The sequence below is a fragment of the Convolutriloba macropyga genome, chromosome 13 (assembly GCF_964194025.1).
Source record: "Convolutriloba macropyga chromosome 13, txConMacr16.3, whole genome shotgun sequence".
Taxonomy (NCBI): domain Eukaryota; kingdom Metazoa; phylum Xenacoelomorpha; order Acoela; family Convolutidae; genus Convolutriloba; species Convolutriloba macropyga.
This window is the reverse complement of record NC_134480.1, coordinates 27,061,227-27,205,405: the sequence shown is the minus strand read 5'-3', so window position 1 is coordinate 27,205,405 and position 144,179 is coordinate 27,061,227. Positions and strand designations below refer to the sequence as shown.

Here is a 144,179-nt window from a genome sequence, read left to right as displayed (position 1 = left end):
AATTTTGGTCGTAAATAATCATTGTTGTTTTATATTTATTATTGTCCTCTCTAGTAGTCATATTATCAACAACGTTTATCGGCCCTCTAGGGTGGCATTATTGTATTCCTTTGGCTGTTTATGGAACGATTTGTATGTCTTTGGAACGAAAGTTTTCTATCTCTTCATCATTTGGTAGCCAATAAAGTCAAGAATGTGTATGAGCGGGGTCGGAACCTTATGTGCGCACGCACATAACCGAGCCTCCTTGTTGGTATTGCAATGAAAATTATGAGATAAACAAATTCAACATTTTTTCGACTCATTAGACTATTTAACCGTTTTCTTTTTAAGGCTTTGATTGAGACCCTCGAAGTTTTTATGAGGCACAATGGGTTAAATTCTGTGCAAATTACGGTAATTGAAATCGAGCAGCCTTTTTGGCCGATGGATGGATTCCTGTTTTAAGAGGACCCGTCGCTGCAATCAGTTGATGGATCCAATGGATGTCACTTGTTTTGATAAAGGAAACCAGGGCAAAGCAAGTTGCAAAGTGGGCAGGAACAAGGCTCCTACAGCTTGTCAATTTTGTGAAAACATTAAATAGGCACACTAGGCCAAAAAATTTTGATGGAATGAAAACCCAATTGTGTGAGCAAAACGTTCAACTTTTTTAAACACTTTACACGTCGGCCAATACAGTACAAAACATCAACATTGGAGAGTACGAACTCGGTTTAGCTTGACTTGTTAACGCAATTGGGTGATATTGTGTTATGGGCACAAACTCATGACACGATTGCAATGATGTTTCGGGAGATTAACTGACGTTGACTGATTCTATGAATTGATTAATGCTCTCTGGTGAAGTTTGGGGCAATTACTGTAAACATGTGTGTCTTTTATGTTCATGTCGCTCGACCGTTTTTGAGCTTTTGTTCTAGATCATTATATGAGTTATCAAGTGACTTTTTCACGCTTTACTTCTTCATTCTTGAGTGATCTTAATAGCTGATATAAAAACAATTGCGAGCGGCTCAGGATCAAATCTGTTGTTGGGCAGTAGTTAATACTTTAGACTCCTCTCCTGGAGTGAGTGTGTGGGTGCGAACCACTATGAGCTCGGAGTTTTCGCACCCATAAAAATTTCTAAGCTACACCTTCTCTAAATTCAACTGACGCTGTCTGTGGTTCGAGAGCAAATCATCCGACCTTAGTCAGCTATGTTTTTGTTTTAATTAAGAATTACAAAGACCATTTCATCACATTTACAAAGTTCATATATATGTGATGCAATGTGTTCGTAACGTTTTTCATAACCAGTAGACAAAAGCTAAATTGGTGTAGGTGATTGCTATAATGTTCAGATTGATTCAAGCGTTCGGGTCGACTCCAAGCTTTAAAATTTTTGAACTTATGAAAGTCTAAACATTTTTGAAACGGATGTCGCACGAAGTTGTTCGCCGCATAATAGGCTGATCAAAGAATGATTCCATATAGTTCCGTCTGATCAGGAGCCAAAACCTGCAAAATGCTCCCATCAGAGGTGTGATGAAGGAATCAGTTAATATAGATTGTCATCAAGTTGAAACGTAAGCGAACAATGCAAAACTAATGCAAAGGTCAAAGTTGAAAAATAGAAATGTAAGTTACTAAAAACAAAGCACCGAGGTATAAACATTGGAAAATTAGCATGCTGATGCCCCCTTTTATGCTGAACACTGTAAGAGAGTTAGCTTGTCTAAGCTTCAACTTTCAAGGTTTGACTTTTTAGACAGGAATTTGGTGAAGAGAGAAGAAACGGCAGAGTGTAATATGGCCGAGCAAGACATAAATCAGGCATCGACTAGTTCTGGAGTTCAACAGGTGAACTATGCACGCAGTTTCCACCCGGATGTCGAAGATGGAATCTCTATTGAAGTGACGTCTGTGGAAAGAAGAATCGAAAATTGTCACTAACAATAGACACAATGCCACAAATTTGAAACATTCTCTAATTGTTATATTATTTCCCTCCAGCAGTTTTAAACTTTTTCGCTCCCGCTGTGTATAACCGTCATATACTTTTTCGCTCCCGCTGTGTATAACCGTCATATCATTGTGTAATACAGGAATAAAGTGAACATCCCAGTGATCAAATTTTTGCTGTTCATAAGCACGCGTGAACAAAATATTTCATGTTTACATCCTGCTAATGGCTTTTACAGCCTTATCAGTGTCAAAGGACCATGGCATTGCAGCTTATAAAAGATAGCAGAGGTATGAAAACGTCTATTCCCTACACTCCTAAGGGGCGAGAGGGGTTAGTACTCGAAAAGTTCTATTCTAGAAAGGAGGCTCGGCAATGCTATTTCAGAAATGATTTTGCTAGCAGTCCTAGCAAAGACAAATAACAATAATATTACGTCTGAAGACAAGGCCACTCTGCTCGTAAAATATGTTTGTTTCTTTTAAGCCGACGCGTATTTTGTTAGGAGTAAGAAATTAGATTTAAACTCTTTACCTTTATGTTAGAAAGTATGAATATTTCTCTAACCTGCACCATTGATGTACTGATTTTAGAACAACTAATGTGAATTTCAGTTATTCAATTACTTAAAATTAGTTGCTTTCTAAATTAGTTGCTTTCTATTGTATGATTTGTCAGAAAAGTACCAATAATAGCAGTAAGTTGGGAGACACACTATTTTTCCACAATGAATCACAATGCAACAATAGACTCTAATATTGATTTCCCTCATTGTTGTCGAGCATTAAAAAACTGCTTTTTTCGAGTATCTTTGATTCCTCTTTTGTATCACCAATATTGATCTATTATATGGATTCCTCCTGTTAATCTCTATCCTCTAGTATCTGAATAACATATTCTTATTTTCTCTAGAGAAATTAACTTTTCTTATATTTAGAACAAAACATATTTTCTTTGCGAACGTCCATAACCCGTTTAAAAAACAGTGCCTTATCTGCTTTACAATTGTAGTAGTGCTACTACATACAAAACCAAACTCTAACATTTTGTGCTATGATGCAATCTTACTGTGCTATTGCTGTAGTCTATGTCGACATAGTGAGTCAACCAATCAGGCTATGTCAGCTGGCAAGCAGTATAAATAGGCACTATAAAAAGCAGTGAATTTGCAGTAACAGCACTTTTTCCAACTATGCAAGGATACAATCCACTGGTTGGCGATTCACGCCCAGTAGCAGAGGAATAGCCGTCAACAACAAGCTCAGTTGAGCGCTGCAGCTAAACGCATAGCGATATAGCTAGAGCAGTAAAAACTAATGCTTAGCTTGTTTCCTCACATTAGTAATAAAAATTTATGCGCTACATTAGATAATGATGACTGTAACTGAGTGCTTGTTTCCAATTCAACATCTGATTAACCACGCAAAATTTTTACTCCAAATCTGGTGCACCAAGCACCAAAAAATTTATACCTTAAGATTGTTAGAATTTCAAGATTGCTAGAATTTCATTCTTCGGTTAACTGTAACCACTATTTTCTTTTCTTTTTGTCCCCGGAGGGATGAATTTCTTGCATAGTTTTTGTGGTTACCAATAGTTATGATTCTGATTTCGGACTGCGATGTTCAATTTATCAGTCAGATATATTCTTTTATTATTGAAAACGCCGAAAAGAGTTGACTTTATTTGTTTGCCTAAAATGGCTCTTTGGTGAGGCAGATTTTGCCCACATTTTGGTGTCTGAAGATTATTGAATTATTGCCGTAGCAGATATGTCAACAAAACAAAATATCTGGATGCAGTAGAGCAATACAAAAACAGAAAGAGATCTGTATCAAACAGAGAAGAAGTCCTAATCACAAACTGAAAAAAAACTGTTTAGTTTCTCAAAACTGGGAGCAGATGTAATAGTGCTATAGTGCTACTAAAGACAATAACAAACTCAAACAATTTTAGTGCTATATGACGCAATGTTACTGTGCTATTGCTGTAGTCTATGTCGACATAGTGAATCAACCAGTCAGGTTATGCCAACTGGCAAGCAGTATAAATAGGCACTATATAAAGCAGTGAATTTGTAGTGGAACTGTTTCTAACTCTGCGAGGATAAAGTCCACTGACTGGCCATTCAAGCTCAGCAGCAGAAGAATAGCCGCTAATTTAGATAGTGATGACTGTGACTAAGTGCTTGTACCCAATTCAACATCTCATCAACCACGCATAAACTTTACTCTTAAACAACCTATGATTGATTTGATTGGACAACCTAAATAAAACAGCTGCCTTGAAACAATAACCAAATTTTCTGAAAATCTGTGCATATATACAGCTATTAGGCTTGCAATTGCTGGTTGGCTGATATAATATTGCAATCTTACTCAACGTAAAATTTCACGGAACCGTAACAGGACACTACCACGCAGTTGATTTTATAGCTCAGAGTATAAAATATAAATTGGTAAATCTGTTGTTTATTATGTAAGTCAGTTGATTAAATTCACTTTTTTGCCCACTGCTGATCACTTTGTATAATTACGTTTTAGTTCTGGTAAGCCTAAGACAAGCAGAGTTCCGAGCATAATACGTTTGCGACCAAGACGGCCGGACATTCCAAAGGATTTCCGGACTCATGTTCTATCTTATCTTATTTAAACTCCGTTTTGGTATTTCCTGAGGCATATAAAAATTCAGTGTTGACAGCTATGGTACTAACCAATTAAGAATAATTGAATCGCCGCTCTGTTTGAGAGAAATTGTAGCTCCATACCCGAATATTAACGCTATTCGTTTGTACTGTCAGTTGCGCTTAGTCTTCTACAACAGCAGTTCTGCAACGAATATTACCACACGGTTCTTATCGCCACCGAGAAGTTATCAAACTCCGGTGCGAAGCCGAGGTGTTATGATAACTTCGAGGGTGATAACAACCGTGCAGTAATTTTTTAATCAAGCCATGTTGCGATCGTTTCAAAATTGAACAGTCAAAATGAGTGATTTTTTGAGCGAAAATTCCCTGTGTAATGGGCGTGTAAACTCTGGAATAAATGGCTCCAAACTGCAACTGATGAAACACTTTTGAAAGTATCTTTGGATAGCTCTTTGATACTTTTCAAGGAGCCACAAATAACTATTTGAAAATGTTTATTAGTGAAGACAAAACCAGCAAAAGCGACCAATTTTCACCACAAACTTTATACCACATCACAGCAACAACTCAAATGTATTTGAAGGACCAATCAAGATGAATAATTAACAATTTCTTTCTAATTTTTGTTAAATTCTTCATAAACTCATGGATGTTTTTTAAGGGGGAATGGGTGGGTGGGGAAAGAGGGTGGAGTAAAGGGGGAGACAAAGTTTGTGAAATCTCAAATTTTGACTGATCCACATACAATGAACTTCAGGGGGTGCATTTCTTACTCTGAAAAACCTCAAATAAATTGGAACTTTTTCTAGAAATTGGTATGCTTCGTGACGCAAATTACAGAGTTTTGAACTCGGACTTGACTAGCGGATGAAAAACTTATTAGCTAGAGCTTTTATTGGACAACCACGACAAGCTTCTATTGTGATATTGTTTTTCGGGCAACATAAAACAATGAACTAGTTTTTTTTTGCATCTCTAATTGAGCGCGGTAAAAAAGGTGCATTTTCAGAAGCTGATACAGATTAGACAAATTAAACCCAAACAACTGTTGTTCTTTATAATTAATTTGTCCCATTGGTTTCTACTTTTTTTAACTGCTCGTTTTGCCAGAGTTATTTGGCCGGATTATGTACTATACATATAGTTAACCAATAGCCAAAAGCTTGATTGTACTCTTTGTTTGTTTTTAAGGCTACAAGTTTATCAAACTGTTTTCATCATTAGACTACGAGTTTATCACCACTCTTTTATCGCCACCGTTTAATTAGTAACGGTGGCGATAAAAGAGTGTGATGAACTCGTAGTCTAATGCTGAAATGTTTTTCCGGTGTCGATCGGGCATTAAAATTTATTACTCTGGCAGTTTATTTATCTGCTATTATCGCAACAGGTGCCGATTAAAATTGCGCAAAAGAGATAAACTAAGTTGTAACTGAGCTAACAAACATTTCCAAGAACTTCCATAAGGCGTATAAAGATTTTTCCGAGATTGCTCAATTTTTACGACACAGTAGCCCACTATTTTGGAAAAACAAAAAAACGAGTGAAAGAATTTGAAAAACCTCGAAAATTCTAGCTCAGCCAAATTGTAGCTTTTCATGAGCACCGAAAGATGAGGTCGTCTAACAGTCCTTGTTTTATCAACAACGCCTGTTAGTAGACGCTTTTAAGTCTCAGCAACTTTCTACGTCTGTTCAGGAAATTGGCAGTTTACACTCGGAATGTGATAAGAGTCTGCAACTCAGCTATGGTCACGGCATCAACTCGGGTAGAAACTTACAATATTTAACGCGAGAAAATTTTATCGGATCTTTTAGTAGACCCCTTTACAGAGCATGTAATTCCTAAAAATGCAATGATAACAAGTTTTTGGTTGATGTTTACATTATATGCAGTTCGTTATTATTATGCACGTATTGATTTCGAACCACCGCTCTGTTAATATTTTCTGAATACCCCCACTCACGCGTATTCACATGAAATAATTCAAATGCATACAAAATGTGAGAACATATACAAATGGGGGGCGCCTAACTTACTTGGGGGATCTATTTAGCGGTAAAGATCTATTTTATCAACAAACAGCGTACTATATCACTAAGTGCAGCTGCTTCGTACTTTTAACATCTGAGTTTTTTATTCTTCAAAATTCGCAGGTCAAATGAATCAAATTGTCGCTTTGAGTGTGCTTTCCTTCCTTCGATTCAGTTCAAGCCTTCTTTTTCGCTAAGCTATTAACCTTCACTTAGTTTGAATCAAAAATGGCAGATCTGATTTGACTATTATAGAACAAAATATCAAAGATGTTCAGCAATAAAATGATGTGCATGTAGAACAAGTGATGACAATCGCAAATTACACTAATGAGCAAGTTCACCGTTTCTTTTCTTAGCCCAATGATGACAAAGTATACTTGAAAAAAAAAACAGCTGAATTAATGCAATGACAGCGCCTGATCTATCTGCTAACATTTTGAAAGAAAATTCATTTATATATTTATAAAGAAGTGAAAAATTATGGTCATTTTTGATTGGGGCGAAAAAAATCCGAAGTTTTTTTTGTCATCTGATATTTAACCGTGGGCCAGAGAAGATCGAAAACAATAATTTAGATTCACTTTTTCAACGTTTCCAGAACTTCCAGAAGTCCACACAATGTTTTCCTCACGTTTATTTTGTACCTCTGTTTTCCGAACGACTCCAAAGCAGTTTTCAACCCTGTTCGCTGTGACGTCACCCAAACCTCCCGTTTGACAATCGTAACATTGGCCAGGTCTTGCTGGATTTGATCAAATTTTGGCGCTTGTTCTGGAGTTGTTTCCCTGTTGTCGCTTTTATCGTTACCTGAGTTGTGATCTTCTAAAGATTTTTTCCTCGAAAAAGAGGGGAACCGAAGCCTTGAACATGTTTCTGACTTTTCTAGTGGGTTTTTGACGATGACAGGTTTGATGACGTCATTATCTGTTGGTTTGGCTGCTGAGTACGTGCATCGCTCTGTGACACACATTGAGTTGCGCTGGTTGAGGTTTTCAGTGACTGTCACAAAAAGTTTGCGCTTGCAGTCAACCCAGGAATGCTAAAACAGGAACGGGCCATTTTGTTTTAATTGACCGACATTCCATACAAAGGGGTGGAGCCTCTCTAATATCTAAGGGGGGTAATAATTTTCAGGGGGCTATAATAGGCCAGACGTGTGCTTTTTATAATCCCATTCCATTGCATTTAGGTGGCAATGTGAAAAAACGATACGTTCAGTTCAACACTATCATTCGGGAGCGATATACAATTAATTGCGTGTACTACCAAAAGAAAGCTTACAAATTCGTCTTATTATTCGATAATTCAGAGCAGGATGGCGCAGCGGAAGCGTGCTGGGCCCATAACCCAGAGGTCGGTAGATCGAAACTACCTCCTGCTAAATATTTTTTGCAAAGTACATTCAAATGAGTTTAATAGCTAGAGAAACCAAAACAAATATTACAACAATAAATCTCAATATTCTCAAAACGAGCGTAACATGTTCTTTAAACTAGCGTATACACAATTGTGGTTACCTTTTATGGTTAGCAGTTTTCATATTTTTGCGACCGATTCGTCAAATATGCATAAAACTAATACCCACATAAAGCTGAAATTATTAAGCAAGCAACAATCAGTTTGAGAAAAAGGTTCAACGAATTCTCGTGGAATCTTTTAACATCACGCACAAATAGGCTCTTTTCAGGTGTTCCGGTAGAAGTGATTAAGTGTTTTTTTTTGCTCTCCATAGTCAAAATTAATTCGATAAATCAAATTTTGTTATAAACAGAAGGATCTTTTCCGTTTGTGCCCCCCAGTACGTTATGCTCCCCCAGTTACAGATCACGTGCCATTACATAGTAAATCATTATGTGAAAATATGGCACGTGCGTAACCGTTTCCTCCTCTCACGGTGAACAACAGTGAACAGTTACCAAAATATGTCCTCTTCATAATCAATTGCGAACAACCTAAAGTGTATTTTGGGACTAATGATGGTTGGCACAGCCTAACATTTACAATTTGATATAAACCACTATAACACTATTAGGGCGTTGTGAAATTTCAAGGATCTACACTATTTTTACATAGTGATGTGCTACATAACGGACCTTTTCCTTTTGTGCCCCCCCCCCCCCCACACACACACACACACACACAGCTTCGAGCATGGATGTGACCTAACTGACCTCAATGATATGGACAAATGATTGTCTGGTGAGCTTAGTCGCCCAATCAGGAATGGGACTCCTTTTAGTCAACAGCCTCACAGAATACAAGACATTCCCACCCCCACTCCCCCATGACCTAACTCCTCTAGAGAGGGTGTCTTCTGTTGTGACGTGGGGTGTGAATGAGTTGGGGTACCTCATCCAGAGTGCCTGGCACACATCTTCCCAGCAGAAGCCAAGGAGCTGGTGGCAACTCCACGTCTTCATACAACACAACTGAAAATAACTATCCACACACTCATGCTTTTAATTACCAGTACCAAAATTTGTTTTCACCGCACAGTTATGTAAGCATGACAGTAAAGGCGATTAATTTATATTGGAACAAGCACGGGAAACATTGAAATCTCAAAAAATGGCTGAGTGCCGTTTATTGAGTACCGCGAAGCGTTTCGAGATGTTAAGCCAGAATTTCGAAGTGACTTCTGCAGAGTCATGTACGCTTGCTTAAAACAAAATTTGCGCTTTTTAAAATGACGAAAGTCCATGGAAGTCAACATCTGGCTAGGTATATAGGAACTTCTGACTTTCGGCATTTTAAAAGTGCACGTGAGTGTTTGGAGCAAGGTTACGTGACTTTGCAGGAGTCTCTTTGAAATTCTGGCTCGCATGGAAAGGCTACACCATTCGCAATTAACACCAATAATCAGCAGCAAAAGCCAGGCTTAAATAGGCTTTTTGGGAGCATTTGTAAAAATGTTCGAGTCTGTCTTACAGACAGTTATCACAGATAGAACAAAAATGAATGGTGTTCCGCAAGGAAAAGTGCTAGGCCTCATTTGTCTTCTCTATATCGATGAGTTTATAGAAAATGTACGACGAAAATTTTAAACTTTTAGTTTGCTCACTACGATACAATATTTAAAAATAATAATAAATTGTTTCCATCAGTCAATAAGTAGCTTTTCACAATTACTTGTACAAATACAATCACATATTTGACTGTGGGAGAGCACTATTGGGCCGATGGCCCGTTCTCAAGTGTCTCGTTCAGTTTATCTGGATGAAAGTGATTCAAAATGAAGAAAGAAAAAAAAAGAGGAAGCACTATTTTTCAAGGTAGCATTAAACCTAGTGAAAACATTATTCTGGTTATGGAACGCCTTTGAGTAGTGATATTAAAACTCATACAACAGTCTGACTATGTCCTCATTACCCAAAATATAATTATCTAGAAATTGATGACAGAAATTTTTTGTTTCGGCAGTAGACATGTTTTCAATCTTTTCTATTATTTCATCATCGTAACCTAGAAGCATTCTTAAAACTCGCCTTATCCTAACTATTATTGAAAAACTGTGAAATAGATTTTTACCTTGAGTTATTTTGTTTTTAATCAACCGCTTGCTTTTTTTAAGGCAATTTTGCATTGAGAAACCCATTGAAATTGGTGAAATATTACATTTTCCTCTTATGTTTTTTAGTGTCTGCTTAAGTACCTCATAGGCATGTAACTCCGAGGCTAAATATATCCTATGTTTTACTCTTTCTTCGTAAGTGCTTTCAAACTTTTTTCGATGAAAAATTAGCCGCACGATACGTTTGATAACTTTGTCTATTTCCCTAATAGTTGTGATTGTTGTTGACCCGTATATCAGGACTCCGTATTGTACTATTGGCTGTATGTATGTTTTAAACGCTTTTATCATCTGTAATTCTCTCAAAACATTTCTTAGTTTATAAAAGATAGAACAATTCGACAAAAGTTTTGTGACCACATGCTTTGAGTGCTTTGTGAAACGTAGATCGTTATCTATCGTGATGCCCAGGTATTTGAAACTTTGTTTTTCTTCAATTTTAGTGTTTTTTATGAATGTTCTTGACACAACATTTTTGATTTTTCTTTACAAAAAGCATGCTCTTTGTTTTTTCCTTGTTCAGTGTTAGTTTATTTTTTATGAGCCAATCATTGACGTTATCTAGTGCTCTGTCGTGATCATCGTCAATTTTCGATGCAGAACTTCTGCTCTTCACAACAGTGTCATCGGCGTATAAAATAACATTTGATTTTTTCTGGGACAAACTTAAGTCATTCATGTAGATAATAAATAACAGTGGGCCAAGAATTGATCCCTGTGGCACGCCTAGTTCTATAAGATTCAGTTTGGACTTTTTATCTCCAATTAAAGTATATTGCGTTCGTTTGGACAAATATGATTTTAAAATGTTGTATATTGGACCACGCAGACAATATCTATAACACTTTTGCAGTAAAATCTTGTGATCGACAGTATCAAAAGCTTTCTTTAAGTCTAGAAAGGTGCATTTGGTTTTTTCACTGTTGTTGTGGAGATTTGATCTTATTTCATCTATTAAGGTTGCAATGGCATCAACTGTGCTCTTCCCGTGCCTGAAGCCAAATTGTGAATCTGAGAGAATTTCGATAACGTTTAGGTAGTTTTGAATTCGATCAAATATAATCCGCTCAAAGACTTTCCCTATAATTGGTAGCAACGATTTGGGCCTGAAATTTGATGGGTCATCTTTATTTCCATTTTTGAAGAACGGTATAACTTTTGCTATTTTCAAACTCTCTGGGTATTGTCCAAGTTCTATGCATCTGTTAAACAAGAGTTGTAAAGGAGCTGTTAAACAGTCAGAAACTTTTTTAATGAAAAAAATAGTTCAAGTTATAGCAATCAAGACTAAATTTGTTTTTACAGTTGTTGATAGCGTACATTACGTCATTTGCAGATATCCATTTTAGAAACATACTTTGACTCTGGTTTTCTATCGTAACGGCACTTCTTGTTAAAAATTCTGCATTCAATTTTTTCCCAATGTTTGCGAAGAACTCGTTAAACTCATCTACTTTATTTTGCGAGCAGACAACTTTAGAGGACTCTGAATTGCCGGCTAAAGATCTGTAAAGCTCAAAGAAAGATTTTTTGCTTTTTACCGAATCGGTTTTAAGTAGATTTTGATAAAAAGTTTGTTTTTTAGATCTGATGAGAGATTTAAGGTTTTTACAAGTTTTTTGAAAATTTTCGTGAATTTGTGGACTTCCAGTTGTATCTGCCAGTCTCTTAAGACTACGTTTTTTCGTCGCTAAGTTTTTAACCTCATTATCAATCCAATTTTTGTTCTTTTTTGTGTACGATATTTTTCAGGAAGGTAATAGTTTAATGCTTCTGTGAGCAATTCGTGAAGTTTTTTGAAGGCTTTGTCAATTGGTAAGAGTTCTAAACTACTTCTGTGGACCTCAAATTGATACCTGAGATCATTTTCGAGTCTTTCTTTTGTAATTGGATTATCTAGGTTATGCCAATTGCGGCTTTTTAGAGCTTTAAAATACTTTTCTGGACTGCCATCGAGGTCAAAGGAACCTTCTACCGTGTGATGATCTGTTATGCTGGTTGATTTAACTTTTGTTTCTATAAAAAAGTTAGAAAATATTGCGTCAATGAGCGTACTTCTGCCATTTGATACCCTCGTTGGGTCGCTATTGCTTGATATACTGAGACCGTTTCCGGCTAAAAGGCTTCTTAAGTTTTCGGCTTTTTTGCTGTTTACTAAAAAATTAACATTAAAATCCCCACAAAGTACGTGTTTTGTTTCTGGGTCAACCATTAGGCTGTCGAGATATCTTTCAACCGTCAAGAAATTGGCTTCATTAGTGCAATTTGGTGGCATGTAAATACATGAGAACCAGATTTTTTCTTTTATGGTTTTGATGGCGACTGTTAGTAGTTGAACGGAATTCGTTTCTAATTTTTTAACTATCTGACAATTTATGTTATTTTTCAAGAAGAATGCAACACCTCCACCTCTTTTTTTTACGATTGCTGGATATAATTGTTTGATAACCATTCAAAGAAAAACAGTTATTGTTATAGCTAGGATTTAACCAAGTCTCAGTAAGGCAAACTACTTCAGGTTTCTGAGACATGCTATTAATGTAAACTTCAAACTCGTCTAGGTTCTTAGATACGGATCGAATGTTTTGAAGAACAAATTGGAACTGTACGGGATTACAGATTCTTTTATTTGTCATTGTTGACGTAGAGACACTTTTCGTTATCAATTCCCTGCCATTTCAATCTGGTTTTTTTTCTTGTATAAAACTATCAACTATTTTGATATAACAGTGCTTAATTGTTTTTTTGATTTGTTGCTTGCGGAAATCACCAGCAACAAATCTTTTAACATTTCTTTTAGCAATTTCTTTTAACATAAAAAATATTTCCCCAAAATAAAAAAACTGTGCCCTCGATAATTAGGAGAAAACGGACGAGTACGCGAAACATAATGACCTAATAAAGAATACTGAAAAAACAATTGTTTAGTTTTCTTTTCCAGGAAAAAAGTTGATACTTTTTCAACAGGGAACACAAAAAGCACGATTGCTGAAGAATTTCGGGAGCAAAAAAAAACTACCACGACTGCGGATGCGAGATTCACGTTCTTTACATCCTTAGAACCGTCCTTTTTCATTTATAGTGCAATATTTATTAAGAACAAAGAATTCAGCAGCACAATTAAATTGACAAATAAACTCGAGAATAAAATTGAGGTTAGGTCCGAGTATTTTTTAAATAATATTATAAATCTTGATATTTTGAATTTTTATATGCCCATTATAAATCTCGATCTTGACAAATTCTAAAATCCAAATTTAAAACAAAAACAAAAAATTAGGATTTAATAAACATAACCGACTAAACGTCGGAAAAATTGCTCTTGAACGACCAGTGAGCGCTCTAATCAATTGTAGCCTGTTTCAGTCGGGGGGAGCCTAAATGGAACTAAGAAGTTCAATAGTGGGCTTCGAATAAACAAATTAGAGGTTAACATATACCACTATTAATATTTAAAGTGAAAAATAGCACCGGTTTCGGCGCACGTTTCATTTCACTTTTAGTATTAAATTGACCACAATTGAGTTCAGCTGCTTGAAATTGCGATTGAGAGAGAATTTTAGATCACGCGAAACGCAAAAAGTCAAGGGCGCAAAAGTCACTGCAAAAGTCAAAACGGTCCAGAAAAAGTTTTGCATAAAAAACACACACGTTTACAATAATTGCTTCTCTACGAGAGCAATTAAACATCTCTGTCCGTCCTCTATTATAGCAGGAATTGTCAAATTTTGAGTGAATTGATATTGCAAGGTCAAAAAAATTGCCGGATGAATCCAGAACAGTTCACTGATATTTTTCTCAGCTAAATCAGAAAACATCGTGCGCAAAATTTTGGACCTCCACACAATGATGGAAATAATCCAAAATTTATAAACAAGGGAACATTAAAAAAAACATATCGTAAGAAATAAGAAATCAGGCGACATAAACCACAAAAAATAGTTCGAAACAAGGATGAAGTTCGACTTCAAGGATAAAATACTTTGAAATTTAAAGTGAGTTAAAGTTGAGAATATTGATAGTTTCAGCACAACTGAAAAAGTAAAATTTTCCCAATTGAAATAATTTGAATCTTCTGATAAAAATGGAATAGCAAATTACGGACAACGGTTGTGAACTGATCATAACATTTAAGGATTGGTAAACGTACTTCATCACACTTCATCAAATGCCAAATATTCATTCTGATAATTTCATCAATAGGGTAAAATATTGTGAATGTAGACAAATTGCGTATGTTAACATATTGTTATGTTGACATTGGTTTAATTATCATGTAACCTTTGTCCTGACACCGTAAAAATCTCGACATTCTATCAAATAAATAATTAAAACGAACGCAGTTCGCAATTAATGCTTTATTTTTTCTCTCCATTAAAGCAAAATGACTGATAGTTACCTAATTATGATATTTCAGTGAAAGCTCGTAAATAACTCGTTTTCATTGCGGTAGAGAACAAAAATTACGCAGGCGAATATTTGGTTCAGTGACTTCCCAATAAATTATGAAACAAAATAAGATCAAAGCATTTCTTCATTTGAAGACAATTTCTTCATTTTCTATAAAGCAACGGTAGCAAAATGGGTCAAAGTTCACTTTACAAAGCTACATTTACGACAATTAAAATCAAAACTTGCATTACTAACAAACGTTGACATGAAGACCAGTAAAAACAACTTCAAACGACCATGAAGTAAATATTGAGTAACGGTTCAATCCTGAAAACAATTCTTGAAGTGATATTAGAAGAGAAACTAAAAAAAAAAACAAAAATTGATTTTAATCAAAATCTTTAAAATAACCGAAAAAAAAACGCACGAATGGCACGAGAGTTACAATAAACAAAAAGCAACATCTATTAATTCTATTATTCAATTGACTTGTTTCCCAATTTTCAGTTGCAACACAACCAATTAATTGCCTGAAACAATTTAAAATCATAGTACCAACCAGAAGAAAACAAATTAATTGAATGCCACAATGTAAAATCATAGTATTCAAAATCTTCAACTTTCTGTTTCAGAAGATAGTTGGTCATTTCAACTAATAATATCAATTGACTGACACAATGATTCAAGGCAGCTGATCTGCCTTCTTGCTCCATCGTCTGAATACTTGGATACTAACTATTGTTGTATTTAATGCACAAACATTCGCGCACAGGTGGTTTAATCTGTTGGCGTAAAATTCGTCTTATTCTTTTTTATTCCGAAAACAATACTTTGAAGATGTCCAAGCAGATTTTGGGACTTCAATTTTATAGCCTTTTCCAGCCAAACAATTTTAAAGGGGACCTTCGCAACTCTCCAATTTTCATCAAATGTAAGCTGTCAGATTTAATCAAAGATGTTAGATGTGTTTCAGATCTAAAAACAAAATTATCATGAGTAGGCCGTGGTGGAAGAGTAAAACACCAATTTATCACTAGGAGCCTTTTGTTTAGCACTTATTTTAAGATTTTTTCCAGCTTATGCCAAATCGGCCAAACAAAAACCAGAGTTAGTGGAATATGGCACAAATCTACTCGAAACGAGCTTGGCTGAGCTTCGGAGATTCGGTGGCCGACTTAATCAATTCAAATTAACCAATTTATAAAAATAATATCTAAATTCGACAAACGATTTAAAGGGCATTTCCAGTTAACTGGGATAAAAATTATCCTCCATTCGATCAATTTTCTTTACTGTGAAACAAATGGTCGAAAATTTTTTCTACACTTAAATCCCCCCTATTTTAATTAATCTATCTGATTGTCTTATTTAGAGCCTCGAAGGTGCAGAATAAATTGTTAGATATTTTGAAGCCACAGGTCAACTTCAAACTTATGGGTGAGATGTTGTTGAAGTTATTTCATCAGCGTAAGACGTGATGTTGAGACCTTTCGGTGGCAGAGGCAGCTTGCTCATGTAGATGTAGAGCATTGGCGACAATACACCGCCTTGGGGGACACCATGCTTGACTTTTCTCCATTTTGATTTTTCAATGTTTACGCAAGAAGTGTTTCTACGCAAGAAAAACTGCCCTGTAAGTATGCAGCAACCCATTTTTTTGCTATGTGAGTATTGGTGTCTCAAGTATGTCTTTTAGGCGTAAATTGTGTTCTACTTGACAAAAACGCGATAAAAACGAAAAGTTTTATAAGAGTTGCGTGATGGTTTTTGTGAACTCTTTCGCAATTCCCAATGGATACGCATTGAATACTCGTCAATAAATGCACATTCAAGCATCAAGCAAATTTTCTTATATAACCATTTACCTCGAATGTACCAGAGCCGTGATGTGAATTGTGTCAATTAACGATCACTATAGGCAAACGCTTTTCAAAAAATTAAATACATTTTGATCAAGATAGTTTTAAGAACCTTGGGTTAAAAAAACAAGGTTTTTAAATTACACCATTTTTATACTCTTTGTCGTTCCGTTCTGACTGCTAATTTAGTATAACTCTTAAAGCCGTCAAATTTGATTTGGGAAATTTCTATTTTTGTACTCTGCTTAAAGGAGGACAATTTCATTACGGTGAAATTTTATATATCTGAAACACAACTTCACGAACAGCGGGCGCCCAGAGGTCTTAACTTTTTTCTTTAGAACAATTGAAAGTAGATAACCACATAAAAGCACTATAGTTAATGCTCAAGTTTCGGGCACTGTGCTTTGTACATCTCAAGACTTCTTTAGTTGGACAAATAGAACAGAAGTTACCTATCAATTGAACAATGCCCCCCACAGTGTGGTGCAGGTGTTTATTTTGTCTTCTAATTTTACAATTGCTTCTCAAATTTGGAGCTATATTCAAAATTCAGCTGTAATTACGATCTCGAAGGCGTAATTACGCACTGAGGGGGTGACACAACTTTTAAGCAAGAGATGCACAATCAAAAGTCAACAACTACCTCCTGCAGTTAACACACCGAATGCCACAGCCGATTGTATAGATTAAACCATCTTTCAAATAGCTATGTATCTATCTATATCTACTTCTACACATACTCCAACAATTATCCACCCGTAAACTAAAATCACAAATTAAATAACCAACAAACCGACCAATAACAGCAATCCAATCAAAATTTGATCGCGATTTATATAAATTTATATCAATTTATGAAAATTTAAAAATCAGTCATTAACTAACTCTTCAGTTCTCACCAGAAATGTGTATCAGACAAAACGACGCCCTAAACGCCACAAGAACTTTCACCATCTTAATACAAACTTTAGAAGCACTGAAATCGAGAAAAAATTATGAATTATTATTTTAAAATTACCATGAAATTACAATATTCCAGTACGTTCTCAGCTTGGCAAAAACGTTCGCAAAAAAATCTTAATTGAAAATTAAGCTATAATGAGACAGAATTAAAACTCAATGTCAATTCACCAAAATTGCCAGATCGGAAAAATCCTGAGTTAAAAATGAGTCAGCTTTGCTTGGTTTACTTCTCAATGGCAACATATTTGTCTCTCAGCTGGAAACGCCTTTGGGGGCAATAGTCAAGTTGCACTTTAACAGCCTAACTGGCCGAAAAAGGCTATCTATCATTCGATTATACATACATCCATACTTACGTCAACCTGTCAAACTATTAACCACAATACCGCGATACTATTGATGGAGCAAATTGACACAATATTAAATTGTATTGCAATCGCGTTCTATTTCTCTAGAGACAATGAATCAAGCCAGCTAAGAGGCTGCGGTTTATTCCAGTTTCCAGTGTGATACGTACACAAGAAGCGAATTAGGGGGAATAGTTGGGGAAATCTAGCTGAAGTACTGGGCGGCACTTTTCAAAAGATCAAAGGGACAACCCGGGGCGATTTTTTGGGGATTGTATTGAAAAAGTGGGGGCGAAAAATCAATTAGTGCATTAGGGACTACCAGCTGGGCACGACAGGCGTGGGGCGATGTATTGAATGGCGGCACTTTGATGTTACCATCTACGCCATTATACGCACTGTCAGATCCCGTCAATATTTAGAAGACATACCCGACAGTTGCCTTGATTGACAGGTCCCAAAAGAGGCACTTCAAAGGCACCGACTAATCACTGACAGCGCCAAGTTCCGCCACTGCCCCCCAACTGTACCTTCAGCCGCCATTACCACCCCTCAGTAGCCAACATACACACAAGTACTAATCATTCTTTCTACTATCTCACTTGAAAACTCAACCTCTCTCTCTCTTCTCGCTAGCTCTTTTTCTCTCCCTCAATTCTATTCCGATTTGAAGTGTGCTTCTTAATTACCATACAATTGCTAAGCACTACTTTCAGTTAAAATCAAACATTAATCAGAGTGATCATCAAAAAATTAGGTCAAATTTAAGTTGAAGTTTTTTCAAGCCTTGGTAAGGGATTTCAACTTTACGAAAATCGCAATTGATTAGAAAGTTATTTTCAATTCAGATTATATCATTACGAGCTATATCATTATTTCCAGTTACAATTTTGTTCCATTACTTAAAACTTACGGACTGAAAATTATTGTTATTCGTCCTTGCCTACCGATTCCAACCCAAACAACAAAAAAAAAGAAACCAATGGTCTTCTTTCTCAATTGAAAATAAGTCAAAATAAGTTCAAAAAGCCAGCGAGTCATAGTTTAGCATTACAAGCTGTTAAGAGAGACAGAAGTTGGCTTGTAAAACCTTGATACGAATCTTAAGCGTCTTCTCAATTCTGTTATTTGGACAGTTACTTGTTTGTTATGCGGACAAGTTGTGGACAGATTATCTAATCTGGGAATCGGTTGTTTTAATTCTCCCATTACACCAAAACAGTTGAAGTAATTGTAACATTGCCTTGGGGTAACACCAGAAACAGTACCTACAACAAACTGACCAACTTGACTGGCATTTGTTTATTAACTAGCAACTCTTTGTCTCCCCTTACTAGAGTATCCTACTGAAATTAAGGTCTGTCGCTTTGGGTATTTGGACGTTTCCTCCTTACCAAATTAGTCGATCGGGATTAATTTTGAGACAGCTGTGGAATTAAGGGATTAACTTATCTGAAGTGTATCTCTCTTCACTAGCCTGTCCAGGCAAAACCTCACACGTTAATACCTTCGCTAATCGCCCAATCCGGAAAATTGTCATATACAGAAATTTACACCTACAACCAGTCATAAATCACAGTTCCAAATTCATTTTTTAATAATTACCAAATTGAACCAAATTGCTCTCTCTCCTTCTCACGCTCTGTTTCCTTGTTCGATTCATTCATTTTCACAAGTTCAAATTTCAAATTCACTCGAATTCGCAAATTACTATTTTCGACTAAATTTTGGTTTAAATACTTAACTCGTCCGCATTCTTCAAACTTAATCAAAGCAAAAATGTTGACGATTGCACTTCTAACAGTCCTTGTTTCTTCCGCTTTTGTCGGAACTTTGAGCTCAGCAATTTCAAAGAGGAGTTTTAACGAAACTCCGGTAGAAATTTGGGCACTGCAAGCATTCTCCATGCTAGATGCATTGACATGCCGACAATTGTACATCTTCGATGACACACTGTGCGACCGAATCAAAGTCTCCACTCACAGAACCCAGATGAACTTGTACGTGAGCAACGGAGGCAAACTTGGGAATTATACAGCCGTGTACCCAGACAAAGGATTCCAGCAGGACCCAAAACATTCCTTGGTTCTTGGCATCGACCCGTTCCCTCATCTAAGCATTCCCCACGTTGTGTTTGTTTTCTTCCTGGACAAAATCAGCCTGGCACAATGTGATAAGAAGTCTGGTCAGTACTATAACAACTACTGTTTGTATTTGGCGCAAAAGAAACAATGTGGACAAGATCTAAATTTGTACTGTCAGTTGAGATATTTGCCACTGGTGTACGACAATAACGACAAAAAAGACAAAACACAACTATTCAAATGCCACGAAGACATTCTCGTAACTGCAAGTTGTCCAAAAGCGACAGATCTCAACAAGAAGACTTCAGTTTGCGATAAGAAACCCGGAAATCCAGTTTGCATGAAGTCAAGGATCACGAATCTGTGCCAAAAAGACATAATATGCGACTACGGATTCATAATTTCTGGAGGCTGGAATGAAATCAATGCTCGAAAACAACTCGAAACCGGAGCTATGTCTATGTACAGACAGTTGACAAAACAAGGTTTTCACATGGACAGTTTGCGGATCCTCGTTAACAATGCAACCAGTTACCAAAGAGATAAACTTCAAGACCCCGAGGTAGTCTGGGGTGCCCAGCATCGATCAGAAATGAGAAGCAGTATTCGAAAGGTGTGCAATTGTGACTTTTGCGCTGATACAGTTGTCATATACCTTTCTGGAGTGACAGCCGATGATGGATCTGTTATGTTGTGGGATTTGGATAATGACGGTGTGGTCGACAACAACGAAAGGTACTCCCCATTCCATCTTCTCAAAGATACTTCCAACTGCAAAGCTAACAGAATTATTCTGATCGTCGATTCCACAAATACCGAATCCCTTATCACCAAAATGTCACAATCAGACGGCAAGCACGACAACATGATCGTCATTGGAGCTGGTAGGTTTGGCCAACTTCCAGACGACACTTTTGTCAAAGTATTCACAGAGTTTTCCGGAATGCAGTTTTGCCTGGCAGAAGCATTGCTTGACATTGAAAGTCACAGCGAAATAGACCCATTCTTAATGTTACCAGAAGGAAGCACCAATGTCAACGTCACACTAACCGGGGCTTCCTGCAGTCGACACAGTAACTTGCCAACGAAGACTTCCGGTTGCATGCAACTTCCTTCTATGATGTGGAAACTGTTCACATGAGATGGCTCTCAATTCTTCCCTGATAAATTGATTCATTCGCAAATTCTTCGATCCAAAAACTGCTGATTTTGTACTTTGAATAGAACTCTCTTTGAGCACCTCTGCTAGGCATCACTCAAATTGAGAAGTAGCAATTTATTCTGTCTTTAATTTTGTATTATAGAGCAAACTAATGGAGTAATATTAAATTTAATTACAACAATTTGTTTAGATACTGAAATATAACTTTGCTTAGAAAGTTTTTTTAACTACAAACAATGCCAACTTCTTTCAAATCAGATTATCTACAATTGTTTCAAATGCCCAAAAAAGGGCTCTGTCTGTCCTAACGGACATGTCCTAATGAACAAGTCACAGAAAACCCAACCCACAAAACCTTAGCACCTCAGTCGACGTTCACAACCAAAAGAAATTGATCATCCATCACTGTAAAAGTCTATTAGCACGCAATAAACAAGGGAAAAAACGTAAAAAATTGAACAATGAGTAAGTTTTCAAAACTATGACAATCGCTTAAATCTTCAGAATATACTACACAACGCTAAGCAAATAAAAGGTCACTATATCTTAACAAGCTTCATCCACAAATCGAAATCGACCAAAGACCTAAAGGCTACGGATCTCGTCTTCCTTTGCCCGGAGGGTCTCTTAGATTTGGTTCTTCTAAGATGCTAAGACCAAATCTTTGCAGCACAGCTATAAAAAGGTAGATAAGAAACAAGGATCGGTTAGGGTCCGTTTGAATTTTATGTTACAATCCGTCAAAAGGCAAACAATGCAATAAACTTTGAAAATAATACTTTTTACACTTTAAGCGTATCCTCGGTATTGAAGAAATATCGAAAAACAATCCTCCACATCTAAGTCCACTAAGTTTGCTTTTTTGAACCGGAAACCAATAAAAAGTGACAAAGATACTTAAATAAACTCGCTGTTTGAAAGCATCGTACTTTTAGCCCAAAATCAACGGCTTTGAAAACGATTGTCCTGATTCAAAATTGAAAACAAGAATTAAGCCCAAGCAAAATTATAATTGAGTTGATGTATTGAAGATTTTGACGGAAAGAGTATCCTGAATTCGGAAAATACGCTTGGCTTTTCCATTCTTCAAGAATTTATCCCGTTTAGGGCGACTTGAGATAAATTAACGAGATTACTGAGCTCGGTAAAGAGATTCAAGTTCAAGAACAGACATTTCATCTAAAAAAGTTAATATTTTTGAAAACCATAGGTACTAACAACTTAAACTACGAAAGTTTTTGCGAGAGTTCATTTCATGTTTTGTTTTTATCATGCAGAGTTTTTATCCCGAATAATAGTTTTAATCGAGATTTCAAGCTATAAACTCTTACTTAAATAATGGTGACAGTCGTGGCGTAAAGGTGGCATATAGTTGACACAACCTAGTTAAGTGCAAAAAGTGGCGAATAACTAAAATATCTCTTTCACCGCCACCTCAGAAATAGAAGACTTTCCAGAGAAGACTCGTCTTTTTTATCAATCGTAACTTTTCAATTGCTGCGGATTTTTGATGTACTTCACAGTTAACATAGTTTTTACGAGCTAGTGAAGTGCAAAAAGTATCGGTAGTGAAACAAAATATCTTATTTCACAAGCATCTCGAGAAATAGCAGACTTTCGAGAGAAGCCTTTTTTTAACTAATCGCAACTTTCATCAAAATTTTCAGAATCCAGTAGTAGAATTTCACTACAAATCACACTGCATATAGTTGTAACCTAATGAAAGGCGTAAAAAAGTTTTTCATGAATTCAAAAGAAACTCAAATCATGTCACATTGTGCTAAATATGCGATCCAAAAACATCATTTGAGACCTTGTTTTGTTTTTGTATGACCGTTGATATGGTATCTAAGATACCATACGCACCGTGCATGACTTTGATATGGTATCTAAGATGAGTTAAGTCAACCCGGGTCCTAAAAGTGTGAAAGAACATTTGAAAATCATAGACAATTTATTTTACAAACGTTGAATCTTAGCGCAACTAATTATTTGGAAGGATTTTCACTCAAAGGTAATTCCTCAAAACGAACATAATCAGTGTTTTCAAAATATCAACAATCTGCTGAATAATTTAATATTTCATTCTCTAAATTTACTCGTTTATAAAAATTTTACTTTTTCTCTAACTTCATTAATATGCCTTGAACAGCCACCAAATTTGATTAGTGCCTATTTAAGGAACTTTGTCATGCGATTAAATTAGTAATATATCTATTACAAATTTCAAGCACCTTATACATATGAAGATGTACGCAAGAGATGAAGATGTACGTCAAAAGATTTACGCATTATACACAATCAACTTTCTTATTCAGAACACACACCAATAGAATTATTTAGCAATTCAAACTTAAAAACAAAAATATTGTATTTTTGGAATATAGGCTTCCTCATTTTCTGTTTTTCGAGAGCCTTCAATGTAGAGCTTTTCTCAGTAAAAGCTATCGATAAAAAAACTGAGAGAACAAAAACACTGGCCTATATTTCCTAAGCCCTGATAAAATTGGAAAATTGGAATTAAAATTTGCCCTGTTGCCTAACTTTTTCCACAGTTTAAAAATTTGCCGCCGGATTATTTTTAACTTTAACTTTGGTAAAAAATTAATTTTTGCTTGTTTATTCCACAAATAGGGTCTTTTTCAGCGGCAATACATGATTTCATATAATTTCTATGCAACCAGGGTTCATTCGCGTAAGAAAGTGAAGAGAGTCAATTTCCAAGATTCAAAAAAAGATTTCGGAAACACAAATATAAAAAAACCTCGAAGAATCGCATTTTCTAAACTATTATATTAAAAAAACTCAAGTAAAATCAGCAACTCAATAATGCTTAAATAATAGAAAGATGACTTTCTACTCAACTTACACAACAAAAAATGTTTTCTTAGCTCCAGTCAAGCAATGCAAAACCTGAAATTTTAATGAGAGCAACGCAAAACCTAAAATTTTAATGAGATTTTTAAGCAGAGAACAAAAATTGCAATGTAATATGACAATTATCTAAAACATAACCGACTCAAATAAGGTCTTGCAAATTGCTCTCAAACGAGCCGCAAGTGGTTGGTTCCGGTAATAGCCAGCTGAGGCCTTGGGATGCTACTAGCAATAGCTGAGTGGGGGTCTCGGGGGTGGCGGATGGGGGGTGTGATGTTGCACAAGGGTGTTGGTTCAAACTGCTAGGTAGACAGGTGACTAAGCGTGGGGGGACTTTAAGTGGCAAACTGTTAGGAGTGAGAACTACCCATCACATTACAAAATAATTTTTCGTTGGCAGTTTTATTCGCGAATTTAAGAGTAAGGCTCTAAAACGTCTCTTCCATACAAATATATCTGCTACAAATTTTGTTTCCTGGAAAAATGAAACGTGATGAATCGATTGCCATAAAATCAAAAAAATCCTGGAAAATTAACAGGATTCCTACATTTAACCTACGGAAGCCACAAATTTTATATAGAATTTTGATATTCTAAAAACCATTCATTCGTGCTCTGTAATAGGAATGAAAAAGTCAAGAAATTTTAAATAATTTACGTATTTGTTCGCTACTTGTATAACAAGCGTTTTATGAGGCCAAACAGATCATTTAAACCTTTTTCTCTTCTCTCTCCATATTGGCAAAAAATATAAAAAATCAAGACTTACAAACCTTATAGCAACGAAAAGCTATATTATTTTTCAAATAGTTTTCTCGGGTAAAAACCGCTAACGTTTGACAACAAGAAATCAAACCAATCAGCTGAGTCTAGCAATGTTGCACCATAAAAACATTAAATCCTATTGATATCCGCAATAGAACTGAGATAAATGAACGCTCTGCCGGTCTTCCACATTCGATTAAAAAACTATTAAACCTAGGAAGTCTGAACTATTTGAGATTGGTTCCAGGTTTAGTCTATCAGATAACGCAATCAACTCTAAAGCCTAAATTACCGGGGAATTTTTACTAAAGGGCTCCATGACATTATGGGAGCTCATTATAGTTGTTACAATAATTTTAATTGAGAAATGCAACCAATTCTGGTACGCTTCAGACTCCATTCTTGGTTACAACTTCTGCTAACTGAGTTGAACTGCCAACAGATCTAAACGAGAGCAATTTAGGTAGGTAGCAACTCAAGGGGTAAAAAAGTCAAGGGGTAAAAACTGAATGTAAAATTGGTCAGCTGAAAATGTTATTAGGTCTTATTAGCCAAAGGTAGTTAATGTAATTAAAGACAGTTAATGGTTATGAAAACAAAAATTTTGCTCGCGAGGGACCACTACCGACCACTGGAGAGCCGCACTTGCATCCCAATTTAATCTATTGTCAGTAGACTCCAAAAACAAAAATTTGGACTTCAACTTCGTTTCCGATTTTACTAGCAAAATTCTGCATCAATCCCCAATTTAACAAAGGAGAGATCAAATGTAACAGAATTATCACCAAAAACAGATCAGATGGTCATTACATTACAAAAGTATATTTGTACACCTCATAAAATGGCTAGCTAGTCTAAACAATTCTTTTATACAATATGTGATACAAATTAATGAAATCTTGGTTCAAAACCGATCATTGTTTATATTATCAGTTCAGTTCAAACCGACAATGGAATAACTCTCACTACCTTCTTTGAAATTTTTTTCAGGTATCTCTGTTTTCGCACCTAAATTTTTCACGCCATTGATTTTCGACCCATACGATAAGACATAAAATTTATCGGGCCAGACATCAAAAACTCAACAGCAGATTGTCCCTTCTCATTGGGTGACACATTTTTGAAAGAAGAAGCCTGTCTTAACGGGTGCGATAAAGCTTCAAAGGTTTGTTCAAGTTTAATATGTGCCTATAATCTCGCGTCTACTGTAACCAGCATTATTGCTGACCCGTGATTGCTATTACAGAGACTGATTGAGATAGCCTACTGAAAGCTAGAGATAACCCAGCGGGCTGCAAACTTCTGTTATCAGCCAGAATCGCGATTCGTTTTAAAGTCTTACGAACTGTCTCTGGAAATCCCCCGAAGGACACGAAGGTCAAGTGTATGCCGAGTAAACAAAATAGTCAGGGTATAAGGAACACGTCTGAAGATCTAAGATGAGCTCTGATTAACAAATCGAAATTTTTCGGCTTTGCAGTAGCTCATATTGAAGAAGAAACACGTCCCTAATTAATGTTGTCTCCGAGGGCAGATATTGAATCCCGTAAATGAAACATTTAAAAAATGACATGCCGATTTTGCAAACCGAATTTTGCAAACAATTACACTAGAGGACCGCAGTAACATGACAAGTCTTACAGGCCAAGCATGCAGATATCAAAGAAACTTAAATACGAGTCATAATTTCGAACACACTAGCTTTTATCCACACGATGTCAAAGTCGTTCCGGCAGAACAGAAGTCTTTGCGAGTCTGTAGTGTAATTTCATGAAAAACCGCGAATTATTTTGCTCGTGATTCCCCCACGGAATTCTGTAATCAACTGTCTCTATAAAAGCAAATGATATTGGTACTTCTACAGGAATTGAAGATAGAAAAGATTAAACACGTCAATTCTTAGCTGTTACAAACACAAGCAAAATTACTTGGTTTCTTTTACGAGTTCCTCAAATAATGATATTAATAAACTTGATCACAACTGATTTAAATGCCACGATCATGCACATTATTTCTGGTTCAATTAAATGGCCATCAGAATCCCAGACGAAGCATCTTGCGAACTACAGCTGGGCCTTTCCAGGGCCCTTTGATCATGCCGTACCAGTAAAGATGAGGCATCATTCGTGCTTTCATGAAGTACCACAGCTTCTTCTCTTTGTGCTGGCCAAAGATGGAAGGCAGTGTCTGAAATCAGATCACATAACTGATGTTTTGGCTGCAATTATTTGAGCATGAATTGCTTTTTCCCTTTTCATGCGGGCAAAATTGTCTTTTTCATATGCCTTATGAGAACTAATAATAGGTTTTCACACTGGTAATGGTGAGTGTATCATCCAAAGAGCTAGACTTGACACTACAACACATAGCCGGCAGATTGCCGGAAAATGGCCGCGATAGACGCTTGACCACTAGACTTTTTGGGTTAGATTCCGACTGTCATCTTTATGAGACACATTTGCTCTACAAGGAAAAACCCTAATGGAGCTTTTTTAAAATTAATATTTGATATTAAAACTCCAGACTCTATTACTCAGGAAATAGGGCATATAAGTTTGGCAGTACTTAGATGCACACTATCGACCTTTAATTAGTAAATGTTCATAAACAAGTCGTGAAATACAATTCTTAAGTACATTTCTTAGAATTGAAAGAAAAACTTAGAAGTACTCTACCTGACCAGCAGATCAAATGAACAATGCCAGCCAAACAAAATCATCGCCAAACAAAATTGAGAAACTAAAACAATCAAACAAACTAAACAAAAATATACTCATTACTAAAACTCTTGAAGCTTTTACCCCTTAGGAAAAATTTCATCCCTTTCAAAATACCTATTTCAAAAAAATGTTCCAGACCAATTTTTATTTCTGAATCGGTCTAGTATTATATCTGCATGAACTGAAAAAATTGATTGACCCTTGAAGATCATCGATTAACTCAAAAAGGACCGAAAAATTTAAAAAATGAAAACAATTGCAAACTTTAATGAAATTTCACTGGAAATCCTTATATTAATGTCTTCAGAATCATTTCTTGGTCTCTAGAGGCTATCCATTAACCCAATTCCAAGCATTAAAAAATTCATTGGCTCAAATATCCATAGGCAATTTTTGGAAAAAATCTCAAATTTCAGAAATAGAAATTCGTTCTAATAAAATGTTCAAAACCTTTCAATTGCCCCATAGCTACTATCTAATAACAAACTATCAAAGCCTCGATGAGATTAGCTGGCTACTGAGGCAAGAAAAAATGGATAAAAGACAAATGTTTTGAAAGAACATGAAATTGCAAATTTTATCAAAAAAATTTCTAAAATTCGAAACCATAAAATGTTGAAAGCAGATTTATTGGAACTAACAACTATGTAGTATTTTTTTGATCAGACCGTGCAATAGTTTTTCTGGCACAAAAAAATTAAAAAACTTGCAGTTTTATCAAAAATTTTCAAAATTCGAAAAGTTAAATTGTTCAAAACCAATCCATTGAAACTAACAACTATGCAGTAACTTTTTTCAGACCGTGGAATAGGTTTCCTGGTACTTGAGAATGGACAAATATCAAAAATTGACAAAAAACTTTAGGAAACCTTGAAAAAATTGCGGATTTTATTTAAAAAAAGAATTTCGCGACATTAAAACGTTGAAAACCAATCCATTATTACTAGAAACTATCCAGTGCTCTATCATCAAACCACAAAGGACAATTCCTGGCCCCTGAAGCCGGAAAAATTCACAAAAAGGACAACATTTTCAAAAAAGTTAAAAATTGCGAAAATTATTATCATTTTGCGTGTTTGTATTTGTAGTACCAAAACATAGAGCTCAAAAAATGGTCATAACAAGTAATGAAAAATTGCAACACGTTGAGCCCAAAACCTCCTAAAAACGACCTTTTAACCTTGAGTTAAGACACTCCCAGCAGCTGCACGACAACTTACCCAATTAAATTTTCCCCAATGCCACTTTACCCAATGCCATTATACCCAACCTGCCATTTTACCCTACCTGCCATTTCACTCAATGCCATTTCACCCAATGCCATTCTACCCAATGCCATTTCACCAAAGAGGCCATTTCAGCCAATGCGCTTTACCCAATGCCAAGTTTAATTTACTCTATTGCTAAAATTAACAGAACCACTATTTGGTCAAATATAGAATTAAATTGCCCGTTGGAATTGATATGAAACAATTGCAACAGAACACGGGATTATAAATGGCTATATAATTAAATGGCCCGGGGAATTTGGCTATAACAGCCGAACATCGGATAATTGAACGAAAAGATCAAAGAGCATTGGTTAAAATAGCATTGTGTAAAAAGGCAGTTTGCGTAAAATGGCATTGCGTAAAAGCGAATTAGGTAAATTGTTATGTCACCAATAAAAATCTATATGAGCAATTAAATTGTGTTTAAAACATAATTATGGAAAAATTAAGCCCCTGATATAAAAATATCGTCAAAATTTATACTACTATCCTTAAAATCTTTAATTTCGTAGTTTCAGTCCACAACATTAATAAATTGCTAATCTTGTTCAAAAAACCTAGCCAGTATTACCGAATAATAGCAGCGAAATACACTGTTGCGAAAAGTAATAACAGACAAACGATAAAGCAATGAACAGAATGGAGAATGCGATAGTCTAAATTTCATGAAAGCAGCAAGATATTAAACTTAGCCGGCAGATTACCGGAAAATAGCCGCCGTTGAGGCGCTTCGATGCACATCGGATTTGAAACAGAAAAAGAAGAGATAAATTGACCGATTTTCTGTTTTTTTCAGTGTCAAAAATATTCTAATTTGGCGAGCAGTTTCAGTTGGATTCTAAAACTATGCTTAATTCAGCTTCTAAACAAAGCTAATAAGCCTAATACCAATGTCGGCTAGCAAACATTCTAAAGAACTTTGATATCCTAATTCTCAGTGACTTATTGGCCGGACTTTATAGGTTGATCTTGCCTCTTTTGATTTCAATCTTCTGATTTTTACAGTATTGAACACATTGCGTAATTGAATGCGTTAAAGAATTTGAAATCCATTCAGTTGAAACAGTGAGTGAAGTAAGTCAGAAGTCAAACGTGAAAATCGTGACTTGTAAAACGTGATCAAAAGGTAAAGCGAGTTTTAAAAAAACATAGCAGGACAAGTCTTGACGTACAATTCAAAGAATTTTCATTGACTAAACAAAAAAAACTAGACCTTGAACCCGTAAGTGAATTGGAAAAACCAATTCTAAAAAGTCAGACCAAAAAAACTTAAAAAAACAGAAAATCAATGTTAAAATGGCGCATGTGAACAAAAAAATTACTAGCGAGAAATGGAAATTTGGTCCAAACAAAAAAAGTAGGCCTAGAATGAACTATGAATGGGAAAACTATTTAGAAAAAAATCCGATCGAGAAAATAGAAAAAAAGTACAAAACAAAGTGAAATTGCCGCATATGAACAAAAAACCACCAACAAGCGAGCGAACTTTTGTTCAAACACCGTTTTCTCACTCTACTTTAAAATTAGAGCAAAGAAATTCACGCCGCAAAACCACTCGCTTTTTCGCTCGATTTCCTGTTTCGGCGTGACCAAAATCACTGATCCAATTTGACCTCAAAAATCATGAAAATGTGTGAACAGATCTTTAAAAAAAGACAGAGCCCCAAAACAATTCATTTTTTTGAAATGTAAAAACATAGCAGCACAAGTCCTGGCTTACAATTCAAAGAATTTTCATTGACTAATTTAAAAAACCAGAATGGACTATGAGTGAAATGGGAAAACCATTTCTTAAAAAAAATCAGATAAAAAAACAGGAAATCAATGTCAAAATGCCGCATGTCAACAAAAAACCACTAGCGAGAAAAGGAAACTTGGTTCAAACAAAAAACTAGGACTAGAATGAACTATGAATGCATTGGGAAAACCGTTTAGAGAATAAATATCCAAAAAATCGAAAAAACAGTAAAAATCAAAGTGAAATTGCGGCATGTGAAAAAACCACTAGCGAGAAAGCGAATTTTCGTTCAAACACCGTTCTTCAACTCCAGAGCGAGCAGTTCCAGTTGGATTCTAAAACTATGCTTAATTCAGCTTCTAAACTGAAAGCTAATAAGCCTTATACCAATGTCGGCTAGCAAACATTCTAAAGAACTTTGATATCCTAATTCTCAGTGACTTATTGGCCGGACTTTATAGGTTTATCTTGCCTCTTTTGACTTCAATCTTCCGATTTTTACAGTATTGAACACATTGCGTAATTGAATGCGTTAAAGAATTTAAAATCCATTCAGTTGAAGCTGTGAGTGAAGTAAGTCAGAAGTCAAACGTGAAAATCGTGACTCGTAAAACGTGATCAAAAGGTAAAGCGAATTTAAAACATAGCAGGACAAGTCTTGACGTACAATTCAAAGAATTTTCATTGACTAAACAAAAAAACTAGACCTTGAACCCGTAAGTGAATTGGAAAAACCAATTCTAAAAAGTCAGACCGAAAAAACTTAAAAAAACAGAAAATCAATGTTAAAATGGCGCATGTGAACAAAAAACCACTAGCGAGAAATGGAAATTTGGTCCAAACAAAAAAAAGTAGGCCTAGAACGAACTATGAATGGGAAAACTATTTAGAAAAAAATCCGATCGAGAAAATAGAAAAAAAAAGTACAAAACAAAGTGAAATTGCCGCATATGAACAAAAAACCACCAACAAGCGATCGAACTTTTGTTCAAACACCGTTTTCTCACTCTACTTTAAAATTAGAGCAAAGAAATTTACGCCGCAAGACCACTCGCTTTTTCGCTCAATTTCCTGTTTCGGCGTGACCAAAAGCAATGATCCAATTTGACCTCAAAAATCATGAAAATGTGTGAACAGATCTTTAAAAAAAGACAGAGCCCCAAAACAATTCATTTTTTTGAAATGTAAAAACATAGCAGCACAAGTCCTGGCTTACAATTCAAAGAATTTTCATTGACTAATTAAAAAAACCAGAATGGACTATGAGTGAAATGGGAAAACCATTTCTTAAAAAAAAATCAGATAAAAAAACAGGAAATCAATGTCAAAATGCCGCATGTCAACAAAAAACCACTAGCGAGAAACGGAAACTTGGTTCAAACAAAAAACTAGGACTAGAATGAACTATGAATGCATTGGGAAAACCGTTTAGAGAAAAAATCTATCCAAAAAATCGAAAAAAAACAGTAAAAATCAAAGTGAAATTGCGGCATGTGAAAAAACCACTAGCGAGAAAGCGAATTTTCGTTCAAACACCGTTCTCCAACTCCAGAGCGAGCAGTTCCAGTTGGATTCTAAAACTATGCTTAATTCAGCTTCTAAACTGAAAGCTAATAAGCCTTATACCAATGTCGGCTAGCAAACAATCTAAAGAACTTTGATATCCTAATTCTCAGTGACTTATTGGCCGGACTTTATAGGTTTATCTTGCCTCTTTTGATTTCAATCTTCCGATTTTTACAGTATTGAACACATTGCGTAATTGAATGCGTTAAAGAATTTAAAATCCATTCAGTTGAAACAGTGAGTGAAGTAAGTCAGAAGTCAAACGTGAAAATCGTGACTTGTAAAACGTGATCAAAAGGTAAAGCGAATTTAAAACATAGCAGGACAAGTCTTGACGTACAATTCAAAGAATTTTCATTGACTAAACAAAAAAACTAGACCTGGAACCCGTAAGTGAATTGGAAAAACCAATTCTAAAAAGTCAGACCAAAAAAACTTAAAAAAAAAACAGAAAATCAAAGTCAAAATGCCGCATGTGAACAAAAAAACAGCCAGCGACAAAGCGAGTTTTTGTTCAAACACCGATTTCTTACTCTACTTTAAATTAAGAGTATTTCCGCCATTTCCTGTTTCGGCGTGACCAAAATCACTGATCCAATTTGACCTCAAAAATCATGAAAATGTGTGAACAGATCTTTAAAAAAAGACAGAGCCCCAAAACAATTCATTTTTTTGAAATGTAAAAACATAGCAGCACAAGTCCTGGCTTACAATTCAAAGAATTTTCATTGACTAATTAAAAAAACCAGAATGGACTATGAGTGAAATGGGAAAACCATTTCTTGAAAAAAATCAGATAAAAAAACAGGAAATCAATGTCAAAATGCCGCATGTGAACAAAAAACCACTAGCGAGAAATGGAAATTTGGTCCAAACAAAAAAATTAGGCCTAGAATGAACTATGAATGGGAAAACTATTTAAAAAATCCGATCGAGAAAATAGAAAAAAAAGTACAAAACAAAAGTGAAATTGCCGCATATGAACAAAAAACCACCAACAAGCGAGCGAACTTTTGTTCAAACACCGTTTTCTCACTCTACTTTAAAATTAGAGCAAAGAAATTCACGCCGCAAAACCACTTGCTTTTTCGCTCGATTTCCTGTTTCGGCGTGACCAAAATCACTGATCCAATTTGACCTCAAAAATCATGAAAATGTGGGAACAGATCTTTAAAAAAAGACAGAGCCCCCAAACAATTCATTTTTTTGAAATGTAAAAACATAGCAGCACAAGTCCTGGCTTACAATTCAAAGAATTTTCATTGACTAATGAAAAAAACCAGAATGGACTATGAGTGAAATGGGAAAACCATTTCTTAAAAAACATCAGATAAAAAAACAGGAAATCAATGTCAAAATGCCGCATGTCAACAGAAAACCACTAGCGAGAAATGGAAACTTGGTTCAAGCGAAAAACTAGGACTAGAATGAACTATGAATGCATTGGGAAAACCGTTCAGAGAAAAAATATCCAAAAAATCGAAAAAACAGTAAAAATCAAAGTGAAATTGCGGCATGTGAAAAAACCACTAGCGAGAAAGCGAATTTTCGTTCAGACACCGTTCTCCAACTCTACTTTAAAATTAGAGCAAAAAATTTCACACCGCAAAACCACTCGCTTTTTCGCTCCGCTTCCTGTTAGGAGTCAAATCACCTACAAATTGACTCCTAATTTTCCTCAAATTGTCAAAAAAAAGTCATCAGCGGATATGACTTAACAAGATTTCAAAACAAAAAAGGTATCTAAAAAGAAAAACCCTTTACTTTAGATAAAACGTGGCACCGAAGTTTTCGCTGAACTGTTATGCAAAAACCTGATTATTAGGCTGACTATAAAAAGAAAATAAAATTCAATGTCTAACATGACCGCATATTAAACTAAGATAAAAACAGCCGAACAGATCAAAAGAACAGAAACTCGCTATTTTAGATAGCTAGTGGAACATATCATAAAATTTGGACTGAGCACTGAAAATGTGAATATGATAATTCATATTGCTAAACGTGAGCAAGACCATTTCGAAAACAATCATGTTTCAAAAATTTTCCCCCTTAAGACTACGCTTTTTTGCTCAGCTGCTGTGGTATGACTAAAATCACCACTGAAATGGTACTTTCAATTGACCTCAACAATTATCAATGATTACACAAAAATCTTACAAAAAAAAGCACCAATGCAAACGAAATTTTTGGATTGTAAAGAAGTTGAGCCCAAATAAAATTAGAAGACTTTGAATCCTAAAGCGATTATTCAAAACGTTGTTGAATCACAATAACGGCTATTAAAAATTGTGGAATCACAATTAATTCCGCCAACTTGAAGCAAAAGAGAAACCACTTATTTAGGCTAAAATTGCTTAGCCAACCTTCATTATGTCTATTGCTTTCCTCAAAAACAAACTATTAAAATCAATTTTTGAGCACTTTAGAAATCGCTTCACGTAGTAACCCAACGCCAATTCAAATTAGCTGCTCAAAACTTAACCTGAGTAATTGAGGTCAATTCGACAGAAAAAAGCAAAAAACAACCAGTAAAAATTGATGGAGGTCCAATTTTCAACTTAACTTCATAAAAAGGCCGATCAGATCAATAGAATTGCCTCAAAAAGTTGTTTGAGGCCTCAAATAGTCATGATAGAGTGAAAGTTTTCAGCTTTCAGCAAAAAGAAGCGAGGGGAATCAACAAATTTGAGGAAGGGAGTGCACATTTCCGTTAGTTTTTCGCTCTGACAGCAAATTTACAACTTCAGCTGGGAAGTGAAAAACTCAAACTCTTTGAGATCACTAGCTGCTATTTGATATACCAGTTTTATAGCTTAGATGCCTTCGATCTTTCTTAAAGAGTTCGATCTGTTAGAGTTTCAATTTATAAACATAGATTGTTCTCGAACGACAGGCGGAGCAATTTAACTCTGAGGGCGCTGCAGCCTAGAATTTTTTGGGTGCAAAAAACTCCCTCCAAGGCAGTGTTTAAACCCCCCGACCTACGACGTAATAGAATGAAGAAATAACCTCTCGTCTATCAGGACCTTGTACCAGATTATCGTATAATCAGTTTTCTTTCAGCAACACAATTTCTGAGTAAGAGCAATTTATTTAGGCCAAGCAAAAACATAGATGGCATATTGCCAAAAAATAGCCGCAATAGCTTCGTAGATCAGCAATCTCAAACAGATAGTAACAGACGAAAAAGAAATTTTTCATTAATTGCTGAGATGCTATATTTTGATTATGAATATGTATAACTTATTGCTGCTTCTATTAGCTGCTCTTAAATAACCTTCAATTAGAGTGACACACACGGACTTGACCTTATCTCTTTCAAATGAAGTACAAAAAAGTCAATTTCAAAGTCAGGAAGTCATTTTTGAGTGAGGTAAGTCACGTGTGACCAAAAATTTAATCACGCAAATGAACAAAAAAATCGCTCCATTAAGAGTGAAAAATAACGTCACGAACGCAATTCACTTGAAATTGTATTAACGAATCAATAAAAAGCAGATTTGAAGTGGTTGTGACGTCATATGGTCGTAACAAAAATCTTGACGAAATAAAAAAAACATAGCAGGACATGTCCTGGCGTACAATTCAAAGAATTCTCATTGACTAAACAAAAAATTAGACCTAGAATGGACAATGAGTGAATTGGAAAAACCATTTCTAAAAAATCGGATCAAAAAACAAAAAAAAAACAGAAAAACAATGTGAAAATGCCGCTAGCGAGAACAAAAAAACCACTAGCGAGAAATTAAATTTGCTTCTAACAAAAAACTAGGCGTAGAATGAACTATGAATGGATTGGGAAAACAATTTAGAAAAAAAATCCGATCCAAAAAATTGAAAAAACAGTAAAAACCAAAGTGAAATTGCCGTATATGAACAAAAAACCAATAGCGAGAAAGCGAACTTTTGTTCAAACACCGTATTCTCACTCAACTTGAAAATTAGAGCAAAAAAATTTCACGCCGCAAAACCACTCGATTTTTCGCTCCAATTCCTGTTTTGGCGTGAAAAAGGACAGCGCCCCCAATACAATTCAAATTCTTTGAATTGTAAAAAAACCGAGACAAGGCCAATAATAGCCCCAGCTATCGCTGTGCGGCTATTTATAAAGAAGTCAAGCTTAAAAAAGTCCCAGCTATCGCTGTGCGGCTATTTGTAAAGAAGTCAAGCTTAAAAAAAGTCAAGCTCAAGAAGTGAAAGAATGTTCTAGAACAAAACGGTCCAGTAAAAATTAAAAATTTTGTTCGAGACCAATTAAAAAGTGAACTCATACATACTTGCAGGGGTTGACCATTGATATCAAACTCGGCTAAAATCCCCTTGTTTCCACCAGTGACGAGCGGGCAACTGGTGTATCCATCGTAAAACACCACAGGTTCCCTCTTTGCCATGACCTCTTTCAGATTCTTTTCCACAATTCCCGACTGTGCGGCTGCACCAGCCGCAGTCTTAGTTGATGGAATGTTGATGTTGTCTCCGATGCCAAAGATGTTAGAGTATTTATTGTGCTGCAGGGTCTTAGTGTTGACGTCTAAATATCCCGTCCCAGCCGCCAGATTTGGGTTGGTGGCAATTGGCTCTGGTGTTTTGAAGGGAGGCGAGACATGGATCATTTCGTACGCTATTGACACTTTAACCGGGTTTTCCTATCAAAATAGCCGTTAAACTAGTTTAACAAAATCTGCACAAAACGTAAAATTCGTGATCCCATAGGAAATATAAGAACAAGGCATCAAAAAGACATTACATGGAACGAGAAGAAAACTATGGAAATTTCATGAAAACTTTCAGACTTGCTTTCGTACCGAAAGACAGATTATCTTTCTCCAAGTATTAATCATCTAAAATCAGAAATGAATTAATTGGACTAGACATGCTTCATGTTTGGATTACATTCAATACACTTGCCCTAATAAGCACACTTAAATGGATTTTAAACAACTCATCAATTAAAATCATCTAAATTAACTTCCACTTGTTAAAATTATTTCTACGATATCAATTCATGTGAAAATTTAAAAATTATTTATTCCCTACGTCAGAAGTAACTTACACTAAAGGCTTTAAGGATATTGCTCAATTAACTGACCCAATTAAAATACAATTACCATTAACTTACTGGATCCTTTAAATTGTGAAAGATTGCAGTGTTACTCGCATAATCCAGTTCTTTCAGTGCATGGTGAAAATACGTCTTGATTCCTCTTTTGTTCACAACTTTTTCTAACTGCTCTGCATATTTCTGCACCCCAAAAATAACCCCACCAGGATGGGTAAAAGCGACCTCAACTTCACTTCTAACTCCTCGTTTTCTAATCGCATCTTCGGCCAAATACAGAATCTTCTGAGGAGCACCTGCGCATTTGATTGGGGTATCCGGATGTGTAAAAAGTGCAGTCCCTTTTGAGGTGTTCTGGATAGCTGGAAAAGTTTTGGTCACATATTTGGCATCGTAGTTTGTGCACACATTAGGCGCATTTTCAAGTCCTTCCAGCAGTCCGGGCACTCGCTGATAGTCCGGAGTGATACCCAAAGCAATGATGAGGTATTCATAATTGAGCTGAAAAAACTGACCTTGAGTAATTGGACCTGTTCTGTTTCCAAAGTACATACGTTCCGAGTTGGGTCTTAATAAAAAAGTGTTTTCCCAATATTTAGCTATCTCTCTACACAAAAAAGCTCATCCTCGGTCACCATTATATTTTTGAACTGCGTTAAATGTCACCATTAATCTTTGTCCTATAGAGCATACTCGCACGTCAAACAATTTAATCTAAATAAAAAAGGCTCGTATATTTCAGTCCGAAGACAACGACAATGGCTCGTCAAAGTAGAAAAAATAGCAAAGTAGTGAAAAGACTACGAGCCCAAAAACTGAAAACAACAAAAAAGAAAGAGTAATTATAGACCAAGCAACGCTTACGGAAAAACATTAAGGGGAAAGTCAATTGTCATTAAATTTTATCCAGGCAATCATGCAAAAAATACTTCAAACTAGGTGCTATAGAGAACATTAGATGAACAGGACTACATCACTTCTATTTTTCACTTGCGATCAATTACGCAGAGAAATTTGCAATCACAGCTTTTAACTGAATAAACAGAACAGAAAAGAGTTCATGGTAAGAGACAACAAGAAAGTCTTACAGGTCACCAGTGGAGTAGCAAGAGGGTTAGTTTTAAGACCACTAACAAATAATAGCAAGAGCTGTTACGATATGAGTACAGAGCTGCCTGTTGCTTGGAGATCATTGCGCAAGCAAACAGATGAGGCGTCTCAATTACTCTGTCGCACAACGAGAGGTGATAAATATCCGCAATACTCTACCCGTCTAATGAGTGCGGAGTTAGGCGATGATGTTTTTATCTATGAACAACTCTTTCCACTCAACGAGAGGGGAGCTCCATCAAATTGCACTTCTTATTAGAGTAGTCGATTAACGGTTTAGAACATTTTTAATCAACCACGATTGCGTCGAACAGATTTGCTAAAATGAATTATTGATAATGAAAAAACCTAAGTTAAATTAATAATTGTCACCCAAAGAACGGGGCGGTTTAATCCATAAATCGATGAACAACTGGCTGCTTTGACTCGCCCAATAACGAGAGGTGCATTAAATACTTTAAAAATTGAGGAAAAAGATGTAGACTCAGCAAGTGAGTTTGTGCGGGGGTGTGTATTGGAGTCCAAAAACCCAAGAGTTGCCATTCGCGACGAACTAGGCTCCTCTACAGTGTGTAAAGCTATAGAGAACCAGAACTTAATAACAGATTAATTAACTCTGAAAAAACATATAGCATTTACTGCTGACATGGTTCTAATTTAAATCAACAGTCTGCTAATTGAGTTTGACGTCCCCCTCATGTTCTTTAAATTCACCAATTGCTTTCTTCTTTTTTCGTTTACAAAGGCAATTTGTTCAACTCCCCTCTCATTGGGTGAGTCGAGAAGAAACAATTAATATACAACGTCCCAATCCATTGGAAACATAACAGTTGTAAGCAATCATTCTGCGATATCACTCAATTTAATCGGCTTCTATATATCTCACTTTTTGGACAATTTATTATTATTGTTGTGCGCTACCCCCCCCCCCCCCTCGTTGGGCAGTAAAATATCAAGGTAGCTTCTGGTGAAATTAGTAGTCATTCTTCAAAAATTCGCCATCTTCGAACTGGAATGATTGCCTTAGGCATCTCATACCTCTTATACAAAAGTTTGATGCTCTCAGGATGGCAAAACAACGTGTTTTGACTCAGCTCAAATTTTTTGGCACACGGTTTTTCGCATTTTGACGATAATCTATCTGCAAGTCTTTTTAAGAAGATTGTGCTTTCTCGGACCATCATGCCGTCAACGCTCAACACAAGTGGAGTAAACGAGATCTGTTTCTCCTAACATGTATCAAAATATTTCTTTTTTCATCAGCGCAGATCTTTAATAGTCTCTCGGATTTCTGCAGCAAAATTTTGCCTCACTGTCATTGACAGGGATACGGAGCCCTCAAGAAACTCAAGGCATTTTCTTGAGGACTCCATACTCCACTGAATAATAGATTGGCTCTTAGATCTGGCTTATTCTCTGAGTGCTCTCTGATGACTTGTTCATTTTGAATGTAGGGCAATGCCACGCTAGCCATTTCCCCGAACTCATCTCTTGTTCCATTACGCCTTTGCGTAGTGCGGCCACCTTTTTACAAATGATCACATGCTGAACATTGAACTCTTCGCCAAATTTATCACATTTTGTTGAAAAATTTGTTTACATAGCGTTCTTGAAGCCCATAGCGTTTTTGCTGTCAGCCAGCAAGAATTACCACTTTTTAAGTTTAATTCTATCCGCCTTTCAGATTTGGTTGGTTTTTCTGTCAGTTAAAGGTATAGCTGACATTGATGTGCATCCATTTTTTGCATAAATTTCTGGCTTGTTCTATGGACGTGCGATTTGTGTTCTTCAGCGTTTAACTCAGTTGCATTCACAATTGATTCTGCTACAAAACTTAATGATTCTTTGAAAACATTGAAGCTTTAGAGAATTGTTGTTGACTTAAAGCTCTAGCGCTTTAACAATTGACGACGTTGCTCAAGACGTAAAGTCAAGAAAATTGATGATCAGACAAAAATTGGTCATATGGAAAATCGCATAAAAACAACACGCTTAAAATTACTATTACAAACTTTGTTTGGAGCAATTAATCAGCATATTTTTTTAGCAAGTGTCAGTCTAGAGCCAAAGGGGATAAAAGTTCAAGCTATGAGCGCCAACTTTTATGGCTCTTGTATTGTTCTTTTTGAGATAATACTTTGTGCCTCATAAAAAACTCAAGAATGATGGAAGCAGACTTGAGCCAACTATTTTATCACAATAATCTGGTGGTAAAAAGATTGAGATGTGCAATCTACAGAAAACTAGAGAAAAGAATCCCTGAAAAAGCATGCGGTGTTTTCTTGGAATACTTGTTTGCTTTCTATACTTTCTATTTACTTCTATAATCAGCGAAAGTAACTAAATCGAAATGATGGCGGTGAAACAATTGGACAAAATAATTCAATTCAAAGTTGGTAAAACTTGACATTCCAGGAGAATGCAGACGTTTAAATAATGAAAGAAAACCTATGGTCAGATTCCTTAACGTTCTAAAATAACTGAAGATTTTTCAGCCCTTTAGAAAAATTCCCTCTTGTCAATTCATTATTGTTATTTGAATGTAACTGCAGCTAACTGTCACTTAAGGATGAGCAATCGTGTACATGCATTTACCAAAGCAGTGCCAGAACAAAAACCATGAAACCTACACTAATTCCGTTTCGAAGTACAACTTTGTTATTATCCGGGTCAAACGCCTCAACAAATTCTTTCTCCCAGTGAACATTTTTAGAGACAAAATCTTTCATGGGTTTCTCAGATTGTTCCATTCTCTTCAACCCTCCGCCAACCAATGTCCATAATGGCTGATAATAATGCTCGTCTTTGGGTTCAATTAACGCCACGTTCGATGCACCCAATATTCGAGATAACCTGTTAGCCATGGTCAGGCCAGCAGAGCCGCCTCCAGCAACAACAACACGAAACATTTTCGAGCTCATCGTAATAAATTTTTACAGCTCAGATAAAAATTTGCACTTTTAAGCAATTAAATAATTGATTTCTTGGTTTCAGTTGATAAATAGTAGGTTTAGAAACTCGACAAAACAATGTGGAAAACGCAACTCTAATTCAAGAATGCAGAAATTAAACCCTAATTCAGAGAATGTTCATGTGAACAATTTTATGTTGATTCAAGATTCAAATTTGACAGCAAGTAATTAGACTGTGTTCTATTTAAATCTACTGAATGACTGTTAAATTATGTACGATATGTAAGATAAAGCTAATATGTACGATCAAGCTAAACCAAAGTTCAGCAAAGAGCAATTTTCTTAAATACACGTTTGATCATGCATTGTACAAAATTTATCAATTGGCACGATGTTCAAATAAGTCTCGCATCGAAAATTAGACTAGTATAATGGAAATCTTGAAAGGTTAAATTTTATAACAACAACATGAATTGTGCCACATTTGTGCACAAAAAAAAGATACACAAAGAGAAAAAATCAAAATAAAAACTGACACTGAATGCTCGCATTTACAAAAAAGAAATCTGCTAATTAAATTTGCCATTTATTGTTACAAAATAATGACCCTAGGGCAAATCTGAGAGGGATGACTTGCTTCGAACCACAGGCTGCAAAAGAATTGACAATTGATTAAAATTGCCCTTTGGAATCTGGCTCCTTTCTTTTTAGTGAGCACAAAATAGCGCATGTTTTTCCAGTAACCATAGTCTGCGCAGTCAAAGAAGCAATCCCGTTACAGGGCTGCAAACTGTCAACTATAATTGGTCATATTATAGAGTGGGAAGCAAACTTAGGTCAGCTGGACTATATACTGTATTTCAACTGTATCAGCTTTAATTCCCATGCCAGTACAAAACACTTCGCTGGGGCATCAAATAACTGAACAACAATACATTGCATATCTTTTCGGTTTCGTTAAAAAAATATGCTGAAAAATTGTGACAAAAATATCGCTGCGTATTGCATGGCAAGGCAACTTAGTAAGTCCAAAATAACTTAGCAAGTGTTGAGTGTAGATCTATCTGTTCCTCCATCATAGAAGTCTGTCTGGACATTTCTTGTATTCAGGAGAGAGTTGCAGCAAAGTCTCAACTACTCACAAAGTAGTACAACTTCGTATCAAGGAATCGACTTGCTGATGGATTAAAACAAGGGAAAGGGGAAACTAATTAATAAACAGTTGATATAATAACCAATACCGATGAAATTGACGTAAAATAATAGTATTAACGGAGAGTTGATGCTAGCTTCTGTTTCAACTACTGTAATTTAACGGACACACGTCAAGTACGTCATTAAATTAAGGATACATATATTCCTGCTGTTCCTACATCAAAAGCAGGAGCAAAAAATGCCATGACGTCATCGAAGACTTCAACAATTGGAAAAGAATTCTGACTTGCTTTAAAGAGAATCCATCCAATATTGCGATAGCCTTAATCAAAACTACCAACAGGATAGTCAGCGTTAAAATTTCTTTTGAACATTTGTGGGCATAAAACGCATATCGCCTCATGCCACTCAACGAAAACCCCGGCGTTGTAGCCAATGGCGTTGGAGAAGTCTTGCTCCGCATTAATAGGAAGTGTATCATTTGCTCCGCATTATTAGGAAGTGTATCATAGAGCGCACTAAAAAAGATTTGCCTTCTCTTGCAGTCAACATTAAGGATTCAAAAAGCTATCCAATCAATGCGATACATATGATGCTCCAGACAATGAAGCAGTACCCCTAATAGACTCTAAAATGCATTCAATTGCCTGAACAGACAATTAACTCTAGCAACTAAAAAATTTGTGCTGCATAAAGCTGTGTGGCTCAAAAACGAAAAACACCCGCATCCGACCGGTAAGTTATCCGCACTTGCTTACAGTCCCACAAAGACACCACCCAGAAAAATCCTTTTGCTATGACAAGGAAAAGTGTAGCCCTTATCCCATTGATTTACCACATGCGCAACTCGGACGCATGTCAAAAATGGTTAAGACTACGGCAGAGCGGAAGGAAAGCTGAAGAACTTAATGAAGTACTACTCAGATCTATCCGATAAAGAAACGCATTCCTAAAACATAGTTAAAGCGCCAACTGATTCCAAAGGACCATGCAAAAACCCGGGCTCGTGAAAATTTCAGTCGAACTGGTGCCAATGTTGTGTACGGCTGCTTGCTCTGGGATCAGATAACGACAGGCAAACTTTTAAAATCTGCATGTATAACTTGGAAAAGTTGCAAAAACAACACTACAAAAGGCTTACTCGTGGTCCACGAGAAGTTCTCAGCAAAAACAGGTTTATCAACCAAAAAACGTTTAACGCTCGGAAACTTTTCTAAGGCGCAGAAAAGTAATTCAAAGATTTTTCTACCATCGTTCAGTGACTCGCCATTTACCGACGTCGGTTGCATTTATTATCCACCCGTGAGGGTGCACTAAACATCAGTGAGTTAATGGGATACCACAACACTCCATCTTTCGCTGATATCGAGCCTCCTGGTAGTGACGATCTCACGAACGTCCAACTCATAGTGGATAATAATAATAGAACAGAATTTAGGAAAAAATCCAAGGGTTATACATTAACCCCAGTTTGTGTCGTTCAGTTTATTAGATAACTCAAAATGATAACTCTGTGAAATTCAGTTTTTTCACGTTCTTGCAGTTGTTGCACCCACACAGAATTCGCCAAGAGCACGTGTTGTTTTCATCGTAACGCAGCCTGAAGTGGACAAAATATTGACCGAGAAGTTTGGCTTTGTGGTTTTCATGAAATAGGATATCATATTTGAAGAACTCGTTGAAGGTGTTCGCAAGGTGGCAGGCCCTATACCAATAGTCGGATTCACATTTCCTGAGTTTTGGTTGTTGACAGATTAAGTTACGAGTCGTTTGGTATCGAGTTGTACCTGGCTCTGTTAGTGATATGATTAACGAAAACAAACGAAACGAGGACAAAAGGAGATACTCTGAACATTAACTCATGACAAACGTCAAGTTGTCGTATTGACATCAGAAAATGCGAGCCCTGAACTGGCTCACTGCAACGCCACTGAAACGCTTTGGCTTCACAATGACGAAATCGGATATCGGTGACAGTTTGTGCATTTGGTACAATCTTGAAGCATCAAATTATCTATCGACTGTGCTTGCGGGTAAAATTTCACAATAACCAACGCTTTCCACTATGCAAAGGCAAGTTATACTGGCTCATCAGAAAAAGCGAGCCCTGAACTGGCTCACTGCAACGCCACTGAAACGCTTTGGCTTCACAATGACGAAATCGGATATCGGTGAGTTTGTGCATTTGGTACAATCTTGAAGCATCAAATTATCTATCGACTGTGCTTGCGGGTAAAATTTCACAATAACCAACGCTTTCCACTATGCAAAGGCAAGTTATACTCACATGAGATAAAACTAAATTAGAGACACCTTTGGAAATAGAATGCAGGTCGCATGCTATTGGATTCACTAGGGTTGCTAGAAGGCGACATCTTTTACAACAAATCCATTAGCATTGATGACAACGCCCGGCGTGACATCACAGCAAGTGGCTTGCGGGAGGGGGTCGTCTAGATACATCAGAACTTTCGTCTAGGGGAGAATCTTAATCCGTCGATGGAGTCACACCAAGAAGTCAAGGAAGCTTGCAAATATCGCGAGGCAATTAAAATCCAGAATATCAACACATTGGAAAAGGAAAAAAGTAGTTTTGTTCCTCTAGTGCTTTTTACATGAGGAGCGCAAGGCCATCTGCTACACGCAATATGTAACCGAGGTTGATAATACCTGTAGTGTTGTTGTGCGGGAGGGGAAGCTGGGCACTTTAGTGTAGTATTAATTCAGTGCGGCTCTTAGACAATGTATTTTTGCGGTAAATTTATATACGCTGCAGTGATGGTTCATAGTCGGGGCTCACTGTTCTCTTGGTCGACTGGATCATACTCCCTTTTATAACCGTGGATCTAATTTAGAAGAAACACAAGAAAAAATGAACAATTGTCCTCTAGAAACAATTGTTTTCCTAAAAGCGGAATTGCTCACTGCGAAAATTTTGTCTGCCTAGTTTTAAATTATACTTTTACAGGAACAGATAGTCACTTTTGCGGTATCCCTGATTTGGTCAAAAACAATTAAATTACAAGAGCCATATATCTGACATGTGGGTACTTCACTTCCACCGAACATGGATCTTTGAAGATGAGCTAAATGCGATGAACAAGTGATTAATTTAATCCCTGAATAAAAAGCATTCGACGCGCATTCAGTTCAGCAATACAAAATTTTTTAATCTTGCGCTCAATGAGCAGCTTCTTCAAAGCAGGGCTTAAAATTCAGTTCAAAGGCTTCAAATCCACCAAGAATTACTAGATTATGCGAATTATGCAATCGCTAACATTTACAGGCTTTTCAATTATCAGTGCTGCACCCTATGAACAAGGAAAATGAACTTTTAACTGCGTACTATCATATTACAATTTATTCAGTTGTTTTGAAGCAAATGACACCAATTCCGCATATCGACCAAAGAGGAGGGAATGCTTTTATGATGTTTTGTTATCAATTATTCACAAGATCCTCAATCAAAACAATGTGCCGTGCACGTGAACAAACTATGCCTTATCTTAAACCAATCGTATTAGGCAAACTAAATCCATTTCAAACAATTGCTGCCAGTCATGGATAGATCGGGTGGGATTAGGAATAAAAAAGCATCAAACAAAAATGTGAAACAATGGCGCCCCAGGAAGCACGAGACTTCCAGATGCGACCAACAAAAAAGCAAAAAGTGAACCACATTGACTGATGGCATAGGTTTAAGTATACTTAGCTTGGCGACCTCAAAGATAAATAAGATTAATTATAAAATGTTTATATTTATTGTTTCCTTTTCAACCAAACATGGAAAAGGAAGTTCCTGGTGCTGTTTCTAAATACAAGGAAATCAGAGCTCGAAAGTGGGAATCGGTGTCAAAAGATCTCAGTGAGTGGGGAGTTCCAGTCAAAGATTGTCAGCGCTACATTTCTGACTTTGGTTAGTCTCGTTCTCAGTTGAGATTTAATAATTTCAAATTGCGAAAAGTATTCTGCATACATTATCACCGATGCCGTTTATGAGCTCGAGCTCCTCACTATTAAAAAAAATTCAGTTAAAACTGGGTTGTGGAATTTTTATATCCAGTATGCTGAGGGGTCAGTTATTCCAGACATATACAAGAACAATTTGACATTGGATCTTTTCCGTTTGTGCCCCCCCTCCCCAGTTACAGAGCACGTGTAATTACATAGTAAATCATTATGAAAAAATATTGCACGTGCGTCTGGGGGTGCAAATAATATGCGCCCACTAAGCTGGGTGGGGCACAAACGGAAAAGATCCAAATAATTAACTGTGAAGGCGCAACGAAATGACTGAACTTCATCAAACAAAATTCAACGTTTTTTCAAGACACCTATTTAAGTCGATGTTTTAGGAAAGGACAAATTAATTGAGATGTGCGAATGCTTCAAAATTTTTGACCACACAGATACGGGACATATAACAAAGCCTGAGATGGTCTTAGTGAGCAATTGTCTCGGCAAAGGGTGGAATCGCCATTTCATCAAGCGTCTACTTGAAGATGGAGACAAAAATGGTCGGTCAGCACTCTTTCAGATCAAATAAACTTTCCTTACCAGTGAATCACTAATATGATAGCTCAAATAAAAAAATTGTGGATCTTTACTGGTCGTCAGGGACGTAGAAAAATTAATTGGAATTGCAATGATTGGCAATAAATTGACTGCAATAATTGATTGTTGACTGTAATTTAATTGCAATAATTGATTGGAACGACCCAATTAATTGCCCAATAATTGGAGAAAATTGCAACAACATTCTCCGTCGGAAACCTCGAACTAGAGAAAAATTCCATACTGCAAATTTTTAGAAGTAGTAGCAGTAGTAGTAGTAAATCAGGCTTCTGGGTACACTTCAACGGGTTATTCACCCAACAAGTTCAAATTCAGCACGAGTTTTGATTACTAGAGTTTGAGTTTAGACATTTGGCTGCAATTTCCACAGAGGCATAAAATGCGCCATGAGCACGAATTATTTTCATTGTACTGTAGAAACATTCGCCAATATATGTCTGTGAGTTTTCTTTTTGATATTGTCTGCGTTGGATAGTAGAGTACGCCGCAAAATGTTCAACAAGTGTAGTGTGAGGTCAAAGAAGTTGGAATCTGCTTTCTTTAGTCTTTTTTAACTACGAATTCGTTTTTTGTGCCTTGTCTCGTCATTGTTATAGTCCCTCGCCTTTGTTCAGAAAAGTCGTAGTCGTATTTGTTCGTGAGTATATCGAGGAGGAAGAGAAGGTCATGTAACTTGAATTAGAACGACAGCGGTAGTAGCTTGAGGCGTTCAAGTCTCTCTTTGCTTGTCTTATTTTTTGTCGGGAATCGGAAGTAAAATTGACAGATTATAGGGTGAGCCCTTTGTAGCAACCAATCTTTTAGACCAATCTTTTGAGCCTTTTTAGACCAATGCATCAACCAATCTAAGTTAATGACACTAGAGGCGCTCTATCTAAGAACATTGAAACCAGCCATCAACACGCGTGACGAATACCGAACACGAGAATTGACACTGAAAGCTCAGCTTGGAGATGAAAATCCAACTTGAAAGACACGTTAAGAAACGAAAATTTGAACTTTATAATTGAACAAAACCATAGTAAGTTTAAAGCAATATATGTAGGTTTGTTGTAAAAAAACATGTCGATATGCATCTGCATTATCAAATCGAAAAGGTATTTTTACTCAGATGTAAATATTTTGTAGATATGATTGTAGATATGTAAAAAATTCGTGTATTTAAATTTCCTTGAATGATTGATTTTAGTGATTTGCATTTTATTTTCTGGCTTTTCATTTAGGCATTTTGTACTGTTTATAACCTGACGATGAACTCAGAGTTCGAAAACGTTCGTAGGAAAGTCTTAAATTCACAACCCTTTTTTAAATCTTGAGCCCTCTGTGTCATTCCGTTTACAATTGTTATTGTCAAGCTTTATTTCAGTTGTTTTATGATAAGCGGCAATGAAATAAATTAAAAGTTTCACAATCACAAACAACCTAGCTTCGGAAAAATTGGTGTTGGAGAAGTATTGCGCCGTTTTATTGGGTGGTGTATCATAAAGCGCATTGAATTTTGTATATAAAGCGCGGTTTTTTAGAGGCAATTGCCAGCTCTGCCTACGCCAAAAGTGTTGCATTGAAAATGCTAAAAATTCAGTGCCATTAGCGTATGATGCTCCCAAAAACGAAGTAAACCACCTATTAGAGCTAAAAAAAATGTTGAAAGTCGATATAAAATTGTTAAATTACTCAAACGTTTTTGCAATAAATTGCGTCGTCAGGAGTTTACAACTTTTTAAGTAAATATTTACAGATATGCATATATAAGGCAACGTGTCTTAATTATCGATTCAAATTCTCGCATTTTTCTAACTTTTTTCAGATTTCAACCTTAAAGTTTGTAAAAATGTCTAAAAAACTTAAAAAAATTTAATATGAGTCTTCTTTCTGTATGAGTTTTTAATAGGAGGTTTTTATTTTGTTTCAGCATATAACTTTGCTTGCATGGCAATTCGAAAATTGCCGGAGAAAACATGCATTCTGCATTTAATATTTCAGTGTTAGTTCCCTAACTTTTGCACTCGTCCCCCTTTTTTCAGTTGTGGCTTGCGTCTACTAATGTGTAGAACTTTTATGGTCATAAGTTTTTCGCTCTCCTGGCACTGATAAATTATTTTATAATTAAAGGTCGTTATGGCCCCACTGCATTCCACCACATGTTGTCCCACCGGCGAATTGGTTCCTTGAAGCTCAGTAATTCTCGTGGCCAATTGTCGAAACGTTTGTCCGACATAGGTGGAACTGCATCGACAACAAATGAGTTCTTAGACCACTTGAGACTTCAGATCGATATCAAAACTAGATTTCAGGGATGATTGGCAAGAACCTAGTTTTCGAGTTGTGAATATGGTTTTCAATTCGCACGTTTTTTTTAATTTTCGCTTCAGTTGCAGGCTAATGATACCTCAACACTGCAGTAAAAATGATGGTTTAACTTCTTTCGCTGGCAATTTTTATTCCCTCAGTTGTACCTTCTCGCATTTATGGAGGCAAATTAGACGCCAAAAAAGAATAAAAGGACTATTAGAGGCCAAAAAGAATTCAATTCCCTCAATTGACAATTATTTCGAAAACCACTGGATTTCACTTTTAAGTATAAAACAATGCATTATTCAAATAATAAAATAGAATAATAAATTACACTAAACTCGGTTGCACCAAGCTTAGCAACTCCCTAATTGGGCGTGAATTTGATTTCTCTCAAACCTTGTCCATCCATATGAGTATAATGATTTTCACTGAATTTTCTACATGAAATTCTTCTTAGCTAGATCAAATAGATATTCTCTGATTTCGGCAGAGAAGAATGAATTGTCAAATAAAGTTTAAATTGATTTAAAAAACGAAAGTTTTTGAACATTGCGTTCATCATCAGGTTTAACAATCGCATGAACTTCTTTACAAAGTATTTAGACATGTCTTTGACTCTATTTTTGAAACCTAAGAAATGAGTTAAAATAGCAGCTATGTTTTGAAATTATTGACAGTTAAAATCAAATTTACAACAGTTTATATACATTTATTACACCAGAACTATTTTAATCTTTACTCCAAAGTTTTTTTAATTTACCGGGTATATTGTTGTCTATTCCTGAAAATGAATTTTTAATTTCATTCCTGTCTGCTGTTATCTTTTACTTGTTTGGTTTAACAATACTTCGGATTAACATGTACCATAATAATTTTTGAATTCCAAAAGACAAATGTTTTGCATTTGAACTCCGGTACTCATCGCGCGTTTTTAGTTGCGGTTTCTGCTTTTTGATGTAGATCGGTTCTATTGTCATCAGTTTTTCAACCACGCGACATTCCTCTAAAATCTCCCAAATTCTCTGATTCTTCTTTTGAATTTAGGTGGACTTGAATATGGACTGTAATTGGGACAATAACGCGCCAGTGAAATAGAATTTTTGTAGGTTGTAATTTGGTGGAAAAAAGTTCATCATGTTGGAAATTACTTTCGTTTCAATGAACAAATATTTTTTCGTTTGACCTTGTTTTGGGACGTCCATTTGTCATTTGCAGAAAATGCTCGCACCGAAATGGAAGTTTACTTTTCAAAATTTATTTGTACTAACATTTTTGTGTAAATTGGAAATAATCTCTTTAGATGTGCAAGCTTCAGATTACCTTTTCGTAGAATAATTCTCAAGTGGTACCCCTACAATCAACTTTCTGAAAAATAAATGACCAGATCTTCGAAGTGTCGTTCTTGTGAGGTGGTTTTAGTGGCGTGAAAAAAATTAGTTGTTTTGATTTTGTCGTAAGAAAGATTGCACGCTTCTAAACTTATCTTAAAAAGTAATTTATCAAATTCTCCTTGCTCCAAACAAAACTATCTAATCAATATTTTTTCAAGCTGCATTTAATGGTGCACAATGTTGATCAATGTTTGTCATCTGCGTAAAAATAGCACTTAATGACAAATATTTTGGGTTGTTTATTAATATTAAAAAAAACGCTGCAAAAATTGACCCGTAAGGTCCACCGCCGGGTGATTGGTCAAAAGTCAGATCTTCTCTAAGATTTTACAACTCGCTGCAGTCTGTCAGTCAAATATGACGCAAAAAATCTCATGAAAGAGCTCTCAAATACAATTCTGCATAATTTTAAAAGAAAGACATTAAAATTAATGATATCAAAAGCGTGTCGAGATACACTCCTACTCGAGATGAAGTTAATGATGATATATTATGTAAAGCCAAATTCCTTTGAAGTTATATCATAAAATGTTGTGAACAAAAACAAATCATTTAAAAAAATTCAATGTGTTTTTAGACTGCTGAAAATTTCTTATTGCACCAAGTAGGGAGTTCGTCTTCAAGGAATTTTGGTAAAAAATGAGTTTCTTAGAAAGGCTGATGATCTGTGGTCTTGAATAATGGTATGATTAGTTCGTTTATTAATTTGATAATAGGCACTGGGGAGACTTTCCTCGGATACTTTTTTGTTACCTTTGATGTAGTTAAAAATATAGATTAAAAACTTTTGCTGAATACCTTGGTCAATGCTCAAACGTTTTTTTATAAGCGCAGTTCAAGCAATGACTTTATAAATTTTTAGAAAAATAAAGTTCTCAGTGGTCAACTCATCTGCCATTCCAGAGAATATAACAAACTTCTCCCTATACCAATGAGAAAAGTCTACATAGGTTGATATTCCATCTGGAAGTGGCCTCTGATGAGACGTAAATCGAACGCACTCTGTGTATTTCCGGATCACAATTACAGGGTCTGGAAATTGGTTCATGCGCAAAATTGTATGATCAAAGTGATCACATCCTGGTAATGGTCTGATAAGAGGTCATTTCAGAAGCTTAAGCGTCTTCACAATGATCTAGACATATTCCGTAAGTTGAGTAGAAATTGGTCTCATTAGTGGCTTGTTTGATTTGGGGATAGTCTGATCAGAGGTCATTTCAAGCGCACAATCTTTTGGAAATGGGTTTAAATTTGTTTGGGCCAAGGTTGCAGAAAACTTTGCCAATGGTCTAATTTTGAAATGGATATAGGTCACTTCAGTGTAGCAAGGTCTCGTCAGAGATGATTTCGAGCGCACTTCTCGCACATACTGCATTTCGAGCGATCGTTACTCCGATCAAAGCAGAAATTGTTCAGCAATGGACTGATCAGAGGTAACTTTTGCATGGCACCTCAACCTGTGTACTGTGGTCAAGATGAGAAAAAACAATGTCGTCTAATAAAAAAGCTTCAATTATTTTGTAGGGAGCTGACTTCTAATTGTTTTGGTTGTTTTGATACGAGTTAACATCAATTCTAAGACTACTTTTCGCCCGGCTATCAAATTTTAATTGAGAGTCAATTAAAGCTGCGAGATACTTGCATTATTTTTTTTGGTTGTCCAGTTGAATTTTTTCCAACAAAATCCGACGTCCATCATTAGGTTTGGCAAAACAAATGGAATTTTGTTGGCGCCACTGCAAATTAGGAACAAGAGCCATTAGACAGCAGGAAGTAACTTTTGAAACTGAAAAAATGTAGAATTGGTCAAAACTCAAAAATGGTTACAAGTTAAAAACTTTACAAGTTGGGACCGAAATTATGTATAACCCCAGTTTGAGAAGGGAAAACATGAGCAACTCGAGGTTATGGCACACGGTTAAGGAAACTTCTAAGCTGCTCATGAACCAAAAAAAAATCGCATCAATCCCACAAATGTTGCTGTTAGCACTTCTATGGTGCAAAGAGTGATTTTTTGATATTTTGTTCTTTGTTGTCAGAAATCGCAAAAAGTTAACTCCATGATCATTTAGTTTTATATTTTTGTTCTGAGTTCAAACATTTCAGGCAGTGAGAGCTCTGTACGTATCAAGTTTTAGTATGTAAGCAAAAGCGAGTATTGATGTATTTTGATATTTACTATGTATATACTGATCTAAATCAATTACTTGATTAACCAATCAGAAAAGAGTAGCAATGATGTTATAAATGATATTTACCTAATCTTTTCTTTGAATATAATTGTTTGAATAGTGAAACTATATTGTTTTTAGAACCACTAGGCACTGTTACCAAAAGCAGTTGGCTCTCAGAGTACACTAAATTTTAATTCTTCATCACTTTCAATCTTTTGTTCTAAGTTTTACTAGATCTTAAGAACTTTAGAAATTAATGTAATTGAGCTTTCTTGTAAGAAGTTAGCAAAAATACTAGCATTCGACTAAAACCTTACAAAAATCAGCACGAGAGTGAACATAGATTATCATTGAAGATTTTCTTAACTTCAATAAACAAAATCAAATATACATTCCTTTAAACGTGGAGCGATTAATTGATTCCACGACATCATTAAACAATAAAATTCAGTAAAGAACCAGGCCAGCGTAAAGCTAAAAAAACAGGCTGTGATATTTCGGTCCACTGAGATTCTTGAGTAACCGCAACATTTGGTCCGCCGACCCGGACAACCGCTATTTTAGTGACGCAAATGGTAACGATTCTTCAATTCAGTTAGGTGGACCAAAGCAAAACCAGTAACGATGGCCAGCAAAATTCTAACAGGCACTGGAAAACAATTGATTGGAAGTCGAGTGGTCAACTCAAGACGTTAGAGAAGGAGCAAGCTGACCTATTCAATTTATAGTAGTAACAGGGTGAGCAAGGCTACCCAAGGCGTGTAGACTCCAAGTATTAAATTAGGGTATAGGGGTATTTTTGAAAAAGGTTCTACCCTAACGTATTAAGATAGGGTATAAATCTAGGGCCGACTACATGTATTAAGATTATGAATACTTCCCTTGTATTAAGATTATGAATAGCCGCCGCCGCGTATTAAGATTAGCAGTAGCCGCCGCAACGTATTAGGACTAGAAATAGCCACCGCATCGTATTAAGATTGGGAATAGCCAAAGTAGTATAGTGTAAGTAGATCAGTCGCAATTTTGGGAGCTTGTCATTAACCTTTCCGCGCAGGGGAATTGTACAGGCGGGGAATTGTACAGGCAGCGTGGACGGGAATTGTACAGGCGGAAAATTGTACGGGCAGCGGATCATTCCCCTCGCAGTAAATTTCAAAAAAATTTGGGAAAACCAGCGCAATGTATGAAGCTTAGTTATAACCCCCGCAAGGTATTAAGTTTAGGTATAGCCGCCGCAATGTATTAGGATTAGATATAGACGCCACAATGTATTAAGGTTACGTATAGCCGCCCCTAAATAGCAAGATGGCGCAGTGGTAGCGTGCTGGGCTCATAACTCAGAGGTCGGTGTTCGAAATTAATTCTTACTAATCAGGCATTGTCACAGTACTAGTGGATTTTTACGCGCTCATATCTTTGAAAAATATTAAATAAAAGAAAATATTGAACTAAAGAAGTACAAAATAACAGACACAGTACAAATTAAGCACATGCAAACACAAAATTAATAAGGACTTTACATAATGATAGTACAAAAGAATATCAAAGTACATTTAGCCGAGTAGTGGAAAAGTGGACAACAAAAATATGAGTAATTAACGAAGAATTTAGGAAATTAGAAAAAACTTATTTTCGACTTTGTTAGACTTCGAGTTATTTACATTAAATTTACCTAATTCACACATAATTACTCATAAATCTTAAGACATGAACATCATGAACATTGTTCAGTTTTTGTTTAAAAATTTAAATAGTTGAAATGCTAAAAAAATTAAATAAAAATCCACACAAATTATCAGTTTTCTGAACTGGATATTTGATCATTTTCTGATACTTCTTATTCAAGAATTTTTATTTTGTGATTGGATGAACCAAAGAATCAGCATAGTAGTAAGTTCGATTGAGTCGAGCAATCATTATCCAATGCTCTCCGGCTTCACTGCTCGAAGAAGTGATGATGATAGCAAAGCTGAATGTGGGTAGGCTTGGAATACAATCTGATGGAAAGGATCCAAATACCGGTATTTGAGTTCTGGGATTCGTTCATTACTCTGTCTCAGAGAAGGGTTATCCATGACAAACGATTTTTCTCTGCCTTCATCCGCAAGTACAATTAACACACGGATTTTTAACTGTACAGTCAAGCTGAAAAGTCTCATTCTCTTCAAAAAAGCAACAATCTTTGGTTTTTTACCTCGCTCTAATAAAACTTTGATTGATATTTTGATTTTGTCAACAGAATCGTTATGGGAGTTGGGGTAGAAAAAAATATTCATAAAAAATGTACCAGAAAAATTAGGAAAGGAACGTAAACAAAAAAATTTGAATTAGTTCGTCCCTAGTTAACGTCCAATTTAAGAAATTATTTGGTTAAGAGAATGGCAGCTGGGTGACGATAATATAAAACCCACAAATGTTCCAATGCAGAAAGCAATAATGTAACCCATAAAAAACTGAAAAAAATATGAAAAAGTTTTCTCTAACGCAAAAATCTTCAGACATTTTTAGCAACCCTTCCTAACTGATCATATTTAACAGTGCACATCCTTTCTCCTAGGACAAATAATTCTGTCACGCTTCTTAGCGGGCGGTCAAAAACATTTCTAATCGGATACTTTTATCGCTGAGTTCAGGATAAAGAGAGTTTTCTCCAGCATATTGAAGTGAAGTGAGATCAAATACAAGTACGTAATGGTTCTGAAATAGATTTTTTAGCAGGAACTTCTTCGTTAAAATTCAGTGCTTCCATTGTTGTTACATATACCCTACAGTCATTGGTTGTATCAACTGACACTATAGTTCTACCTCCTCGAACCATTCTTAGTTCTCGTAAACCAAATTTTTGATAATGGAAAGGATTTTCTTGAAAATTTCCTGTGAATGCTGAATTTGTGTTCATCGCTATAGCTATTCTTCTGATTGGAGCATTGTTAAAATAATTCTTCTGGATAAACTTGTTCAGTCCTGAAAGAATAATAATTGTACGTGCAATTGTTTCCTTAAAGTTGTACCAATTAGGTTCATGAGTTAATTGATATTTGACGGTCTGGTGATACACTTCGTTAACAACAACACGTCTTGTAAACCGGGAACAGTCAAGAACTTTGAGGGAGACGTGGGGATTGTAAGAGATCATATAAAAATTGGGTCTTGCGCGAATCGACTTCAGTCTAACTTTTGTTTTTGGAAGAAGTAACTTCTCTTATTGGAACAAATCAATTGCTAATTACCGTAATAACTTCCATTTTTCAGCAAAAGTTCTTCCTCTCGATGCATAACAGGGTTTTTCTCAAAGTCGCTAGGCTATTTTTCAAACTCCTAAACCTGGAAAGCCAAAATACCTCCACTATTTCTTGTGAAAGTGAAAAATTCATTGAAAATTAAAGCCTTGTGTCCCTAGAGACCATTTGAGTTGTAAACCTGTTGATTGTTCAGATACAATCACAGTTGGAGAACAGATAGTATAATAAATTGTTGGCGTGAGTTAGATAATGTAAATCATCATCTGTGAAATACATTCCCATATCTGCTTTTCCATGCTCGTTCTTTTTCATATAGTCATCAAAAAATCTTCCCTTTTGTAAACCAGCTTTGATTTGAAGGTGGATATCTCTCATATCAAGATACATGCTTCTTTTTGTTTCAAACTCGAACTCAATACTGCTTTCATCCAATGGAGTACTCGGATAACCTTTTTGAACGCGAGAAGATTCAATTGGTTCAAAAACAGTATTTTTGTCAGAAATCTCCAAGCAAGAATTTGTAAAGTGACCATAACGAAAATTGCTATCGTTTGTTGATCTACTATTCATTTTAGCTTAGAAAAAATATCTCTTCTAGTTCGACTGTTTTTTGGGGGAATTCATCGAATAAAACGACGTTTCCAAATTTTTCCACCACCTAGCTGTTTACGTTATGTTTTCTTTCTAACATCTACAGCCGCATATTTCAGTTTTTCTGTCCAATTAGAACATCTACACTTTCTCATGTAGCTATATCAAGCAAATCAACACCAACTCTTTTTGGTGCTGCGACAACATATCTCCTCAAGAATGCAATAGCTTTCCTCTCAATTGTTTGTGCTAATGCTCCGAATCCTCTTCCCCTCTGTCCTGAATACCCACGAAAATACGGTAAATCACTATCAGCAACCAATTTTTACATTTTTAAATCTAAAAATGATTGTCAGAAGTATTTGTAAACATTAGAACTGCTCTTGTTACACAAACAGAGCTGAAAGAAACTTTTTCACCATGAGAGTCCCGAAGCTCGAGTTTTATGCTTTTATGCTGTGGGATGAATTTTTTAGAATTTTTTGAATTGTAAGTTTGGAAACTTTTGATAATTCCTGTATTGTCTCGTTGAGATGATGTCTTCTTTCTTCACTTTTGAGATAAAAAGAATGCATCGTAAAAGAGCAGCTTTTGTACAACCACAATACTGTATTAAACTATATCACTATATATCATTATGGTGTGTATTCGTATAATGCCATGAAAGAACTTGGGAAAATGTGGACCAACACCACTCACGAAAACACCCATACCATAAACAGCTTGTTCTAAAAATGATCTGCACTAAAAATGACAAGTAAAGAGTTTTCATTAGGAAGACTCAAAAAAATTCGCTGTGTAATTTTGTTAATGTGTTACCTGCTTGGCGTTTTTTCATACATTTGACGTTCCTGAATTTTTATGTTCATTTCATTGAAAATATCAGAGATCGAGGTGTATAGACCTGGATCAAGTGTGTAATAATACGATGATTTTGTATCTGGATGTTGCTCCATCTAGATAGAAGAATTTACCCTCTGTTATGTTTTGGTACAAGGAAGGATACGTCAATTCTGTTATCGCTACCTCCCATTCTCCATCAAGATTAATTTGTTCAGGTAGAAAATTCGTGAGAGAAACTAATGTATTCTTTGAGTAATAATCAAACGACGCGTTGGAAACCAATTCAACAATGAAAGAACTCATCTTTAGATGATACACTTTGAAAGCCTTTGTTCATAAAATTTCCATAGAATTTCATCATCTTGTTCTCAGCAAAGGTTTTAGTTTGGTGGTTTATAAGTAGCAAATTTAACAATTTTGAAGATTTCATTTTTGAACTGAGATTTATAACCTTTTCTGAACGGAATATCTTTTTTTGAATACGAACATATTGACCCACTTTAAACCGTGGTCACTTATTTTGGTTAAATGGATTTTTTTAATAAATCGACCAAAAATTTTTGTTTGCTACGTTTTTTGGAGCTTTACCTGTTGAGCGATTAACTCTTGTGTTCATAGTTTTGATAAAGGAATCCATATATCTCATGAATATGTCACCATTTTCTTCCATATAGCGATAAATAGTTTTTTTCAGAGATTTTTTAGCTCGTTCTGCTATAGCAGCTTTTTTTTCACTTCTAGTGGAGTAAATTTCGATTTTCTCGTCCGTACAAAAAATTGAAACTCACCATTAAACTCTGTTCCTGATCAACCCTTACTTTCGCTGGCATACTCTCTTGACGCAACATTTTTTTGAAAGCTACAACTGCATCGGTAGAGTACTTTGATTTCATTGGTTGCACACGAACAAAGCAGGAAAATACGTCAACACATACTAATAAATACTTCACTCCCTTATTAGAGTCAGATAATTTATCCAAAAAAGCACGATCGAGATACCAGATCTCATTGATTTGATTAGCAAATGCTGATAATCTTTTGAAATGTCGTGTTGCAGGATGATACTTTGTGTAGGAATCTTTGCTGTGCAGAAAATAGGCAACTTTCTTTTCGCATAAACCACTTTCCTTTGGTCGATTTTTAAACTACCTATTATTTAAACGGCCCTTCTATCTCTATACAGTCTTTGTAGCTTAGCTTTTTCAGATTTTGAAAGGAATTCAGCTCCCTCTATCTTAGCTTTTGGCATCTTTGATTAATAGTTTTTGCGGATTTCTTCAGCATCTAGCATCAAGTAATGTGTAAAAGATGTCGGGAAAATCAACTTCTAGTTCTTTCATTTAACGCAAAACTAAAATCTGTGAAAGCTGCTTCTGTATCTCTTCCATCTAACAAAATTGTGTCGGTGAGAGATAGCTTGACTCGCGGCAAATTCAAAATTTGATCTACAATTTTTTCGTTCTTTAATGATCTTGTTCTATTGCTGATTTAATTGTAATTAGGGTTCAAATGTGTTGGAACAGAAACTGGTTTGTGCTCAAAAGTGTCCAACTTCTTAAATTCTTATTTGAATTTTTATTCGTAAAGGTGTTGAGGAATCAAAACAAACTGTTCCATTTCAAGACAATTGATTAATTACAGATAGTGTCAAAATTGATATGAGCTCTAATCCTTTTCGCGAACTTAAAATTGCTCTTTTTCATTTTTTCCGGTTCTTTTTAGCGCGAGTTGATGAATTTCGTCTTTGTACTTTATTACGTCTTGTTTTTGTATTTCCTGTAGTTGTCCTCCGAGAAAGTTTACTATGCATTCGTTTAGAAACTGAATGAAATTTTTTGGACAATTTTTTAGAAAAGTTTTCTTGGAGTTGGGAATGCATTTGTAAAGTTATCAGTGTGGAGAGATGTTGTGTGTTCATCGTTAAAAAAGGTAATTTCTTGTTTTGTTTTAAAAAGAAAAAAACTAGTGGGAATAGAACCACTGTTGGTGCAAAATCTAAGAGAGTCAACTGTTTTCGGAGTCAGATCTTTGAGTAAATGACCATACGGATTTGAAATAGATTACGTAAACCAATCTTTTAATTGTGATCCTAATTTGAGCTGATGACTAAGAGTGTTAATCTGGTGAACATATTAGTGGATAAAACAGGGATACCAACCACCAGTAAAATTTGACCTTTTCTCCTAACGCTAATCGCGCATTTCGAATCGGGCCAAATTTTACTGCTTATTGCGATCCCTGTTTTATCCACTACTACATATTATCTTTATATTCACTCAAATTCTATCATTTCTTGTCTCACTTTGTGCAAACCACTAGTGCCGAGTTAAGCTGGTAAATAACTGTTATCAGACGGATAATTTGGGTTCTATCCCCACTGACTCCAGTGGACGTCCCCAGATACTAGTATAAAACTAGTGAGACCGTGTTTAAAGCACGTAAAACCAACTCGCAAAAATAACCTGAACAAAAAGTGAAAAAAAATATTAAAATAATAAAAATTTTCGTATATCCCCTAATCAATATTTAATCAATCTAAAACTAAAACTTTCTTTCGCACTTGGCGTAGTGGTTAAATCATCGAGTCTAGTTAAGTTGCTTTAGCAAACGGAAAGGCTTGGAGTTCCTTCCTCACTAACTCCAGTGAACGTCCCCCGACTCTGATGAATTACTATGAAACTAAGTGAGATAAAAAACCAAATTCACAGTTCTTTTAGAAGGATGATTCCTGCTGTGAGACTGTATATGGGACACACTGTGATGGGTATACAGTCAGAAACACTGAGATCGGTGGAAACACAGTAACTAGTGTTTTTCAGTATAACTATTGAGACCGTGTAAAAAGCACGTAAAACCAACTAGCGAAAATTTATGTAACCACTTCGTGGATAACTTGAACAAAAAGAGCACAGTCAAAAACACTGAGATTGGTGGAAACACAGTGATCAGTGTTTTTCAGTGTAACTTGAATAAAAAACCAGCTTAACTCTTTTATAAATTTTAAATTTTGCTATATTTATATAATATTAAGATCCTTGTTTTTATTTATGACTTGGTCAAGTCATAATTAAGCTAAAACCCAAAGTAATAGCAAAATTTAATAATTTATTTAAAAAAATAAAGCAAATTTCAAAATAAGAGCGAAATCCCTCTTTGAAGAGCGAATCAATCTTTAAGAGCGAAATCGCCCCAATCGGAGTGATGCCCCAGTACAAAATCACTATTTATCGCGCTAAAAGAGTGATTTCCCTCTTTCTTAAATAATTTTAAAAACTATCTAAATTTTTTAACAAATTTTTATTTTTTTACTTTTCTATATATATTTTTTTAAATTATCTATAATCTTCAATAAATTTATATTCTCTTTTACTTTTTCCATATTTATTCCATTATAAATGAGAAATGCTACAAAATTATAATATTTACAAGACCAAATTTCCCCAGTTTGGGTAATAGCTCTTCGAGGATTTAAATTTCTACTAAATCCTCTAGTTAATTCTACATCTGGAAGTTGTTTCCATACATGAGCTCTTATCCCATCATATCTCACAACAGAAGGACAAAGTAGACAATTAACTTTAGCTGAAGTACAATTTCTACATGTATACTTACTCTCATCAAAATCAGTTAGTGGTTTTACAGAATTACATTTTTTACAATTTCTAGTTAGGACTTTGGTGTTAAAGTTAGAGTTAGAGTTAGAGCTAATGCTAGAGTTAGAGTTAGAGGTAATGCTAGAGTTAGACTTAGAGCTAATGCTAGAGTTAGAATTAGAGGTATAGTTAGACTTAGCGATAATGCTAGAGTTAGAGTTAGTGTTATAGTTAGAGTTAGAGTTAGAGTTAATGCTGGAGATAGAGTTAGCGTTAGAGTTTATACTAGAGCTAGAGTTACACCCAGATTCATCTTAGTTCACCCAGAGTTCACTTTTATGTTTACACTCTAAACAATTTATAACCTTTTATAATTGGTCAAATTTCAATTCTACCCAACATATTTAGCCAAGATTTCAATTACATCTTTAGTATTATCTTTAGACGCGACACACTCTGTTAAATATTTCTTCCCCGTCGTATTGAGTGTATTAGATTTATATCTTCTATCTAAAATCACTTCAAGGTCAAATGCTTTTTTATCTCAATCAAATGCTTTTTAACAAAATTTATGATTTCTTCTCTAAATCCTTCATTATTTCCATGTAGTCTGTTTAAATACCTTCGTCCCTCTTTTTTTAAATTTCAGTCTATTTATTTATTTATTCTCCTTGTAGCTTTTCGATAAACTGATTTCTCTGCTTTTCTTCCCCATATCCGAAATTAACTAATGTAATTGCTCTATTTAATATATTACTTGCACTCGTTGCCACTTGTCCAGCAGTTTTTATTGTTGTATCAGGACTCATATATATATATATATATATATATATATATATATATATATACATATGTATATATATGTATATATATATATATATATATATATATATATATATATATCATAAAACATGTACCTATAACTCCTAAAATAGTTGATGCTAACCTAAAACCATCAGCTTTAACCATGTCTTGCGTTAGAACATCATTCTGTATTTTAATACCTTTTAATGTAAGAAGTTTATTAAAATAGAACTGCTAAATATCACGATTAATAGTTTTTCAATCTGTAGCAATTATCATGAGTGGTTTCATATATGCTATAAATTTATTTTTATCTTCACTTTCTAATTTATTTTTTAAACTAAGAGCTTTTAAATCAAGGAAACCAACTCTCGAGTCATATATCAAAGTTCTATTCTTATCAACAATAATAAAAGTATTCTCTTTCCTTTTATATTTAATTATACCACAACAAAGTTCATCTGACATTCCATCTGTACAATTATAATAGTTTTTATTTAACTCACTTACTATTTTATTGAAGTTATGTTCACATTTGTATATTTCATTAAAAATTTTAAAAAGATCAGCTCCATTATAAGTTGTTAAATAAACAGTATCACAACTCATTTTTGCTGTATTAATTATTTGAGCTGGTTTATGACACAATACAATCATTTGAATATAATAATGTCTTCCTTCTGTGAAATAATAGGCCAGTTCCTTATTTAAATTATCACCCATATCATCAAGAACAATTACACTATCTTTGAATCAAGACTTATTTTTTGATGTGATTGTGGGGCTTATTGTTTATATATGATCTATCTTATTGATAGATGATTCAGAATCAACAATGCTTTGAATATTCTAGTTAATCAATGTAAATATCCGGGAATATATAATGAGTGTTTTTGTTTAGCTTGTAATGTTAATGATAAATATAATGATAACGATAATGTTAATGATAATGATAATGATAATGATAATGATAATGATAATGATAATGATAATGATAATGATAATGATAATGATGATGATAATGATAATGATAATGATAATGATAATGATAACGATAATGATAATGATAATGATAATGATAATGATAACGATAATGATAATGATAATGGTAATGATAATGATAATGTTAATGTTAATGATAATGATAATGTTAATGATAATGTTACTGATAATGATAATGATAATGATAATGTTAATGATAATGATAATGCTAATGATAATGATAATGTTAATGATAATTATAATGTTAGTGATAATTTTATATATATATATATATATTTGATGAAAAACATCAAAGGGGTAAACCTAATAACAAAGAATGGCTTAGTAACTGTTATCCTGCTCTATAACTAGAGAGACTCTGGTTCCGTTTGGAGCTATTGACTCTGTAGGAGATCTAGTGGCTATTGTAGTTGCGGGTAATATCTCCACTTGGAGGTCTCTTTGGACGGTAATGGAAATATTTATTTTGAATAGGTTGTAATAATTCCACAAGGAAAATTGCTTTGGCTTATAGTTTGCTAATAAGGTTGAAAAGAGTTAGCGCTTTAACACTCTTGAATTGGCCATGAAAGAACAACTATCTTTTAGCGCAGTTATATATCGTTTGCAATTGAGTTCTAACAAGACTCATTAGCAGCTTTAACGAGACCTGTCAATCAGGCGCAAAAGTGAACAACAGAGTTAACTCCACTTGGATTTTAGATAATTATGTGCAGGAGAAACTAACTATATAGCATAAGAGTTTGAGATAAGAGTTTATAGGTAATACTTCTAGGTGCTTGTTTGCAAGGAGATACTGCGTTCTCTGTATCACACTTCCCCCTCTACGAATAATTTTCTTACTAGAAATTTTTGTTCAACTCCTGGATATCTTCATCGTTTAGATCGGAGATTGAGTCATTTCTCGGGGAGAACGGCGGGGTTCTGTACACCGAGGAGCTGTGAGGACTGTTGTATGCCTCCGAATGGGGTTCTGTATAGGTTGGCATTTGCTGTTCCGGTATACTTTTTGTTGTGTCTTGTGACGAGTTAGAGGATCGAGGTAAATGATTTCTGGAGACTTTTTGGTTTCAGGTGGTGGTTGTTCTATGGGCTGAGATGCTCAAAGTTGAGGCAGCGGGGTTGACGAAATGGGTTTGCCTGGCGTGGACCCAATTTTATCCACTGTCTTGTCAATTTTGGCCGTAATTTTGACGAAACTATCACGGTTAGTTCCGATTTCGTCTTTTTCGCCAGATAGAGCTCGTTGTATTTGTGCTTTGATTGCGGGAATGATTGAAATCAACGGTGGATCGGCTTGATCGTTTTCTCCATCTGGAGTGCTGATTTCCATTTCGTTTATTGGGGGCTGTTTGGGCTCGTTCTCATAAAGTCCGATGGGTTGTCGCTGGTGTGTATGACATGATGTGGGCTATCGGGATTATCGGATTCAATGAAGTGTGTTTGTACGTTGTTATGGTCTGTTTCATTCAAGTTAAAGATAAGGAACGATCTATTAGATACTTTGGATGGGAGCTGAGTTGCTTGGATTGTACTGGTTTTACTGGTTGTCGCGATATTGGCAGATTCTAGGAGTGCAGCTTGCTGTGCTTTGTAGTTGAATGATTGTTTCGGTGTGGATGCATTAAATTTTCTCTTCAGCATTCCGCTTTGGTCTCGTGGCGGGGCTTTTGTTTTTGCCTGCTGACGGGTTTGGTTACGAGTGGCTAACTTTACCAAATTTTCCTTCGTCCATTTGGTTTCATTTTTCGCTTTGGGTTTTGCAGGGCTTTGTTTGGGTTGGCTGTGATAAATTATTCTTGTGGAGTGTTCTTTGCCGGATGAACTTCCTTGGCTGGTTGATTGTGCCTTCTTGCTGCTTTTGCTTCTTCTAAACAGAACTTACGAATTTTCTCTTGATTACGCTTATAATCTCCTACGGTTCTGCATGCGACCATGTGAATTAAACGTGGCTTCGTTTCTGGAGGTTTGGGTTGAGGAGGTGGGAGTGGTATAGACTCCGTAACTATAGTTATGTCATTTTTTCTTACGACTGTGTTTTTCCGTTCAGGAGTATCTATGGTTACTTTATGTGGCGAGTACCCGGTTATTGTACCATCTGGTAGTATATTCCATTGAGGTGCTAGTGTGGGTCTCGGTTCTATAGCTTTTCTCATGATTGTTTTTCGACCTAAATTTTTCTTATTATATACAATCTTAGTTGTGTGGCCTCGGAGAAATGAAGTTCAGAAGGTCTGATCTTACGTGTAGGAGTATTGATTAATGGCACGTTTTCCGAATCGTTGGAGTCTATCTCCGGTGGAGTAGTAGTGTTCGTTGCTGAGGGCTTGTTTTGGATATCCAACTCGTCTTCGGAGTTCCCGTCTCGCCTCCACAATTCTTCATTAGTTAGGGCGTCATGTCGGAGGTGTCTTTTGTCTAACCAACGAAGTTTGAGTTTTTTGTACGACAGATTATCGAGTGATGGCTTAGTTACAACATTCGAGAGTTCTGTGTTAGGTTTACGTCCAGAGTGTGCTTCAAATGGTGTTGTTTTAGTTGTTTTGTTAGGTATTAGACGTATGTTTTTGATGATTCTAGCAAGCCTAGTGCTTAATGTTTCATTACTCCAATTGGGGTCGATATCTAGTACGGCTAGCCGTCGCTTTCTAGTTTGGATTAGTCGTTCAACCATACCCGTTCCTCTGTGGTCTCCAGCTGGAACAAGAATAAGTTTAATATTTTTGTTTTTGCAAAAAAAGTCAAATTTTTTTGCTTTAAATGCTTGGGCTTGGTCGCATCTTATTGATCTAGGTATACCATGTTGTTTACAGTAGCATCCGAGGTACTCTAGTGTTGTTTCGGTGTCGCAATTATGAAATGTTTCAGCATGTGGTTATCTAGATGAGCGGTCAACCGTGACTAGTATGTAGTTATTCTGTGTATTTTCCTTAAATGGTATGGGACCAATGAAGTCCATTTGGATTTCTTGGTTCGGTTCCGTGAGCGGCGGTAGTGACCCTAGTTGTGATTTATGTATTAGGAATTTTAAATTTTTACCTTTGTCTCTGCATGATCTGCATGCTTGGGCTTTCGCCACTATCTCCAAATAGACGTGGGGCCACCAAATCGGCTTTGCTGTTGCCAGCATTCCCACTTGGCCTGGATGCTTGTGGTGGATAGCGTTGAGTACTAGGTGTTTTATTTTGTTGAGGATAATCATGCGGTTGTCGTAAATCAAACAGTTGGTGGGGGTGACGGATAAATCGTGGCGGATTTTGTAGTCTTTGGGCGATAACTAAGTCCATAATTGGTTTCAGTTCTTTGCTCGAGGCCTCTGCAATGAACTCTTCGTTAAATACTTTGTTTAAATTTTCTCGGTAAAGTGGGGTTGGAGTATCACTGTAACTGGAGAATAAGTCTTCGTGTTTAGACCCGTCGATAGCATCTAGGCCTTTGCCTTTGTTTCATATGTAATCAGTTTGTGTTCTCGAAAAGATTAATATTTTGGTTGATGCAATAGAATGCTCCATTTGTAGTTTTTTGTTTGGGGGCGGAAGCGTTTTTTGATTGGTATTTGGAATGTTTCTTTTTATGGATTTTTTCGTGTTGTAATGGCGATTAGTTTACTGTTGAGTGAGTTTAAATTTGAATTGGTGAAAGCTGGGGAATTAGAAGTAAGACAAAGCGACTGATTTCTATGTTGTTCAAGGCAAAAAGCGTTCATTCGTTCGCTGTGTTTTTGGAGTGGATTAAAGACGTCATTACAATTGACTGGTTTCTTGTCTGCTTTAGATACACTTGCTCCATTTAGAGCGAGGCTGTTTTTGATTAGCGCGAACGTTATTTCGCTGATAGTATTGATGACAAAATTTTTGTCTTCTTCTGTTGGAAGGGCGCCCTTCCTGTTGGATTTCTACTGAGATAATCAGCAAAGCCCATATTTTTTCCTGGTACATGTTCGGCCGCAAAGTGGAATGGTAGGAGGCGGTCAAACCCACGTGTTAGGCGAATTTGATAAGTTCTATTGCCCCTGTTTTTTAGGGCAGACAGTAGCGCTTGATGATCCGTTTAGAGAATGGACTGTGAACCGTATAAGTATTATTTAAAGTGTTCTAGTGACCATACCACTGCCAGTAGTTCTAGTTCGTTTGTACTATACCGTTGTTCTAGTTTATTCAGGAATCTTATAGCGTATGCTACTGGTTCGCAGTTATTACCGTTTTTTTGTTCTAGGCATGCCCCCCGCCCTTTTTTGCTGGCGTCGCATCTGACTCTTGTTTGTTTTTCAGTATCGAAATGTTTGTTTTCGGTAATGTTTTGGTTTTGTAATTTTTTTTCATTGAATGCTTTTGTGTGTTTTTCATTCCAGTTAAGTTTGTTTTGTGCATTTGTGTTGGCTTTTGAAAACAACGGTCTAACTGGTTCTGACATTTTTGCCAGATTTGGAAGGAATTTTATTAAATTGTGGATGCATACCATGAATGAGCGTAATTGTTTAAGTGTTTTTGGTGGTTCTAAAGATATAATGGCATCACATTTTGATTTTTGTTTGTTAGGGTTACTCCGTTTGGAGTCACTTTGAAACCTAACCATGTGGTTTCTTCTTTTGCAAATTCGCATTTTTGTAGGTTTATTGCTAAATTTTCTTCATTTAGTTTTCTCATTATTTTGTCTAGTTCGTTTTTGTGCTCTTGTAAACTTCCTTTCGTTATCACTAGAGTGTCGTCTAGATATGCAAATTTTGTATTAATGTTTTCGAGTGTTTTGTCTATTGTTTTTTGAAATGTGGCTGGCATATCCGTTAAGCCGTAGAATCCGTTGATAAAGCGGTACGTGCCTCTTGCGCGTCCTCCTAATATATCGAAATTGCAGTGTTTTTGTATATTTTCATCCAGTGGAATTTGTTTGTATGCGTATTTGAGATCTACTTTTGAGAACCAATATTGACGTGGTAAGTTTTTTCTTTCGGAAATGTAGAGGGCTACCGAGTCTATTAAGTGATCAATACTTTGCATTTGGTACTTGTTCTTGTGTAATACGTCATTGAGTTTTTTCGAGTCGAGACCTATTTTGACACTTTTGTCTTTTTTGGCTTTTATTACTACTGGGCTTATGAAAAGGTCGTCCGGCCATTTCTCTATGTTGATTATTTGTCCTTCGTCTAATAATTTGTTAAGCTCGTTTTAAATTTTTTCTAATGGGTGTAATGGTACCCTTCGGCCTTTGTGTTGTGACGGGGTATAATTTTCTTTGAATATTGATTAGGCTATGTGATTTTTTAACGGCCTAATCTTGTATCAAAGGTGTGGATATTTTTGAAGAATCCACTTAATGACGTTTTTCTCCGTTTGTATGTTGAAAACTTGTAAAGTTTGCTTACCATTTGGTTTGTTTGCGTTGAGTGTGATCACTTTTTTTGCCAATAAGTCTCGACCCATGATGTTGTTTTTCTTGTTATCAACGATCAGTACTTTGCATTGTTTTGTCACCAATAATCCTGACGTTAGGTCCAAAAGGAGTAAGCCTCGAATTTGGATGTTGTTGTTGTTGAAGCATCTGTACTTTGTGTTTTCTTTGTATGGATGGATCGCCGCGCTGGGGATTGTCTTCGTCAGATCCAAGGCTTTGTCGATGTTTATGAAAGATCTTGGTGAACTGATGTCGGCGAGCCATTGGAGTTTTTCCTGGTCTGTTACCGTTTCTACCCAGAACTCTCCATAGGAGTTTTTGATTACGTTGTCGTTGGGTTGATTGTGGAATATTGTTGGGCGTATCAGGATGATTTTGGCCCAATCGTCGTGAAGCTCTTTTTTGTTTAGTGCTGCTTCAGCATCAGCAATTTCTTCTGTAGAGTCTTCTTGAGATATTTCTGGCTTTACGTGTCTTAGCCGTCTTGCTTGTGATGACGTATATTGGCCTGGTATTGTAAATTGTTGCCTTCGGGGGGTTTTTGGTTCTGGCATCTTTGCTGTGCATAACGATTTATAATGGCCTATTTTCTTGCAGATGCTGCATAGTTGGTTTTTAGCTGGGCAAATCTGGAGATGTGCTAGGCTGAATGGATTACCACATTTTCTGCATGGGGTTGCTTTTTGTGGTTTTTGTGATGATGAAGTGCTCTGTTGTTTGTTAGGCCGCACGTAATTAACTGTGTTCCAGTTGGAGTGTGCTCTGCGAAATTCTTGTTGATTCGCTTGCCCTCTCTCTCTCTCTCTCTCTCCTCTGTTGATGGCATAATTGAGCATCTGTTGTGGCATTCTGACTTCCGAAAGTAGTTCCATTTGTATGTTGGAACCATGCATGTTCGAAATGAACAGGTCTTTTACTAGATTTTCTTCTAGTTGCTCTAATTTAGCACGGGATCCGAATTCTTGGAGTCTGCTGTAAAACGTTTCCAGTGATTCGTTGCTTTGTTGCATTGCGCGGAAAAACTGGAAGCAATCAAATGTTAGGTTCCTTGGTTGGGTGAAGGTAAGTGAAAGCTCGTGCACCATTTCGTTTGTGGTGCAGCCTTCGTAATGGGGTTTATTGATGATAGGTGCGGCACCCTTCTGTTCCCAGCGAGAGGTAGATAAGGTTATTGACCTTTAGGTCTGCTTCATCTCACGGGATTCGATCTATCATTGGTCCTCTGAATTCGATTTGCTTACACTCTTTCTCCCAATCTACTTTTCTCTTTTCATTCCTTTGCTCCCTTTGTCGTTCTTCGTCTTGGTTTCAGCTTCAAAGGGATCTTCGTATGTTGTGAGGTTGGGTAGAAAAGCTCTGCTCGTGTTTGTTTTAGTCTTAATAATTTATCAACAACGAGATTGTCCCGGGCCATTATGGCCATTTTCAGTGTTCCAAATCACGTGCTCCATTCGGACGCTGAGTTTTCGCCCGATTTCCAGTATACTGGGACTCCTAAAGGGGATTTAGGAATCGCTGACTGCGCCATGTTATCCCGCTCTATATCTAGATAGACTCTGGTTTCGTTTGGAGCTATTGACTCTGTAGGAGCTCTAGTGGCTATTGTAGTTGCGGGTAATATCTCCACTTGGAGGTCTCTTTGGACGGTAATGGAAATATCTATTTTGAATAGGTTGTAATAATTCCACAAGGAAAATTGCTTTGGCTTATAATTTGCTAATAAGGTTGAAAAGAGTTAGCGCTTTAACACTCTTGAATTGCCACGAAAGAACAACTGTCTTTTAGCGCAGTTATATATCGTCTGCAATTGAGTTCTAACATGACTCATTAGCAGCTTTAACGAGACCTGTCAATCAGGCGTGAAAGTGAACAACAGAGTTAACTCCACTTGGAGTTTAGATAACTATGTACAAGTGAATTTAATTATATAGCATAAGACTTTAGTTATGAGTATATAGGTAATACTTCTAGGTGCTTGTTTGCAAGGAGATACTGCGTTCTCTGTACCACAGTAACAATATCTCTGTAAACATAAATGAAGATCTACAATCATGGCTAAATGATGATAATATAATTAGAGAAGCTACACACCCAGAGAACTTTAGATGTATAATATCTGGTTCTAGTGAAAGCGGCAAGACATTCTTATCTAAAAAACTAATTCTGGCTAGAATATACTTTGAGAAGCTATACATCATTGGTCCTACTCGTGATCAATATGAAGGTGTAGAGAGAACAAACGATGCAGATGTTGAGTTTGTTAAAGACATAAAAGATTCACCCTCTCCCAATCAACTACCCAAAGACTTAAAGAAACTAATGATATTCGATGATGTTAGAGCCAAAGAACCAATTATTAATGAATACTTTTGTAGAGGTAGACATAATAATTGCAATATGATATATATAAATCAAAATCTATTCACAATAGATAGACCGAGTGTTAGAAAGAATTGTAATCTATTTATTTTATTTGAACAAAGAGGTAAAGTCCTCACATCTATATATCAAGATTTCTTTAATAATGTTGAATTTAGTTATAACAATTTTGCTAATATATGTAATTGGGTATGGAAAAAGCCTTATGATTATATTGTCATTGATATAACTAATAATAAAAATATTAATGGCAAACTATGAATTAATTCGGATCGGAGAGTTTTGTAGTTTAGTTTAAGTTTAAATCAATATCTAGAATTAGATCTATATTTTAGACTAGATCAACGAAGTTGCTGATTACACCAGATGCAAAGTGAAACTCAATACATCACCATTAAACTCTATAGGTCTTCCATGCTCATCTTTAATATGAAACTCTATATATTCTATTCTATCTTTAGTTACATTTTGATACAAGATATTAGTTTAATATATATCATATAACCAGGTGGTTCTGTTAGAGTAAAACTATATAGTATGTCTGTGTTATTCCCATCATCTTTAACACCAGATATCACATTACAATGAATGTTAATAGTGCTGAAACCCATAATATCAACATTTTTCTGAGATGTATATTTACCTTTTTATAAACTATTTTTCTAAAGCCCAGTAATGGGGCAATTAAGTTTTCTACATCAAAGCTGAGTGATCCTTGTTTTATTTCCATTAAACATTTCATCGTATTCTTATTTTTATTCTTCTATTATAACATTACCATTAGTTTCTTCTTTTTATTAATTCTGCTATGTCAGTTAACTCATATGCTCCTGATGTAATAGTTGAATATAGCAACGGGATTCCTTTATAATTATAAGTAAGGATAGACGTAATGTTTGGGCTAGAATGGGGCTTCGCCCATGTTGGGGTTCCAGAACCTACGGCCCTTTCACCACTAGAGTTGGGGTTAGGGCTAGAGTTAAATTTAGGTTCAGAACCAAGAGCCTGTGGTAAAGCTTCTTCACCATCTAAAACAGTACTAGCATATAAGAATTGATTATTCCTTCTATTCACATTGAACACTGAGTTATAAACTGATAATCTAATTAAACCTAATTTTGTTGTATTAAGTAAAAGCCCATTAAAGTTGAACGTTTCTGTGGGCTTTTATCATTCTAAAGTTAAATGTATGCTCTTCTTTAGTCTAAGTTAAAGCATCATGTATCCTTTGTAGTTCCCATAAAATCAAGTTATCCGTCATTTTTTGACTTCTACAAAAGTTTTTTAATTTGGATACAACTTATGGGTATAATAATGACATACACAAAAGCAAGATTTTAAAATATAATCCTAATAATCTAGCAACAATGAATACGGTTAATACTAATATTAATATCATTCTCAATAGAGAAGAGAATCATTTAAATATGCGTGATTCGTATCCAGAGATAGAGTTCGTTGTATTAGATGATGCTGGTGACGTATTTATTAATTATCCTAATACAAGATTAGTTAATTATGGTAGGATGGCATTATTTAGTTCAGTTAACCTTGAAACTAGTGGTGTTAGGACCATTGAATATGTAGATCATTGTCATCCTAATCTGTTGATGTATAAGTTATTAACTAAAACGGATGATGAATATGAGAGTGGTTTTGTTAGAAATCAAGGTAATAGAGATAGTCAACTCAAAAGTGACCATATTGCTGCAGAACGAGGTCATATGTTTACGATGATAAGATGAGTGATCTATTTGATCTCGTAAATGATTGAGAAAAGATTATATATGGTTTAGGATTTTAACTAACATTAAGAAAAAATAATAGTGATAGAGCTCTATTTAGAGTTCATGCAGGTGCTGATGCGGTTAGTAATGATGGTAATATAGATGTGTTCCCAGTATTGATCCTAGTAATGACAATAGAATTATTGTACAAAAGGGTTTAAGTACAAAGAATAATGTAGACTTTAGCTATTATGAAAGAAAGACATTTTATAAGAATTTACCCAATGCTACTAACTTCTTGTTTGATATAGGTATGGAAAGTTGTATGGAAAGATCACAATGTATAATAGTTGGTTTTGAGAATAATAATGTTAATGAACAAACTCATGATGCAAGTACATATGATATAATGAATGTTACTGAGTGTTACTGTAAGATTGGTAGTGGGTTTTATCCTGAGGATAGAATGAATATTAATTATGGTACCAAAAATTATGCTGAGGCTTTTAAAGAGATTATTAGCTTTACAAAAGATTACAATGGGCTACCACATAATATAAAACCGTATATAAATCATAGAACATTCAAAAGTAATTATAGAATATATGTATTCGATACTAGATATCAAAGTGATCATATAGGTCCATAACGAATACAACTTAATTTTAAATTTAGTGCTGCAGTTGCAGACGTTGTATGTCATGCATTAGTACTAACTAGAAAAGTTATTAGTGTTAACAGTGATGGTAGTAGGGTTGTTGATATTATATCTTAGGCCTAGTTATAGTCATGGTCATTGTTATAGTCATTGTTATAATTATGGTGAAACGTGGGCTAAGCCCCATAAACATAGCTATGGTGAAACATGTGCAAAACCCCATAGCTCTAAACTATTTCTTGCTTGTCTTAACAAAAACCTTAGAAAAAAATAAAATCTATTTTCTTTTTATTCTCTTGAGATAGGCCCTTAGCTTCAAGCTTTGTCATAGGCTTAGTCTTCGTGCTTCGCTTGCGGGTGGAACCCATAGTCTTAGGGTTAGGTTTAATAACAAAGGGATTATACTTTTTAACTTCCATTATTTTTTATAAATAGAAATTAGTCTTTTACAGAACTTTAAAAAATAATTTAAAGTGTTGGTGGTAGACACTTTAATTCATATTGTGTTGGTGGTAGACATTATAGTGGTACTAATAACATAAGAAATTTATTATTTCAAAAGGTACTAAAGTATTAAAGGAATATTGTGTTAAGTGTAAGAGAAATAAGTCATTGACTGTTAGTGATTCAACAATAGAAGCTGAGGGATTGAAAGATTTCTTTAAAAGTGTTGGTAGAGCTATCGTTAACTTTGGAAAGATATTTGCTAATAATCCAGTAAGAGCATTAGAAATAGCAAGTAAAATAGGAAGTGCAGCTGCATCTAAAAACCCTAGAGCTGCTTTATCAGCCACACCTGATTTAATTAAATTTGCAACTACTGGTGAAGGTATAAAGGTAGTACAAAAGGGAAGAGTGTTATACTTAGGTACAAAGAAAAGACAATTTAGTTATGGCTAAGGCTACGGTAAAGACTAAGACTATAGTTTCAATTATAGCTTTAATCTTACCGATCTGCGAAGCAGGTTCCCTGATCGGTGTAACCGTTTCGCGGATAAATATTAATACTAATATTATTATTACTAAAAACATTGTTATTACTAAGCACTAATAGCTTTAATCTACAAAAACACTTAACTTATTCTTTTGTTCTTCTTATATTCTTCATATACCTTGACTAATTCATTATATTCATCATTATCTATTTTATTATCATTCTTGATTTAGTATATAAATTATTAAATTTGTCGCTAAACTGTTTATTAAAAATATACATTTGTGAATACTTTATAATTTTATTTCTTATTTTAGTATTAATTGTTTTTTTTTGATAATGAACCACAAACAGTTGCTGTAGCAAATGCTGTTGCTATAGATTAAGGTAATCCTATACCTGTTAATGCAACTGATGTTTGTTGTTGCCGTTGTTGTAATTGATGATAATAGTATTTCTGTTATCTCAGCTACGTTAATATAATTTTTCTATCTACTTAACTTCTTTTTATAGTTAATAGTTTCAGTTTCATAATAATTTCTAATATCTTTTATAATGTTAATATTGTCGTTAAGTTAATCTTTAGCTTAGATTTTCATAGCTTTGCTTATTTTCATTAGTAAAAATTCTTTCTATTTCTTTCATTATATCTTCTTGTTTAAAACCATAATGCATCTCAAGTCTTGATTTCTCTTTATTATCAACTAACGTACTTCGTAAAATTATAGCAATTTTTTATTGTACTATAACTTTTCTAAGAGATTTGTTGTATTCTTTGATTTCTCTTAGACCGTTAGTAAAAAAATCATCTAAATGTATGTTAGTAATATTTTGATCAAAATTATTATTATCAAATTCTGGTTTTAATGGATTATATTTAGAGATAGTGTTAGCAGCAACTTTATTTAAAACGTTAACAGTATTTGTGACTTCATTTGCTGATTCAATAAACTCATTTATTAGTTCATCATTAACTCGTGTTTCATTTAGTTGTAATGTTTTAGATGTGACTTTATCAAATTCACCTTTTCTTAGCTCAGTTATGTTTTTAATTAAAATATCTGTTTTATTATTAGAAGATAATAAGTTATTGTGACAATACTCTTTATTAACAACATCTTTTTCATCTATCGGAGGATGTACATTTGTAATTTTATAGGTATCCTTCATATCAATATTATCATTATCTTCTAGGAATAACCCACGAGCCTTACTTAGTGTTAAGTTGTTTGTTGATGTTGATCCAAGAAGCGGGTTCCCCGATTGATGTTTCGCTTGGTTAAACCTATTTCTTGTCATCTTTGTATTTGTTCAAAGTAAGAAATATGTCTAATGATTCTAAAACTTTTTTATTAGATTCAAAGTCAAACTCGGATTTTAATAATTCCTGTTCGTAATATTTATCTTCTATTATCTCTCCATTCATGTCTTCTATCTGATATGTTAGTGGTTGTGTGTTCAAAACTTCATTAACTTTAAGTAGTTTTCTATTCCAATTAGAAGTGTAACCTTTAGAAAAGATATTACGTTTATCTGCATTTCTAACATAATCAACAACTTTAAATTTTGGTTCAATCTTAGTAGAATTAGATATAATATATCTAGTTTTATCACAATTATTAGAAGCATCAACTGGTGTCATATTAATTGTTGAATGAATGTTATTGTTATATGTTATGACTGCATCATTTAATATAAATACCCAATTACCATCACCATTGATGAACATTGGCTTATTAATTATGTGTAATAATGTTCTATTAAATCTCTCTATAAACACAGCCTTTAAATCACTATAAGTAGAACATAGTTTTGTTTCATATTCTTTAAGTAAATTTTTAAATGTTTTATTGTAAAACTCACTACCTCTGTCTACTCATAAATTTTCTGGTTTTCGACTTTCAGAGCCACCCTGTGGACCTTCTGAGAGGATTGTTTTAAAACCATTAGTTATAGATAAACCAGAATTATTCTTTAATGGAATAGCCCATGCATATTTTGTGAATAAATCTATAACAGTTAATATAAACTTTTAATTATTATTGTATTTACTTAGAGATGACTTATCAATTAAATCAGCTGTCCATGTTATATCTTTATATAATGGTATTATTTTTTCTCTCCTAAACTGTTATTTGAGGACTGAACACTTTTTTAGCTAATACTTGTTGTTGTTGTTGTTTTTGCATCATTATTTATTTACCATAATTAAAAATAAAATTATCTAGTTGCTCTTGATTAATAATATTCATAGATAATAGTTGCTTAGCTATATCTAGCATTTCATCATATAAACCATCATGACCAGCTTTTGTTTCTAGTATTAATAATTCTAATCTTTCTACTAAACCATTTAAATGGCAACTTCGTTGATTGTTGGGGTCAGTCTTTGTAAGACCACTAGCTTCTATTTGTTTTTCAGTCTCATACTCAGTTTCTTCTTCTTCTTCTTCTTCTTCTTCTTCTTCTTCTTCTTCTACCCCTTGTTCATAGTCACTAGTATCACGATTATTTAAATATTCTTCACTGGAGGTTGATATTGATAAAACATCAGAAGTTGGTTCACCGATACTAGCAAACATTCTTCTTATAATATTGATCTATTACTTTTAGTATCTCCTCTTTGTCTATAATCAATATCCCCTAGAAAATGTTTTATTTTGTTTTCATCACCCTTTACATCTCTTTCGGTTACATCTTTTTTAGCAATAAATATAGCAAAGCCCTTAGATAAATCATAGACTTTACCATTCATTTTTATACCATCAGGGACTACAGATACATCTACGCCATTTATTTTTAATTTTATTGAATTTGGATCAACTGATATTAGTTGGAATTGTTTATTTGTTTGTTTACCCATTTCTAACAAAGTATCAATCATATCATTGCCTACAGCAAATGTTTCGTCTATCATCTTTTAATGTTACGGGTGGATCGGGCGTGGGCTTTAAGAGAGCAGCCCGTTCATCAGGAAAGCTGCTTTGTTGATGGTGTCCTAGACTCTTTAAAGCACTAGAATTACTGTCTAGCGCGGCTAACGTTTTGTTTTGAAGAGCTTGCATTTCTTCAGCGTTTGTATTTAAAGTTCTAGTTAGAGGATCAAATAAATCTTCTATGTCACCATAATATTCTTGTTGTCTTAGTTTATCTTCTAATCTATTTCTTCTGTTTTGTTTTTCTACACTGTTTAATTCTATAAGTTTATCTAGCTTAGCCATTTTCATATGTTGAAATAATTATTAAACTATGTATTAATTAGGTCTATAATATAAAAACAATATTGTACTATGTATGAATTAGATCTATAATTATACTAACTACTAATTATTTTTTTATTCATAGATCATTATAAAGTTTAATAGCAGCTTCAATTAACATTCTATCATCATTAATAGTTAGTTCTAAAATATTATTTATCAATGATTCTAAAGATTCTTTACTTACATCTAACCCTAATTTTATTAATAGCTCTAAAGTAGTATTATTAATTTTATTTACCAGATCTCTTTTGAATAGATATAGATTCTCATCATGAGGATAGCTTTTACTATTGTTTACATAAAATATTGTATCATCAAATGTGTTTAGACTAATCATACTTGTTTTTGTTGTTGTCATGTTATCACCAACTTTTTGTATTCTATATTCATCTACACTTCTCTCTGTGTTATACGTAAGTGCATTATAATAATACTCGTGTTGAGCTTTTTTACATTTATTTATTCCTTTCTCTTTAGTGTTCTTAGAATAGTCTTTGAAACTATATGGCTTTGGTGACAGGGCTATAAACTCTTCTATAACTTTACTACCTAATTCATGTTTGAATTTGTCTGGAACTCTATTATTAGTTTTGATTGGTGGCTCCAGATTGGACAGATCGATGTGCTCGTCACTAACTTTACCTTCAGTATAACTTAATACAAAACTATCAGTATCCATATAGTGGAGTTATAGATCTTTGAGATATGGTTGAAGAATATTATAGAATACATCATACATGTGTAATCTCTGTGTAATACTCTATATCTAGTTATATTCTTAAATGGTGGTTGTCTTATACTTTTCATTATCTTTTCTTCATCGCGTAAGAACTTACTCTGAAGGAAGTGTAGGGGATTCATGCACATTTTTCCATATAGGGAGTTCTTAATTAATTTCCTTACATCCTTCTCTGCTTCAGTTTTAGCTGTTGCTCTTTTATTCGTTTTGTTTTGTATATAATCTCTACATATATGATCTTGTTTAAATTTAATTACTCTATGTATTTTTGTTACTTTTACTCCCATCTTAACATAGAACTTTAACATCCTATAATGAACCATGTATTCTGTTTTGTTGTTTTGGTTTAGGTTTAATTTCTCTGTTTTTGTCTTACTTTTCTCTCTTTCTCGGTATCCCAATTCATCATTTATCTTTCTCTTATTGGGCATTAGTGCTAGTTGCTCTGTTCTATCTTTCCAACTATTAGTGTACTCAATATCACAAATTATATAGTAACCGTGATCACTATCATCTGGAGTACCTAATATATAATCTAGAGATGTAGTAGTAAACTTGAAATCCTTATAAGGTAGCTTTTGCATCATTGCATAGCCGTATAGGGTTATTCGCGTCTATGTACCAGATAGACCTCTGGTCATCCGTGAAACGGCTTCGCCGGTGCTTCGCCATTTTACTTCCATTACTATTGTTGACTATCCTATCACCCATTATACCACATATGCCTCCTCTCTTTGCTTCAACAAAATCATCTAGCATTTGTTTATCTTGTAATGTATCTGATGAAACACCGCATGACATTAAACAACAATCAAAACTATAACCCAGGAGACTGACGTAATGTAGTGGGCTGAGTCCAAATTCTTTCATACTTAATCTGACATATTCATTCATGCAGTAGTCTAATATTTCCACAACAATCTGTAAATACTCTATAGTTAGACCTTTACCAGTTTTATTACTGTTGTCTTTATTAAAGCTATCGACTTCTTCTTGTGTTGGTAATATATTAGATAGTGAGGATTTGAAGTCTTCTATATTTAGATTACCAATAAGATTATTTTACGACTTCGTTGTGGTGCCCAATTCATCTAAACCAAAGTATTCATATGGATATAATGTTTTAGTTTTACACCTGTATATCTTTGCCATTTGATCTAGAGGCATAGCTAAGAAGTTATAACTATCTAAGAACTTAAGACAACCAATGCTAAACATCTTAGACTCACCAGCAGCTAGTGGTATGTTATCTACTTTTCTTTTGTCATTATTCTGTTTAAAGAGTTCACTATAAAGTAGATTGAAAGCATAAACAGAGCCATTATGGGATATCATGGGAATGAAGTTTTGTTGTTCGTATTTTAGATTACACATTCTACATGCTGGTCCTCTGTATTTACCAGTTTCATGACAGTGATCTCTTACTTTATTAATACCTGTTTTGCTGCAGATATGACAAGTGTTATTAGTTTCATGAAATAATTTATCTTCTTCAATGAATATCATTTGTTTGTTGCGCTTGAAGTTATTTTCAGTTTCTATTTCTTATAGGTCACTAGCAAATCTTTTGATACAATCAAGACCAAAGTAGTATTGGAAATTACCCTGCCAGATGTAACCCACAATTATTGGTATGTATTCATCTATTACATATTTACAGTAATTAGTTGCGACTTAAAGAGTGCAACATTCTATATCAGCAGTTATTAAAATTTTTATATTCTGACGCTTATGTTCATTTATAAAAGTAATTTTCTTCTTCTTAGGACAAACAGCTTTGGGTTTGAAAGAGTTGTTACATTCATGTTTGCCGTATTTAATTTGTGAATCAAACCAATATGTACATCTATCACAGTAATAGAATTTGTGATTCATTCTATTTGGTCGATCTAACAAGACTTCTATGTTTTTAATTAGATCACAATGTTCTGTAGTATAATCTCCCCAAACCAATATTCTGACATCTTTTCTATCTTTAACAAAATCATCCACTGGTTTAAACAATTCTACTTTGCCCCCACTACAAGGTGTGTTTACCCAGATATTAATATTGTACAATTTCTGTAATCTTATTATATAAGCCAAATAATCTTCATCTCGTTGTCGTGCTTCAATTAGTTTATTTACATATTTACTCTCACGTGTTGCGTGGTCCATAGCAGGATGTACCCAAGCAGTAATAGTTAGTTTCAGGCAGTTGTAATTATAACTACGTATATTTAATATCGATTTAGCGTTTTTGATATCAGGAGTAAATCTATATAACTACCAATAGATGACTTAGTTGGTTCAATTTTTAACTGAATACTTCTTAATCCAAGAAATTCGAAGTCGTAGCCATAACCTTCATATATTTCTTTTCCGAAATCTAGCCATTGTTTGAAGTCACCGTAATCATATATAGCCTTATTAATAATATAGTCGGCGTTGAAGAATATTTTTGTAATTTTAACTTCTTCTTTGGTTCTCTTCTTGTACTCACGCTCGGCATGACCTTATATTTAAAACTCTTAACTTTTCTAAACTGATAACAGTTTTTAATTTCCTCTAATGAGTAATTAGTTGCTTCGTCTATATCTTCAATGTAATTCCCACCTTTATCCGTAATAAAAAATTCTCTCATGTTCTGACTTGAGTTTATATCAAAGTCTTCTGTGTTTTCTAGATACATGAGATTGTGACTATATGAATGAGTATCTAGAGCTACTTTACTTCTAAATTCTTCATGACATTCTTTACATTCAAACTTAATTCTGGTGTTGATATTGTCGTCGGGTTTAGTTTTAGTTTTAAAAATATCTTTAGCTTCAGTTTTAGTAGAAAGTATGACATAGATAAAGTCTCCATCCGAATCAAACATTTTCTCTATAGTTTTAGTTGAGGCTTCAGTTTTAGTTGAGGCTTCAGTTATAGCCTCATCCAAATCAGAGTCAAACATTTTCTCCAATAGTTCTTTATGTTTGGGATCGTAAGATTGCTGTCTGTATAAACCCTTCTTTGTTTCAAAGGATAAATTACAGACGTCGCAGCAGTTCACACTTGTGACATTACTGTTTGTTGAGTGCGACATGGTGTATTTTATTAGGGAAAAATTTTGAAAAAAATAATTTTTCGAAAGTGAAAAAATGAAGTGTGCTAAGTGTAAAAATAAGCCTTGGAAGGAGTGTTGTAATGACCTCAAAGAATTAGAATATTGTTGTTATATATGTAAAAATATAGTTAAAGTAAAAAATTATAATAAACATTTGGGAGACCATTATGGTAATCCAGATCAATATCTCGCGTGTAATATGTGTAAAGTTTATAAACATATTTCTTTCTTTAGGTTTAGAAATGAAAGATGCAGATTGTGCATCTATCTTAATAGATATAGATATACAGATACCAAAGATAGATTCAAGGAATATGCTGACAATTTTAATATATTTAATATAATAGTGTAGTATAGACAAGAAATAAAATTTTGTGATGTACATGAGTGAAATTCCACACGGGCTTATTATTCTTTTCTAGAATTAAGCCTTTTCAGAATTTAATGCTAGACTTAGAGTGAATATGTTGTAGTGGATAAAACAGGGTATACCAACAAGCAGTAAAATTTGGCCCGAATCGCCATGTGCGATTAGCGTTAGGAGAAAGGGTCAATTTTTACTGGTGGTTGGTATCCCTGTTTTATCCACTACTGAACATCTCTAGGAGACTTGAATAAAACTATATGAGTTTTTTGTAACTCATTATCTCTTCCCAACCAACTCTGATGCACATATTATGCTTTAATTATATTGTGATAAGTCCTTTGTGCCTTCCAGCAGTTGCAACTTTGACAAAATCTTTCGAGCTTGAGATTTCCTCACAAGAAGCATCAAAAATCAGCAAATACTTTGTTCCATTATTTGATAGACTCTGAATGAACTCAAAGTCAACCCCTTGAATAACATGAAAGTTCTTATTGTTTCTGAACATTAGTGCGTAATGTGATTGATAAAAATAGTAAATTAGTAAATAGTAAATTTTATCAAAATTGGGTCGAAAAGTTCCAATAATTAACAAATCCTGGATAAGATAATATTTTCCAGACCCGCTTGGTCCCACCAATGATATGAACATGTGTTCTTTAGTTGAAATTATTTTGTTCATAGTTTAGGAGAAGGTAAAATATAACCGAGTGTATTAGAAAAAAAATTAATCCAAATTGTTGTTTCTTCACAAGTTTCGGCAAGAGTTATTATTACAATACAGCAAGCTATTATTAGCAAAATAACAAAAAATTCCATCATAGATCTATTACAGGTCTGTCCAAAACAATTCCACGATTGTGGTTTCTGGTTATATCATCAAAGACAAAATTATCTAATTTAAACCGTTATCAGTATGCCCGGTCATTTACACCGTATTTTTAAGGTGAAAATCAATTTTTAAGAATGCGACTTTTGTCTTATTCCAAAAGTAGTAAAATAAAATTATTTAATTACAGAACGATCACAAATACAATTAGAAAATGCAAATAATATACGTCATCAAAAAATCAATAGTCCATTTTCCGTAATCATCACCTTTTTTCTCCGCACAGTGAAGTGCCTTTTTGTGTCGATACGAATAGTTGCTTCAATACCGGTCAGTATCCGAGTTGTTGAGAAGTTTGGAATATTTTGGACAACCGAGATCATCTAGATTCTCTATATCCTTACACAAGTAATTTGAGAGGAGATTACACTTCTCTAAACCTTTTTCAAATTATTCGGTTGTAGGTGAACCATGTTGGTGAATGATTGATGACAACTCAGTATATTCCAGTCGTCCATTGTTCCAAGTAATCCCATGTAAGTTTCTAGTGTTCCATTTTGCCTGAAAAGTAGGTTTATAGTCTTTGGGTGGGAGGAAACTGTATTCCAAAACAATTCCATCCTTGAAAACACCCACGTCCTTTAAAATTTTTCCCTCCAAGCACTCAATATCAAATACAACAACAGACTTTCTTTTTTCTTTTTTCTAGGTTAGATTATTACAAAAATAATTTGCAGTCTAGCATTTTGAAAACTTGAGGATGATAAAATTTCAAAAAAACCAAAAAACATTAACCCAGATAATTGTCCCAAGAAGCCTGAGCTTGGAAAATTTAGTAACATGTAACATTATCCTGGACCCTTGTTTGTGGTTGCTTGAACGCTCCAGCAGAACCGTGTAGTAAAGCATGTAATCAAAAAACTTTCAATCTAGCAAAGAAAAAGTCTAAGAAGGAATTTCCATAGCCAATAATTCCTCCATGAGGAAATTTTTGGTTAATTTCCTCCAAATTTTTAATTTCGTCCCAAATTTTACTGGCTGCTAATAAACAGTTGTTGTATTTTTCATTTCCTGGAAACATTGAAAGTATTCTTCCGTAACAATTGAATATCTTGACAAGAATGACAATTTCCATCAACTTTGCGTTCCTTTTTCCAAGTCAATGCAAGTTTTCTTAAACTTTTCAATAAAAGATAAAGGTTTAGGGAGATGCTCTAGTAAGTTCTCGTACCCTTCTTTTTTTAATTCAATGTTTTTCAGAAAACTCCACTGATATCTGTTCCAAAGATGTTCTGAAATGGTAACTTGTTGTTTATCTGAACGATATATAAGACTTGTTCTGCGTAATCCGTTATGAATAACCGACTTAAATTCTAAAATTTGGGACTCTATGTCCAAAACTTCTAATTTGGGAAAAATGTGAGATTCAAGAAAGGTATAGGAAATGCTTTTAAGTTCGTACTGAAGTCCAACGTGAAAAACCTTTGACTTATCTCTGAGACTCGAAAAAATGTTTCTTGATCAATCAATATCCCAACTCATTCTCAGATGAAAGGTGTGTAGATTGGACAGACATATTACAAAATCATACAACAATTATTACTGAAATATACATTGCTCAATGTTAGAAAAGTCATTCAAATGTTGAATCAGTTCCTTGAACTCGTCCAAAGTGTAGCTGACATAAGTCACGCGCTTGAACTCATTGTTTTCTTTACGATAAAAGAGTCGAATGTGCACATAAATGGAGTCTGGATTCTCCTGGACGCATTGAAAGAAAGTCAGATATATTCGTCCACCTCGTCTTATGCTGACCTCTCTGTGTGACATCGTTGCAGCAGATCCTCCATACAAATGTTCTTATCAAATTGGGCCGGGTGCTCACCCAGTTCCAACTCCCCATTCAGGATGTTGTTCTTAAGGAAACAGAATTTTTTGAATTTTTAATCTCCAATTCGAAGTTGTTGGTACTTCTCAAAGGTTCCAGAGTTATCTTTTTTGAAGACTTGGAAAGCTGGTTCAGATTAACTTTGTCCAATTTTAAAAATCTGGCACAAATTTAATCTCGCAAATCTTTTTTGGTTAGAACCAAAGTCTATATAAAAGGGAACCGAATCAGTTCCAGTTTTAGATTGAGAATCGGTAAAACATAGAACGAGTACTCGAGTAAATCGGAGACATTTTAGAGAGACATTATATCAACTTGATCTTACAGAGAGAAAATATTTGAATGATTGAACTTGTAATTTTATTCCCTTTATTGTTTCCGATGACCTTTTGTGGTAAGGATGTCATTATTTTTCTTTAATTTCCAAATACCGAAAATTAAATTGCGAAATTTTTCAAAAATTCTTTATCCGGAAACTTTAACAGAAATTTTAACAGGAGCAAACATTTGAACTAGAGCATCATATTTATCTTGATGTTTAGCCCATCTTTGTTGCATTAGCGAGTATCAGTGTTTGAAATATTTAGAACAAGTAAAACAACGGATTTTTCTGAGCTGCTGTCTCTTGAACTGCGTCATTTTTCAAAGGAAATTTCCCTTGCGTTTAAACTGAATTGCTTTTTTTTCTTATACGGTAGTTTTAGAGAATCACAACAAAATCAGTTTGAATACAGAATGCAGCAGTTATGTGTCAAGTTTTACCGAGAAAGTTTTGCTCATTTGCGTATCGGTTAAGGATTATAAACCCTACTTGCTTACTGGTGAATACTCTGTTGCGTCTCACAAATACACTTTTTGTGCTCTCAAAAATTGTTCTGATGACATAGTTCTCATTTCATTAATGAATTACACCAAAAAATGGATGATTTATTTTTTCAATATCAGACAGTGGACTGCTTTTACACCTTAGAAAAACATCAGATTTTTGGTCGCACAATGGACGAAGCCGGACTTGTTTTTACTCAATTGAAGAGAGCGGTACAACATATTTCGGAAAACAAACTTGTTGAAAAATTACCCGGCGTGTCCAAGAAGAGATTGAGTAAAAAGAAGTTCAAGAGACATTTACTGAGAGCTGAGGAAAGAAATGCAAGCATACAAACATTGAGATCATCCTTCTTCAACCGAATTCAGACACTTAAGAACTCAAAGTATGAGATTGAGTTAATAAAAAATGTTGATTGTTTACTAGATGGCCATGGAATAATTGATAACCCCATGTTGAAGTTTGAAGCTAGAAACTAATAAAGTGTTTGTAATAAAACAACCTTTGTTTTAAAATATCAAAATTTTATCGTGTAATTCAGTTTTCATATTATGTTTTAAATGTAGTGTCTATTCTAAAATTCGAAATTTGAAACTTTTCATTTGTTAAATGTCGAATTTCCAAACAACTTTTTTTGTTCACAGTCAAAAATTTATCCTCAGATTTTTCGTTAAAAGTCAAACGTTCGTCAATTTTTCGTTAAAACGTTACCAAATCGTGAGTACAAAATGTGCATTTTTTTCCTCATTTTTTTAAGTTTTACGGTATGATTTTGAGCAAAAAAAAACAAAAAATTTAATAATTTTTTATTTGATAAGTTTTGAGTCTGTTCTCGCAGCTTAAAAATCGAATTTGTAACAAATCTTTTTTCTTAAAAATCGAGTTTTTTCTCGACATTCAAGAATTTTCCTAAATATCAAAACTGAATTCCTCAGTTTTCTTAATTGTCGAAAAACAAAGCTTTTAATAAAAACCAAGCACCTAAATTATCAATTAACTTTTCCTCCTATTTTTTATTCCGAAAAACTTGAAAAAATTAGTGAAAACGTTATATAATTGAAAATGTAAATTTAATACAAAACACCTAAAAACTACTGGACAACTTTTTTGTTTTTGTGAGTAAATACAAAATAGTTTACAAAATTGAATATAGAAATCATTCAAAAAGAGTTATAATAACATATTTTGGCAAGTTTTGATATTCATTACCGAATTCTCTTAGTCGCTCAATTCTACAAGATGGTTGCGTTGGTTGAACAGTGACTGCGTTATTAGGTACGTCAATCAAAAAGACAGGGTTGTGAGCTGTTCCTTCCGCAATTGAAGGAGTTGCCATCGAGGGTGTAGCTGACATATCAGTAGATCAATGGTAAATCACTGGATCAAAGTTTTCCAGATCATTAAATGACCAGTTGGTACTAGTATCGAAACTCAGCTCGCTTTGTTCTCTACTATGAGCTTTCGAAAATATTTGGAGAAGATTGTTTTCCACCTCGGGGCTTGATAAATGACATACCTCCATTGTAGTGAACCAGCTTTTTGGATTTTTCCCACAAAAATGTGTACTGATTGCTTCCAGCTACGTAATTAGCGGGTAAATCAGATTCATTTGTGTCCCATCGCGTATGTCCCAAGCTGATTCTCTGTGATTGGAACCTGTCCCTGATGATATGTTTCAAACTGTTGTCGCTGGTGCTCAACAGTTCATTTGATAAATCTCGAACTCCTATCCGAGAAATCTACTCAGTGATAGAAAGTAAGTAGAGTAGGCTAGTATTTTGAACAATGAACTCCATTTTGTATTAAATGATGGATGACTTTTTGTTAGAAAATGTTGAGATTGGAACTAAAGATGCTAGATGAGAACAAGATAAAAGTGATCAGTGGCAAGAAAGTTAGAAAGCAGCAAACTTTTTAAGAAGAAAAGAGAAGATTAAATTAGATTCAAACGAACGTTAATACTAAAGTAAGTATGTTTTTAATAAAAAGAATATGAATGTTGAAGCTTGATAGCAGGATAAAGTGTTGACAGGTAGCTAGTATAATGGTGAGAAACAGTAGCAATGATGTTTTTAGAGAAGTTGTATCAAATAATTATGTCAAAACCAACATACTCTATACATAGTGTGCTTTATCCAATCAGAGAACAGTAACCAAAGATGGAAGATTTATGAAAAAAAGTGACGTTTAGCTTGAAATTTCTGGAAGAACTGAAATTCAAAACCAGATTTGGGGTAAAATTTTCTAACAGGTAAGGAAGTGAAGGATACGTACAAATTTCCGACTACGCTTTTACCTAAAATGATCTATTTTAGTTGAAATGAGGTAACATAATTTGCCAAAAAAAGGCAAGCTTTGATAAATTTTTTCCAACTCATCAAATTTCCGATCAATCTCTTGGAACCAAATTTTTGTATATATGTGACAGATAAACGAATTCCGAACCTGATCCGTACTCCCAATACATTGTAGTTGTTGTAATAAATGATATACAAAGCACTCTCTAGTGAGGAGGTTATTGTTATTGGGTCTGGAAGAGGAACTAAGTTTGTTTGTGAAATATTTCAGTACTGCTCCAATATATCTGGGACGGAGTTCAAAATAAACAACAATTCGTATTTGCTTACATGCTATTCTGAGGATAAATCGAAAGACTGTTTCGCAATAAACTCCTCATATTCAAATTTTTTAAAAGAGAACGTTGCATAATCAAGACCTTTACTGAATCGAATTTCTCTGTTGGAATTTGTGAAAACGTCCAAGAAAATTGAAAAAAATATGAATCTACATCAATTTTGTCAATTTTGTATGCATCAGGTATACCTTTTTTTCTCTTGTAAATCTTTTCCAAACTTTGCAATTGGTTTTTGATCAACATGTTTCACAAATAAGCAAAATTTCACGTAATAATCTTTTAAAATAAAACACATTTTGAAAGAAAAATGAGATGAACAAAACAATATCATCAAATTTTACAATAAGTTTCTTAAAACTAAAAATTGATTGGTTTGTCGTTTGTAATATAATCACGTTAACGTCAACTGTATATAAGTTATCTCCAATTATAGTAGGAGTTTTCTTCTCTAATGTTTTATTATTATTGTAAAAACAGATTTAGTGTACTATCGATAAAATGACAAAATTAGTTCGTTTACAATAACATTTTTATCCTCTAAGTGAGCAAATATCTTACAGATAGATTTTGTTAAAAACTCTTTTTTGGGACGAAAAGTTTTGTTTTGTAAAAAAGTTACGAAAATTGTCAATATGACAACTAAATACAACTTCAGATTTCCAATTTTCCTCCAAGGAAAAAAATTACACTTTTTCTGTATTTAAATACAATGTAGAATGCAACACTGTGATTGCTTCGTAGGAAGTTCCTGAACTTTTTTATTTTGTACTGTTACTGAAAATAGAAATTACGTCATTTCCTTTTATGGAAATATAGAGTCATACGAGTTATTTTAACTAACAAACCAAAAATTGTATTCATTCTCACTGATAGAAATCTAGCTGTCAAATGCACAAAATGCGATAAAATGGTTGTCAAGCAGCACATGGCTCGACACAAAAAATTTTGTGATAGTGGGACTTTGAATTGTCCCAAGTTTTCACTTTTCTATACAGAGAGGAAAGATGACGTGAGCTACCAACTTGCTAAGCATCACGCTCCTCAAGATAAGAAGCTTAGAAAAGTGGGCACGATATGCTTGGAGAAATTTCCAAGTTTTTATTTTCTTCAACAACATAAGAGACGGAAACTTGGAACATCGACCAAAAATGGAACCAATTCCAGCGAATGCTTGAAAGAAGGAATAGAATCGGAAGAATTGGATTAGAACAACGAACAGTTACAGCAGGAACTTAATTCCTGTCAACACTTCTTTGACAATACTGAGACGGAGAATGGGAGACATAGATTATTCAATTTTCAATTGCCGAAACTTGATCCCAGTGAAAATAATGAAAAACTGAAAGAAATGTTTGAAAAGCATAACTGCGCTGCAAAATCGATTTATTTTACGAAAAGTGGACACAGACGATTACCGATACTTTTATGCGCATGAAAACAACATCTTCTTTGAGAAGTCTCATTTACTTTGTTCGAAGGGGGACTTAGTCTCACTTCAGGATAGAGTAGAGGAAACGGATTTGGTTCAGACTTGTGCTCAAGAAAGGGCAAATACAAAATGGCGGTATGCACTAACTACGAATGTGACAATTTTCTGTGCTCTTCCCAGCAATATCCCAATGGCATGTTTAGATGCTGTTATACCTTAAAAGTTGTTGAAAGAGATCGGATGAAAATTGTCTTGTAACGAATGGATACGCAGAATCATACAAGGACTACCTTTGCTTGTTTAGAGCTGTAGCTGTTCACTTGTATGGATCAGCTGAGCTGAAAATAAACGCTGCTAAGTTGTCCAGCAACTTTTTCCACCAGTCTGGTCATTACGCAATTAACTTTAGAGGAGTGTCGATGGATCACCTTGTGTTTGTTGAAAAAGCTATAAAACACAACATTTTCATTCATGACATTGACATTGAGGACGGGGATTTTGTAGGTGAGAAGTATTCAGATGTACAAGAACAGCATTAACCTACTGCGCTACATCAACCACAATTGCTACGTTGATGATAACAACAAGTCCTCCAATTAATTCCGCTGTCCTAACTGTGATACTTTGATTAAGCGTGCTGTTAGTTTCCGCCGTCACGTGAAATCTTGTAAAGTTAGAACAGAGCACGTTTGTCCGAAGAGTGTTTACCCTTTTAGAGACCTTTTGTTCGATAAACTTGACGGATTTGCTGATTTGGAATTAGATACGAGGAAGATCAAAACGTGGCTGTATTTGATTTCGAATCAATCTGCGTTCCATCTAATGAACTAAGAGATACCAATACAACAACTTGGATAGGAACCAATCTCTGCGTCAATTTCCTCTAATTGGTTACAAGAACCAATTTTCTTATGCAACAAGGACCCCAAGACACTGATTGTATCTTTTATTGAAGCACTAGAAGAACTAGCTAGCAAAAGTAAAGCAGAAATGTTGCAAACAATTTCCTCTATTAAAAATGCAATTAAAACCAGAGTAAATTCTATTTTCGAGAAGCTGAATGGAAGGAAAAATGAGAGTACTCCAATGTTTGAGTTGCAATATCCCGAAGAAGAAGAAATTGATATGTCAATTCAATTCCTCCAAATTCACAAAAATCAACCTCTCGAACTACAACAACATTTTGAACGCTATGTCAACACTTTGCCTGTACTTGGATTCATAAGCGGGATATACGATCTGAACCTTATCAAGTCTTATTTACTACCCTGCCTTATTCACGAGCGCGATGTTCAATCAACGGTTAATAAAAAAGCTAATCATTTACATGTATCCTTTAAATTTGGTGATGTACAGTTTCTTGATATTCTAAACTTTCCTGTAGGAGCATCTTCACTAGATTCTTTTCTCAAAGCTTACAAAACAAATGAGACCAAAAAATTTTTCCCCTATGAAGGGTTCGACTCACCAAACAAATTGGATGCAACTCTCCTTCCCCCTTACGAATGTTTCTTAAGTTGAGAGATCAAAATCCCTTGGAGAAAGCAATTACGAAATTCACAAAATTATTCAATAGTGGACTTTCCAAACAGTAGGCTCTGAAAAAACTTAGGTTGAAGGTAGTGCCCCCCTCAGGAGTTTTTGACAACTACAATTACTTGAAACGTGTGAGGGAGCAGGAACAAATGAAAATTTTTCAAGAATTTGTTAGGTGGTATAACAACAAGGATATTTTCCCGACACTAGAAGTGATGCAGAATAAGTGATGGAAGTCTATCATAACAAAGTGATTGATATGATATAATTTGGTTGCACACCACCTAATTTGGCAAATACTTGTTTACACAAATCAACTAATAACAATTTTTATCCTTTCGTTGAACCAGACAAAGGTTAACAAGATAAGATACGCGAGGATTTGACCGGTGGTCCCTCTATTGAGTTTACTAGAAAACCGGTTGAAGATCAAACATATATTCGAAACTCAGAAAACATTTGCAAACCAATTGTATGTATAGACGCCAGTCAACTTTACCCCTTCTCAATGTGTCATCAAATCTCCACTAGGCTTTACACTAGATGGGAATTTGATTCAGATTTTCAGAAATTTAAAATTAGGCAAAATAAAACGAGGAAAATTGAGAACATGGTTATGTCGTACCTACAATCTCAGCGTCCTAACTGCACTATTGAAATTTGCTACACAACTAGAAAAAGATTTGCTGTCTTAGTGTAGACGGATTTTGTGCTCACTGTTAAGCTACATTTGAAACAATGGGTTGTTACTTTCACTTTTGTGCATTTGAGGAAGCAATAGCAAGTATGTCAGGGAAAGAGAGCCAGAGAGGACTCAAGAAACCGCAATACGACGAATTGAGACGAGACTTTTTGCGGAACAAGGGATAGAAAGTTGTTAAGATATGGGAAGGTAGCTAATGGGAAACGCTCAAAGGTGATGAATCTGTACAAATTCACGTGAAAATCAATTTCCCATTCAAGCTACCTCTGACTTAAGAATCTCTACTTGCTAAGATAAGAGAAGATAAATTGTTTGATTGCGTTCAGTGTGATCTCGAAGTTCCAGATGGGTTGAAATACAAGTTTTTGAATTTTCCACCAAACATTAAAAACATTAATGTTAGTCGAGCAGACTTTCGTGATTATATGAGGGACTATGCAATTGATAACTATTTACTCAATTAACCCTAACACATGTTGTTTTTAAGCTTCAAGTTTGAGTATGGAACAGTCATAACACCTTTACTCAACTTTTACCTTAGTCATGGGCTAAAATGCACCAAAATTTATCGCTTCGTTCATTACACACCCAAAAAATGCTTCAACAATTTTGTCTAGTCAGTTGTTGATGCTAGAAGAGCTGGAGATGAAAATCCTAGGGAACAGTTCCTATGGTTACCAAATCAATGACAGAAGCAGACATAGAGAGCGGAGACAAAATACCTGAACGATGAAAAGACACACAAAGCTATCAACGGGAAATTGTTTAAGAAACATGACAATGTGTCAAAAGAACTATGCGAAGTTGAACTTGTAAAATCAAAATTGAGCTCGGCGAATCGATAATAGTTGGCTTTTTTATACTTCAATACGCAAAATTACGTTTGCTGGAGCTTTATTAAATTTTTTGATAAATCTTGCAATGTGGACATATTCGAAGAGTTAGAGACGGACACCTGGTACTTATACTTAGCTCTAGCACAGGATAATTTGTACGATTGTATTCGTCTGTATAAAAAAGCAGATTGGGAAGCTCTGAGGGAACCCGAATGTGATGATTCTTTCGAAGCTGATGCTGTACAAAATCTCTACCATAGAACCTGTTGTGATAAACATAAAAAGCATGATAAGCGTGAACCATGTTTGTTCAAGGAAGAGTTTAGATACACTGAAATGATTTTCCTTTGTAGCAAAACTTATTCTTGCTAGGATGTTAAATCGGTAAGTACAAATTCAACAGCGAAGGACTAAATTAACGAACAATGGAAGAGACCGAGGATGGACCATTAGAAAAGTATCGGCGAGTGGTGGCTGAAAATATCAATTTAAAATCTACAAATAGTGGATTTTGGAAAATCAACCACTGCGTCGCTACCTAAGGACAAACAAAGAAAGAATTTTCTTATTTTTATCCTAAACGAAAAGTGTTATCTGATGGAATTCATACTGCATCCCTGAACTTTTAAACTACTTAATGGCTTTTCATATTGTAAGCGCTCTCTGTTGTTTTTAGAATTACTTATAATGTACTTGATTTATACTGTGTCTGTCTTCTTTTGCATTCATAATTCATTCTTTTCAAAATTCTCAATTTTCTCAATCTTAGCGGGTATAACTAATCTTAATCTTTGCGGCGGCTATACCTAAACTAAAACATTGCGGCGGCTATACCTAATCTTAATTCATAGCGCGGCTGTTATACCTAAGTTAATACATTGCGCTGATTACACCAAAAAATTGTTGAAACTTAATGCGAGGGGAATTATCCGCTGCCTGTACAATTCCCCGCCTGTACAATCCCCTGCTCGCTGCTTTTACAATTCCCCGCCTGTGTACAATTCCCATTGAGCGTTTCCTGTACAATTCCCCGCCTGGTCAATTCCCCTGCGCGCAAAGGTTATTGACCGGCTCCCAAAAATGCGGCTGATCTACTGTCACTTTACTACTGCGGCTATTCCCAATCTTAATACGTTGCGGCGGCTATTCCTACTCTTGAAATGTTGCGGTTGCTATTCCTAGTCTCAAAACGTTGCAGCGGCTATTCATAATCTGCGGCGGATATTCCTAGTCTTAATACGTGGCGGCAGCTATTCATAATCTTAATACATGGGAAATATACATAATCTTAATACATGTAGGCGCCCCTAGGTTTATAACCTATCTTGATACGTTAGGGTAGACCCTTTTTCAAAAATACCACTATAGCCTATCTTAATACATTGGGTCTACACGCCCCCAAGGAGCCTTGCTCACCTTACTTCTAATAGCTAATCTTCAGCCGCCTCACCAATCTACAACGCTTCTTGACAAAAAACAAAACTAGCCGAAAAGACTCATCGAGGCTTCTTCGAGACGTACGATAACTTAGAAGACAACCGACAGCAGCATAGGTTACAATTAAAACCGAATTTTTTTGAAAATTTTGATAATGACACCGAGCGTATATGGGAAGAAAAGAGTAAAGTTTTGCGATGGGTAGTTGATAAATTACCAGTTCTTCGAGACAATGAAAAGTTCAGCATAAAAGTTGTCGACTGTCAAAAAAACACATTGCGAGTTTACAAAATAAAAAGCAGTTGGTTCCAATTTTGAACGAACTGTCAATTTTGGAAAAAAAAATTGAAAGTAGAAAATTTAAGAGACTACCAAAAATAGATATTGTGTAATCAGCTGGAAGAGCTATGAGGAAGGCCAAATGAAATTTCCGCCGAAGGAATTTGAATCATAGCGCAAGAGCATTGCACCCAAGGGCTTGTGAACTTCAGCGATAAAAAAGTTACTATCAACAACTGATCATCAGTACGGGCACAGCAAGGATTTGTGAAACCAAACGTCTCTGGTGGCATCCACATCGAGTAGCAAAAACGATCCAAACCAGACTGTAATTGAATCAAAAAAAGCGCTTCAAATTTAAAAGGGAGAAACTGATAAGGTTTCTTCTCAGAAGTCTGCTACCAACAGGAGTAGAAAAATACTTAGTGTTCTCAAGTCTCGCTCGTCGAGACAACATTATGTCAACAAATAGAACTTGAAAACCTGATGGCTTAGAAAGAAGCAGAGCAAAGGTTGAGAGCACGGCAAATTCAAATGGAAGATGAACGTGAAGAAACTGAACTACGTCGAACGGAAGCAGAATTACGTTTACAGCAGCAACAACAAGGACAAGAATTACGTCTAAAGTTGCAACAACATGAAGACGAACTACGTCTACGATAGCTTGAGCAAACCACTCTCCAAGTCATTTAGCAACCAGCACCAAATTGTAGTGCCAGTGGCTTGCCATAACTAAAGCTTACTGAGTTTTCAGGAGGTCCTCTGGAGCGGCCAGAGTGTTCGGGTCTTTTTGATGTTATTGTTCATCAAAAACAAATCAGCGATATTGAAAAGATGTAATACCTGAAGACCAGTTTCACGGGTCATGCGAAAGTAACAATATCAAATGGGATTCAACTTGCAATCATACTATCAATTCAAGAAAGTACATGCTCATCTTCCTGCTCGGCTTGACCATTCCGCGAGCATCATCAAATTTGCGAATGTAGTTACAAATGTAGTTATAAATACTTTAACTCAACTTGGATGCACATCACAACTAGAAACAGAAGAACGGCTCATTTCAACACGGAGGAATTTTCTCCGCGACTAGGAGTGGTTGCAGTATACGCCAGATCGTTGACTGAATGCGCTTCATATTCAAATGGAAAAACTGATGAGGTTTCTTCTCAGAAGTCGGCTACAAACAGGAATAGAAAAGAACTCAGTGTTCCCAGGTCTCGCTTGTCGAGACAACATTAAGTCAAGCAAATAGAAATTGAAAACTTGATGGCTTAGCTAGAAGGGGGCAACGGTTGAGAGACAGACACTGAGTACTTATACTTAGCACTAGCACACGATAATTTGTACGATTGTATTCGTCTGTATAAAAAAGCAGATTGGGAAGCTCTGAGGGAACCCGAATGTGATGATTCTTTCAAAGCTGATGCTGTACAAAATCTCTACCCTAGAACTTGTTGTGATAACCATAAAAAGCATGATAAGCGTGAACCAGGTTTGTTCAAGGAAGAGTTTAGATACACTGAAATGATTTTCCTTTGTAGCAAACTTATTCTTCCTAGGATGTTAAATCGGTAAGTACAAATTCAACAGCGAAGGTCTAAATTAACGAACAATGGAAGAGACCGAGGGTGGACCATTGGAAAAGTATCGGTGAGTGGTGGCTGAAAATATCAATTTAAAATCTACAAATAGTGGATTTTGGAAAATCAACCACTGCGTCGCAACCTAAGAACAAACAAAGAAAGGATTTTCTTATTTTTATCCTAAACGAAAAGTGTTATCTGATGGAATTCATACTGCATCCCTGAACTTTTTAACTACTTAATGGCTTTTCATATTGTAAGCGCTCTCTGTTGTTTTTAGAATTACTTATAATGTACTTGATTTATATTGTGTCTGTCTTCTTTTGCATTCATAATTCTTTTCAAAATTCTCAATTTTCTCAATCTTAGCGGGTATAACTAATCTTAATCTTTGCGGCGGCTATACCTAAACTAAAACATTGCGGCGGCTATACCTAATCTTAATTCATAGCGCGGCTGTTATACCTAAGTTAATACATTGCGCTGATTACACCAAAAAATTGTTGAAACTTAATGCGAGGGGAATTATCCGCTGCCTGTACAATTCCCCGCCTTTACAATCCCCTGCTCGCTGCTTTTACAATTCCCCGCCTGTGTACAATTCCCATTGAGCGTTTCCTGTACAATTCCCCGCCTGTTCAATTCCCCTGCGCGCAAAGGTTATTGACCGGCTCCCAAAAATGCGGCTGATCTACTCTCACTTTACTACTTCGGCTATTCCCAATCTTAATACGTTGCGGCGGCTATTCCTATTCTTGAAATGTTGCGGTTGCTATTCTTAGTCTCAAAACGTTGCAGCGGCTATTCCTAATCTGAATACGCTGCGGAGGCTGTTCCTAATCTTCATACGTTGTGGCGGATATTCCTAGTCTTAATACGAGGCGGCGGCTATTCATAATCTTAATACATGGGAAATATACATAATCTTAATACATGTAGGCGCCCCTAGGTTTATACCCTATCTTGATACGTTAGGGTAGACACTTTTTCAAAAATACCACTATAGTCTATCGTAATACATTGGGTCTACACGCCCCCAGGGAGCCTTGCTCACCCTATTTCTACTAGCTAAACTTCAGCCGCCTTACCAATCTACGACGCTTCTTGACAAAAAACAAAACTAGCCGAAAAGACTCATCGAGGCTTCTTCGAGACGTACGATAACTTAGAAGACAACCGACAGCAGCATAGGTTACAATTAAAACCGAATTATTTTGAAAATTTTGATAATGACACCAAGCGTATATGGGAAGAAAAGAGTAAAGTTTTGCGATGGGTAGTTGATAAATTACCAGTTCTTCGAGACAACGAAAAGTTCAGCATAAAAGTTGTCGACTGTCAAAAGTACAAATTGCGAGTTTACAAAATAAAAAGTAGTTGGTATTCCAATTTTGAACGAAATGTCAATTTTGGAAAAAAATTGAAAGTAGAAAATTTAAGAGACTACCAAAAGTAGACATTGTGTAATCAGCTGGAAGAGCTATGAGGAGGGCCAAATGAAATTTCCGCCGAAGGAATTTGGATCATAACGCAAGAGCATTGAACCCAAAGGCTTGTGAACTTCAGCGATAATAAAAGTTACTATCGACAACTGATCATCAGTACGGGCACAGCAAGGATTCGGGAAACCAAACGTCTCCCTGATGGCATCCACATCAAGTAGCAAAAACAATCCAAACCAGACTGTAGTTGAATCAATAAATGCGCTTCAAATTTAAAAGGGAGAAACTGATAAGATTTCTTCTCAGAAGTCTGCTACCAACAGGAGTAGAAAAATACTTAGTGTTCCCAAGTCTCGCTCGTCGAGACAACATTAAGTCAAGCAAATGAAACTTGAAAACTTGATGGCTTAGAAAGAAGCAGAGCAAAGGTTGAGAGAACGGCAAATTCAAATGGAAGATGAACGTGTAGAAACTGAACTACGTCGAACGGAAGCAGAATTACGTTTACAGCAGCAACTACAAGAACAAGAATTACGTCAAAAGTTGCAAAAAACATGAAGACGAACTACGTTTACGATAGCATGAGCAAACCACTCTCCAAGTCATATAGTAACCAGCACCAAATTGTAGAGCCAGTGGCTAGCCATAACTAAAGCTTACTGAGTTTTCAGGAGGTCCTCTGGAGCGGCCAGAGTGGTCGGGTCTTTTTGATGTTATTGTTCATCAAAAACAAATGAGCGATGTTGAAAAGATGTAATACTTGAAGACCAGTTTCACGGGTCATGCGAAAGTAACAATATCAAATGGGATTCAACTTGCAATCATACTATCAATTCAAGAAAGTACATGCTCATCTTCCTGTTCGGCTTGACCATTCCGCAAACATCATCAAATTTGCAAATGTAGTTACAAATGTAGTTATAAATACTTTAACTCAACTTGGATGCATATCCCAACTAGAAACACAAGAAGGGCTCATTTCAACACGGAGGAATTTTCTCCGCGACTAGGAGTGGTTGCAGTATACGCCAGATCGTTGACTGAATGCGCTTCATATTCAAAGGGAAAAACTGATGAGGTTTCTTCTCAGAAGTCGGCTACAAACAGGAATAGAAAAAAACTGAGTGTTCCCAGGTCTGGCTTGTCGAGACAACATTAAGTCAAGCAAATGGAAATTAAAAACTTGATGGCTTAGCTAGAAGGGGAGCAACGGTTGAGAGACAGGCAATTCAAATAGAAGATGAACGTGAAGAAATTGAACTACGTCGAACGCAAGCAGAATTACGTTTACAGCAGCAACAACTAGAACAAGAATTACGTCTTAAGTTACAACAACACGAAGACGAACTACATCTGCGATAGAAAGAGCGAACCCATAAAATGAAAGAAAGATAACTGAAGCTGACGAAGAACAAAGACTTCTAAAACTTGAGCTGACCACAGGAAGCTGAGGAGCATCTGGATCAGTGACAGATGAGATAGAAGTGTTAGATCAAGAGGCAATCCGGAAAAAAACAGCAGGGTGGGCGAAACGTTCTGTCCCGAACCGTCCTCTATCTCCAGACTGAGTTCTCAACCCTCCAGCGAATTCACAATAGTCGGAGGCGAAAAACGTTTCAGTGCCTATCCAAAAAATACCGTGCTATTTAAACGGAGTGTTGTGCTATTTTCAGCAACATTGACAGAGCTGAGTATTCTCAGGAAACCAGAAATCTATAATTCAATTAGAGTAACGGACCAGGCGACGTTGAGAAAGATGACGTTTCAGCGGCAGGAACGTCAGCATTTCAAAGCAGAAAAAGGAGTCCCATAAACAAGTCACGAAACACATCTGCCGAGATCACAAATAGGAGTACAGTAAAACAAACCACTCTCCAAGACATTTAGCAACCAGAAACAAATTGTGGTGCCAGTGGCTTGCCATAACTAAAGCTTACTGAGTTTTCAGGAGGTCCTCTGGAGCGGCCAGAGTGGTCGGGTCTTTTTGATGTTATTGTTCATCAAAAACAAATGAGCGATGTTGAAAAGATGTAATACCTGGAAACCAGTTTCAGGGGTCATGCGAAAGTAACAATATCAAATGGGATTCAACTTGCAATCATACTATCTTTTCAAGAAAAAACATGCTCATCCTCCTGTTCGGCATGACCATTCCGCGAGCATCATCAAATTTGCAAGTGTAGTTACAAATATAGATATAAATACTTTAGCTCAAATTGGATGCACATCCCAACTAGAAACAGAAGAAAGACTCAGTTCAACAACGAGAAAGTTTTCTCCGCGACTTGGAGTGATTGCAGGATATGCAAGATCGTTGACTACTGAATGAAAAACTGATTGTTTTCACAGAGTGGCTTGCCTCCAAAGCAGTATTTTATGAGATCGTGTTAGCAAAGACGCACTCGTCGCTTAACAGAATTAAATTTCAAAGCCAAGAAAAAGTGAAGTCGATTAGTTTTGCTTCAAACGCAGAAGTTTCAAACAAGCCCAATATGTTTATATTTCCCTTCAAGGACAGACAATACCCCCCCCCCATTTGGACTTGTGAAAAGTTCAAATCAATGAGAGTAAACAAACATCGCGAGCATTTCCCGAAGTTCTGACTGGGACTGACCCGTTTCAATTGTTTGAAATCAAGTCGCATGTCGAAACACTGCAGACTACAAAGAAAGTCTCAGACACTACAACAGCAGTAGCAACCTACATCACTCAAGGAAGACCCTCAGGTGTGCGAATCAACTTGAGGAACAGAGACTTAAGCCTAAATGTGAAGTTATGTGTGACTCAGCATCCTCAATCTAATTTGTAGACAAGAAAGTCGTATCTGAACTTCAACTTCAAGGACGCAATACGTACCTATCAATAGCAGGGATCCATGGCTCACAGGATGTTGTAATTGAAATAGTGCCGACAACTTTTTCAGCCCACGAGAAGTCTCGAACTTCGGTGACCACATTGTAGAGCTGCAATATTTGAAAGACCTTAACCCACAGTTAAAGAGCTGGTAAAATCAGACCTACATTCTAAACGATGTTCAAGTGATTCTTGGACAAGATTATTACGACATCCATCATCCTTTCGAATTCAAGAAGTCAGAAGACAAAGCTGCACGATGGGCAGTTAAATCAAAATTGGCTGGGTCCTAAGTGGTCCGCTCCCAGCGAAGCAAGTAGCAACTTATGCCATAACATTAACATCAATCGCAGATGGTAAATAAGCAAAACAGATGAGAAAGTGGTGGGATATCGTTTCCAATGCCTCAATCTGCGGTGTCACCGGTCATTCAAAAGAAGAAAAACGAGCAATCAAGACGTTGGAGCAAACAACGCAATTCGATCGAAGGATACGATGTTCTACTTCTGTGGCGAGAGGACAAAGTGAAGTTACAGATCAACTTCTACACTGCAATGAAGCAACAGAGATACGCCTCCAGAAAAACGAAATTCTATCAGAACACCACTGACATGGATGCTGACGCCAGATACTTTAGGAAAGTTGATCAATCTGAACTGAATGAAACCCGACAAAAACTACAATGATATTTGCCACAACATCCTGTCATTAACTCGCATCAACTTGAAAAAGTTTGAAGAGTGCGCAACACAGCAGCAAAGTACCAAGGCGTAGCCCTCAACTACAAACTTGTATCTGGACCAGATTTTTCGCTTCCGAGAACACCAACGTAGAAGCAATATTTCTTCAAATCGCTGTCCCTGGTGACGACAAGCGATGTCTACAATTTCTCTGGCGAGAGTACCCAGAGCAAAAGGTGCAAGTTTACGAATACACACGGCACGTATTTCAGTTCAAACAATCGGCCAATAGTGCAAATTACGTTTTGCACCAAATAGTGAAAGATAATGCAGTCAGCGACGAAAGACTACTCAAAACGGTTCAGCGAAATTTTAACATGGACGACTTCATTTAGTCCGTTAGAACCCCTCGAGAAGCAATTGGAATCTACAAGAAAGTCAGAGAAATACTTAGGAAATTGAATTCAAACTAACGAAATGGAAACCAAGTGACGATGAAGTCAATCACAGATTCCTGAGAGAAACAAGTCAACCAAAGTTTTAAAAACTGTCGAAATTGAAGCAAAATTATGTTCAATCCTTGGACCAAACTTGAATTTAAACATAGATAGTCTCATTGTCTATTGTGGAACTGAGCAAGAAGTTCCATCAAAAAAGCTCAGAGAATTGTCCTATCGTTTGTCTCAGCGTTGTTCAAACTGCAAGGAATATGGTCCCCTTTCACCATACAAATGCGGTTTCTACCTAGAGGTATTTGGGCAGCAATGAGGAAAGCATGAGACAAAGAATTGTCGGCAGACCACTCAAACTGTTCATTGATTGTGGCTCTCTCTGAGTTTAGAGAGGTAAGGGCAACTTCAATGAACAGACATTATTTCAAAATGGATGTACAAAATTGTATAAAGACTTCACATCTTTATAGAAGCATCAGAGGAGGTATGGTGCATCGTAGCATATCTGCACGATGAAGTGAATTTAAGATTTACCTATGTAAAAGGGAACTTTTGTGAAGAACCCATCAGGCCCATGACAGTACCGAAGTTAGAACTCCAAGCCGCAGTTTACAGAGTTTGTGTTATAATGCAGATATCCATCATTGGACCGACTCATCAGCGGTCCTACAGTGGCCACAAGCAGTGCACAAGAAACAACAAGTGTTCGTAGCGAACAGAAAAACCGAAATACTGGACAATTCATTGATGGATAAATGGAGACATGTCAAAGGTGTCGAAAACCCTGCCGATATTAGAACCCGAGGAATGTCCTTTGTGAAGGAGTCCGGGTATCCGTGTGGTTAAAAGGGCCGGCATGGCTACAAACAGATATAGATACGTGGCCAAAGCCATGGCGTCAAGAGAACCAGTGAAAGCTATCAGTGCTGTAGCAATAGAAACACAAACTAAGAATCCATTTGACTAGAACTTCCACAAAAGCTTCAACAGAATCCAGAAATTTTAATGCCTAATGCATGAGGTTCACAACATAGCAAAAGGGACCTCTGAAAGCTGATAAGATCCACCAGGCTGGACAAAATTTGTTTCAATTTGTTCAGAATAAAAGCATCTCGAATGTTTCAAAGTCAAAAATAAGAGTAAAGAAATCTCAAAAAATTTGAACATCTCCAAATTTTCACACTTCATAGAGGAGGAAGGAACAATTTGAGTGAAAGGTCAACTTAAGCATTCTAACTCTGATTACACTGCAAAACACTCAATATATTTAACAGCGAAGCCTCCATTTGTACAACCTCTATAAGAGAGAGTACATTGCGACAAGCTACGTGAAGGAACAGAGTATGTGAGAAACACTCCTCAACATGAGTACTGGATTGTTGTATTGAAAATTGCAATACGAAAAGTCGAGTCGTGTTGTATCCAATGCAGACAGAGAAACGCCAACCGAATCCACTCACTGATGACGGGGTTACCTCGAGGACGAATTGATTAAAATGTTTGCCCTTTTACTCATATCGGAGTCGACTACTTCGGACTCATCGATGTGAATTTCCTAAGACGCTCATTGAAGAGATGGTGTTGCCTCTTCACTTGTCTAACAACGAAAGCACTGAATATTGAAGTCGCACAGTCCTTGGACACCAATTCATGTCTGGCTGCAGTTACAAGATTTACTCCATGATGTGGCTATCCACGTACAATGATCAGCGACAACCGCATGAACTTCGTTGGAGCAGCCAAGGAACTGAAGGCATTCCTGGACGAATGGGACAAAGCTAACACTGAAAGTCACTTAGCACAGAAAAATATCGTTTGGAAATTCAACCCTCCCGGAGCCCCACACTTTGTTGGAATCAGGGAAAGCCTTGTTCAAAATTCCAAGAAAGTCATGGTTGCAATCTTGGACAACGGAAGCCTCACCGACGACGTAATTAGCACAACAATTTGTCTTGTAGACCAAATCTCGATGCAAGACCCATGACACCAGTAGGTGATGACCGAGTAGATTTGACAGCACTCATTCCTAATCATTTCTTTCTATAGCGTTCCATTCATGCCATCCAGCGAGCTCGAGCATATGCCGGCAAGATCTGGAAAAGATGGACTCGTCAATATTTCCCCCTAATGGAACCAAAAATTGTGGTTGTCAAAAGAAGACAAGCGATTACTGAAAGAAGGGAAAACTGTTTGGATGGTAAATGATTCAGTGAAACGATGGGAGTACGAAATGAGTTGAGTTATCCAAGTGTTCAAAGGGAACAATGGCGTTGTAAAATCAGTGAGTGTCAAAATGGCACATGGCGAAACCAAAACAAACCAAGAAACAGCAAAGTATAACTTTTGAAACTAAAACAACTTACAATTTGTCAAAATTCAAAAATAGTCAAAAATGAAAAATTTCACATGTTGGGATCAGAAATATGTATACCCCCCAATTTGGGAGGGAAAACCTGAGCAACCCGAGGCTATAGCACGCGGTCAAGAAAAATTTTTAGCTATTCATGAACTTAAGGAACGTTATCGCATCAAACCCACAGGTGTTGCTATTAGCACTTAGATGGTGCAAAAAGTAATTTTCAAAATACTGTAGGAGAGAGGTAAGGTCAAGTTCAATTAACAGAATTTTTTTCGAAAATGGATGTACAAATTTGACACTTCACATCTTTACAGAAGCATCAGAGGAAGTAATGTGCATAGTGGCATATCTGCAGGATGAAGAGGCTTTAAGATTTACCTATGTAATAGGAAATTTTGTGAAGAACCCATCAGACCAATGACAGTACCGAAATTAGAACTCCAGGCTGCAGTTTACAGAGTTCGTCTCATAATGCAGACACTCATCATTGTACCGACTCATCAGTGGTCCTGCAGTGCACAAAAAACAACAAGTGTTCGTAGCGAACAGAAAAACCGAAATACTGGACAATTCATCGATGGATAAATGGAGACATGTCAAAGCTGTCAGAAACCCTGCCGATATTAAAACCAGAGGAATGTCTTTTGTGAAGAATTTCAGGAATCCGTGTGGTTAAAAAGGCCGGCATGGCTACAAACGGATATAGATAAGTGGCCAAAGCCATGGCGTCGAGAGAACACATGAAAGCTATCAGTGCTGTAGCAATAAAAACACAAATTATGAATCCATTTGACTGAAATTTCTACAGAAGTTTCAATAGAATCCAGAAACTTCATGTTTCAAAGTCAATATCAAGCAGTAAAGAAATCTCAAAAACATTGTACATCTCCAAATTGTCACCCTTCATAGAGGAAGATGGAACAATTCGAGTGACAGGTCGACTTAAGCATTCAAATTCTGATTACACTGCAAAACACCCAATATTGTTGGCAGCGAAGCCCCCTTTTGTACAACCTCTATTGGAGAGAGCACATTGCAACAAGCTACATGATGGAACAGAGTATGTGAGAAACATTCTTCAATATGAGTATTAGATTGTTGGTTCAGAAATGCAATACAAAAAATCAAGTCATGATGTATCCAATGCAGACACAGGAACGCCAACCCAATCGACTCATCGATGACGAAATTACCTCGAGAACAAAGTGATGAAAATAGTTGCCCATTCACCAATATTGGAGTCGACTAATTTGGACTCATCGATGTTAATTTCCTAAGACGATCATTGAAGAGATGGTGTTGCCTCTTCACTTATCTTACAACGAAAGCACTGAATATTGAAGCCGCACAATCATTGGACACCGAGTCATGTCTGGCTGCAGTTACAAGATTCACTGCAAGACGTGGCTACCCATGTACAATCATTAGCGACAACCGCAAGAACTTCGTTGGAGCAGCAAAGGAACTGAAGGCATTCCTGGACGAATCGGACAAAGCTAACATTGAAATTCACTAAGCACAGAAAAAAATTGTTTGGAAATTCAACCCTCCCGGCGCCCCACACTTTGTTGGAAATAGGGAAAGCCTTGTTCAAAATAGCAAGAAAGTCAAGATTGCAATCTTGAACAACGGAAGCCTCATCGACGAAATAATTAGCACAACAATGTGTATTTTTTATGACCAAACTCTCGATGCAAGACCCCTGACAACAGTAAGTGATGATCCAGTAGATTTGACAGAACTCACATCTTAATCATTTCTTGCTAGGACAAAAAAACGCCAGCGCTCCATTCATGCCATCCAGCGAGCACTAATATGACCTGAGAAAATCCTTGAAAGCAGCTCAGGCATATGCCGACAAGATAAGGAAAAGATGGACTCGTGAATATCTTCCCCCAACGAAAACAAAGATCGATGTGGTCGAAAAAATTCGGGCGAAAACTGAAAGAAGGAAAATTTGTTTGGATGTTAAACGATTCAATGAAACAACGTGAGTACAAAATGAGTTGCGTTATCCAAGTATTCAAAAGGGAAGATAGCGTCGTACAATGAGCGAGAGTCAAAATGGTACATGGAGAAGTCAACACGAACCATGAAATAGCAAATTATAACTTTTGAAACTAAAAAACTTACAAGTTGTCAAAACTCAAAAATGGTCCAAACTGAAAAGTTTCACACGTTGGGACCAAAAAATTGTTTACCCCCGATTTGGGAAGGGAAAACCTGAGCAACCCGAGGCTATAGCACGCGGTCAGGGAAACTTCCAAGCTATTCAACGAACGTTATCGCATCAAACCCAAAGGTGTTGCTATTAGCAATTAGATGGTCAACATTTTAAAATATTGTTACTATTGTCAAATTTCCTAAATTGTTAATTCTATGATCCTCTAGGTGTTTATTTATGGCCTAATATCATACCTTTGAGACATTGAGATTTCTCTACGTATCGGGCTTGCGTATGTCAGCAAAAGCAAGTATTGCTGTAATTTGATTTTTACTAAGTTAATACTGATCTAAATCACTTGATATAAATGATATTTACCTGATTATTGACTTTAACCTAACAGTTTGAATAGTGAAAACATTTTGCATTTGGATCCATTAGAAAGTGTTACCAATAGCAGTTGGCTTTCAAAATACACTAATATATGATTCTTCATCATTTTCAGTCCTTTTCTCCAAGTTTTGCTAAAATTTAAGATCTTTAATGTTTAAGTTAAATGAGATTTCCTATAGGAATTTAGCAACAGTACTAGTATTTGACTAGAACCTTTCAAACTTCAGCACCAAATTGCACAAAGATTATCACTGAGGATTTTCATATCTTCAATCAACAAAATTAAAGTTACAGTCATTTAAACGTCCGAGCGACGAATTGTTTCCAGAAGTTCATTAGAACGCCGCAACAAAATGGATTTGATTTCATTTTACTTTGACTCTTGTTACTATGCTTGAGCAAGAAAGATTTTGCTCTGAATTAAGCTTATTGCAACCATCAGCAAATTGGACTAAAGTGGTGTTTCCATCAATATTATTCATCAAACCATTGAAATAGATATTATACAGGAGAGGAGCAAGCAATGTGATTTTTGAAACGCCTCTTGTTACCTCAGGCAGGCTTGGGTATATTTTGCTTACACACAGACGATGTAATAATTCAGAAAAAAAAAATTATGAATGAGATTGAAATCAGTGAGAAAACAATCGAATAAAAATTTTATAATGTCTTTTGACAGGATATTGAGTAAAACAATTTTTAGGGTTCTAAAAGTGCAGCATGAACTGTCTCCTTGGAATCAATAGCTTTCCAAAACAATTACTGAGTATAGCAAGGCGCCATGAGTACAGTATTTTGAATCTAAAGCAAATTGCAGTGAGTTTGAAAATTGTTCCTTCCCTAGATGTGCAGATATTTGAGCACGCAGAATTTTTTCAGTATAATAGAAAAAGCATTCGTTACAGATATGAGCTGATAGTGTATAACGTAGAAAGAATCTTCTTTTCTGTTAAGTGTTGTGACGTCAACAAGTTTAGGTTGATTTGGAAAAACGTTGGTTTTGACATATTCGTTTAAGTATGTGATATGAGGAACAAAAAATGCGCCATCATTAATTACCTAAGCCGGCATAGTGCATTGTTTACGCTGATTTAGCTCCCTTATTGTTTTAGGCAAGCAAACGTCTGTTATTGTTTCAAAATTGAACGTCTCGGTTATGCATTTGATTTTCCATAGGTCGTTAGGATGTCATCTGTTAGGATGTCATCAAATAAATTTCTTAACGCGTTTGTTGATTCGAGAAATTTTGGTTACAATAACTTTTTCTGTTGATAAAACTGGACTTGTTTCTATCACTACTGAGAGATGGAAAGACTTCATGGGCATGATTCTCTTGATTGTTTTTTAAAAAAAATGGTTCTGCCAAAGCATTCCATTCACTTCATGCTTTAATTCCAATTTCTGTCAATTCTGTCTTTCTTACTAATAGCAAAATCTTTTTGTTTTCCTGGTTAAAGTGATTTGCATTCGATCAATTTTTCGTTGAAAAAGTTTATAAGCTTTAAATTACGATGAAATTCTTTTTCTGAAATGTGCGTTTTCTTGAAGCGCAATGGTAACCAATTGAATGAAAAAGAAAAAAATAGTGAGTACCGAAGTTTGATTAAAAGAAAATGCAAGCTTAGCTTCAAAAACGTTTTCATAAAAGCTGAGCAAATAATGGAATTGTTAAACGAAAAAAGAATTTTTGGTTATTTATTTTTCATTTTGTTTGTTTTCAACAACAACTGAGCACGAGTGGTATGCTATGAGCAATATGTCAAACGCAGATTCGGCTACTGAGTTCTTTGTATCCGTGATAACATAAAATAATTGTGTTTCAATGGTTTTTTCAGATTTTGTGGCAAATAAGAGCAGGTTGTATTGAGACCGAGTGGTTTTATGAAAATTTCAAGATTATGTCTTCAAATTAATCCAAAAGTCAAGCAACTCTAACAAAAGACAGACAGGGATGCATTGATTGATAGCATCGTCAATCTTTGATACCAACATATCAATAAATTTTTCCTGACTGCTTTTCTATAAGTTTTAATCTTTTCGTAAATATATATGTTTAATAGTAATTTGTTTCTCAATTTTTGGTGGAAATCATCTTTGTTCTCCACCCAAATTTACTCGTATGGTTTTCTGTCAAACAATTTCAGATCACTTCATATAATCAGTGACAATTTTTGTGGAACAAGAAATGCAAACCTTCTCTTCATCTTTTTTGTTCAATCATGTCTCGTTGCCAAAAATCATGTCTTCACCTACTCTGCCTGAAAATACATGCGCAATTGATACGTTTTGTGACAAATCTTAAGACTTCTACCATAACTCGGCAGAATAGGAGATGTCGAGAAACCACGATCAAGTTCAAAGCCAGTGACTCTATTAACTAATATCCATAGGACAATAACATCTCTTCCTGTTAGCTGGTAACAAATAGACAAAGCAGTTAGCCGCCTTATGCATTCGACATAACTGCTCTGATGAGTACAGAGAATCCACTTAAGAAAACTAAACCAAAAATTTTCAAATTTTGTTTGAGGGACAAGTGAGAGATGCATCCTGCGAAACTGACAAGACATAGGACATATATAAGAGTTTGCGAATGAAGACAGTCTGCCAAGGGTGACAGTCAAGGGTGACAGAAAGTTAGCACTAACTATTGAAACGAAGGAAGGAATAAATTTACTGGCCAAAAGCATATTTATTACGAAGCACTAAGGCATTGCAAAAGTTAGTCAATGTGAATGAGAAGTCAATCATCGAACTTCTACCTGAAATTGAAATTCTACTTTGAGGCTCTTATCGGGTTTAAAGACAGAACTTGAAACACTTTGAACATTTGAGCCTTGTCAAATGCTCTGAAAACTTTGATATCACGGTAAAACTTGTTTTATGGATAAATCTATCTTAATTTAAGCGAACTTGATAAAATTTAAGCAGTGTCTTTGGTCGTTCAAGTTAAAATTTCGATGACCAGGCATTCAAATTTCTCAATTGTTGACATCAATTGTACGCTCAACATTGTTTCTGCAGCTGTTGTATACGCCAAAAATTATTTTGAAAGCTTTCAGGAACGTTTCACGTTTTTTTAAAGATTAATTTTATGCGATGAGTGAAAATGTGGTAATGGCGTTTTTTGTTGGATTTGAGGATACGCCAAAATGGCTGTTAATATAGTCATATCAAATCTTATATTCATAACTAATTAGAGACAATTCCACAGTGCTGAATTCAAAACATTCTGTAAAATTAATATTGAAAACAAAGAGGATAAGCGAGGAGTTTGCGTAAACATCCCCTGAAACGGTTTCAAAAAGATTGCTGAAGTAGGTTTGTGAACACTAAATCCAGTACCAAAAAGGTCGACGCGAAACTTATCAGATAACAAAATCAGATCACTGGTTTACTATGTTTATGTGTACCATGATCTACGAACTGCTTCAACCCCTGATCAATTATAAGCACAACAAATATGCAATCAATTGAGTATTTATTTACTCATTTAGAGGTTGGAATTAGCAAAATCTGATTGATGCAATCCCCAGAACAGTCCACCAGAGCTACTAGTTAATGGGGATGAGGTAGTGAATTGTAGGTATTTACAAAAGAACTGATTGTTGAGCCTCCTAACAATCCGCCTGCGCAGCATCAGCTAAAGGATATGGTTGAAAAATTATATTATTGAGTTCAGTCATATTGAACAGCACAGCTATCACGAAGTCACCGTGATCAGCAAGACTTAGCAACGACTTATAAATTGGACGACAAAACACATTTCTTTCTTTCGGATCTCGGCAGAAGACTCAGGTTATAATATTAACTACAGAACAATCTGTTGGCGATCAACAGATCTGATTGGTAGACAATTAAGGAACAAGTAGTTCATATTTGTTAGTCATAAGCTACCTCCATGACTGGAACACGAGCAACTCAATAGAAATGCTGCGGATTTCTAATCCTGAAATCAGTTCAATTTTTATCTTTCGCTTTTATCATCTCATGAAGTCTTGCTTAAAATCATTTTTTAACTTCTATATCAGCTGACGACAAGACATTTTCAATGTAAACTGGATGCCTGTAGTTTTGAGCAAAACATCTCAAAGAAACCAGAAGGTGTTAGATGATACCAGTTATGGCATAATCTCTCAGCTTGCATCGTTCTCTGATTTCGGACAGGCAGTCATTTGACAGTCACTATATTTCCTTCGGGTTTTAATCAAATATGCTTTATAATCTGGTCCGTTTCCGTAAATTTACTGTTTATTTTATCACAAATAGGATCTATTTTCTGGATGCATCCGTTTTTAAAAAATTTAAATTGTCATTAATCTTTTCTAAGTCTTTTTTAGCGCTCGACCAGGGATTTGAACTTCATTAGATGCCACGGTGAGTTCAATTTTTTCGTCAGTTTTTGCAGAGTTTTTTAGTGCGTTTTCAAAAAAAGTTGACGTTCTATTCTCAATTGAATCAAGAATCGTTTTTAACATTGACCATACAGTTGGACACCATTTGCTGAAACCCCAGCATATTAACGTCATCAAGTGATAGAGAGACACAAAACCATTAAAGCATGTGCCACACTCCAGGCATCCAATTGCGGACTGGTTGTCTTTCAACACTTGTTTTTTACAAGAAGGACATTTGTTTGTCCAGTTTTCATCATTGCATTCAGTTTATGAAACTGTTCCATAAGTTTGTCACTACTATTAAGCAACTTTTAAGTAAGCAGTCAAATAATGTGATGGCATAGAGCCAAAACCAATTTTTGACCATCAAACAATTTTATCAAGCTAACAAAAGGCCTAATGTATCGGCTCATTTCGGGATGTAAAGAAAAGTTCACAACAAAATTAATCACCTAAAGACAATTTCAACAAAATCCTTTCATTTTGAGTTTTTATTTTTATTAGATGAACAGAATATCTTGAGACGCAAATGGAAAAACCACGTTCTTAGCAGAATGTTTAGACAGTCTACTGAAACAATTGATAGCTCCAAGCAATGCAAGGCAATTATATTTAAAATGTTATTGTTGTTTCGCAGTAGTTGCTCTGCGGAGTTTTGCTCTTGTCCCAATTGTTCCAAGTTAGAAACGTTTTACGGGCGTTACTACAGGAAAGGTGATATCGCAACAATTTCCAGGTGAAGACAATTTGATTTTTAAATTGTTTGTTAACCCGTTAAAATTCCACTTGAAACTTATTAAACGCTTCCTCAGATCCGTTGTGTTATTGATATTGACGCATTTAGCTCTTTGCTCAACAACTAGAGTCATTTTGTAGTAGGACTCTGTACGTGTTGCTTCCATTCTTCCATTTTTTTCGACTTTGAAGACCTCTGATGATCATCTTTCATCCAAGTGTTCACGTAAGATATCTCATTCTCGTTTTTTTTGTTTGATTTACAACCAAGATTAGATTGTTGATTTCAAGAAACATCGGTAGGCACAGAAATCTATAGCAAAGCGAATTGACTATCGTAGGAAATTGTTATATAACCAGCTATCCATCTGAGGATCTTCTTTTGGAATCACTGCAGCAACTTCGTATCCATTTTTGAGGCTGCATTTCAACCTTTAAATTGTCTATTTGCGTTCTTCAAGCTCTCTTTAACACAAGATCGCTAAGCAATATTCCTTTTAATATAGATCGCCTGGTATCTAAATTCTCAATTTATTCCAGCACTGTTTGCATCAGCTTGAAATGCTGTTCTTTTCCTCAGAACATTCTTTTAACACTTTTTTTCAGGACAATTCTATATTTTGGTTCAAGTACAACTTTCAATGACATCCAAATCATGTTGCATCCTGTGAAAACTGCCTCTTCTAAAAGGAACCTAAGCTTGTTTGCAAAGATGAAACGTACGGTAAACACAAACAAGCTGAGTAAGTCATTGATAAAACTGCAAAAAAGGATATGTGAAAATGGTAATTCCTGTGGAAGGGCACTGATGACATTCAGGTTTTCAGAACTGAAGATTTTTTTTTACTTTTGAGCATTGTTTTTTAGTTTGTGCGTATTCAATGAGAATATCTAGCATGTAAGAAACAACGCCTTTACTTTTTAAATTTTGTTTTATTTGGTAGTTCGAACTTTATCGAAAGTTTTTGAGATGCCTGTGTAAGAAGCATTACTCAATGAATTTTTGTATGTTATTTAAAATAAATATTTTGAGCATTTTTCTTAGGACAGATCCGTTTTTCAAGAAACAGTGCTTCATAACGTTCAGTTTTTAAAAATTTTTTGACACTGCTATCATTATCTAGTAAAAAAGCGGTCTATAGTTGTCACATTTTTCTCTGCTGTCTTCTTTCAGGATGAAGGAGTTTTCCTTTTGTCCGATAGGTAGCCTTTTTTAATGTCAAAAATTTCATTGGGAGGCCAGCAAATGCTTCCAAAGGTATTAATGTAGAATGCAGGAATTAGACTGTTCCATCCGCATGAGTTGTTAATGTCTAATAATGACAGGATATTGTGATTCAATTTCTTCAAGGTACCGCGATTAATCAAAGGGGGATTGGAAACATCGATGTCATCGGTACTTCCTAAATATTCTTTCCGAGCTGAAAGCTGAATTGAACAATTATTTAGCACAGTTACTTGTTCTGCCGGCTTTGAACTGCTTTTCAATTTGCTTTTTCGTTTTTGGGATAGTCTTTCATCTTCCTGCAAGTATTAAGGATATTCGAAGATTGTAGTTGTTTACCCTGATTCGAGTAGAGACCTTTGATATTGAATTCCGTCCGTTTCATAAGACTCTTTTTTGATTTTTTAAGCTTGTGCGTTCCGTTTGCAATAAGTTTGTATTTTCAGTAGTTTCTTTTGATTTGAGGTGCATTGATTTATCTAAGTTGCTAGTTTGTAAATGTTTTCCATATTGAAACCCGGATTGCTTTAAACGGTCCTGAGAAAAAGATGGCGTTAATTTAATCGTAATCTGCACTCCCAAGGCTCCAAAAGCTCAGAATAATTTCAGTAAGGACATTCACGTGTTAAAGTTTTTTGGGTCGTGCTCTGGGCAGTTTTTTCGGGGGAGACGCTCAAAGTAACCTTTATTGTATCAATTTGCACTGTTTTTTGGCGTGATGTAGACGTTAATAACGTGATATCAAAGGTTGTTTATGTTGATTTTATCTAAAGCAAATTAAATACCAGAGACGGAAAAGACGGTTTTTATTTCATCTTGTATTCAGGTGTTTTTCGCTGCTGTGAGGCTTCCACCGTACTCATTTTTCCTTTTTTCACTTACTCAATTAGTTATGGAGTTACTGTAATTGTTTAGTAAAATATAATTTGGCTAGTTGTTCTCGTTTAGCCAGGCTTAATAAAATCAAATTTTATTTTCCTCTGCATAAATAACAGCGTTTGCGAACCTCATTCATTTTTCGATCTTTTGATGGATGTGTATTGAATCTAGTCAAGTTGCCTGTAATTTGTCTGTTGTTGGTACATTTCGATTTGCACGTATCGTTAGGGATACATTGGGTCCTATAATTTGTCGTGATGACTTGATTTGTAGTGGTCTTGTCAAATTTTGAATCAGCTTTTTGTTTTTTGTTCTCAGAAGGTTTTTCGCGGACAACAAGGCAGCATACGCGCAGTCTACATTCTCATACGTTTTTTGGCGCTTTTACTTTCTTATCAACTATTGCGGTGAGTCGTTTTGTCCATGTTCTGAAGCTTTTCTCCTACAATTGGACGGTTAATCTTGCACTCCAGGAAAGAGTGGCCCCTTTGCTGAAACGATGTCGCTTTTCATTGACCTGATCAGCTGAACACTTCTTAATTGTTTTCTCCAGCCGATCTATTGAGCCATACTCACTTGATGCGTAATTGACTGACAATAAATTCATGAACTGAACAGTCTGTTTCCAACCAGATGCACTTAAAATAAATTTAAAGTGCTGCTAAATTACTTAATTGTTTTGTGGATTAAGTCAAAATTACTTGTTCAAAAATGTGATGCAAACATGAAACAATTATAAACCGTGTCCGGGCAAAACAGTCCCAGACAAAACAGTCCCAAATTGCAAAATAGTCCCAGACAAAACAGTCCCAAAAACAGACAAAACAGTCCCAAAAACAGACAAAACAGTCCCAGACAAAATAAACCCAAAATTTTACAGATTTTGACTAAACGCATTAATTAACGAAAGTTAATTCGACAATTAAGCTAAACTAAATCAAATTATCAAAGTATTAAAAGTGGACGCAAAAATAGTTGTTAAACTCAATGACAGGTTTTGTTTTAATTATGAAGCATATAAACGAATTTTGGCATCATAATTTTGACGCAAATAGTTAATATGGAATTGAACTACATTGAAGACAATTACATCGGCCGATACAACTCTGCTGGACAGAGACAGAAACCGCTATTTGCAAATGAACGCTGGGATTGCTGCGATCGCATAAAAAAGGACTATGCCAGAACAAACAAAAAACAAATCCGTCAAAGGCTGGAACAGTAATTTTGTAAAGCTGGTTAATACAAAACATCCTTCACTACCCAAGCTAATTGAGAAATTCAAAGACGAACAAAAAACTCAGAAATAATGGTGGAGAAGATAACAGATGGCCAGCAAGTGAAGAGGCCAATATAGGCAAATTACGCAAAAATTGATGCAAATTTACAAGAAATTGTTTAAAAATACCAGCATCAGAATATGATTGATTTCCTAAGAGGCTGCAATTACAATATTAAACTCTAACAGTTGTTGCTTTTGTTATCCTGATCCTTTTTTTCTATAATTCAATTTCTTCATTTTCTAACAAAGTTTTTCAAGTTTCAAATAACGCTAAAAGGGATCTGATTATTGCAAAATGTCAGACATGAACTTGCTTTTCATTTTCCCTTTTCTCACGACAACCCATGGCCATGTTCTCCAGATTTTAACACTTTTCACAGTTTTTCCCACTTTCCGCTCTGATTTTCTCTCAAATTTTGATTTTTGCGTAATTTTTTCCCCACTCGGGATCGAACCAGCGACCTCCGAATGTGCGTCCAGTGCACTAACTACTGCGCCACCGTGATTTTGATTTCCCGATTTTAAATATTTCTTTGAAGATCAAAGCCGCACTTTCTTTTTGAGCTGTCTAACAAGCGCTTTGAGCGGGACTCTTTCGTCTGGGACTGTTTTTCCTGGGACTGTTTTCTCTGTTCACCTTATAAACATGGCACATTTTTTGCGAACAAAAAAGAAATCTCATTTATCTAAATCAAATATAAAAGATCTCCAAAAAAAACTCCGCTCGTGATACTACAGTTTTTCATCTAACATTGAGAACTTGAAACATTTTTTTACGAGTTTTTGTTTTTCATTAGTTTTTACGCTACATGTAATTCAGTACTGTCACATTTCCTTTTCAGCACAACTTTTTGTACATTAGTTGTGTTTTTAATTCAACGGAAGAAACTTTAGTTCTCTGGTTTTTCGATCTTTTAAGACCACAAAAAGGCATCAGGTTTTTAGCGTAAATAGCTTGTACAAAAATTGAGCCGAAATTAAGGGAATTTGATTTCTCTGCAACTTTGATAACTGACAAAACTATGTAGTGGTTTTGTTGTTTTTTGTTTGAATTGTGCATTTTTCTAGACTAATAAAGTAGCTATTAGGAATGGATTGTTTCACGCCTATCTGAGAAGGTTATTTTTTTAAAGTCTGGTTTCAAACAATATATCAATCGATTATAATTATATGGCATATTCATTGATATGATAACACTGTTCAAAACTTTCTATGAAATTGTGGCTACAATTTTTTTATTAATAGTTTTCTCTCTTGTTTAAGTTTTTGGTCCATGGAATCTAGACGTGAATATAACCGAAGATTAATATCAATTGATCTGAGAATGCAATTGGTGACATCGAAACCATTTTCTATATACTTTTTACCTTCATGCGAACTAAAAAAATTATATGCTTATTAATTTAGTTATTATCTTTCCTCAAATGTAAAATATTTCTCCTGTGACATCGAAAAGCCGTGGCGTGATTCAAAAACTTCCGGGCCACCTAATTGTTTCGAGAAAAGGTTTTTTTAAATCCTCGGTGACCGTCTCTTTCACGTTTCATATCTCTTTGCCTTGCGAAATTTCATTCAACTGCTGTTATTTTCAACCAATACTGAGTTAATGCAGTTTTTGGTACTCATAATCATGAGTGACAAAATTTGCATTAACTCATATCTGATTGGAACAAACAACAGTTGAATGAAATTTTGCGGGGCAAAAAGATATGAAACGTGAAAGAGAAGGTCACTCCGGATGGAAAATCAAAACTGGCTATGCAATACTTCGAGGTTTTGCAAATTCATTATTGTTTTTTCAAACTCAGGGATGATTTGGGGCCCTTTCTAGAGAAGATGTCATTGCGTTGAGACAAGCTCAAGGGAAAGGACAAGGATAGTAAACCTATTTTCTTTGCAATTTGTCCCCCTCAGATGATGAATAAAATGTTTTAAATAATTCTGAAGAGATTTTTTCACAACATTTTAAGAAGATAAACATTTTATATGACCATTGTAATCTTGATCAAGATTGTCTATTAACACGTTCAGATTCATTACACTGTTTCGTTAAAGTATCAATATGAGCCTTCTTTCCGTTAGTCATTTTTGACATCTGTCAAAACCCTCTTGGACAAGATTTTTAAGGTCGAGCAATGGTGGAGGACCTTTTCTTCGGTGTTCAAGACGCGTGATCAAATTTTTTAAATTTGTCGAAATAGGTCCGCAAATGCTTTGAGTTATTAATAAGTTCATCTGGTCCTACTCGATAATCACATACCTGGTCTTTTCATAAATTGACCGATCAACTAGAGCGATAATAAATGTGTGTTCTAGAATTCAGTAGCATTGGTTGTTGAGATTTGTTGGTTGCTAACTATAGATTAAGGAAATAGGCTAAATATGGCTACCTATTTATTAGAAATAGGCTAAATAATAGACTACCTATTTTTTAAAACTTGTTAGATCACAATCGTTTAAAATTTCTCAACTGATTCACAAACCCCGAAGGGTTATCTTTTTTAAAAATTAAGTGCTTTGTTTGCACTCTGTTAGAAGTTTTATTGCATCATTTTTTCGTTCAATGGAGGTACTTGGCCCCTCTAATCCGTCTGGAATGGAACCATTTTACTTTACTTCCCTTACTTGCATCCTTTCGCATAACTTTTTTTTCAGAAGTTGGTCTCTTCATTAAAATATGTAATCTGACAAGGAGGCTGGATAATGTGCGTACGCACATAATGTTCCGACCCTACTCATTCACATTTTTGACATAATTGGCTACCAAATGATGAAGAGATAGAAAACTTTCAAAAACATACATATTGTTCAATAAAAAACCAATGGAATACAATAATGCTACGCTAGAGGGCAGATGAAAGTTGTTGATAATAGGGCTACTAGAAAGGGCTATAAAAAAAATCGAACATCAAGCATTTTGTACGACCAAAACCCGATGTCTATAATAAAGAAAACTATAACAAATTCAAACTTGCATAAAAATAAACCAAAGCGACACAATTTAACCTACACTTCATTAGAAAAGACATGGGACCTGTCCTGAATAAGACTGGTTAACAGTCGACAAATAAAAACAAAGGAGATCAAAAACACGTTTCTCTTTTTAAAAATAAGTAATTTCACTGTTATTAATGTAATTAGATGTCAGCTGAAATCACTAAACAGTTCATTTATTTCTCCATTGAAAGCAATTTAGAAATTTCATTAAAATGCTGAATTGCGCAACATTTCAAAGCCAAAGGATCCAACGATTATTAGTATAAATTAAAAAGAAAACAAATCCTTTAAAATGTACGAACATAAAAAGATCTCAAACATTTTACGAAATCTTGTAGTATAAGTACTAACAAAGACGAGAAGCAAATGATGGAAACTTAAACCATTATAAAGATTAATTAATAGCTAACTGGAAACGGGTTGTGACCTGTGCTTACCGGGACTGAGCTTTAAATTGAGCGGAAAAGTATTTAAAAGAATGATGAAGCTCAAAAACCCAAATATGCTTTTGAAAACAAAGATTTTCAAAAGTCATAAAAGACATCACATTTCAACAAAAGGCAATGGATTAGACTGCAACGATTTGGGAAGCCAATTTGGCTTGTTAGTAATGAGACTAAGTCAGGACCGACAAAATAACAACAAATACATAAAGAAGCTAAAATTTCAAACAACTTTGCGACATCACATTGGTCAGGGCACGATAATTATAAGCTGTTACCTGGTAGAACTGAAACTCATCACTTGGTACACATGTTAACATCAACAAGTTGTCCTTATAAAAAGGACTACGTAGGCATGACAACAAAAAGAAACCCAAAAATTGAACAGTATAGAAATCTCGATATTTTTATGGAACTAAATGGTCGAAGCAATCAGTCACAACGTACAACCTAGGGCACAAAATATTTGAATCAACGAAAGTAATTGAGTGTTCTAATTAGTGAGGTTGAGTTACATGTTGGCGAAAGTGAAAGCCGAATGGCGACAGTTGAAAAAATTATTCTTTTAAATTTAATTCAAAATTTTTTCAATTAAACAGATACAAACTGAAATCTTTATATAGGTTATTTTGTTATACGTCCTGGAGAAGCAGCTGAGACCCATAGCTATCAGGTATATTGCGTACAATAACGAAAAGAGAGACAAACATAGGCAAAAACAAAAAAATCACAAAAATGCTTCGAGATAAATGTGTCTCAGACCAAAAAGCATAAATTTTTCAACAAAAACATCTAAGATATCCTCATACGCTTTTTCCCAATAAGGTGTAATTCCCATACTATGCTTTCGTTCGATTGGTCTGGTGACAAATGTGATAACTCGACAAGGAAACAAAATGCACTCAAAGAAGCCACTAGCTGAATAAAAAAATCGTTACCAAAATTAATTACAACTCACGCAAAATCGTTTTCCGCTCGTTTTTACTGAGACTGTGCTCAAAGGTGGGAGAAATAAATAAAGAATAGTGGCAACGTTAAAAAAATCGCCGATATTTTTCTAAAACAGATATATTCAAAGTCATAACAGACATTAGATAGCAAATGAAAGTGTTGTCTAGGTTCATTTATACCTCCTAGAAATCTAACTGGATCTTTGATTGGGGCACTAAAATATTGGGCTACAAAAAGTATAAAAAATGAAAGCAAAACTCAAGAAGTTCAAAACAATTTTACGAAAACAATTCGTCAGAGGCATAAAAGCCATGAGCTAAACTCCGAAATCATAAAACTAGCTCGTTGGACTGCGTTTATTGTATGTATTATCTGCCACTAACTGAGCCTTGATTAGAAATTTTTGTCATTAATTTATATAAAGAGCATTTACATAGCGGAAATATTTTGAAAAAAGGTCTCGCTAAAATAAAATCTAGAAACTTTTTTATCAAGAGGATCCATATTGAGATCACTATCAGCCCAGATATTTCAGCGCGTCTAACAAAATACTCTTTTGTTCAAATGGATGCTAAATAGATTAATTTCAAAACATCAAAACAAAATTTTTTCAGTTTATCAAAAATAAATAATGCATTTTGTATAATTATTGAGTTTAAATTTGCAAAAATCTGGCAGGATTATATTTCCAGAAGCCAGCGGGAGTACAAGGAGCTATTTTGCGAGCTTGAGATGATTATAGCCGCAGTTTTAAGGTGTCTGCTTCTACAAGATTTAAAGCAAGTGGGCTAAAAAGCAAAATTGGTCATTTTGACGAAAAAAGTCTGAATTTTAAAAAATTTAGCATATATTCTAGCCAAAAAACTCGGATCAAACAATTCAGCAACCCTCCTCCATCTTTGGAGATGAAATCAATGAGACAGTTAACAATTTTAACAAATTATTAGCAAAATTGACAAAAATTTGGTCAAAAATGCCGAAAAAGTGAACAAAAACAGCGGAATTAGCTCTATTATTCACAAAAATTTAAGCCTCGGTAAATTAAGCCCCTATAAAAATCGAAAATTAAAAAAAATCTTTTCAATTCCATATTCTACACAGGAGGGGCTTTCTAATGATGCCACTCACAACTCTCTACGATGATTATATGGATCGGCCAAAATTGTCTGAACAAAAAAAACCCAGTTGAGCATATAGTTCCTCCCCCACTAAAAGTGGGTCGGAACAATGATTGACTTCATTGTTCCTACGTTATTTATAGTCTATATTTCAAACCACACTTTGTCTGTTAATTACGCGATTCTAGCATAAATATCTTGTCCCACAATTGTAACTCAACTGGCGCGAATGTCTCTATAAAATTTAAATATGATTTTCGACCCTAACTGGGGGAAATCAATCGTACATTTAAACTTTATCTCGGTGTGCACAAGACCTACACCGAAGAGCGTAATCACAATCTATAATACATTTCGGGTTTTTCTCTATCTCTGGATGTGTATTTGCCGTGTGTTTGCTGTAGGTGATACGGTGCTGGACTTCATGGAATTTGTGGAACTCTATCTGGCTTACGAGAGTGAGTTCCAGGATGTGCTGAATGATCTCAAAGTGGCATTTGAAGTGATGGATACAGACCAGAGTGGATATCTCTCACCAGATGAACTAAAGTTAGTCCAGAAAAAGAAAGCTGTTCCAGATCTATGACCAGAAAAATATTCTCCACAGTATCGAGCCGACCCCAATCATCTAAGAACTGTTTGAAGAGAGTATTGTACTCTGAAAGATATCCTGTGATACATCCTATAGGTCTGCTTTTAAGACACTTATTTGCCTGGCAGCTGCGGGTCAAATCGATATAGCTATTTTTTTACCTGAACTGAATATTTTTTTACGATTTCCACTTGACAATTAATTTGGTTAACATAACAGTGGTTATCAGTACAACAGATCAACAGTTTATGAATCTCATTTCATCAGCGTTTTTTCAATTTTCCACATGTAAAATGTTTGTTTTTATTCTCCCGAACTTTGGTCAGGTAAAAATAAAAACAGTAGAACTGCACGTTAATAAGGCTCCCGTTTGCTGCAAGCGTTCTGGCAGCTCAATAAAAGGACCAATTTGGACTCTTCTTATTCCGAACTTGTAAATAAATCTCTTAACTTCTGGAATAAGGATTCAAGGATTTTCTCCCGTTTCATATGTGTCAATGATATCGCATCCCTTGCAAGGAGCATGATTGTTGACCACCGAATTGCTGTAAAAGAGACTGAAAGAGATGACCTACTGAAAGCTACCGACAACACCGCCGGCTGCAAACTTCTGCTATAAGATTTTTTTCTTTGAAAATCCTCCAAACGTTTTGAAAGTCATAGGAAGGAATTGAAGTCCAACTTAACAACTTTTCTTGGCGTGCTGTTCGTACTTCTTGTCCTCAGCAGCTGACAGTGCAAAACCACTCTTCTCCGACGCATTTATAATGAGGCGTGACTCCAAGGGAGAAGTGGCGGTAACGTCTAATGCTGCTGGTTGACCGGCATTCCATACAGGTGAGAAAATATCGCCCGGTCTTGAGTTATTGTCGGGTAGTAAAAATTTTCTGTTCAAAGACGGAAGTCAAAAGAGCTCCCGAGCAAGCTGATATAATTGTGTCTTGTATACGATCACGACGAGAGATCATATCAACCCACCTTGGTATGACACGGCATGGTCGCCCATTACATCTAGAGTCCCAGATTTACAAAAGGGAAATTTTCTCTCGTTCTCGTACAATATTACACCCAGTCGATTTTGGGAGTAACATTGAACTCCTTGAAAAATAGGTGTAGTACCAGAGCTGGAATGGGGATGCGGATAACCAGGCACCAGACTGCGGAAGAGAAAGAAATATGAAACGAGCTTTTTTTCTTACGGAACTTTATCCTAACAAGTTCTCGTAGACTGAGTTATCGTGTTCTTCCTGAATTGTTCATTGAGAGGGATGTGTCGTCGAAATTTAGCCTAATTCTTCAATTGCGTTAACAAATGAGATGTGTTCAGTTGGATTATGGCCTTTTACTTTTTCTCAAACAACAGAGGATTGAAAAAGGGAACCAATGTATGCAGCTTAAATTTGATCTGTTGATCGTCTTCTCTCAACACCAGTTTCATTGATTGGGCGGCATGCTTGGTTCCAAGAGGTATCTGGCACCAAAACTCCAAGAAGACATTCAAAGGTTGCACGCTGAACCAAATCTAATTTTCGTAGGATTTTATTTGGTTCATCCCAAGGAGAGTTGCATCGCAAAGAATAGACCATTTTGGGAGCACCAAGGCAAAACCGCAAAATACCAAGAGCAAATTGAGGATCGTCTTTATATGCTAAATTGTCTAGAAGTTCCTCAAATTTTTAAACGCGTTTGCAAAAACCGGAGGAAACAAAAGCATTTGATCTTATAGTAGCTCCGAAAATTTCAATTCCATCTGCACAGTTCTTCTTGATCAAATTGTCAACTTTCGTTGAGCCTTCGATTGACCATAGCTCATACATATCCTTCCTGAAATCTAAACCGAATTTGTCTCCTGATTTTGAGAAAAATTTACAACAAACTCTTTACAAACTTCGATCTCGGTTCCTGCAATAATTCCGTTATTGAGAAACTAGCAATGTTGCGAAAGGTTTGGTGATTTGATTCCAATTTTGTCGATAAGAGGCCAAAATGCCAGTGGCAACAAAGTCGGGCCCAGTGGATCTACTTGTTGCACTCCTGACTGACTCTCAACACTTGAGCTATTGGAGAACAAATCACTATGCTTCAAGTAACAAAAAGATGCAAAAGATATTATACTAGGCATCAAAATTTATGCTCAGCCGAGAAGATGACTGCGCTTCAACGAATTAAATGCGTTTCTGAAATCAATTTGGAGTATACCCCACTTCTTGTTCTCTTCATTTTTTCGAAGGTTGTTTTTGTGGCATGTACTATGCTCTCGGCACCTCACCTGACAGCAACTCCCAACTGTTTTGCCCAAAACAACTCGACTGCATCGATGGCTGCTTTTTTGCAGTGAACTTGGCAGCAAGGCATCGGTTAACTACACCCACAATAAAAATAGGTCTAATGCCAATTTTTTTATTCGATGCTGTTAATATAGCACTACAAAAAGCTGGAGACACGAAGCTTGGGAGCTGGTCTCTGCTGGTCAAAATCACTTTTTAGGTTAGGGAATGCAATGCTCATTGGATTGATTGGAAATTTAACAATTGATTGATTGGAGAAGATGCTCTAAGTATATTTCGGACGGCCCAACTGCTGTGAAATTCGAAAAACAGACTGAAGATGCAAAAGTACCTTTGCTTCATTGAATTGAAAAGCTCCGCAGCTATAGTTTGCCATCGGCTCAAAAATTTTGTTTTCTATAGATGCAGTTTTTCGAGTTCAATGTTCTGTTGTCGGGTGCTATTCCCTGCGATGATAAAATCTTTGCAGCCCGGCCGAATTGTCCTTGTAGAAAAAATGTTCTCGCTCGGGAGGCGCTTCCATTGTGCTGGTGCTCTTTGTTTTTTTGCTTCCTTCATTAAAGCAGTTTTGTACCAAAGGGTAGCATACTCACCCGATCTCCAGCACTCAAATCTATTCATCATTGAGTTTTCCTGCTGTTGCTTATGTTTTTACCCCCTTTGTTGGAAGCACGAGAGGACAGTTGCTAACTGCGAAAAACTTCTTCCAGCTATCAACACAATCAGGTTTTGAGATGCAGTCCTCTAAGATTGACGTAATAATCCAGGATCAATGCATACGAAACTTCACGGGGATATAGCGGATCGTTGGAATATTTTTACTGCAGACAGATTTCAAATCTGGTAACTTGCTTGATGTGTCACTGGGGCCTGGTGAACCACAGCCCGGTGTTGCAGACGGCACCAACTTGTCTATGCGGGCAGATAGATCTTTCGGTATCTTTTTCATTGTTGACCAAAACTGAGTGAATTGTGAATACGCCCAAACAGATTTCGAGCACAAACATTCGTCGTAATTTGAACCCCACTGCAAGTACATCACCTTGGACCTGACCAAGTCGTGCTCCACAATGTAGACTTTATATAGGTTATCTTTTTTGTCGAGATAAAAAAGGATAGTTCCAACTGGAATCAGGAAACCATATATGTCATCGTTAATTGTCAGTTCACCTATCTGCTGTGTTAAACCAGTTGAGGAGTCTGACGTAACGTTCCTTCCTGAACTGCTAGTGGTTTGTTCTTGTGAGAAATTTTTGTGGGGAGATATAGAAACGGGCATTTTTCACTGATCTTCAAAGAACATTGAGTAGGGGGGATGAATTATTGATTATATTGTTGTTTGCTTCGGACTGAACCAGATCCTTAGCTCTAAGGTTGTATTTCATGGTCGAAACGCGATAACGATTCAACAACCAAACCGCTTCAAGAACCGTCGATGATCTGAAAGGCAAAAGGGAGGTGGAGGGATGGTGGGCTGTAAAGTTTGGATTCAACCGGATTTGACGGCCTTCTCGGCCTCAACTCAATAATCTGGATGATCGCCCTTCACACGTCTAACCCAGAAACTAATTTTGAAGACAAAAAGGCAAGGATTTTAAGATGGGTCTCAGAGTGGCAGAATGTAGTTAACAAAGTTGTTTTTCAAAGATGGTCTATTCAGAAAGTTGTCAATACATCCGAAGCACGTGACTCTTGAGTTCTGACATGGTGATCGCCGAATTGGCCGATAGTGGGCTTAGCCGATAACCGAAATGTGAGAACTTAAGTTGACAACCCAAACGCAGGTCAATTGTTGATTGGACGAACTAGCCACATTTTAGACGAACAGTTTGCAACTACTCCTAGCACCTTCTGAAATTGAAACAGAAATAAAGTCATGACTCTTCAAAAATGTTGTATTGATTTTTTTAAACACCAGTTTTTACACCTTAGTCAATATACCTATTTGAAGGAGAAAAAAGTGTATTTACGGTATAATGTCTCAATTTTACACTCCTGAAATCATTTCCAAAATTTTTAATAGTCGATAGACCTGTACACCTTTATCCTTGCTATTTAAAGGTGGATTACAGGTGGAAGCTCGACCCTGGTCCAACTCAAAATTACAAATTACGTGAGTTTAAACTGGCCTAAAATGCAAATGGCGTAGTTATGAAGTGTTTGATTAGCACGTGAAATTGAGGTAAGACTTTTATTAACACTAGGGTGGAGGAGGGGGGGGGGGGGGGGGGGCGAATAATGATGTACCTGAAGTACTTTTAGAAAAAACTTACCAGAAATTTTCAGTAAGCTGTACTTCGGGAGGTATCTTCAAAATTCCGCCGATTATTATTAAATTAGATTAAAGTAAGTTACTTTTTGTCATGCGTGCGTTATTTTTTTTTTAATAATTGAGATCATTTCTAAAATTTGGACATCAAATAATAATGCGATTGAAATTTATTATTACTAAGTTGAACTCAGAATATGCACTGATCATTCTATAATTCTGAAAACGATCAATTTCTAAAAACTGTCAGTCAGAAACGTCAAAAATTCACGAAAAAAGGCCATTAGTTGCAAAAATATTGATCAAGAAACTCATTTCCTAAAGAAAATTTCAGGTCGAAAACAGTTATTTTCAGCAGAGAGAACTGACCGCTCTTGACATGTCTTCTCAAGTTCAGTAGCAAGTCAAAACTCCTATTCTGTTGTTTAGGATTGTGATGGATAAGATTGGCCGACCAATGTCAGATGAAGAAACAGCTCATTTCCTGGAAATTGCTGACAAGAACGGAGATGGAGAGATCGACTTCGTAGAATTCGCAAAACTTGTCATTAAATGACCACCAACATAACTGTATATAGGTGATCTACGTTCTTCATTTAACAATTTTCTTCAAAATGCAGTCACATTTTCAATTTGAAATCAATAATTTAAAAAATAATTATTTTGCTTAAACAGTTTTTACTGTTGGTCGTGGGTGTAAAATTTTACGCCGAATGTCGATGTGCCCCGACCAAAAGTTGGCCTTCAATAGCACATTAAACGTGCATATTTATGAACAAAACTTGAACGTTTAGAACCAACTCAACACTAGCATATCTAAATCTAATAACGTGTTTGCATAATCATTTCTATATTAAAACACTAGTTTTCTACTATGTACCCAGCTCGTGTGTAAGAACTGGGAACGGCCATTGTCTAATAATTAACAGTTCATTTGCGGATTTTTGTTTCTCTTTCTCTTTTTTACTCGTATTCTTTACAAGTCTGTATTTATCCTTGTTACAATTAACTTTTGACCCGACTCACAGCTGGATAGAAATGGAGGGTGAATCAAGTCAACTGAAGAAGCAGGTGGATCAATTGCAGAATTCGGTCACAGGTTTGATCGCAAAAAACAAAGAACAGGAAAGTAAAATAAAAAATCTTGAAAAAATGCAATTTGATATGAATGAGCGCCTCAGAGCACAAGAAAGGTACACGAGCAAAGACTGCCTAATTATTTGCAATCCGCCTTTCGATCCAAGAGATAGCAAAAATGTACTGAAAAATACCTTGAGATTTTTTAGCGTTTTTCTGAAAATAAATCTCACTGAGAACAGAATAAAAGCATGTCATATTTTACCGGGAACTGCTAATGGAGATCAATATGACTCGGTTATTTGCAAGTTTCTCTATTTCGACGAGAAAGACAGAGTGCTTGGGGCAAGACGAAAGTTAAAAACTGCAAAAAACAGCCTGAATAAAAAACATATTTTCTTGAATGAACGACTACCAAAGTTTGAAGCTGAACTTAGGGCTGAGGCAAATAGACAGGGCTTCATTACTTCGACAAAAAATTGTTCCGTATCTGTATTGGTGAAGCGAAACAACAATGATACTGGCTATCACAACATCAATCAAATCAGCGATCTTGAAAATGTCAAAAACCCGATGAAACGAGAAAACCAAAAAAGGAAATACTGCCTTGATGATGACGACAAAGTTGATGATGACAGAGAGAAGTCACCTGACTTCAAAAAGATCTTTAAGTGCTGACTGAACAAAAAAAACAAAGACGTTTAGTGAACAAATTAAAAAATATTTTTGTTTTGTGCTAATGTTATTCTAATCTTATTGGCATTTTTGGGAAGCAGTTCCTATTTTGAGGCTCCTTAAAAGAAAACTATTCAATTAGATACGTCAAAATTTCTAGATTTTTCTTCTTTTTTTAATTGATTTAGATTAATTCTGATTTACTGTAAAACAAAAAATGTGACTGCGATTACGCGTCACATATAAATATATAAAGAAAATTGTATAAAAATTTAAATGTGAAATACAGTAACTGACTGCGATTACGCGTCACTACGACCAAAAATCAATGAAAAAAGAAATTTTTCGCACATCGGAATCGATGGCTGCGATAAAGCGCCTATTTAAATTCGAAGATGTCGTTTCTTTTTATTTCTCTCAATGAGAAAACAGAATCACCCAAGATAAATCAAGTATATCAACTGATTGCTGCGATTACGCGCTTGAAGTTGTTAAACTTGTAAACTTTCTCCAAATACATGATCTTAGCAGTAAATTTTTTAATTTTTTCTCATCGTTTTCTTGTTTTTTTCTCCTTTTAGGCTTTATATTTTTAATTATTTTAACAAAAAAAATACATTATGTCTACGATTTAGCTTTTTTTCGAAAAAACAGTTTTTTACTCTGGTAACCAGAGTTGTTCTAACTCTAACGTCATATCCGCTAACACTTTAAACTTTGCTGCTACAATCCATTGAAGACAATGGTCGTCCCACTTTTCTTCCACTTGTACATACCATTTTAGTACAACAAAATGCAAAAGCTCTTCATGCTTCAGAATATAAGATCTATATACAAAAATTTAGATCAACTTCAAATTCTAGTAAACAGTTTAGATAGTCTACCCTTAGCCGTCTGCTTAACAGAAACATGGATAAATGAAGAGTATGACACTGCTTGTTTGCAACTAGATGGTTATCAAAAAATCGTCACAGTCAGCAGGGGTGTAAAGCGAAATCGAGGTGGAGGAGTTGGTATTTTTCTGAAAAATAAAATAAAGTTCGAAACAGTAAGCAAGTACACCAGCAATGAGTGCCAAATTTTGACACTGAAATTCTGCTATAATAATTTAAAAGTTTTTTTTACTACAGTATACGTCAAACCAAACACGTCCAATGAAAAACTAAACAAAAGCTTAGGAAACCATTTTGAGAAAGTTGTTATTCCGGAAGACTGTATGTCAGTTATATGTTGTGATTTCAATATAAATCACCACACCGTTTCTTCAAAGTTGAAAACGTTGCAAGAAGCCTTGCTGTCTTTTGACCTGCATTATGCAGAAAATGCGAACTGCACTAGAGAAACAAAAACTAGTAATTCCTGTATTGATGCCGTGTATTCCATCGTGAAAATTGATCTGAAAGTGTCACAAACTACGCTAACAGATCATTATACACTCTTTTTTGGATTCTCGGGACACAAATTGAATCATTCAGAAAAAGAAAATGATGATGATCGTATGATTAAAATGTGGACAAAACTTAATGATTCAAACGCAATTATGAATCTTCAGTTTTATATGCAACATGAATTACAGAAGTTTGAACTGACACTTGATCAATTAAATCCTGAAGAAGCCATGAAAAATTTTCAGTTTCTCTTGAATAAATGTGTTGAAAAATTTGTTCCTACAAAAATTTGTAAAGGTACAAAAAATAAAAAATTGTGGATTGACAACGAAATAAAACATCTAGCTACCAAGAAACGACAACAATACCAAAATTTTATGAGAACGAAAGACAAAAACGGTCAACTCAAATCCAATGCACTAGGTAACAAGCTGCAAAAACTGATCAGAAGAAAAAAAGAAATGTATTATCAGCGGTTAATGAATGCAGATGGTCAGAAAAACTCTAAATCTTTTTTTGACTGCATTAGCAGATTAAAAGGCAAAGTTGCATCGCAAGATAGGCTCAATAAAGAGACAGCTGATAAATTCATAGACTATTTCTCTACAGTTGGTAAAACCTTAGCATCAAATTTTGAGTCTAAAAGTGAGAATATTTCTAAAAGCAGTAGTATTAGTGTACAATCAACGCGACTAACCAGGGCCACTTCCCTGGAAGTACGGGAAATAATAAATAAAATGCGAACCAAATATAGCACAGATTGCTTTGAACTGAACAACTTTTTTGAAGAAACTCGAATGGGTAATTGTGCCAATACTAACAAAATTAATCAACAAATGTATCGATGAAAGAAGTTTTCCACCTTGCCTGAAAGAAGCTATCATAGTAGCAGTACATAAAAGTGGTGATGTCCAGGAACCATCTAACTTCAGACCAATTTCTCTACTTCCAACTGTTGCAAAAGTCTTTGAAACATTTCTGTACAACAAAATATCTTATTTTTTGGAAGTTTGTGATCTCCTGGATGCAAATCAATATGGTTTCCGACGACAAAGAGGAACAATTGATGCATTAGCGCATTTTGTTGAAAACGCTAGGGACACTTTAGAAAACCAGCCAAAGTGCTCGATGGGTTTGTTTCTAGATTTGAAAAAGGCATTTGACACGGTTGATCATAATTTACTACTTAAAAAAATTGCTAACATAGGTTTGAGAGGCCCAATGCTTGAAATTATGAAATCTTACTTATCTGACAGAAAACAAATTCTTAGATATGGTGCTGCAAAAACGTGTCCAAGAACTGTTACGTTTGGCGTGCCGCAAGGTTCAGTTTTAGGACCACTACTTTTCATCATATACGTCAATGACATCAGACAACAATGATGCAGCTGCTCTACAATAACGCTCTATGCCGACGATACTGCTCTGCAGTCAAAAAAAGTGCAAATGAAGTTCTTTTTCAAAGTGAAATTGACAACATCGGCCTCTACTTAAGCGATAACAAACTGACGCTCAATATTGAAAAAACGATTAATCTAAACTTAGGTTTTAAAACTATGATGAATGTTCTAAGACTGAACAATGCAACCCTTAAAAAGAGCAACGAAGTAAAGTATCTAGGCGTTTTGCTGGACAACAAATTGGATTTCAAAAAACACATAAATAGCGTCGCTGCAAAATTGACCAAATTTACGGGATTGTTCTACAAATTGAGGTTTATATTGAGCATTAAACAATTAGTTTTAGTATATAAGTCTTTTGTTCAACCGGTTATACAATATGGAGTGCTTATTTACGGAACTGCAAGCAAGACAAGCCTGAAGTTTATCGAAGTGAAAATTAAACAAATTTCGCGAATTATTTTCAGGAAACAAAGTCATCAATCAACAGCGAACGAACGGGAAAAATATGGAACCTTCCTGGTGAAAGAGCTACCTATTTATGAGCTTTTAAAATTTTTAACCAAAACAATTAGGCGGGAACACAAAAATGACGTTTTTAACAGGTTTATTGAGGATTCAGAGCTTGTGAGGCTAGATGAGAAAAGAACAACAAGTAAGAAACTAAAACCTAGCAATCAATTTACTGGTATCAACCCAAAGAGAATTGGAATACGAATAAGGAAATTGCTAAATTATATACTTAATTTCGACTCAAAATATGTTCACTTTATAAAGAGTTGCTACAAATCTGGAATTAATACACACCACCATACATTTCTTGAAAATTTTATACAAGGAAATGATATCATAGAACATTTTTATTAGTTTTTTTTGAGCAATTGTCTAAAACATTATTTTTTTATTTTTATCCTTTTACAAAAACTCAACTGTTTCCTCACGTGTACTTGCTGTCACTCAATCTATTTAAACATTAAAAACAAATATCAACACCCTACCCCCACCCCTATTTGCTAACAAACTGCTTCCCAAAGGCATCACACGACTAGGCTTTTTTGCCTTTTGATGACCTTTTGAGTATGTATATGTAAACTTCATTGAACAAGGTTGTTTGTTTATACATACTTGAGAACAATTTATTATTATTATAAAAGAACATACGAGGGCCTGCAAAATTACATGGTCAATGAGAACTTGGATGGCCGCTCAAAAATATGCTTAGAAACGCACAAAACATTTTTCTTGAGCTCAGGCCCAAGGCTGATCTTTCGATTCTGAATGACGTCTGATCGATAGGACACATGTTTTCGATGCTCGAAATTACATGGTCTGAACGACCTCAAAAACGCAGGATAATCTGATCTCAGGCGGACTCGGACAAATTTGCATCTGATCAGAGGCAATTTCGCGCGCAACTTATTCTGATCGTAGATATTTTTTATATTTCAACGAGATTTTTTGATTGCTTTTGATTGAGAGTTCCTGGCTCTAATTAGAGACAACAATACATACTGTCACAGCAAAGACTCCTGTAGGCTATTGTTGCGTTCAGCAGACGCGAAAAATGTCCGTGTGGGGCAAGTGGGTCCTTGTAAAAGAAGCAGCCAGATCATCCTATTGAGGGTTCTCTGTCTGTTTAATTCTGTTAAAGAGATTCTGATAAATTTTCTAAGCCCATGAACTTGTCATAGTTTCCAAAAAAAATGCTGTGAAAAAGGCTAAAATTATTATCAGATCAGTTTGGACACAAGAAAAGGACATGATCTGACTATCGTTTTTTAATTTCAATTGAATTATTTTTGTCGCGAAATTGAAACTTGTGTATTCATAACTGTTTCTTTTTGGTAAACAAACCTCTTGAAATTTTCAGACAGTGTGCCGTAAAATATAGAATAAGTTGTTTTTGAAACATTGTGTTCGTAATTATTTTATTCTTATCACAAAGCCAGAAAGTAAATAAGTAAGTAAAAATTTTTCGCCGATTGGAAAGATAATCGAAAAACAATTCAGCCTCAAATTTTTTGTATATTGGAGGTCAAAAAAATGTTGTTCGGTAACAACAATAAAAACTTCACAATACAACAATCAGGTATGGAGCTTGCAAGAGTTTTGTTAGATTACGCACGTTTTGCAAGACATTGCAAGATAGCCCTCGGATAAACAAAAAGTGATGAAAGATAAGCATCGATATTGTAAGATTGTTGCATGATCAGCGTCGAACTCTTGGAAGAATCTTGCAACATAAGCTTATAAGTCATTTAAGAGTCTTGCAAGATAAGCGTCTGATTCTTAAAAGGTTGTTGCAAGAGAAGAGTTGAAGCGGCGACCTAGTCTTGGCTTGAGGTTGAGCTTTTTTAAGCTTCTTTGATGACCAGGGACTGTGTTTTACTGACTGCACCAAAAATCTTCAGTGACCCTAGCCCCGAAACAAAAAATCGCTAAACACACTGCGTACTACAAGGGGTGGGATAATGCTCGAACGCGGCAAAAACCAGGACAGGAGGCTCGGGCAAAGTACACAGAAAGGGCTGGGATAATGCACGAAAGAGCACAAACAAGGGCGGGGAAATCGCGCTGAACATACAGAAAGGGGTGGTTTAAGGCACGAAAGGGGCACAAATAAGAGCGGACGTTTGTGCTAAACAAACAGAACGTGATGGATTAATGCGCTTCAGGGGCCTAAATAAGGGGTTCACAATGAAGACACAGAAACTCTAAATTCTAAAGAAGCTGTGTTCTGCTATAAAACCAGTCTAAAATGAATCAGAAGATGGACAAAGTAACCATTTACGATATTCTCAAGGTAATAATTAATCAGTGATTTTTAATCTCATATATCATAAACTGCATGGTACAGTAGGACTTTTTATGACCTTTTTTGGTGCATTTAACCTATTAACGCTTGATGTCGGCAGCAATAACTATTGAAAGAATCACTAACCTCTTTTCATTTAAGTGTAAAATATCTTATACCGAAGCACCATTTTGCTAAGGAAGAAACTTAGAGGTACCTTAAAGGTTGACAAGAGTGGCCATTTTCAGTTCTCTTCATCTAACAAAGGAAACAATGGTAGACTTTTTTTAGGTGCTATGAGTTTCATTTCTTTTAAATAACTTCTGACAGTTAGTTTGCGAGGTCTCTATTTACATGTTCAAAATGAACCGAGACACATTTAATTAAACGTTCAAGTCAATTACAAAATCATAAGCTGCAAGGTACTCTTGGACCTTGCGTGACTTTTTTCAGTGCTTCCTAACTTAATCACGCTTAATATCTTCAGCATTAACTATTGAAACAATCACTTATCTCATTTTAATAAAACGAGGACTTTCAGAACGTCACCGACGGTATATTTTAAATGAGATTCACTGGTTGGGTTAGCGAGAAAAGGCATTTTGAGTGGACCCCAAATTTTGGCTTTAACTAAGGGACCATTTCACTACGGAACAAGTTAAGAAGTTTTCGGAAGATTGACAAAGATGGCCATTTACGATTTTGCCAGGTACATACTTGATCAGTTAGAAAAATGGCCATCGCAAAGGAAAATATGTGACTGACATTTTAAGGTGCTATCTGTTTTGTCCTTCCGCACTCAAAAATGTCTCAAGTAATGACCAAAAAGTCAAATAAAACAAAATTCATCATAAATTGCCAGATGTGCGAGACACTGCAGTCTTATGTGACTTTTTCCGTGCTCGATAACCTATTCACGCTTGGTGTAGCATTGACTATTGAAACAAACGGTGAATGAGCGACAAGAGTGGCCATTTTTTATTTTTGCTACTTACTTAATCATTTAAAAACGGTGTGCTATTGCAAAGCAAAAGCTATATTTGATTTTTTTCAGGTGCTATGCGTTTCGTCTCTCAGCTGAACACTGAAATTTGTGTAGCTGTGAATCTATGAAAACAGTCTACCAAAGCTTCAATTTATTCGAACGATATAAAGTAACAACGTAAAATCCAACAACGTATAAGCATTGTTAACGTTTTAAGATTACGGCAAACATATCAACAACTGGTTTTTAGGCGCAATTTTTGATGCATATTTGGCCGGTATTTTGTCTGATAACGAATCAGTTCAATGCCAGTCACCATTTTGCACCAATTCATCCAAATACCCCAATATTGTTGAGACGAATCATGTCTTATTTGATAGGTCTTATGATTAGATTTACTTGAAATTATGTTATTTGCACCTTTTCGGAGCTTTGTAGGTAAATTGGAACAATTTCTATGCGTTTTAAAAAACTCGATTCTGATTGGTTAATAAAATGACGCATTTTGATATGTTACTCGCTTTACTCAGTAACATCCTCCAGCCCAGAAGAAGATGTTGGGAGAATCGGTACTAATTTTACAAGCGGGCGAACGAGCGATCCGGTAGACTTGCGCAGGACGGCGGAGCGCGCGACGCTGTCGGAACCGTAACGGAGTTCAGTGATCCGATCAGTGGGGTAGTAACCCCTTGGGTTGGTCTCTTCAACTACCAAAACCAAAACACCGGTCTTAAGGTATTGTTCGGCAGGCGTCTGCCACTTGGAACGTCCATCCAGCGCTGGTACATACTCTTTGATCCAACGTGACCAAATAGTGTCACCGTACGACTGTGCGCGGGCGTACAGTTTACGATGATCGAACCCGTCTACGCCAACGATTGACTGAATTGCTGTTGCTTGGTTACCGGGTAGGAAATGATTAGGTGTTATTGGGCCTAGGTCGGACGGATCGGCGCCTATGGTGTTTAACGCGCGTGCTCGACGAGACAAAAAGTTGTGTTCAAAACTTCGCCTGTGAGACGACGAGTACCAAGGATGGTGTAAAGTATTCGTTTAAAACAACGTACCAGCGTCTCCCAGATGCCACCTTGTTGTGGCGCACTGGGCGGATTGAACCTCCATTTAATGCCTTTGTGGGCAAGTTCGGCAGTGATGTTGACGGTGTTCAACATCTCGATATTCTCCCATAGTTCTTTTTCCGCGCCAACAAAGTTAGTGCCATTGTCTGACCAAATAATGGCAGGTGTACCCCCGACGGAAAACGAACCGCTCCACTCCCATTACACACAAGCTGGCGCCCATAGACGGAACGATTTCAGCTTGAACGGCACGAGCCGTTAAGCACGTGAAGAGGAAACCCCACCTCTTCTCGGTAGTCCTACGTACAGTAACGTAAAGCGGGCCGAAATAGTTGACCCCTGTGTTCGTGAAGGGAGGAGACTGGTATGCGAGTCTTTCTACTGGGAGGTCAGCCATGATTGTTTGGATAGTGGCAACTCAATACTTTCTGCACGTGACGCAGTTGGATTTATTTGAACGCAGTGAGGATCGTATTTTGAGGATGGTATAACGTTCTTGTCCTTTAGGCCCGCAGGTAGTCAATACCTTGATGATGATGTTTAACGTGGGTGTGTCTCAGGAACAACTTTACAAATACATGTCGTGCGTCGAGAACGATAGAATGTTTTACATCAAAGTCAACTTGGACCAATCGTTTGATGCGGCCGGCCGATCGGATTAGACGATTTAGCCCAATAAAAGGAGAAAACGGAGCAATACGGCTACTCCGTTTAACGGATTTGTTTTCGAGGTGATCTTTTCTCTCCGCATTAAATGATTACTCTTGCAAAAGGTACTGGAGATGACGCTCGGCTTCGTCAAGCTCCGTGGGGTCTATGATGCTACCATCAGCATTACGGTTACATTTGGGAGAAGGTAACAGGTGGAGTGCGTACGCTGTTATCCGTAGCAATTTTTGATAAGAACTGTACTTATCGAAAGGAATTAGCTGCGGGGACGGCTTTTTAGTTGACTTGGTTACGGATGTGGCTAATGATGTATTGGTTTTGTTAGTTTTCTTGGTTACTATGACAAGTTTGATATTTTTAACTACTTCGGTGCTTGGTTCGAACGGGAATTCCTTGGTTCATAAGAAATCTGGACCCCTCGCCCAGCTACTTTATTGCAAAACCTCGGCGGATATACCAAGACTACCGGCATCTGCCGGATTATCGCTTGAGGAAACGTGGTTCCATTTGTCAACGCTAGTGTGTTCTAAAATCTCGCATACACGATTTGCAATAAATATTGGTTGCTTGCTTGTGGAGTGAAGCCACTGCAAGACAGTAGTGCCACCGGTCCACATAAAAACTTTGTTAACATGCACAGTAAGGGCTGGACAGGTTAAGGTGTTTTATTTCAACCGAGTGGCCAGCAGGGCAGCTTGCAACTCTAGCTTTGGAATTGTCATCACCTTCTTAGGTGCTACGCGAGCTTTACCCAGGACAAATACAAGCTCTTTTTTCGGTCCACTAGAAGTGTTTACTTGAGCTCGGAGAAATGCAACTGCGCTGAAGACCTCTTGAGAGCTATCGCCAAACATGTGTAGTTCCAGGTGTTCAAAGATTAGGGAAAAGTAGCTCCCTGGTATAGTGATTTCAGCAAGCTTGGGTAGTTCTACAGTCCATTCGAGGAACCTTTCAACAGTGTCTTTTGGTAATTCTTCATTCCAGTGCTGCTCGCTGACACGCCAGATGTCCTTTAGTAACAATCGGGCACCAACAGTAAATGGTGCCACTAGGCCGATGGGATCGAATACTTAGACACTAGGCTCGATACCAAGCGTTGTGTTAAAGACTAGCTGTACTGGAGGTACCCCGGCTCACAACTAGAGTATCATCGTTGTGACCCCATTTCAAGCCAAGCACATGCGAAGATTCCTCCTTAGATGAGGCCATCACTTTTGGTTCGGTGGACAGAGGTGACCCATCAATTCGGTCAGCCAGATTTTGGGGCATTGCTTACAAACTTAAAAAGCTTGAACCCACACAAATGGAGAAGATGCAACAATTCCTTCGATCTATTCAGAGGCTTCTCAGGCGATTCCACTGAATCCAAGTAATCGTCCATTTTCTTGGACAGCTTTGGTTGCTTCCGGGTACTGACTAACATTGTCTCGGGCCGTGCGTTGCAATGCATAGTTAGCTCATTTGGCCTAGTCTTTCGACCCTAATATATGGCGCGTGTATTGATACACTACAACATTTGTTGTGGGGTCCTCCCGCCACAAAAAACGCTGTGATGGCTGGTCACAGTCAGGGACACCCACTTGGAGAAACATACCCTCGATATCAGCGGCTATGGCGAATTGATGTTGACGAAACCTAAGTAGCACATGGATTAGGTTTTGGAGCAGGAGTACCGTGGAAGTTCAAAGAAGTACCGTGGAACTTTGCTGCACCATTTAGTACCCTACGCACTTTCCCCGGTTTGTTCGGTTTGAGTACGGGATGATGTGGTAGGTTCCACTCTTTATCCGACCGCTGTTCAACCATGTGAGCATCAGGGATTTGAATTACGTAACCTTTTTTCCAGGTCTTCACTGATAGTCCTAGCGTATTTTTTTTTCAATATTGTATCCCTCGAGAGCCACTTTTTGAGAGACTTGAGCTGTAATAGTGACGCAAAATAGTTAATCGGGAGCTGGATGTTGTCATCAGCCCATAACATAACTCCATTGTATCTTTGGCTGATGTGCAAAGTTGTTGTTTCAAGTATTTTCTGGGCACGAGCATCGGCTGCGGACCGTGGGTCAACCTGCTTTTACGCGCCGTACGGTTCCATATCATACCAATACTTAACCTGACAAGCTAATTCATAATCTTGTTCGACATTGGCTTTGAAACACGTTGAAACTAAACTTGAACTTGACGGAAGTTGGCCGCTTAAAACCCAACCTATGGGCAAGCGAACGGCGAACGGTCAGCACTTTACGTCGGCTGCAAAGTACTCTAACGGGTGGATGGAATGATAGACATCCTGTCCAAGTGTCATCTCAATGTTTCCATAGCTATATCTTACAGGATCTAGGAGAACCAGACGTGGATAAGTTTATGGACTTAACGTCAATGATGTCGGAACCTACCTTTAATGTTTCCCTCACATAGGGACGTACAGTGAATGCTTCGAAGTATTGATCTTTATAAGGTGTGACAGTCAATTGAACCACTTTTGTGTCGAAGAGTTCTTCCGTGTTTATACCCTTGACGGTCAGTTTTAATGCGGTACCCTGCAAACCGAGCCTATTTTCGAGACTATCCGACACCCAAAAGTTACTGCAAGCGGAATCGCATAAAACCAACGCCGTAGTATCAGTAAACGAAGAATCAGTCAGTTTCAATTCCGTGACCTGAAGGAGGCCTTTGACATCCGTCACAGAGGACAAAGTGGTTTTTTGCTTGAGTGCTGTTGGCCGGTAGGTGGCCTACTAGTACCTGCATGCGACTTCGAGGTATTAATGTTGTTGTCTGTGGAAGGTTTAGCTGGGAAGACCCTTTCAGCTCCGTGAAGTAAAGTGTGGCAACCATCTTTTCTACGTTTATGGGAACTTTTGCGCTGCCTGAAGATTTGTTTATCGCGCAAACAAGAGAAACAGAGCTTTGCCTCAGCCACGATATTGGTTCTCTGCGTGGGGGTGTCTTCATTAAAGACACGGCATGCCCACAGCCGGTGGCTGCTTTTGCATACAATGCAACTGAAGATTGATGTTGACGAAGAACTCTGTTGTGACTTAAGAGTACTCTTTTGTTGCGTATTTGCAGCAAATGCCTTCGAAGCAACTTTTGTTATTGTTACTGAATTCTTGATATCCTCAGTCCTGGCTTTAGTTGCGGTGCTCTTCCTTAAATCGTGCGCTTCGGCCTTCTTCTTTAACAAGTCATTAAAGTCCAGAAGATAAGGTTTCACCCAATGCTTTTTAACCGTGAATAGTGACCGGGACTCCTTCATATTGGGTGAAAGCTTCTGTACGGTAGTGGTGAGAAGCGCAGCACTCTTTAAATCTGAATCGTATGAGAGCGATTTAAAGACCCCGACAAGATTTGAAATGCACCTTGAATAGTTAATGATGTTGTCGCTATTGTGCATCTCGAATGGTGGAAAGCTGCTGAGTTTATCCAAATGTGCACTTACTACCGCCCGTGGCTGGCCAAATTTACGTTCTAAGGTTCCCAGTGCGTCTTGGTACATTGCGCCGCAGCAGGCGAACTCAGCTATAGCTGTTTTAGCTTTACTTGTTACAAGTGTCTTAAGGTATGTCAATTTTTCATCGTCAGTTAAGGACTGAGAGTCATTTGCGCTTTTGAATTGATCATATCATTCCTGCCACTGTAGGGGATCACCACTGTTTTGGGACAATTTCCATTCAGGTAGCGGATCGTTCCTCTAGCTCGTTATGGCGTCAGCCAACACCTTGATAAGGTTTACGTTTTTGACTGCTTGCGCCGTAGTTGTGGGATGCTGTGGGCCACCCCAACACAGCGGTGCGCGTGCTGTATGACCGTACATGGGAGGAATAATCGGCGTGACAAAAGGTGGATCGATGTTAGTTGCCGTACTGAATGGGTTTCTTTGGTTGCTACAGAGTGCTGCGTGGTTGCTTTTAACATTTTGTGGTGCAGTTGTTTGTGAGATGGCATAGTTGATGGCGTAGTTATCAGTGCTTGGGGGTAGCGTCGATTAAAATTTGTTGAGGACGGTGGCATTATTCGACACCGGGTTTACCTTTTGGGGTTTATTCTGAGAGAAATGCCACAAGTTTAGATCAGGGTTACAGTTGAGGGGAATTTTTGGTGCGTTGGGACACGGTAATGGATGGGCTTGAGGGGAATAGATGGGGTTACGCGGTGGTTTATTTAAAGTGGGTACTTGCGGTGCTATACTGGGAGGGATTACAGGAACCTGGCAGTTAACTAGATGATGCGTCGCGATTACAGGCGGTGGGTTCACGTTACGGTTTGGAGTTGAAGAGAAATTAACCGGGAGATGGTCATTAGGGAGTTGAGTTCCGTTATGGAAGTTAAATTGAGGCAAACTTTGTTGCTGTTGTAGAACATGAGGGTTGGAGATATTTAATTGACCCGGCATACTGAAGCTTTTTGGACCAAGAGTGCAGTGAATTGGTTCATGAACTGATTTACTTGTGGGTTTGTTGACGGATCAGGTACAAAAATGTTTGACTTTGTTGGTGCCAGCACGCGAGTCGGTGGCCGGGGCTTTGCATATATGGCAGAATTGATGGAGGTGTGAAATTTTGCACGGCGGTCTGACCATGGTTCACTGCATTTTCAACACCACAACCTCATTGACTATTTGGCCGGTCCACCTTTTGGCCATTGCCATATTGCTGCATTTGAGCATTGAGGTATTCTCGGTACAGCGCCTCCTGCTGAGCAATAGAGATGGCAACTCCAGCCATTGTGTACTGAGATAGCATTTCAAGATGATTTAAGTTACTGGCACCCTTACTCCTGTTTTCTGGAGGATTACTAGGGGCAGTATCTTGAAGAGTAGAGTCAGTGGTTGCTGAACCAGGACGAGAAAAATTTGACTCACTTGCAGCAGTCAATAAATTTCCTGGTGGAAACAAATTTGCCCAATCCTGAACAAGTCTCTGACGTCTATCTGATCCCTATCTTTAAGCAAGTTCAGTTCTCGTGAGTTGTGACTGATCAATGAACGATTATCCAGTAGTTCGGCCTCATCTAATTTAGCTGCTGCGACACGCTGGCGGTGATCTTCTTCAAATTCTTCAAGTGCCATCTGCTCCATTTGTAGTTCAAGCTCACTTTTTCTCATAGCAGTTTCGTGTTTTCGCTTAGCAGGACGCATGGCAGCCTGTTCTTGTTTTTCAGCCTCTTCACGTTTTAGTTTTGCCATGAAAGAGTCTTGTTTACGCTGGCTAGACACAGATGATGCTGTTCGTCGTGATCTTATCTTAGACTGCCCTTGAGGATCAACGCTCTCGCATACGGTGTCTCGGTCAGAAGCCGAATAGCTTCTAGCCGCAAGCAAGAACTTGTCATTGTTCTTAGTTACATCATCCAACCATTGCTCAAGGACAGAGTAAATTGAATCTGGTTTCTCGGCTTTACTGGCCAAGTCAAATAGCTCTTCATTCTTCTGCACCAGTTTACTGAAAACACCTTTTCATTTAGAAACCAAACGTTCAACTTTAACCCTCCTGTCTTGACGATATATAGCATTTGTGATGTCCTTATTGATGTTACGTAACTCAGATTCTAGCTTAGATCTTGCACAAAAGAGTTTTTCAATTTCTCTTGCTGTTCGGTCACGATGTTAAAATGGCTAGTTTCTCAATGCAATGAAAGGAGCTTCCAAACAAACACGTGGATTGTGGCTTGTACCGAACCCAAATGACGACGACTTGGTAATCAAGACATCAAGACGCCGAAGAGCAGGAAAGAAGTAACCGAGTAATGATTCACTCGGCGAAAGTAAGTAACAAAGCGGAGAAGGCGTCTAACGTGCTTCTAAGCAACGTGAGACTAATCAGAGAGACAGGCAACCGGCGAAAGAGGACCGGATGGACAGAGCACGATGAAACGGGAAACGAGAAGGAAGGGGCCAGAAGGACGGGCGATAGGAGCGCAACGAAACGGAAAGACGGGCAGGAACGGGCGCGGAGACGATTAAGCAACGAGCGGTGAGGCGGGAAGAACTATGCTGCAGACCACAGCAATAAACTCAACCAAACAAGCTGTTCGTAACTCCAGAACAAACTTAGGTCACACCATAGGAAGGAGGAGAGATGCTACTGCAGGACAAACTAACACAAGTCATTATGGGTTTATATATATACGAATAACTACTGCTTTGCTGTAAATTAGATTAATTTTATTTACAGCAAAGCAGTAGTATAGTAAATGGATGAAATTTACTAGCCGTAACTCCAGAATAAACTTAAGTGACACCCTAGCAATATTCAAACCTAAACAATCGATCAGCATACCAACAATATTAAACAAACTACATCAAAAGTTAAATAATATGCACTGTTTCTGTAGACTGTGAAAGCTGGAAAAATGGAGAAACAATCTAGCCGTAACTCCAGAATAAACTTAATTCACACCTTAAAAGGCAAAAACCCAAACCCACTAACAATCATACAGTTACACGCAAACATACAGCAGCAAAAATCAATATACTACAAAAGGGGTGCCAGTAAAGTAGTCAGTTGGAAAAAAACCAGGAACCAACTAGCCGTAACTCTAGAACAAACTTAATTCAAACCCTAGAAAGCAAAAAGACTGAAACAACCAACCAGCAAACTAGCATAATCAACAAACTGCAAACGCAAATGCATCATACTTCTTCACATATGACAACATACTACATCGAAGTCGGAAAAAAACACGTAGGCGGGGAAACTGAAATTTGATATTTTGGGAGAGCGACGATAATCTAAAAAAACGGAAGCGTAAATGGCGAGGTTAAGGGACGAAAAAGAAGCGGACGGTACGGTACGAAAACGAGAAACAAAAAAATATGATTAAATATTTTTTTTGTATGGGCGGGAGGTTGTGCATTTTCGTCAAAGATTTTCTGTGTATATTGAGTTTCACTTAATTGACGAGCCTTCTACTTGAAAAATCAAAATTCAAAAAGTTTAAGTCAATTTTTTTCGCAAATTCTTGATTGCGGAACGGTAATCCAGTAAACTGGACGGTTTTAAGCTTGAAAATATGGTTTACCAATATTTGGTACTGATTTTTCAAATTTTTTGATTTGCCTGAAAATTGACCAAAAAATTTTCAAAAATGAACAATTAAGCATTATGTCCTCATTTTTTTCTCTATATCAGAAGTAATTTTTTGATATACGAACAGACTTGACCACATTTTACACATTTTCGACAATTCGGCCAAAAATTTTCAAAATCGATGTTTTTTCGTCTGAAAATTATGTTTGTGGGGGGTTTGATGGTGACCGGTTATCTAAATAGCGGAATTCTTAACATTTCCGTGTTGAAAATCGCGGAATACTTAATTTAAGATTTCCGTAGTGAAAATCGCGGAATTTTTAAGATTTTCGTGTTGAAACACGCTGAATTCTTAATATAAGATTTCCGTGTTGAAATTCACGGAATTCTTGATTTAAGACTTCCGCGTTGAAAATCACGGAATTCTTAATTTTTGATCTGATACCGTTAATTTTTTGATAACCCAATATATTAGATTGAAAAGTTAGAACAATTAGGAGTTGGAGTTTGCCGTTTAAATCAAATTTTTTTCAGCGCAAACAGGAAATTAGTGCTGTAATTTAGTTCTGTCTTACAGTTTCGAGGTATTTCAACCACTCTTTGAGTTGTCATTGGCTTTTTCGTGAAGGTGTACTTGCTGTTTGAACCCATTGTGGTTGTACTAGTACGCCTCTTGGATAATTGTGTTCTTTTTGCTCACATTGACTGCCTGCATTGCGGTGAAACTATTTGTCGTGAGCCTCCTCGACGACACGAGAGACTGATTCGTTGCATGGAGAGTGTAGGATGAAAGCCTCCGCAAACAACTCCACAGTCTTTTTGCACAATCCATTTGGCATGTCTGTGTTGCGCACCATGATATCTCCAAAGGTCCCACACCCCACCCGGGTACCATCTCCAGTCTTGATGAGTGTGTCCTCGTTATTGATTTGGAGTAATGACCAGATCACTGCATGCTCGTCCTCCGCTGATACGAGTAAATCTACAACATTTAGTGTTCGTACGCCGGGAGCGGTACCATAATGTAGCTGTGAATCTATTAAAACAGTCTATCAAAGCTTCAATTTATTCGAACGATATAAAGCAAAGCAACGTACAATCCAATAACGTATACGCATTGTTAACGTTTTAAGATTACGGCAAACATATCAACAACTCGTTTTTTAGACGGCAATTTTTGATGCTCATTTGGCCAGTATTTTGTCTGATAACGAATCAGTTCAATGCCAGTCACCATTTTTACCAATGCATCCAAAAACCCCAAAATTATTGAGACGAATCATGTCTTATTTGATAGGTCTTATGATTAGATTTACTTGAAATTATTTCATTTGCACTTTTTCCGAGCTTTGTGCGTAAATTGGAAGAATTTCTATGCGTATTTAAAATCTCGATTGTGATTGGCTAATAAAATGACACATTTTACTCGCTTTACTCAGTAACAATTTGGTTTCCGCGGTTTTTTAACTTATTTGAACTCAAAATGGAGAGACACGCAGAGATGTCTCATTTAATGATCAAAATCTGATATAATACATTATATATCACAAACTACAAGGCATCGGAGGTTTTGTTATGGCATTTTTCAGTGACTGGCAGCTTAATTACATTTCGTGTAGACAGAGATGACCATTAAAACTATCAGTTGACGGTTTTCTTAAAGTGTTTCTTTTACTTCATCGGCGTTGAATTGAGAATTTATATTTAGAGCCGAGAATTTCAGTCAATGGGTTAACTAATCAAAAATATGATCTATGACAAAAATCAGTCTAGGAGATTGCTGTCTTTTCGGTGACAATTTTTGACGTCTATCATGCCAGATTGTGTAAAATTTTTTTATCAGAAGGGACACGATCTTGCATCTTGCAAATTAAGCGTCACCTTCTAAAATCGTGCAATACCTAGCATTTAAAGCGTCGGAGTATGCTAGTATTATTAGCATTGTATAACTTTTTGTAGAGCAAGTATTGATTCAAAACAATTAACATAATAGATATTAGACTTAAAAATTGGGCGTGCGTAAGTTATTGGTGTCTTAACAAATAATCAATATAACCACACCAAATTTCTTGAGAATAAAGTGCTTGCGCGTTTAAACTAACTAAATTTTTAAGGACAAAAATTTGAAAAAATTTTTTGTGTTTTTTTGTTGCAACAAGTAAATTAAAATTATAGCCATATGATTTAAAATATCTGAAACAAACAATACATCAATTAGACTTATAAACATCAATCAATTTTCTTAAAGAATCATATTATATAATTTTCTTCTGATTGTTTTCTTCTTAAAACAAACTTTTTAAAAGCTCCTACATTACGAATCAAAAAATT

At 36.0% G+C, this 144,179-nt stretch overlaps 4 protein-coding genes across 4 annotated transcripts; 2 read left to right on the top strand and 2 right to left on the bottom strand.

Annotated features, from left to right (window-relative positions):
* Positions 1-6,857: 6,857 nt before the first annotated feature.
* On the bottom strand, positions 6,858-9,068 carry LOC142352278 (PRELI domain-containing protein 1, mitochondrial-like). Its single transcript, XM_075404779.1, has 2 exons — positions 8,803-9,068; positions 6,858-7,670 (listed from the first exon to the last, which is right to left on the bottom strand). The coding sequence occupies exons 1-2, from the start codon at positions 9,049-9,051 to the stop codon at positions 7,209-7,211; spliced, it is 711 nt and encodes a 236-aa protein (XP_075260894.1). The 5' UTR covers positions 9,052-9,068; the 3' UTR covers positions 6,858-7,208.
* An 8,074-nt stretch (positions 9,069-17,142) lies between these two features.
* LOC142352179 (uncharacterized) lies at positions 17,143-21,229 on the top strand. Its single transcript, XM_075404587.1, has one exon. The coding sequence runs from the start codon at positions 19,546-19,548 to the stop codon at positions 20,989-20,991; it is 1,446 nt and encodes a 481-aa protein (XP_075260702.1). The 5' UTR covers positions 17,143-19,545; the 3' UTR covers positions 20,992-21,229.
* A 5,303-nt stretch (positions 21,230-26,532) lies between these two features.
* On the bottom strand, positions 26,533-41,398 carry LOC142352228 (sulfide:quinone oxidoreductase, mitochondrial-like). Its single transcript, XM_075404679.1, has 4 exons — positions 40,752-41,398; positions 37,072-37,512; positions 36,230-36,598; positions 26,533-26,841 (listed from the first exon to the last, which is right to left on the bottom strand). Exons 1-4 carry the CDS (start codon positions 41,040-41,042, stop codon positions 26,689-26,691), a joined length of 1,254 nt encoding a protein of 417 aa, XP_075260794.1. The 5' UTR covers positions 41,043-41,398; the 3' UTR covers positions 26,533-26,688.
* Positions 41,399-45,769: 4,371 nt separating this feature from the next.
* LOC142351804 (neo-calmodulin-like) lies at positions 45,770-125,422 on the top strand. The gene is made up of 4 exons (XM_075403994.1): positions 45,770-46,104; positions 46,544-46,705; positions 120,006-120,150; positions 125,180-125,422. The coding sequence occupies exons 1-4, from the start codon at positions 45,972-45,974 to the stop codon at positions 125,304-125,306; spliced, it is 567 nt and encodes a 188-aa protein (XP_075260109.1). The 5' UTR covers positions 45,770-45,971; the 3' UTR covers positions 125,307-125,422.
* The last annotated feature ends 18,757 nt before the right edge of the window (positions 125,423-144,179 follow it).

Excerpts from the sequence above, each read along its gene's own strand:
- LOC142352278 (XM_075404779.1), bottom strand. The coding sequence starts at position 9,051 with ATGAAGACGTGGAGTTGCCACCAGCTCCTTGGCTTCTGCTGGGAAGAT. Across the intron at positions 7,671-8,802 it reads CATTTGTCCATATCATTGAG|CATTCCTGGGTTGACTGCAA; the intron begins GTCAGTTAGGTC and ends TTCCTGTTTTAG.
- LOC142352179 (XM_075404587.1), top strand. The coding sequence starts at position 19,546 with ATGTTGACGATTGCACTTCTAACAGTCCTTGTTTCTTCCGCTTTTGTC.
- LOC142352228 (XM_075404679.1), bottom strand. The coding sequence starts at position 41,042 with ATGAGCTCGAAAATGTTTCGTGTTGTTGTTGCTGGAGGCGGCTCTGCT. Across the intron at positions 37,513-40,751 it reads TACTTCGAAACGGAATTAGT|CTCAATTATGAATACCTCAT; the intron begins GTAGGTTTCATG and ends CAGTTTTTTCAG. Across the intron at positions 36,599-37,071 it reads TTCACAATTTAAAGGATCCA|GAAAACCCGGTTAAAGTGTC; the intron begins GTAAGTTAATGG and ends CTATTTTGATAG.
- LOC142351804 (XM_075403994.1), top strand. The coding sequence starts at position 45,972 with ATGGAAAAGGAAGTTCCTGGTGCTGTTTCTAAATACAAGGAAATCAGA. Across the intron at positions 46,706-120,005 it reads TGAAGATGGAGACAAAAATG|GTGATACGGTGCTGGACTTC; the intron begins GTCGGTCAGCAC and ends TGTTTGCTGTAG. Across the intron at positions 120,151-125,179 it reads CTCTCACCAGATGAACTAAA|GATTGTGATGGATAAGATTG; the intron begins GTTAGTCCAGAA and ends TCTGTTGTTTAG.